Source organism: Drosophila subpulchrella, unplaced genomic scaffold, assembly GCF_014743375.2.
Source record: "Drosophila subpulchrella strain 33 F10 #4 breed RU33 unplaced genomic scaffold, RU_Dsub_v1.1 Primary Assembly Seq477, whole genome shotgun sequence".
Taxonomy (NCBI): domain Eukaryota; kingdom Metazoa; phylum Arthropoda; class Insecta; order Diptera; family Drosophilidae; genus Drosophila; species Drosophila subpulchrella.
In genome coordinates, this window is record NW_023665684.1 from 377,243 (window position 1) to 521,421 (window position 144,179).

At 37.2% G+C, this 144,179-nt stretch overlaps 2 protein-coding genes and 1 long non-coding RNA gene across 5 annotated transcripts; 1 reads left to right on the forward strand and 2 right to left on the reverse strand.

Moving 5' to 3' along the window:
* Positions 1 to 33,202: 33,202 nt before the first annotated feature.
* On the reverse strand, positions 33,203 to 117,491 carry LOC119562449. 3 transcript variants are annotated; one of them, XM_037875637.1, is made up of 5 exons: positions 117,333 to 117,491; positions 117,077 to 117,258; positions 116,822 to 116,994; positions 116,689 to 116,768; positions 33,203 to 33,634 (listed from the first exon to the last, which is right to left on the reverse strand). In XM_037875637.1, the coding sequence occupies exons 1-5, from the start codon at positions 117,458 to 117,460 to the stop codon at positions 33,595 to 33,597; spliced, it is 603 nt and encodes a 200-aa protein (XP_037731565.1). In that variant the 5' UTR covers positions 117,461 to 117,491; the 3' UTR covers positions 33,203 to 33,594. The 3 variants fall into 3 exon arrangements, with proteins under 3 accessions (XP_037731565.1, XP_037731563.1, XP_037731562.1); XM_037875635.1 differs by lacking the exon at positions 33,203 to 33,634 and adding an exon at positions 116,354 to 116,594; XM_037875634.1 differs by lacking the exon at positions 33,203 to 33,634 and adding an exon at positions 116,354 to 116,608.
* LOC119562451 lies at positions 52,224 to 53,530 on the forward strand. Its single transcript, XR_005221846.1, has 3 exons — positions 52,224 to 52,368; positions 52,949 to 53,091; positions 53,290 to 53,530. It is a non-coding gene; the product is annotated as an uncharacterized LOC119562451 (long non-coding RNA).
* A 9,497-nt stretch (positions 117,492 to 126,988) lies between the features above and the next one.
* On the reverse strand, positions 126,989 to 128,240 carry LOC119562450. Its single transcript, XM_037875638.1, has 3 exons — positions 128,088 to 128,240; positions 127,332 to 127,565; positions 126,989 to 127,217 (listed from the first exon to the last, which is right to left on the reverse strand). The coding sequence occupies exons 1-3, from the start codon at positions 128,217 to 128,219 to the stop codon at positions 127,026 to 127,028; spliced, it is 558 nt and encodes a 185-aa protein (XP_037731566.1). The 5' UTR covers positions 128,220 to 128,240; the 3' UTR covers positions 126,989 to 127,025.
* Positions 128,241 to 144,179: the final 15,939 nt, after the last annotated feature.

Here is a 144,179-nt window from a genome sequence, read left to right on the forward strand (position 1 = left end):
GAATGGAAAGCCCGCGGAATCTAGAGCACTTTGTAGGTCGTGAACAATGAGCATAGCGTCCTCTGCGGAGTCAGCTCCCGAAAGGACATCGTCCACATACGTGTTATTCCGAATGACGATGCTCGCTCTTAGATGGCTGAGCTCCACGTCAGTTGCTAGCTGTTGCAGGACTCAAATCGCCAGGACTCAAATCAAAAGTTACCGCCTGTAATTCAAAATCTCGAATGTGCTCCTCGCTGTTGCGGAATAAGATGCGTTGGAAAGGTGTACTCTTCGGATCTACCCAAATGTCGACACATTTTCTCGATATCGGCACTGTAGACGTATCGGAAATATCACCACTTCAGGATTTGGATGGTTAGATCGGACTGTAAGACTGGGCCAGCATAAGGGATATCATTTAAGCTGACCCCATTCTCTGAAGGGCTGGAGGCATTGAATACCACACACAGCTTGGTGGTCGGCTTGAGCACGGCATGATGCAGACGGTAATAACTGGCAGAATTATGGGTAGGACGGACTTCTCTCTGGTGATGGAGGTCGAGGTACTCTTGAATCACGGAGTCATATTTGGTTTTCAGCTGACTGTCCCTTTTTAGGCGTTGCTCGGTTCTTAGGAACTGCGACAACGCGGAGGATCTGAAGTGACCCAGGCCGGATTTTACGTTTTCAGAATCACGAAACGGAAGGCTTACGAAATACCTGCCTGCTCACAGGTCAAATCGGATTATTTTGCCACTTTTACTGGCAGATCCTCTACTTCCCAAAATTTGGTGAGAAGTTTATTAAGGGATGTGTCAACAGGCACAAATCAGATTTTGCCTTGAAAGGGCACTGGTACTGTAGGGATCCACCCGAAAATGGTTTTTCGACCGAGGAGGGAGCTACAAATGTTCGGCCAGAATGGATGGCAGTATGTCGGCTCCGACCATAATATCTATCTGTGCGCTCTCATAAAACTTTGGATCCACTAGCGTCAGTTCGGGAAGAAGCCGTAGTAACTTTTGCGGAATCGGACAAGATGGGAGGATTCCACCTAATTGTGGAAGAACATAGGCAGTCGTGTTTATTTGCAAGCTAGGCCTGTTCGGAGAATGGATGGTAAACTGACAGGGCTTTTTGGACTCAGCGGATACAGTCTGGCTTAGGCCTGATACTTGGGCTCGGATTACTTGGTGAGGCAACTTAATTAATTTAAACAGCCGCTCAGAAATAAAAGTTGCCTTCTATCCTGCATCTATCAGGGAACGAGCTTTAAAATTCGACCCAGGTGACAGATGTCAATTATGGCGGTGCCCAGTAAGACAGATCTATACCCCTTCGAAAATAACTTTTGGACTGTGGAGTCCGTGGAACCGGTAACAGTGGCGACGGGTGTATTTGGTCTTGATCTAAGTCTTGGAGAAGGACTCAAAGGCGATGGGGAGGAGTTGCCTCTGTGTAGTAGGGTGTGATGGCGGCCGCGGCACGTAAAGCACCTATGAGTGCTTTTGCAAACACGCAGCTGATGCCCTCGTGCGAAGCAGTTCAGACACAGCTGCGTTCCCTTTATATATGCCGAGCCCTCGTCGACCGTCATCTGGAGAAATCGTGCACATGTGCGGACAGGGTGGTTTTTCTCCTTACAAAGGTAACATCCTTTGGGCTTGGGTGCTGCCCTTGTCTCGTAAGAATTTTTTCTATGGCTTCTAAAGTCCGGTGACGCTCTGTAAGGATTGCGTTTATCTCCTACCGGAATCTCGGCCTCGCTGTGCAGGAACTGTTCCCACAAGGTCAGCGTGACTTATGGAGTTTGCAAGAGCACATGTACACCAACAGGCAATCCCAATTTCGGTTTGAATTCTGGACATCTCTAACGTCGTGAGGCAACCCTGGATGGTGCTTTGAAGTTCACGAATAGCTGACTCAGATTTCTGATTAACGGACTGCACATTGAAAAGTATTTTTAATTGGCTTTGCACTAACAATTCGAAACGCTCAGTTAGGTTAGCCCAAGCTGAGCGAATGCCATCGTTGGTAATGGGGGAGTTCGAAACTATGTTGTGTGCATCGCCGCTTGTTTTTGCATTCAGGTAAAACAGTTTTTCGACCGGCGTCAGCCTTGGATTATTTTTATAAATGGCTGTAAACAGATCTCTAAAGGTCGGCCAACGCAGATAATCTCTAGTGAAAACCTCGGTGTCGCACTGTGACAGCCGACAGCCAGAGGAAATGTAGGTTCGTATAGGAAGAGCTTAAACTTGGGGAGCTTGGGCTATCATATGCGCGATCTGAGCACCACATCTGTCATAAGCGGAATAGCAATAGCTGTATTTAGCGCGAAGAATTAGCAAACTATCAGTTGCACTTTCTCCGCCTTCTGCCATGCAACCGGTACATTCGTCGTACTCTGCCTTGTTAAGCATCGAAAGAGTAGAAGGGACCGGCGAATGAGTGTTTCCCTGGATTCAAATTCACTGAGTCGATCTAAGAACTCAATAAATTTCTTAAGAGCAATTTGGGAAGATGTTAGTGCCACTTTGACGTTTGCACGGGTGACCCTTTTTCGGGGCGACGAGGGCTTAGCGTTTAGTTCTGGTGTGGGCGGAATACTGCAAGGTCGAATAGACAACTTGTTGTTATCACTTCTAACGGAAATTCCAAAAAATTGTCCTTTTTTTGGTCAGAATATCCTCGCTCTTATTGAAAATAGGAAACCTGGCCCACTGCTGGAACGAGGTGTCGACAAGAAAAAAGTCGTGGATCGGAATGGTGATGAAGGAGTTTGTATATCAACCGTGGAATAAATTTGTTTTTTTTTTTTGTATTATGGTATAGCCTAGTATTCAACCTAACAAAAAGTCGTCCAAAACCAAAAACTTCATATAAAAAAAACGTCACAAAATTTTTGGTTGCAAAATTTTTGTTGAACTTTTTGGGTGGCAGTGTTATGCCTCCCAAAAAAAAATACTAAAATACCGCTCAAGAAATAATTAATTTTAGATATTTCTTGAGCTATCGAGCATTTTCGATAGACGACCGGGTAATGTCACTTTAAGTTAAATTCCCAACAAAATGATTTCGCAACGACGGAAGCGCACCAAGGGGTTCTCAAGTGATGAAAAGAATTTGCTAATTCATTGCGTTAAGAACCATGGCTCAATTTGGGACCTCACTAACCCGATGCATAGCGACATTAACGCTGTCAGGGCGGATTGGGAATTCATTGCCGAAACTTTAAATAAAACTGGTACGTTATTATCAATAAGCACGGATAATTATCTAACATTATTATTTTTAATAAGTTATTGAATGCAAGAATGCGTGGACCTCTCTACGAGAGAGTTATAGGTACCATCGTAAGCAGGCTTCTCTACGATTCCAAAAAAGTGGTGCAGATGGCGGGGTCGCTTTGGAGTCCCAACCGAAAGTTCAGTGGGAGTTTGGCGACCGCATGTCCTCCTTGCCCGACTTTTCCACAAAGAGAACGTAAGAGAACGAAATTATAACTATGTAAGCAATATTTTAATAATATCGGACTTTTATAACCCCCGGTCTATTCTTAGAAACAAAAGGCGAAACCGGGCAAGGGAAAACCGAAGACGAATGAAAATATGGTTCTAGTGGAAATGATCGGCGGATACTTGAAGGAATCAAAGGAAACTATTGGTACACAATTCAACCTACAAAATAAGAAGGTTCTTTCACCATTTGCATCCGCACTTGACTACTGGGACAGCCTATTGAACAACATGCCATATCAACAGGCGCAGCTAACCGTAATTAAGGTTAGCAGTTTGATTCACGAGGAATCTCTGAAAGCACTAAACAAGGAGTAAATTTTTAAATAAAGAAAAATAAAAAAAAGACGCAAATTCGAAAAGTTTCTTTTTAACAACCAGGACTTATGGCCAGCTTATTTATTTTGCCAACGACATGTACCTTGTGGACTGTTAACATAGTTCTTTATGCTATCTCTTACATATTTTGGATATTCCTCTACTCTGCCACGAAATTGAGTGAATTCAGCAGGCAAAGAGTGAAGAACTGGATTGATATGTTCATTAATATTATAGTCCAATGGACATCTTCTAAGGACATAATTGTGGAGTAAGTAACAGGCAGCGACAATATTTTTAGCTCTATCTGGATGGCACATGAGAGTTCTGTGCACGGCCATCCACTTATGGCTTAGTATGCCAAATGCACTTTCTACGACTCTTCGCGCTCGGCTAAGCCGATAATTGAAAACTAACTCAGCTTTAGTTAAGTTTCTCAAGCTATACGGCTTCATAATTCGCTTAGACAATAGAAATGCATCATCTGCCACCAAGTAATATGGCACCATAACTTCATTTCGTGGCTTGTCATCTGGAAAGTCCAACTGGTCCAGAAGGATGGTTTTGCCAAGCTTACAATGAGAAAATGCGTTCATGTCTCCTTCACTTCCATACGCTCCAATATCCAAATAAGTGAATCTGTAATTAGCGTCACTAACAGTCAATATTACAATCGAGTGGAATCCCTTCAAGAAAAAAACAGTTAGTTAAATCCCAAAAAGATATTTTCAGGTAATTAAAACTACCTTATAGTTAAAGAATACGCTGCCACTTTGAGGTGGGGCCTTCATGGGAACATGTTTCCCGTCAATCGCTCCTACACAGTTAGGAAAATTCCACACATTTTCAAAATCATCGGCATTTTTCAGCATCGTTTCCTTGGTCCAGGGAGGCACTTCATTTTTAAGTTGCTTGCATATTTCAGTGCACACCAAATCAATTATCGGTCCTACACGTTGTTTGCTTATTCGATAAGATGAAGCAATATGACATTGAATATCACCCGAAGCTAGACACCTAGGTTAAACATTTCGTGAATAGTACTCGCGATTTGCAGAACAACTTACTCAAGTACTAAGGCCAATTTTTCGTGGGGGCGAATAGAGTCAGAACGAGAAAACATTTTTGGAACAAGAATTGGCTTCAACTTTTCATACAATTCTTGGAAATGGACCATACTCATATGAAAGTTTTCAAAAAAAAAAGCGACGGATTTTGTGTTAGATTTTCAAACTGTGAAAGAAGATATTTATAATGTAGTCTATTCTTGTTGTATATCTTACATCTGTTGAAAATCGTCCTTTCTTAAGACGTTCAGCCAAATACGGATTAATACAACAAGATCTAGGCCGCTTCTTTTTGTATTCGTCCTTGATAACTAATGCTGTAACAACAGTAGCTATTACAGCATTCGTTTCTATTCTTTTTAGAAGTTCAGTATCCATTTTATTTGTTGTTTACAATTTTTGGATTTTATTCAAGCCAGTGTGAACGTAAATATAAAAGTGGATATTACCACATTAATTTACACTGTACCCTTAAGGAATAATGGCTTGAAAATAGTATTTTTTTTTTGGTCCAGTTTTTGTTAGGTTGAATACAAGGCCTATAATTGGGACTGAGTTTGGTATTATTATGAGTGCTTGTATTATTTTTCACTTTAAAATAATTTGAGGGGGAAAATACCAAACATGTATTATTATGTATTATAGTCCCCGATGGAGTAAAACTATTATTTCGACTTTATTTAAACTTAAAATCGAAGAAAAAATACCAAATTATTCTAAAAGTTTGGTGGCCTGAGGAGAAAAGAAACAATATGTGCAAGTACTTTTGCGGCTGCGGATATACAGTGAGAAAATCTTGTACAGTTTTAAGGGAATGAAATGCCAGAGCACAGGCAATTAAGTAATTCTCGCTGTATGTTTGGCATATATTAACACAATGTTTTTTATGCTTGGGATTTTCATACCAGTTACTCTTAGAGTAAAAGGGTATACTAAATTCGTCGGAAGGTATGTAACAGGCAGAAGGAAGCGTTTCCGACCACATAAAGTGTATATATTCTTGATCAGGATCACTAGCCGAGTCGGTCTAGCCATGTCTGTCTGTCTGTCCGTCCGGATGAACGCTGAGATCTCGAAAACTATAAGGGCTAGGATATTGGAATTTGGCATGCAGATTCCTGAGCTTCTTACGCAGCGCATGTTTGTTTCAGCAGCGTGCTACGCCCACTCTAACAGCCACAAGCCGCCCAAAACTGTCGCTACTACAGTTTTAATGCTAGAATAAAATTCTTAACTGAAATGTATTGTTCTCATCGAAACCTATCGATTGACCCAAAAAAAACACGCCCACTTCAACGCCCACAAACACCAAACAAACTTCAAACAAGAAAGAACGCTATAGTCGAGTGCCTCGACTATCAGATACCCGTTACTCAGCTAAAGGGACCAAAGGGAAATGGAAATAAGCAAGCAGCAAAGCAAGACTGAAATGCGCCACCTACCGGCGGTAGACAGATTTAAGCGTTATGGGCGTTAGGGTGGGCGTGGAAAATTTTTTTTTTGGTCAATCGATAGCTTTGACGAGACCGATACAGTTCAGTTAAAATTTTATATCTAGCATGAAAATTGTGGGCGCCACAGGCTTGGGCGGTTTGTGGGCGTTAGAGTGGGCGTGGCATACTCGCGTATCAAAATTGCGCTGCGTACAAAGGTTCGGAATCTAAATCTGAAATCCTGATTCTATATCTTTGATAGTTTCCGAGGTATCCACGTTCATATTTACGATTTTTTGAAGTTTGGGGGCGGTTTGTGGGCGATAAAGTGGGCGTGGCAAACTTTTTTTTAAGTCAATCGATAGGTATTGATGAGAACAATACATTTCAGTTAAAATTTTTATTCTAGCATCAAAACTGTAGGAGCAACAGTTTTGGGCGGTTTGTGGGCGTAAAAGTGGGCGTGGCACTCTACTGAAACAAACTTGCGCTGCGTAAGAAGCTCAGGAATCTGCACGCCAAATCTCAATAGCCTAGCTCTCATAGTTTCCAAGATCTCAGCGTTCATCCGGACAGACAGACGGACAGACGGACAGACGGACAGACGGACATGGCTAGATCGACTCGGCTAGTGATCCTGATCAAGAATATATATACTTTATGGGGTCGGAAACGCTTCCTTCTGCCTGTTACATACTTTCCGACGAATCTAGTATACCCTTTTACTCTACGAGTAACGGGTATAAAAATCTTACATAGCAACGCGGATATCTCAAAAACTATCAAAGATAGAGAATTGGGACTTCAGACTTAGATTCCGTAGCCTTGTACGCAACACAAGTTTGTTACGCGAATTTGCTACGCCCACTCTAACGCCTACAAACCGCATTAGCCTGTGGCGCCCACAATTTTCAGATAATTTTAACTGAAATGTAGAAGTCTCGTCAATGCCTATCTACTGACGCTTAAATGAGTCTACCGTCCACATAACCATATATTGATATCGCGGGTAGGTGGCACATTTCAATCTCGCTTTGCTGCTTGCATACCTCCATTTCCCTTTGGTTCCTTAAGCTGAGTAACGGGTATCTGACTGTCGAGGTACTCGACTAAAGCCTTCTTCCTTGTTATACCTGTAAACAGAAAATATAGCTCAAAAGAAAAAAATATTTAATTTGTAAAATATATATGCCAAGAATGGCATATGGTAATGGTAGTAACAAGGAGAACAAAATTTGCTGAGTGGGCCGTAAGCACGTAAGGTTTCCCATTTCCCGAAGAAATGTATAGGAAGGTATACATATATTATTATACCCGTTACTCGTAGAGTAAAAGGGTATACTAGATTCGTCGGAAAGTATGTAACAGGCAGAAGGAAGCGTTTCCGACCCCATAAAGTATATATATTCTTGATCAGGATCACTAGCCGAGTCGATCTAGCCATGTCCGTCTGTCCGTCTGTCCGTCTGTCTGTCCGGATGAACGCTGAGATCTCGGAAACTATGAGAGCTAGGCTATTGAGATTTGGCGTGCAGATTCCTGAGCTTCTTACGCAGCGCAAGTTTGTTTCAGTAGAGTGCCACGCCCACTCTAACGCCCACAAACCGCCCAAAGCTGTGGCTCCTACAGTTTTGATGCTAGAATAAAAATTTTAACTGAAATGTATTGTTCTCATCAATACCTATCGATTGAGTCAAAAAAAAATTTGCCACGCTCACTTTTACGCCCACAAACCGCCCACAAACTTCAAAAAATCGTAAATATGAACGTGGATATCTCGGAAACTATCAAGGATAGAGAATTGGGATCTCAGATTTAGATTCCGTAGCCTTGTACGCAGCGCAAGTTTGTTACGCAAATATGCCACGCCCACTCTAACGCCCACAAACCGCCCAAGCCTGTGGCGCCCACAATTTTCATGCTAGATACAAAATTTTAACTGAACTGTATTGGTCTCGTCATTACCTATCGAAGTTTTTTTGAAGTTTGTGGGCGGTTTGCGGGCGTAAAAGTGGGCGTGGCAAACTTTTTTTTTTATCAATCGATAGGTATTGATGAGAACAATACATTTTAGTTAAAATTTGTAATTTAACATCAAAACTGTAGGAACCACAGTTTTGGGCGGCTTGTGGGCGTTAGAGTGGGCGTGGCACTCTACTGAAACAAACTTGCGCTGCTTGAGAAGCTCAGGAATCTGCACGCCAAATCTCAATAGCCTAGCTCTCATAGTTTCCGAGATCTCAGCGTTCATCCGGACAGACAGACGGACAGACGGACAGACGGACATGGCTAGATCGACTCGGCTAGTGATCCTGATCAAGAATATATATACTTTATGGGGTCGGAAACGCTTCCTTCTGCCTGTTACATACTTTCCGACGAATCTAGTACACCCTTTTACTCTACGAGTAACGGGTATAAATAGGCTATACGAAAGAAGTAGCAAATACCTACACCTCTAGTCGACGCGCCAGGCCGGAGATCAATTCGCTTGAGCACTTCTTTTAGAAAACATCTTGGCCTGAATAATTGTGAATGTTCGTTACATTTATAACTATATTCAAATTATCATTATGATTCTACGGCGCCCAACTATAGGGCCACGTTTTTACGTTGCTCACGAGATACAATTTTATGTTTTAGCCAGGTTAAAAATATTTGATTTTACTTTGAGCAAAAATCGAGTAAATAATTCTCGTATTGCTAAGGTTGGAGACTTCCAGATATTTTAACTCAATTCAGCTTTGAACCTCACTAAGAATTGCACTCAAACGCTTCGGAAACGAAGAGACAGAGTTCAGAGAGATGAGTCATCCGTCCACGCTTGACAAAAAAATTTTAGGAAGAGGAATAAAGTCCCAACTACTATACCCTTTCATTTTAAGTCCATAGGTTTGGTCATTAAACGCATAGAAACTGCAGGTTTTGAGATTTCTGTCCTAAATTCGCTGCCTGACCACGGTTAATGAAACAAAATTCAAAAATTGTAATATAACAGGAGTAACCTAATTACTCATCAGACAGATCAGCTTGCCATAATTCGCATTGGATATGCAGTGGATTTTATTTACATAAAGAATCACTAACCCCGATGAAAGTTATAGCTAACATGCTCCGCAATTGTAAAGCGCGAGGCAGACGGCTCGGATTATAGGTATTGTCGCGAAGGTCGTACGATGGGCTAGCCGCTGTCTGCAACTGGTGCTTATTGGTGTTGTTGTGGTTTTTGGCAAAACGATAAGCGCAATGCACATGCAATTGCATTTTATTTTTTTCTCTATGCACTTTTCTTATCTCTGTTAGGTTTGTCAGAGGGGGAATATTTATGTCCGACGTCAAATTAATTTATGATATTTATTTCTTTTGTTTACGAATTTATTTGATTTTTATTTATTCACATTAATGTTTGTTCATATTTTTGCTGTTAATCAATATTTGATTTTTTCTGTGTATTCGAGCAGGTCTTGAGTTATTTTGCACAGAGAGTTGGACAGCTGATTGATCAGCGGAGGTCATCGACCTCGCAAACGAAAGGAGATAACAAATTTTGGTATATGTAACTTGTCGTGATTTCACACTCGCTTTATCTAGCTAGTTTTAAACTTTAAGTTTAGTTTTAGCATAAGAACATTTTTTTATATATTAGCCTATACATTTTTTTAGTTTTAGACTAGGATTTTTTGTTATCAATATGGCCGATGGCGAAGGCGCGGAAACCCGCCAGTGTTCGCTGTGCGAGTGCTATTTAGACTCCGCCAAAACATATAAAACTAAATGTAAGCATGAGTTTCATCAATCCTGTATCGCAAGCTGTTTCAAGACCCACACTACATGTTCTACTTGCCAAGCCGTATGTTTTAAGAAGCCAGCAACTCCTTCTGAGAATACCAGACAGCAGAAGAGCCAGGTGGCAATATGCCAATGGGATCTCGAGGTTCAGCAGGGCTTGGGAGCTTCTTAAACAGAATTAATTGAGAATACAGTCAAAAGAGATATACAAGGAATGCAGAATGAATTAATAGATACAAACCTTGCGGCACGCTTTCAGCCAACAGGTATAAATATCTCTGAGCAAGAAGGAGGGGTAGATATGGAGCGACAAATTCCAGTAGATCATACGGGTCTTCAAGCAGGCTCGGGACGAGGAACTCCTAGGAGCTTCACATCCGATCTAAACCAGAGACCGGATAAGGTAGGCCACATTTTAAGTAGCTGGAAATTGCGTTATAGTGGTAGTTCTGTTGGTATTAGCGTTGATAACTTTATTTATCGGCATCAGGCTCTCACAGAACAGACTCTGGAGGGGAACTACTCGATCCATAGTAGCAATGCAAATCTCTTGTTTGAAAGAACGGCTAGGGAAGCAATCTTCAATCGGAATTCCTTTGTAATGCTTTTAGAAAACAATTTCGTGATGCTCGGAAGGACATGGACATAAGGGAGGCCATTCGCGATAGGAAGCATCGAGAAAAAGAGGGATTTGACTCCTTTTACGATGCTGTGGTTGAAATGATGGACAGTTTGGAAATGCGGTTGTCGGAAATGGAGGTTGTCGAAATTTTAAAGTGGAATTTAAGGCCGGAAATTAGGCATGAGATTTTAAATCTGCAGGTACGGTCGGTGGAAAAATTGCGAGAAATTTGTCGTCGTAGGTCAGACTTTTTGGAAGATGTGCAAAAGACTCAAGGCTACCAAAAGGTTGTCCCATTTAGGAAACAAGTCTCTGAATTGGTCGAGGAGGTCAAGTGGGAATATGCCGAGGAATTTTCCAATGCCGATCTCAGTTGGGAAGTCGGGGCATTGGCGCTTATTTGCTTTAACTGCCATAAAGAAGGACACCGATACCAAGATTGTAAGTCTACGAAAAAAGTTTTCTGTTATAAGTGTGGCCTTATAAATGCCTATATTCATACTAGTGTTCGGTGCAAAAAAACGGATGGGGGAACACAGAAAGCTATCGCCAATCGACCTGTGTTTCACCAAGCAAGGCAACCAACGAACAATCGAATCCCCCCTAAATATTCCAATTGTTTGTGATTCTGAGTCCAATGAAAGTCAAAAACTTTCAATCGGTTGGCCTTATATAGTTAGTGATAATGTTAGTTGAAATAGTCCGAAATTATCTGGAAAAATTTTAAGAAATACTAAAAGATTAAGATCGATTTGGAATTCGATTAAAATAATTAATTGTATACGTTTTAAAAACAATGATAGTCGTCCGTACGCAGAAGTCAAGTTATTGAATAGGGTAGTAACAGTATTGTTGGATACCGGAACAGCTATAAATGTCATTGGCGGTAAATTAGCTGAGCAAATTAACTCAAAAGTGTCTCAATGGTAGATGACAGATGACGTCCCTGTAAATTGAAAACCGAAGTGACTTTCAAGGACGTATCCAAGGAGCTCGAATTTCACATAGTGCCGTCCTTGGGTCACGACATATACCTAGGGATACATTTTTGGAATACCTTTGATTTGTTACCACGATTCATGCAAGTCCCTGAAATAGTGTCAGGCAATCATACACTGTCCGATATACAACGAAATACTCTCAGTGAGGTAGTGACCAAATGTCCCTCTTTTACAGTGTCTGGGTTGGGAAAAACTACATAGTAGGGTGGATATGTATGTTCTGGATCAATGGGGGGTTTGTATGTTCTGGATCACTTTTTTATCGCTGGTGCGGGGGCGCTTATCGCGAGCGGAAGTTGTTGTTGTGGAAGCTTCTGGGGCCGCGCTCAATCCCCCTCCCCCTTCCCCTCCCGCTTGTCCTGGGGCTTGACTCTCTGGGGGGTTGCGCTCACTTCCCGCTTGTCCTCGGACTCTCACTCTCGTTTGCGATAGCGCCCACTCCACCCTCCCCTCCCACTTCCCCTCCCACTTGACCTCTCACTCTCGTTTAAAAGCTATGTATGTATATATATTATTTTCTTCGGTTTACAAACTCCTGTATTATGTGAATATTAATATAGTACAAAAAATTTATAACCATAGAAAACAATATACTCTTTTTATCTCACTTTACTTTCTCTGAATTTTTTTGAAGCCTTTTATGTATAGTATTTTCTACGGACTACAAATCTTCGTATTATGTGAATATTAATATAGTACAAAGAGTTTGTACCCCATAGAAAACAATATACTCTCTTTTTTATCTCACTTCACTTTCTCTGCATTTTGAAGGCTTTAAATATATTTTTGAAGTTATCGTGTTTAAAGATCTATTAAATATACTAGATTTTTCAACACCATAACGTTAAAACACACATTATTGAAGGCTTTAGAAATATCTTTTTTTTGTTATCGCGGAAACAGTTCTTCTATTAAATTAACAGCAAATCTTTTTCCGCGACACAAAAAAAAAATACTCTTTATCTCACATCACTTTCTCTGCATTTCTGTTTTTTTTTTTTTTGAAGGCTTTAAAAACATATCTTTTTCTGATCGCGTAAAAAGATCTATTAAATATAGCAGATCTTCCTCATCGATACAGAAAAAAAATATACTCTTCAACTCACGTTACACACACACACACACACACACGCACACACACACACACGATCGTTGAAGGTATTTGATATATTGTTTCTGTCCAACGTTCCAGTGCCATACTTTGTGAATATTAATACAAGCAATAGGTCGTTGCACAGAAACAATATTTTTAACAGTGTATATACTAGTTCTCACAAACCTCACATAATATTGTTTTTTTTTTTTTGGGGGCTGTAAGCTGAAATAAGAACGTTGCATATTAAGAGATTCTATTTTCAGGAGTAAATAAGTTTTTTATTAATGTTGATAATATATATATATATATATGTATATAGGTTATTATTATATATGTGTATATAATTAATTTCGTCTTTCAATTCTATCAGCCAAATCCTGGTAGCGTTGTATTATAATATAAACTCCTACTTTGAAGCGCTTTCTAATGTTACGCGAAATCTTCATATCGGTGTCTGAAATGTGTGCCCCCATCGTCATCAATTTCCTCATATTACGTAAGGTCTGTAGTTCAAAATCGGGTAGAATATCTTCATACTCAATACAAAATTCGTCTATTTCTTTTTTTAGGTCATCAACTTCGTCTGTATAAACGAATGTTTCAATCTCATAACTGCTTAATTCTTTCCTATTTCTGTATCCCACACCGAAAATGTCATCATCATCTTCAGTAATAATTTTAGGTTTTTTTTTGATAAGTTTTCACGCAAAAAGCGATTGCGTTGCATTAGATTGAAGGCTCCCCACATGAATTGCCCCCTGATTGGGCGTAAGGCTCTGTAGTCCCCAGGCGTAATTACTCTTCCTTCAGACAACAGTTTTTTTACGGTACGTAAGGTCCTCAGATCGGTGCTAGATATTACATCATCGTATAACGTACGAAATTCTTCAATTTCATCTTTTAACTCTCGAATTTCTCTTTCAGCAACATCAACAGCGTCTTCAATGTTGATAGATCCTCGTTTAGCAACCAAATTTTTGGGTCGAGGATCTTCCTTTTCAGAAGCAGCAGCACCAGCAGCATCGTCAACAGTAGTACCATCATCAGTACTAGCAGCATCACCATCACCATCAATGATAGATTTAGAAACTTGTGTTTTGGGGCCCTTTATTTATTTTTTTTTTTATTAAAAAAATATAAATAAAAAAAGAGATGAAGAATAAATTGTAATTTTACATTCTTTTTTTATGTTTTTTTTTTTGTCTAGGCGCAGCAGGTATGGTTATGGTGGAAACCTACATTATTATCCTCAATGGTGTCCTCAGGAATTTGTGTTAAGATCTTGTAGTCGTGGACGGCGTAGTCTTCTTCTTCTTCTTCTTCTGAGGTTACGTAACCGGGTTGTCTGTGGGTACACACCACGCATTTGCAATTGGAGCATCGAAGCGCTTTCGGTGGTCTAACCAATTTGCTTAACCAATTTGAATCGGATGCTTCTTCTGCTCCTACTACCACTTGCTTGAATTTGTTCGTTGGTGACTCCATGTTTACTTCTGCTTGCTTAGTTCTGGTTCTAAGTCTGGATGTTGGTGGTGGCGGCGGTGGCGGCGGGTTATATATTGTTCCCGTACTTAGTCAATGTAAGACAATTATGAACTGCCTTTGAATTTGACTGTCCCAGCGCTATTTATTGGCAATTTTTCTCTGATTGACTGTGTGTATGTGGACGCTATATTTTCTCGCAATCACTTGCAAATCAAATACAAAGTAAGTGCTTTTTTGTTTGAAATCCCTTTTGAACACCGGATGCGCGATAACTGCATCCAATGCAAAAAAAAATTATTAATTTGTTTATTTCTACCCCCACGCTCAATTTTTTTATTTGAGTAGGTGGCTTGCTGGATTTTTTTTAAAGTTATGTGAAAGATAACGAAGAAAAAAAAGGGTTTTAATTTTTCTCTGATTGACTGTGTGTGTGTATGTGAACGCTATATTTTCTCGCAATCACTTGCAAATACAAAGTAAGTGCTTTTTTGTTTGAAATCCCTTTTGAACACCGGATGCGCGATAACTGCATCCAATGCATCCACGCTTAATTTTTATACCCGTTACTCGTAGAGTAAAAGGGTATACTAGATTCGTCGGAAAGTATGTAACAGGCAGAAGGAAGCGTTTCCGACCCCATAGAGTATATATATTCTTGATCGGGATCACTAGCCGAGTCGATCTAGCCATGTCCGTCTGTCCGTCTGTCCGTCTGTCTGTCCGTCCGGATGAACGCTGAGATCTTGGAAACTATAAGAGCTAGGCTATTGAGATTAGGCGTGCAGATTCCTGAGCTTCTTACGCAGCGCAAGTTTGTTTCAGCAGAGTACCACGCCCACTCTAACGCCCACAAACCGCCCAAAACTGAGGCTCCTACAGTTTTCATGCTAGAATAAAAATTTTAATTGAAATGTATTGTTCTCATCAATACCTATCGATTGACCCAAAAGCTTACCACGCCCACTTGAACGCCCACAACGCTTAAATCTGTCTACCGCCGGTAGGTGGCGCATTTCAACCTCGCTTTGCTGCATATCTCCATTTTCCTTTGGTCATTTTAGCTGAGTAACGGGTACCTGATAGTCGAGGTACTCGACTATAGCGTTCTTCCTTGTTTTATTTGAGTAGGTGGCTTGCTGGATTTTTTTGTTTTTTTGTTTTTCTAACGTTATGTGAAAGATAACGAAGAAAAAAAAGGGTTTTAAATTTATTGGCTGAGTGGGTGATTTAAATTCACAACTGCGCAACAAGTGAGTGATAAAAAAATCCCGGTCTCGCCCTCCCTCCCGCTCCCGCTCTCCCTCTCGCTCTCCCTCCCGCTCTCCCTCCCGCTCTCCCTCCCGCTCTCCCTCCCGCTCACCACAATATTAAATACGATTTTTTAATTTCACCACAATATGAAATATTAGTATTTTAATTTATTTTTAATTTTTTTTGTTTTTTAAATATTTTGAGGACAATAAACATTATTAAGTTCGTGATTATTATTATTTCGAACTGCTGATGCTGTATCTTCAGTCATCGCAACTTTGATGCAGTCTATATAACAAGAAAAGATTATTTGAAATATTACAATTGCAAGATAGACTATCAAAAGCAATAATAACAAGAAAGGAAGTTAGCTTCGGCAAGCCGAAGCTTATATACCCTTGCAGCTATAATTATTAAATTTAAAAACACAAAAAATGATATTCCCAATAGTATAAGATAATATGTCAAAAAACACCGAAGCTATAATTTGTTTCATATTATTTTCCTACCAATTTTCCGATCGTTCCTATGGCAGCTATATGATAGAGTCGTCCGATTTTGATAAAATTAAATTCGAAACTCAGAACTAATTAAAAAATGTTATTTCCAAGCGTAGGAGGTTATATGTTAAAAAACACCGAAGCTATAATTTGTTTCATATTATTTTCCTACCAATTTTGCGATCGTTCCTATGGCAGCTATATGACATAGTCGTCCGATTTTGATAAAATTTAATTCGAAATTCAGAACTAATTAAAAAATGTTATTTCCAAGCGTTGGAGGTTATATGTTGAAAAACACCGAAGCTAAAATTTTTTTCATATTATTTTTCCACAAATTTTCCGATCGTTCCTATGGCAGCTATATGATATAGTCGTCCGATTTCGATAAAATTTAATTCAAAATTCAAAATTATTTAAAAATTGTTATTTCCAAGCTTAGGAGTTTATATGCTAAAAAACACCAAAGATATAATTTTTTTTCATTTTTTTGTCCGATTATTCCTATGGGAGCTATAAGATATAGTTGTCCGATCCGGCTGGTTCCGACTTATATACTACCTGCAAAAGATATAAGACTTTTGGGAAAGTTTCAGCCCGATAGCTTTAAAACTGAGAGACTAGTTTGCGTAGAAACGGACGGACAGACGGACAGACGGACAGACGGACATGGCTAGATCGACTCGTCTAGTCATGCTGATCAAGAATATATATACTTTATGGGGTCGGAAACGTCTCCTTCACTGCGTTGCAAACTTCTGACTGAAATCAATATACCCTCTGCAAGGGTATAAAAATATAATAGTAATGTTAATATGATAGACATATTTTGGTACAAGTGGTGTTTTTGAAACGTCATCGTTGTCTGCTGCTGCTGCTGTTGCTGAGGCTGGTGCTTTGGTGCTGGTTGTTGTTTGTGTTGTTGTTGTTGTTGTTGTGTTGTCTTCTGCTACTGCTGCTGCTGCTGATGATGAGTCTGGCTCTATGATGCTGCTGGTTGTTGTTTGTGTTGCTGCTGTTGTGTTGTCTGCTGCTGATGAGGCTGGCTCTTTGGTGCTGGTTGTTGTTTGTGTTGTTGTTGTTGTTGTTGTCGCTGTTTCTGTTGTTGTTGTCGTCGGGGGTTGTGGTGTTGTTATTGTTGTTGTTGTTGTTTGATTTGAAGTGATTTTAGCGACTGCGCATACTAACAGTAATAGGAATACGTGAAAATGCATTTTTTTTTGTTTGAAATGCTGGAGAGAGAGAGACTCGAGAATAATTTCCAACATACTAAATCTACTGACCAACATACAGTCAATTTTATAGCTGAATCTATATACTATTTTCCCATTTTCTTTGTTTCCTTTTTACAATCTCTCGCTCTATAATATACACACACACACACACACACAACACAAGAAGCCTCCCACTTATTATTCGGATATACTAGATGATGACGATGATGTCGATCTGAAATATATAAATCAAATAAAATAATATATATATATATTTATTAGTAGTATACTTACAAAATTTGATAGGAGGTCATAATTTGTAATGCGTCATGTTCATCAACCAATTTTTGTTGTATATACTTGGAATGTTGTTCTTTTTCACAATCTACTACATCATCAGCAGCAGCAGCAGCAGCATAAGTTGTACTCATCTCTTTATTCGCTTCCATTTGATTAAAGGTAATATTTAAATTTTTAATATGTTCTAATCGCATATGTATACTTTGGAGAGTTTCTTTATCCTCGGGCGAGAGAATGTGTTGATAATTTTGAATGAAATCAATAATTTTTTTTGTAAATGTCATTTTTATACCCTTGCAGAGGGTATATTGATTTCAGTCAGAAGTTTGCAACGCAGTGAAGGAGACGTTTCCGACCCCATAAAGTATATATATTCTTGATCAGCATGACTAGACGAGTCGATCTATCCGTCTGTCCGTCCGTTTCTACGCAAACTAGTCTCTCAGTTTTAAAGCTATCGGGCTGAAACTTTCCCAAAAGTCTTATATCTTTTGCAGGTAGTATATAAGTCGGAACCAGCCGGATCGGACTACTATATCTTATAGCTCCCATAGGAATAATCGGACAAAAAAATGAAAAAAAATTATATCTTTGGTGTTTTTTAGCATATAAACTCCTAAGCTTGGAAATAACAATTTTTAAATAATTTTGAATTTTGAATTAAATTTTATCGAAATCGGACGACTATATCATATAGCTGCCATAGGAACGATCGGAAAATTTGTGGAAAAATAATATGAAAAAAATTTTAGCTTCGGTGTTTTTCAACATATAACCTCCAACGCTTGGAAATAACATTTTTTAATTAGTTCTAAATTTCGAATTAAATTTTATCAAAATCGGACGACTATGTCATATAGCTGCCATAGGAACGATCGCAAAATTGGTAGGAAAATAATATGAAACAAATTATAGCTTCGGTGTTTTTTAACATATAACCTCCTACGCTTGGAAATAACATTTTTTAATTAGTTCTGAGTTTCGAATTTAATTTTATCAAAATCGGACGACTATATCATATAGCTGCCATAGGAACGATCGGAAAATTGGTAGGAAAATAATATGAAACAAATTATAGCTTCGGTGTTTTTTGACATATTATCTTATACTATTGGGAATATCATTTTTTGTGTTTTTAAATTTAATAATTATAGCTGCAAGGGTATATATTCTTCGGCTTGCCGAAGCTAACTTCCTTTCTTGTTTTTTTTGTGATGTTATTATTGAATATTCATATGCAAGACCTGTTGATAATCATTAATGTTATACGTTCCGATGTGTCTCTCTTACTGAAGGTTGGTGGGGTTGGCTTCATCGTAATAATCATCTCCCTCATCGATGGTAAAGTCTCGTTCAAAAAAATAATTTTTCTCTAACAGGTTTCGCTCATTGGTATTGCTTACAGCATTATAGTGATGACAAAAAATTCGTAATGTTTTATTTGTGAAATCGCTATGATAATTGCATCGAATATTGACAATACTTCTCAAGTATCTTAATTTGAAATATCTACAAATTACAGCGGGTGCATCAATTATTCCACCAATATCCTCTTCTTTTCTAATTAACTCTTGACGGAAATTTTCAACTACCTCATCGATCGTGGGGAAAGTATGAGGCAATTGCTCGAATAGTATCAAATCTCGTTTAAATCTATTATCATGTTGATTTTTGTTGTTGCTGGTGCTGCTCTCTCGAATCACTTCCACAAATGCGGTATTAAGTTAAAAAACTAAATTTACTTTGACAGTCAATGTTTCGTTTACAACGAGATCAAAACTAGAGTATTTAATTTCAGGGAATTTTTTTGATATCAGATTCGCTTTTTACTGGCGCTATTCCGACGACGATTCCAAGTATAAATAATAATATCAAAACCATAATTATTTTCATTTTTTTTGTATTTTATTAATTTTTAATATGCGATTATATACTTTCCCTGTGGGCGAATGCTTAGAAACTAGTTTTACAGAATTGTGATTAAAGTAAAAAATGCATGAATGTATGTATAGTATATAGGTTAAAGAATATACATTTTTTTTTGTCGTCTCTCTCTCGGGCTCTGGCTTTGGCTCTCTACTGATTATTGAGTATTAGATGCATTTGTTTTGGGCTGATAGCTTAGCAAAACTAGTAAGTAAATGCATGAATAAAGTATGTGTATATAAATATATATATAGGTATAAGTATAAAAAAGATTAAAAAAGTTTTTTTTGTCTGCTCTCTTTCACTCGGACTCCGGCTCTCCACTGATTATCGTTTATTGGCTGCGTCTGTTTGTTTGTGTTGTCATCGACTTCTAGCGCGTGTCCCTCTCTCAAGTGATTGTCATCGTCGCAGTTTGTACATAGTTGTTGATGTCTTCATTGAGGATAATGTTCTTCAGGGTGTTGGGGTTTTTTTCAACAAATGTTTGTTCTACCTCACCGTTTGGTAATAAACGTTCAATTATGACTGTTTCAATATATTGCTTGCATTTTATATTTAGTGTTCTCTTCTCATAATTGCTTTTATACAAACAACGAATTGATATAGCCGAATGGTACTGTTGCATTCAATATTCCTCCAATATTTTTCTCCTTTTCTATTAGGTTTGCTTGAAACAATTCAATTACTTCATCCACCGTAACTTTAATATTACCCTCAGCATTGTCCTCATCGTTAGCTGTTGATGTTGATGCTGCTGGTGGTGGTGGTATTGACGATTCAGTTATCAATTCCACCCACTCAATGGGTTTTATTGTTGTGGTTGGTGGTGGTGGTGTTAATGATGATTGTCTCAAAAATTGTAATGAAAGGTTTACTTTTAACACCTCGTTGTTCGATAATGTTATATTAAATTCTACACTTTTTGTATTTGCATTGATACTATTGGTGATATTCAGAATAGAAGCAAATTCAGGATTCGGAATAGGATTACAGTTTCCTCCCGAATTGCAACCGAATAATAAAATAATTGTAATGATTATTATTCGCAACATTTTTATTTATATTTTTTTTTTTTTGTTTTTATTTTAGTTTTGATTGTAGTTTCTAGCTTGCAGTTCGACTTGCTACTAATGCTTGCTTGCTTGCTTACATTCTCACAGCTGTAGTAACTTTTTTGAAAATTGATATACATATCGTATAATAGTGCATATCTATTATAAGAAAAATTTTGATTTAATCCGTCATACGTATATACTTCAGAATTGAGATATACTTTCACATCGACTAAATCACAATGAACATATTTCTTATTGTTTTTAAATGCGATAATAACATAGCGAGGGCGTTCAGTTTCAGGAGCTAATTTAACACTCCAAATAAATGTAGTAGTCTGTGGAACTACTGGGTTATAATATATATCCCAACTCCTGAAGGGAATCAATAATGGCGTTTGTTTGTTTATCACATTAAACATGTACAATTTATAAGCATCAGTCAATTGTACATGAGGCATTTTCCAAACAATGCTCGAAATCGTCATTTTCAATTGACTCATTGTTAAAGCTACAGCAGTGCTTTTATAAACATCATCGTTATCTTTTCCTCTTAATAGAACTAGCTCGTGTTTCCCATTAAGCAATATTTTATTGTAGTCTTCAGCAAATCCAAGTAACAGATTCAACGGCACGCAAAAATTAAAGTTTCCTCTTTCAAGTTTTAAATTGTGAATCCTTGCCATAATTCTTAATGAGCTGTTGGATTTTCCCTTGCAGCTCGTTTTGGGTGTCTAGTAATCGATTGTGTAAAATCGATTCTTGTGTGACTTGTTTCATCTATGAATGAAGTAGACATGTTGTGTGTCTTGGAAACAAAGAATCCTGTGAAGCTGGATGAAACTGACGTTCCTGTGACGCTGGATGACGAAGCGTATCCTGTGAAGCTGGATAAAGCTAACGATCCTGTGACGCTGGATGACGAAGCGTATCCTGTGAAGCTGGATAAAGCTGAGTTCCTGTGACGCTGGAAGAAGCGTATCCTGTGAAGCTGGATTAAGCTGAGTTCCTGTTACGCTGGAAGAAGAAGCGTATCCTGTGAAGCTGGATAAAGCTGAGTTCCTGTGACGCTGGAAGAAGAAGCGTATCCTGTGAAGCTGGATAAAGCTGACGATCCTGTGACGCTGGATGACGAAGCGTATCCTGTGAAGCTGGATGAGCTAGGGTTTCCAGGGCGGGTGGATGTAGTGAACTTAACGGGTCTTCTCACCAGTCAGTGGTTCAGCTTTTGGTAGGAAGGGGGTTGCTGAAGTGTGATCCTTTGTTGGTAAAGGATCACGTCGGGGTCACCAATGTTTGTGCCTAACCGAAGTAGACACCTGCAGGACGAATCGCGTCGCGGCAATGGTAACTATGGTTACTGCAATGCCGGAGCACAGGCGATTCTGAACTGCGCTGAGGTTGAGCTAACGTGGTTAGCTGCTAGTTGAGATAGTGTATTACGAGCCCTATTCCTAGAGGTAGGAAGTAGAACCGCGGAGTTATGAGGTGTGTTGATAACTGATTTATTCTTCATTTGTACATTATTATATACTACTTGGAACACGGAAGTTAAGTGTAATGATTAGTGAAGTAAGCTATATTCTAAAGTAGGCCAGGGAATTCTGATTATGGTAGCAGTTTGCGTAGTTGGCTCGGCTGACACTGCAAATGTGCTGACTGCATTGGCGAGTCAGTGTGGCGTTCAGTCGGTGAAACGGTGAGTTAATGAGACATATAACATGCTGATCAGCAATTCTCATCTGCAGTGAGTACTACTGAGCGCCTGGTACTGTTCCCAACTTGGCTACTGCTTGATTTGTTGGGTGTGGTCATGTTGAGTACCTTTGGGTACGAACAAATTGTCTGTGATGGACCATCCGCAATTTTCGAGCAAGTGTTCTTGATTTTGTTTAATTGATAAATAATTTTTTAAGTCGCTTGTTACACCCAAATGTCGTGTTCGATCAATTTCAATACCATTCAATTCATATCGAATTTCACTAAATAGATACGCCATACAATTATTCAATAAAGCTATTGTGGTTTCGATTTGATCATCAACTTTTGTGATATGCCCTTGAATGTGAAGAAAACTTTCGCTCGGCAACACATACAAATCTTGATTTTGTATGGCAATCCGAATTTCGTCATTGTTCTCATACGATCGCAAATAGGGTGAATAACTATGATAATCTTTCTTTATTATTGAATTATCAATAGTCGGTTTCTCGAGCACGTTAATTATATGTGACATTTTTTTTTTTTAATTTGAATCCTAAAATCAATAAAAATTTTTTATTGCACTCCGTTAGTGGGATTTGTTTTTGTTGTCGTCGCCGTCGTTGTTGTTGTTGAGTAGCTAATCTGGTCAGCGTTGGTGAAGCGAGTGAGGGAGAATTGAGTGATAATGCCTTTTTATAGACGTTGTTGTTGTTGTATATAATCATTTTTTTTTATATTGGTTTTAAATGTAATCTTATTGTAATTCTTTCACCGCGAAAATTAATCAGATTACCGTCTTGATCACAGATTTTTAAAGTTACCGAATGTATTTCTTTTGTGTTTACTGGTAGATATATAACATTTTGTGGTACCTCAGTTATTTTATATCCAGGACTAACGAAAAGCGCAAACTGATGTAGTGTGTGTGTTGTTTCGTTGTTTATATATGTACCATTTATAATATTGCATTGTACACAAATGGTATTAATTTTTGTGATATCAATTGCCTTATCAGAAGTATGTAATATATTAGGGCTTAATATATTCGAAGTGAATCCCAATAAAGAGCCGATTGACTTTTCCTTATTGAAATATATTTCATCAGTTGCAGAGAAAATTTCTGATTGCAAAGTGTTATAGTTTGGAACTAGATAAAATTTGGGACTTCCGTCGGTCTCATTCTGTGTTAACTTTCTATATTTCCGCGTCAATAGGTCGTTAATATCGCTGATTTCGTAGGAACCTACGGGGATTTTTATCAAATGTTTGCCAATATGAAATAAATTATTGTCTACGTCAACGTTTGGAATCGAATTATAAGTGTCCAGGCTGATTAACGCACACTGATAGTTCTGTTCAAGTTCAATTGGAGGAAAATAATCTGCAACAAGTACTGACGTATTGCCTGTTGGTGTTAATGTTATCGACATCTTAACGGTTCGGGAGGGAAAGAAATGTTTATAGACTTTACACATACACATATATAGTATGCTGCGTGTGTGTGTGTTCACAATTCAATCCAGGAATTATGCTCTGATGAGAATCCCAACCATTTAACGAATGCTCTACCATTTCGACGTCTAATAACCTTCTCCACTAGATATGTATCGGAAAATTTAGTTTTCATCAGCTCATATTCGTAAAATCCCCCCCTTAATATCATTTCCCTGATAATCTTTCAATATATATGTGATGGGATTGGTATTTTGTATCCGTTTGATTTGGAATATCTTAGTTGTCCAGTTTGGAGTATAACCTTTTTCGAACACATGTTTATATTTACTTATTCGCACATAATCGTCAACTTTGAATTTTGGTTTATGAGTGATTTTCAGATGATTGTAAACGGTTTGGAGGAGTAATTCTTCATTTAGAAAACTTACATCGTTTGGCGCCATCAGAATTGTTTTATGGTAAGTGTTATTATATTTAGCAATCAATGCCTTATATATATTAATCCATTTGTAGCTACCTTGATAGCTGAACTCTTTCCACATCATATTTTTGATGGTTCTATTAAATCGTTCAACGATGCTGGCTTTTAAAATACTATACGTTGAATAATGATTAATATGATTTAATTTCATCAGATTTTGAAATGTCTTTTTGAAAAATTCTTTACCATCATCTGTTTGTAAGTTTTTCGGTTTTCTTTGTGCGTCATCGAAAACGCTTTTCATACTCTTTGTGACGCTGTCTCCTATTTTGTTTTTAATAGCAACAGCCCATGCTTGCTTCGAAAACGTGTCAATAACAGTTAAAAGATAACGATATTCCTTATTATATAATTGATAGGGTATCATTTCAACTAAATTGGCTTGCCATAAATCATCTATCCCCTTCATTATCACACGTCGTCTGATAAAATTTTTTCGTCCTTGTCTATGCAACTCTTCGGTGAGTTGTCTTTTATTCGCATTCAAGTTATTGTTGTCACTCATTTTGTTTATTTTCAATACCTTTGATAATAATGGGGAACTGTACTTTAATTCTTTTCACCTCATCCGTAGGTAGCTGTGTAGAGAGTAATTTAAAGAGAACATCCTCAAGCCGTTGAATATTTTCTTCTAATCGCTCTATATACTTAGTTAGCTAATTTTATAAGATTCGCACTTTCAGTGACATCTGATTGAAGGTTTGTTTCCAATGTAATTATTTTGCTTATTAAAATATTTATGCTCTGTCTCAAGCTGTTTAAATCAATATCCGTTTTCTCTTGTCGATTTAAAATATATTTTTTTAGACTTGCTCCTCCTCCTCTTCCTCCTACTCCTCCGGACGACAAGCTTTCACCAAATTTATTAATCTGATTCATTTTATTATATTTGCCTCTCTAAGCTCTTCAATAATGAATATAATTCCGTTTTTGTGATTGGTATTTCCAGCACTCTCGGATGCTAATAGTAATCTTAATCTCTCGATTAATTCATTCGGATCATCCCAATACTTGTATCCTCTATCCTCCGTGGAGTAAGATTTTGTTGTTGCTGCTGCTGCTGCTGTTTGTGTTGTAAGCAAACCTTTACCAATAAGTTGTGTTTTCGGTTTGAATAGATTTTTTATAATATGCTGATACTTAGATGATTTAGACACCTTAACTTGTGAACTATTCTGATATTTTCGTTTGTGTGCGTTTGTTCTTAACAGAATATCTCGATAATTTTTCAAGTCCAGATTTGAATAATGCGCGGGCTTCGTGTGAAATAGCAATTGAAATAGACCAGGAGTCAATTTCCATTTTTCCTTATTAATAATAATTGTATTATTATTATATTTCAATTTACTATTGGCAAAATACCATTCACCATTTTCTTTTATATTCAGACCATACAACATGTCCAATTGTTGTTGACTTTTTAAGAGCTGAATATTTTGCAAAAACGGTGATTTCTTGATCGAAACTTTTCTCTTGATTGCAATTTGTTTTTCCTTTTTGATCACATTGTTGTTGTTATGTTGTAGTTGTTGTTGTTGTTGTTGTTGTGGTTGTTGTTTTGTCTTGTTATATCTTGGATATCTGGGTCCATTTATCAAAAAACTTTTCTCAAGCATAGAATCTCTTTTTTCGATTAATTTTAATCTTTTATTAGAGGAAGAAGAAGAAGACTGAGGCAGAGGTAAATTTTCTGTGTGAGCACTTCGTTTTTTTTTGTGTGTGTGTGATCTCGGTGTAAAATTTATAATGTTCGACGACGACGACGACGATGTCTGTGCTGTTTTTTTAAATCTATTAAATTTGGGACCATTGACCTTACGACTTTTTTCAAGCATAGAATCTCTTTGTAGCAGATTAAAAGGTAATTTGTATCTCTTGTTATTAGGCTAGTGTGGTGCTGGTAAAGATAAATTCTCAATGTTAGCATTACGTTGGAGATTTTTAAAAAGACTTAATTTTAAATCATAATCATCATCATCAACAGCAGCAGCAGCAGCAGGGAGAGCTGGGGGTAGGGGGAGCAGGAGGGAGAGGGAGAGGGAGAGCAGCAGATGTACTACTACTAACTACTGCATTGTGGTCGTCGTCGTCGTTGCCGTTTTGTGTGTGTGCAGGACTGTTTTTTTCTAATAAATTAGAGTATCTTGCTCTTTGACTATCCAAAAATGAAGTATAGTCTGATAGGATATCGTTGGAAGTATCTATCAAGTCGGGTGGGTTGTTGTTGTTGTTGATTATTGGAAAACTCGTTATTTGCGGACGATTAAATTCCATATCAAACACATTAGCATCATCATCATCATCAGCAGCAGCAGCAGCAGCATCCTCATGCTGGATGTTTCTTCGTTGATAAGGTCTTCTTTTCCTTCTGTTTGCATTATAGGATTAAAATTTTCCCACTTTTATCCCCAAATCGTTGTTGTTGTCGGTGTCTAGTCTTCTTCGCATAACCCTCTTTGGAGAGTATCGTCTTTTGTGTTTAAGCATTTCAACATGTTGTTGTTGCTGCTGCTGCTGCTGTTGTTCTCCTTCTCGACGTCCCCGATGCTGATGATCATCATATTTTATCAGTTCACGCTTATTATTGTTGTTGTTGTTGTTCGGGTTAGACGGATTCTCAACGTTGTATTTATTTGCCTTCTTGTTCTTTTTTAGAAAATTTTCCGCAATCACATTCAAAGGTTTTGTGATTGGTTTAAAAGTATTTTCCAGCATATTAATTCGATCCATTTCATTCGACTTCATGCTCTTCAATTTCTGTGTCAACAACAATCTGGTTTGAACCAGATCATCCAACACTTTACACTTATTTTTTAATTTCACCATTGCTGCTGTTGTTGTTGTTGTTTCTGTTGTTGTTGTTTCTTGTTTAAAAACCAATTATTTACTAGTAAAATATATGATATTATATATATATATATATATATATAGCTGATCCAAAGCTGATCCAAAGCTGATCCAGAGCTGATCCAGAGCTGATGCCGAGCTGATCCAACGCTGATGCCGAGCTGATCCAGAGCTGATCGAGAGATGATGATGATTATAGATGTATAAAACTATCGAATCCTTTTCTATATCGTCCTTTATCAATATCATTATCTTTACTTATGAGAACTAATTCATATTTTTGCTTCCAGCATTCCTCACAAATTTTTATAAATTGCTTAAAAGTCATATCGCCTATAACATGATCATTGTAAATATGTTTAATATTCATTTCATCTTGTTTAAAAATTATAATCAAATTAGCGTTGTCACGTATTAAATGTTTTGGTATTTTTGTATAAGTTTGACATAGATAGAAGGAGTCTATGTGTTTGTGGCGACCCATACAGAAATAATCTCTTATTGCTGTTTGCTTATCACAGATTACGTCATCAAATATCATTATTGAGTGTGGTCTAGCCCTTTCTGGACTGACGACTTTTTCCTTGTCTGAAAACGTGAACATGTGTATCCCCTTAATTGGTTTAATCAATTTCATTAAATATTGATACTTTGGCTGATACAACGATTTTGAATAAATGTATATATTTTGAAATTTAAGTCCATTGGGACTTTCGATCAAACTTATCATTACGTTTGTCTTTTCACAATTAGATGGTCCCACAATTAGAGCGCGTATCGAATTCGGTAACAATGGGCTATGTGTAATTTTTCCGCTCCTCTCCCCCTCACCACAAATTTGATCGACATTTCGAACTTTAATTTGTCTGGTTTGTTTTATAAATCTCATTTTGTTGTTGTTGCTATTGTTGTTGTCGTTGTTGGTGTTGTGGTTGTTTTATTGAACAAATTTTTACAACTGCTAATGAAAATACTATAAATATTTGAGTATATATTTCGTTTTTGTTTAATATATGATTGTCATTGAAACAGAATAGTCATAAACAAAAAAAAAAAAAACAGAAATGCAATAATGCGTATAAATCATAAACATAAATTAAATTCATATCAGTATCGAATTGGTAGTGGACTCGTTAACAACTTGATTAACAAACTACCAATTAAACTTCATTTGCTAGGATATCAATTTTGTGGACCAGGCGCAAAACTTGCAGAGCGTTTGAAACGTGAAGACAAAGGGATTAATCCGCTAGATGCAGCGTGTCGAGAGCACGATATTGCATATTCACAATTCAAAGACCTAAAAAATCGTCATCAGGCCGATGATATATTAGCTGATAGAGCGTGGGAACGTTTTAAAGCAAAAGATAGCGGTCTAAAAGAACGTTCTGCTGCTTGGTTTGTGACTAACGCCATGAAAACAAAAGTTAAATTCGGTCTAGGTATGTCTAAAATCAAATCTCGTCGACGTCAACGTAAGAGGAAACCAGCTAGTAATAAAAAAAAAAACAACGTGAACGTCATCGACAAACAAAAAAAAAATCATTCGCAAGCATTGTGAGTCAATCGAAGCGAATTTTGAAACGAAGAAATCCTACGAGTATCGATGAAGCAATTCAGATATCTCAACAATCAATCCCACCAAGTTTTCATCGAGGTCAACGAGGACGAGGTCGACTAGGTCTAGCGAATAATATCTCCAATATTCCGAGGGTGATACCATTACCAAAAATTGGGGGATTCCTACCGTTGATACCAATATTGACTGCACTTGGTGCAGTTGGTGGTCTTGCCAGTGGTGGATCTGCTGTTGCTAAAGCAATAAACGCTGTCAAAAGTGGTAAAGAACAATTAGCCGAAGCGACACGTCATAACCGCTATATGGAATCAATTGCGATGGGAAAAGGACTTTTCCTGAAACCTTATAAGAAAGGATATGGACTATTTTATAAGCCATATTCACCAAAAAACTAATAAATATGCTACCCAAACAAGCACTTACCGATATTTATTTAATTGATTTTGGTAAACAGCATTTTAGACACTTTCGTGGTGTTTTTATGCGTGATCGTCTCCCCAAGAAACCATGGACCAACGAATGTGGGATAATTAATTTAGATAACGAAAGCGGTAGTGGCACGCATTGGGTAGCATATTTCAAGAATAGAAATTATAAAGAATACTATGATAGTTTTGGTGATTTGCAACCGCCCATTGAAATTGTGAAATATTTAAAACCACCCATTGAATATAACTATAGAAATGAACAAAAATTCAATACATATAACTGTGGTCATTTATGTTTAAAATTGTTATTTCGAAAAAATAAAATGTAATATATTTGTATAAAAAAAATGAAATTTTTTTCTTATTTTTAGCTTAACTTAGTAGGCTATATCTTTGTGCCCCCATGCAAGTGTGTCTATATTATTCTCTTTTATATAGCGCTTATCATCTAAATAGTTTAGGGTGACTTTTGTATACTCTTGCGTATAAATTTGATGTAATTTCCAACTTGCTTATTTTTTTTATACAAACAATCTCGAAAATCGTTAATAGTTAATTTTGAGGTCACACTCGCCTTTACTCCTTTAATTTTTTTGATCTCCGTTGTTTCAGCATTATTTATATTAGAGACTTGTATTGAATACATTTTAGCTCTGAGTCCAATAAATTCTTTTATTATATCCCCCCTGCACTCATCTTTCATCATACCTAATTTTTTTTTGTTTATCAATGGTAATTTAAAAACATTATCCTTATCATATTCTGAAGTATCGAAATGCTGATCAATTTCAAAACGAATGTCATCATAAAAATCTATAGTCTTAATATCATAGATAAAAGAATCAGTATCCATATACATTAAATTGATATTTTCTTGATATTTCGGCTTCATATAGTCATAGTGAAAATTGTACATTTTAAATTTTGATAATTCTAGAACGGTGAAGCCAATGTAGACAGGCTTATCATAAACAACATGCACTTTTTTCATTTGAATTGCAAAGAAATCATCGGCTAATTGCAATATATTCTTAAAATTAAATTAAGATAAGTGCTCTAGCTCCCAATTTTTTACCATCACTCTCCCACCTGGACACTAATTTAATTGATTTTCTCTTGTCGACATTCTCCATTGTCTTGCCATAGACTGCGTTGTTTAGCAGTTTGAAAAAATTCTTTTCAAAATCATTAACAGCCAATGTTCTGTGATGATTGTTGCAATCAATATATTTTTTAAGCCAATCAGATTGATCAAATTGTAATATTCGATGAATTTTCTTTAAAATCAGTCCATTTCGAAGACATTGCTGCAAATTTCTATAGTGAATTATATAATTATATTTGTTTGTCAAGTCTGCAATCAATTTTGATTGTTGCATATTTTCATTTTTTTTGTTTTGCGGACAAAATGGTAAATCATTGTGCTGGCTGTGTAAGTTTTCAGTGTATTCCAAATCTACCTCTAAAGTATAACCAATTTTGATTTAAGCACGTGCGTAGATGATCTATCACATCTACGCACGTGCTTAAATCAAAATTTTCAAAATTTCACTCTTCTGATTCTTCTTGCCGTTTAAAATTTTTATACGGAATAGCTTTTTACATAGCATACCCATATAAATTATTAACATCTAAGTATACAATATAATTTGATTCTTTTTCACAGTCGTAATCGTTATTTAGATATTTGTTATTTGCAATAGAATGACGTTTACTACATTGAACAAGACCACCTCTAATACCTTTCTTTATAAAATTATACATATCAATATCTGTGAGTAGTTCTAATTCAATTTTAGTTGTCTTCAACATAGCATCCCATGATAGACCAGGAGTTGTATAAAATTGACAAGGATCTAAATTATAGATTTTTTTACATACTTTTCTAAAATTCTCAAAAACATCGCATAGCAACAGCACATCTACCTTCAAATATAATAATAAATAATCTAATAAATTTTTGCACTCGAAGGCATTCCAAACGTTTTGAGCGTGCTGATAACTCTCTTCAGAACAGTGTCTACCAGTTAATTGATTATAAAAATTTTCGCGCAACGGTAATTGTGTATCTGACAAGCGTTCAACTAAATTTAAATAGCTATACGGAAATATGCCTTTACGTTTAACCATTTGAAATTTGTTCGGGTCCGTGAAAAATGACTTTATTGTGATTAGATTTTCTTCTTTTAAATAACTGGCTAAGCTGTCTAAACTGGAAGGCATAAATCTAAATGAATCTAAAAATCGAAGTTCTAACGTTTCATTGGGATTTATATAAATTTTCTTTGAGATCGAAATATAAAACAGGAATTTTAATTAATTCTTTCACAAATAAATGAGCATCGTATGCCGAGAGATTATGGAAAAATATTGGGAAAAATTTTGCTAATTTATAGTTTAAATTGCAATTATTATGAGCTACACCTCTATATTTGCCTGTTAAGTGACAATGGTCTAGAACTCTTTAGATTGATCAGTGATTAAATTACCGCATATACTACAATTTTGTTCTAAGTCAATTATTTTTTGTTGCTCCATTGATAGCGGATACAAGGGAATCGTTACACTTAAGTGATTTTGATATAACACTAAACAATCATTATATATGCTCTCAACAAAATGTGCTGCACAATCTTCAGCATAATATATTCGATATATATCCAAACTATTGTCAAATGAACACTTTATATAATAACTATATGCATACGGTATGTGCTTTTGAATTAAATTTATGTTATCCGAAGTTTTCAGATTCATCCCTTCTAAAATACACTCAAAATCAGCATATGCCACAAAAGGAACATCTAATTCATTTTTTAAATTTTTAAATCTTAAAATCGCCGTTTCATTTGAGGGCATCTCAGTTATAATTCTATTACACACCATAATATGTCGTTCCAGTTTGTCGCTATCATCGAAATGTTGAAAACAGCCATTGCATAGAAGAATCTTCCTCGTACTTTTCGTTATTTGTTTGCGAAGTAATCTAATGGAGAAGCAAAGAAATATATATAATTTTTTTATTTTTTTAATTTTCTAATTTAATACTTACTTGGAAATATTTTTAATCCAAGCATAGTGATATTTGTCATCCTTCTCGAGAAGTAGTAGATATATAGTGTGTAAGACGTTGCTAGTTTTATTATTAGTTAAATAATATGGGCCGATGATTGTCTTTTCATCGCTGTCTACACCCAACACAGTTATACTAATTTCAGGATTATTTTCTTCAAATATTTTTATGCTGTCGACCGGTGTGGGGAATGTTAACCCACTAAAATTTAATGATTTATTATTTATATTTATTATATCCGACCTAATGTTGTAAATGCCTTTACGTTTATATTGATTGGGTCGATTCTTATGATGAGGACATTTCACAAAAGCCGATATTAATGCCCATTTAAAACAATATTCGTCTCTATTTTGCACGTTGATGCAGGCTTTTCTGCTTACTATTTCTCTGGGCAAATTAATGAAATTCGAGCCCTTTATGAGTTGATATTTATTTATATAACTTCTAAATGATCTATTTCAATTAGGGACCAACCACTGTCTCGTTCTTGAAACTCGCTCATCTCACTTTTTATATACTCATTTAAATTATTGATTATTTCATTTAGACTTTCAGTCTGACTCGTTGTTGGATTTAAGGCTTGCATTTTTGTTTGAAATGACTTTAGATTTATTTCACAATGATTTTCACTCTCTTTAATCAAAACATAATTACAGAATTGTTCAAAATTAAATTTGATATTGATGTGTTTTTTTTGAGCTTCTTGGAGTAGAGTGATCACTTGTTCTTTGATTGATTGTTGAAATAATTTGATATCCAAGCACTCTTTATTGTGATTTGTGATTATATAAGTTTCAATACGATTCCGAAATGCACTTCTTATACACCGCAAGTTATCACTTATTTGCGCACCAGATAATTGTTTATGCAAGTTGGTGCGTAAGTAATGCGACCAACTAATTTTAGCAACATTTAGATTACAGACATCACAATATCGTATTTCACTAGCGACAGGATTTGTGTTACTAGGCCCAGGATTGTTATTGTTATGTAAAGCATTAGCCATTTTTGTTTTTGTTTTATTTTAAATATTAATTAAAAAAGTTTATTTTACTTATTTTTCTTATTCGTTACAAAAATTTAAAATATAATTATCCCCATCCGATCTAAGTTTGACTAGCTTGTAGCCCCCCGTCGCCATGTGCTCCACAGCGTTCGCTGACAGCGTACTAAAGCGTTCTGGTAAGAACACCACAAAATCTTCAAATGTAAGCATAATTTTATCGCCGTAGCGTGTCCGCTTCACTTCAGCGCTCTGTATCACAATCGGTGTGTTAAACGGGAGAGCCTTAACACTTTTAATTGGGGGTAGAGAGACGGCCCCAAGCTCGTTAAACTGTTCTCCAAAGTCAGACATGCTTCTGCTGCTGCTGCTGATGATAATGCTGATGATGAAGGATTCTTCAAATAGTGCGAGTGACTTTTTGCTCTGAATTTGACTTCTGCTTTCTGAATTACTCCAGTACTCTACATCTCATATTTATACCAGTTTGCGAGACGAACAAATCTGAAAAGAAAGAGAGATAAATACTTATGTATATTTAAATAAAATAAATACTTGTGGTAAGTGGGATAACAACAATATATATATACACACAACAATGTTTCACGATAACAATATATATACATACATAACTTTTAAACGAGAGTGAGAGGTCAAGTGGGAGGGGAAGTGGGAGGGGAGGGCGGAGTGGGCGCTATCGCAAACGAGAGTGAGAGTCCGAGGACAAGCGGGAAGTGAGCGCAACCCCCCAGAGGGTCAAGCCCCAGGACAAGCGGGAGGGGAAGTGGGAGGGGAAGTGAGCGCAACCCCCCAGAGAGTCAAGCCCCAGGACAAGCGGGAGGGGAAGGGGGAGGGGGAGTGAGCGCGGCCCCAGAAGCTTCCACAACAACAACTTCCGCTCGCGATAAGCGCCCCCGCACCAGCGATAAAAAAGTGATCCAGAACATACAAACCCCCCATTGATCCAGAACACACATATCCACCCTACTGTTGTACTCACACCATCCCTGAAAACAATCAATATCTGACTGTAAGTTGAAGCTCGACGCTATATCATTATATGATAAACAAAGCTTAACATCATCAGCATACATTAGTACCCGAGAATGTGTTATGGTAGAGGGAAGATCGTTAATAAGCAAAGTAAACAGCAAAGGACCCAAATGACTACCCTGAGGCACTCCAGATGTCACGTAGATCCATTTTGAAGCAGCGTTCTTGAATATAAGCCTCTGAGTCCTACCATTCAAATTTCTTGAGATCCAAGTTAATAGATTACATGGAAACCCAAGCTGATTTAATTTGAATAATAGAAGAGAGTGGTTGTCAGAGTCAAAGGCCTTACTAAAATCTGTATATATAACGTCAGTCTGCATTTTTTTTTAAATCCATTAATAACAATAGATGACAGTTCAAGAAGGTTGGTGGTGGTCGATCTTCGCTTAATAAAACCATGCTGACACGGTGATATTAGCGAAGAACATAAATGTTGCAAATGAGAAGTAATAATACGTTCAAATGCTTTAGGAATTGCCGACAATTTGGAAATACCCCTATAATTCTGGGCATCCGCCTTCGCACCCTTTTTGTGAAGTGGAATGATAAAAAGAGTCCTTCCAGATAGTAGGAAAAACTGATGATGAAATAGACAAATTAAAAAGCTTAAGAATAGGTTTCCATATGGTTGACGCACAAAACTTAAGCACACACCCGGGGAGTTCATCTGGACCGGGAGAATAAGTTGGCGTTGTTGTTGCTAAGTCTCTTAAGAGAGAACTTTCCGTATTTTCAGGGGTAAAAATACAATTTGCCCTATTTAAGGGATTAGGGTAGTTAGAATTTGACCAAGCAGCCGAAATATAAGTAGTTTGGAAAAACTCGGCAAATAAATCAGCAATTTCAGAATCCGTCGATGCCTCCATTGAGTTAAAACGTACCGATGAAGGCAATGCCGACGACTTACGCTTGGCATTAACAAAGTTATAAAACTGCTTCGGATCATTTGAAAATTCGAATTTACATCGACCTAAATACATAGAATAGTAATGACTATTGAGAACATTAAAGTCCGATCGAGCCACCACATATTTCCAAAAATCAGATGGCTTACCCGATTTTTTATACTTTTTATAGGTGTTTGTTTTAAGGTTTTTAAGTCTTTGAAGCGCATTGGTAAACCAAGGAGGCCTGTTTAGCTTTAAAGGAAGCCTATCAGGAACGCATTCATTAAAAAAAGTATTTAACACTATATAGAATAGTTCAGTGGCACTTTCAATATCCATACAATTGTACAAGTCTGTCCAATTATATTGAGAAATCATATCGTTAAGTTTTTTATAGTCACATTTTCGAAAACATCTCATTTTAGTTTGAGGAACTAAAGGAGAGAGGGTATCAACGCATGGGAGGCAGATTGTCAATTCCATTGTTGGATGATATCGGTCTTCAGGTTCAACAAGAGCGTCAATTCTAGATACCGTGACTTCAGACGGGTCTGAAACAAACACAAGATCTAGATGTCTATTTAATGAATTCCGTATAAAGCTTACTTGCTGTAACGATAATTCTAAAAGGCCATCTACAAAATCATGGACGGATAAGGGTATAGCGACAAGTGAGTCAGACCAAGTGAGTGACCAGTGAGACCAAGAAATATCAGGGAGATTAAAGTCACCCAAAACAATCAAAAGGTCTCTGTTAGAAAGAAGGGATAGAACAGACTTAATCGCAGACAGATGGTGCTCATAAATTATTAAATCAGAGCCAGGTGGAATATAGAAACATGTAACAAAAATAGATAAGGATTGCAAGGAAACTTTCACACTAACAAATTCAATTTCGTTAGGGGTATCATAGTGAATTTTTTCAGATGTTAGGCTAGTGGTAACGGCAATCAGCACACCGCCTCCCCTACGTGTGGATCGATCGGTCCTATAGGCATTAAAGTTATTTGACAGAACTTCAGAGTCAGATATCTCTGGTTTCAGCCAAGTTTCCGTAAAAGCCAAAATATCTGCAGTAAATGCAGAGGAGTCAGTATAAAGCTTGGGTAGCTTCATATTTAGTCCCCTAACATTTTGATAAGCCAAAAATAAACTTTTTAGTTTTTTGACGCAGTGGTAGGTCTGTTATTTGTTCTCGGTTTATTGGGAACAAATTCTTTTATTACTAAACCATCATTAAGCCAAAAGCTTTCAGAAAGTAGTACCTTAAACACATCAGGCGGTGCAAATATTTTAAAAGAGGATATACTACGAGCGTATGAAAACCGAAATTGTTCAACTGAAATATTCTCGGATGGGAATTTTTCACGTATAAATCTAGAAACAAATAATTGCTTCCTATGCGGAACAACTGACAGTTTCTTACGTCCCCCAGCAGCAGATTGAACCACACTAAGCTGAGAGCCAGAAACGGTACCTTCTGTACCTATAGGTACGGTCGGCACCGTAGCCGGCACTGAAGATTTTTTACCACCAGACTTCGAGAAACAGTGACTCCACCTGAATCAGCTGTTGGGTTCACGTACCCACGCAGTTGGTTCACGTACCCCAGTGTCGACAGAAACTGCTGCAGCTACCAAGTTCGGATTTGGGGAGGATACCGTGATCGTATTAACTACCGCTAAGCTGGCTTTTTTGCGTTTAGGCGACTCAGTTAGTCATTTTTATACCCTTGCAGAGGGTATATTGATTTCAGTCAGAAGTTTGCAACGCAGTGAAGGAGACGTTTCCGACCCCATAAAGTATATATATTCTTGATCAGCATGACTAGACGAGTCGATCTAGCCATGTCCGTCTGTCCGTCTGTCCGTCTGTCCGTCTGTCCGTCTGTCCGTCTGTCCGTCTGTCCGTCTGTCCGTCCGTTTCTACGCAAACTAGTCTCTCAGTTTTAAAGCTATCGGGCTGAAACTTTCCCAAAAGTCTTATATCTTTTGCAGGTAGTATATAAGTCGGAACCAGCCGGATCGGACAACTATATCTTATAGCTCCCATAGGAATAATCGGACAAAAAAATGAAAAAAAATTATATCTTTGGTGTTTTTTAGCATAAAAACTCCTAAGCTTGGAAATAACAATTTTTAAATAATTTTGAATTTTGAATTAAATATTATCGAAATCGGACGACTATATCATATAGCTGCCATAGGAACGATCGGAAAATTTGTGGAAAAATAATATGAAAAAAATTATAGCTTCGGTGTTTTTCAACATATAACCTCCAACGCTTGGAAATAACATTTTTTAATTAGTTCTGAATTTCGAATTAAATTTTATCAAAATCGGACGACTATGTCATATAGCTGCCATAGGAACGATCGCAAAATTGGTAGAAAAATAATATGAAACAAATTATAGCTTCGGTGTTTTTTAACATATAACCTCCTACGCTTGGAAATAACATTTTTTAATTAGTTCTGAATTTCGAATTTAATTTTATCAAAATCGGACGACTATATCATATAGCTGCCATAGGAACGATCGGAAAATTGCTACGAAAATAATATGAACCAAATTATAGCTTCGGTGTTTTTTGACATATTATCTTATACTATTGGGAATATCATTTTTTGTGTTTTTAAATTTAATAATTATAGCTGCAAGGGTATATAAGCTTCGGCTTGCCGAAGCTAACTTCCTTTCTTGTTTATTATTAAATTGGGCACAAACGGAATTGAACCCCTCATTGAGCTGTTTAAAAGCACCTGAGAGATTCAAAAGGCTGTCTCGAGTCTGCTTCATAAAGCCGCTCATCTCAACTACCATTTCCTTGCAGGATCCACATGACCACATGAGGCCAGAATTAAGATCAATGAAGTCTTTGACTCTGCCAGTAAATCCTGCGCATTTAATGTGCATCATCGATTCACAGAGCCAGCAGAAAATAAAAGGGTCTTTAGTTGAAGACGAAAGAGTACAATTTTTCTTACAGCAGACAAGAGCCATTTAAAGGAGATGAAATAAAATAAAATAGAATATGAAAAATACCTCAAGTAAATTTGGCACTGGGATAAAATTCCAAAACCACAAAGGCACAAAACACGAAAAAAAATAAGAGCGCGAGATCGCGTATTAATTTAAATGTAAGAGAGCACGAGAGAATAAATCTTCTATCGACTGAGCGTTGCTTGTGGGACACTGACAACTTTACGCACGAACAGTTACAATGTAAAGCAAGCAAGAGAGAGAGAATAAGAGAATAGCACAACAGAAATTCGGCAGGTTCCGAGAGCGTTTAAATTACAGTTGTAATATAGACCGGGAGAGAGAGTGGGAATAAAAGAGTTTTAGCAAGATTAGTGAGTGTAAAATTACACTAACAACGCAAGGAGATTAAACAAATCTAATAGAAATGTTAAAATAACTATAACCACATACCCGTTTACTAGGGGATCTAGTCAAGAACACTAACACAACTATTAGGCTATGCTTTGTTAAAAAAACAAACACAAGACACTCGCAAAAAATCACAGAATAAAACAAAAACACAGGGCACAAAAGTAAACACATCTGTTCACAAGCGACGCTAAATCGATATAACATTTTTTAATTAGTTCTGAATTTCGAATTTAATTTTATCAAAATCGGACTTGTATATCATATAGCTGCCATAGGAACGATCGAAAAAATGGTGGGAAAATGAAATGAAACAAGTTATAGCTTCGGTGTTTTTTTGACATTAAACCTCCTACGCTTGGAAATAACATTTTTTTTTTAGTTTTGAATTTCGAATTTAATTTTATCAAAATCGGACGACTATATCATATAGCTGCCATAGGTAAGATCGAAATATTGGTGGAAAAATAATATGAAACATATTATAGCTTCGGTTTTTTTTTTAACATAAAACCTCCTACGCTTGGAAATAACATTCTTTTATTAGTTCTGAATTTCAAATTTAATTTGATCATAATTGGACGACTATATCATATAGCTGCCATAGGAACGATCGTAAAATTTGTGGAAATTAATATGAAACAAATTGTAGCTTCCGTGTTACTTATCATATAATCGCCTACGCTTGGAAATAACATTTTTTTATTAGTTCTGAATTTTGAATTTAATTTTATCAAATTCGGAAGACTATATCATATAGCTGCCATAGGAACGATCGGAAAATTGGTGCAAAAATTATATAAAACAAATTATAGTTTCGGTGTTTTTTAACATAAAACCTCCTACGCTTGGAAATAACGTTATTTTTATTACTTCTGAATTTCAAATTTAATTTTATCATAACCGGACGACTTTATCATATAGCTGCCATAGGAATGATCGTAAAATTTGTGGAAAATAATATGAAACAAATTATAGCTCCGGTGTTTTTTAACATATAAGATCATATGCTTGGAAATAAAATTTTTTTTATTAGTTCTGAATTTCAAATTTAATTTTATCATAATCGTACGACTATATCACGTAGCTGCCATTGGATCGATCGGAAAATTGGTGGGAAAATAATATGAAACATATTTTAGCTTCGGTAGTTATTAACATATAAACTCCTACGCTTTAAAATAACATATATTAATTAGTTCTGAATTTCGAATTTAATTTGATCAAAATCTGACGACTATATAAAATAGCTGCCATAGGTACGATCGGAAAATTGGTGGAAAAATAACATGAAACAAATTATAGCTTCGGTGTTACTTAACAGATAACTGCCAGCCGCTTGGAAATAACATTTTTTTTATTAGTTCTGAATTTCGAATTTAATTTTATTAAAATCGGACGACTATATCTTATAGCTGCCATAGGAACCATCGAAAAATTGGTAGAAAAATAATATGAAGCATATTATAGCTTCGGTGTTTTTTAACATATAACCTCCTATGCTTGGAAATAACATTTTTTTATAAGTTCTGAATTTCGAATTTAATTTGATAAAATTCGGACAACTATATTAAATAGCTGCCATAGGATCTGTACGCCGGGGGGTAGCGGGGTACGGCGCTGGTGGAATGGCGTGGGAGGCGACGGCGGGAAACTGGCGGCGTCGGCGGGCTGCTGAGGTGGGCTTCGGCGTAGGGCTGCTGGTGCGGCTGACGGGCGTTGGATGCGGCGATCTGCTTGTGGTCGGTGTAGTGGAGAAAACACACGCTGCGCGAATTGCCCCTTAACCGAAAAGAAGTTACGCACAAAAGTTAACTGGTAATAGTAGGCGGGGGTGCGACCGCGGTTTATTTCTATTGAACTCCAAAATCGAACTAACTAAGTCTAAGCTCCGCTCTGCGCTCCAAAGCGCAGCGGAGACTTCATGGAGGGAGCTAGGAACAGCGCAGGAGAGCGGGAGCGCGAGAGAGCGGGAGAGCGGTAGAGCGGTGTAGCTGGATAGCGGGGCCGGTCCAGATTCGCCGGACAGTGGGCCTGAACATTCCGCCCCCCTTGCAATCGCTAGCGTTGCAAAAAAAAAGGAAACGGAACTTCGGCCAGTCGCCTACGCCTCAAGCCTGCGTACAGGCGCTGGAGAGGATCCACCCGAACACCGTCTTCTGGGCTACTGGCAGTCCCTCGTCGACCATGTGGAAGTCCGGCTGTATCACCTTCGGGTAGACGTCCGCGCCCAGGATCAATGAAATAGTGGCTGGCCGGTGGAAACGCTCATCCGCGAGCGGTAGCTCCTTAATTCTCTGGACGACGCTCTCACTGAGCGCACGGGTGGGGGTGCGGATGCGCACGTTCGGCTCGATCTTGAGGACCACCTCCAGCTTGAGAGCCTCGTCGACCTTCGAACGAATCGTCGCCGTGCATATGCTCTCATCGCCCACGTTTGTTGTCGGCAAACGAAACGCGGCGGCCAGGGATGCATCGATGGAGCTCATCGGGGTGCACGGATCGATGAGTGCGGCGGTTTCGAACGTCTTCTCCCCGGTCTCGACGATCACCAAAGCAGTCGGGAGGACATTGACGCTATGACGCTGGAGAAGCGCCGCGAGCGACGGAGCTGGTGTCGAGGATGCTGAGCGCGGTGGAGGGGCAAGCGTTTGGCGAGTTGGCGGATCTTGCCGGCGCGAACGCTGCGGAGAAGCGGGCTGTTGCTTGGAGCCGGACTTTTTCCGGGAAACAAGTTCGTGCATGTGGAGCAGCGTGTGATGGTTCCGGTTGCACGTTCTGCACCGATCACCGCTACGACAGCTCCCAGTGGAGTGCTCGTGTGCGAGACAGTTCGCGCAGTACTTGTTTATAAGAACTGCCCGCAGCCGCTTCTCTGCGCTCAGCTTTAGGAACCTCTGACACTTCCGAAGAGGATGGATTCAGCGGCAGACTCGGCATCGGTAGGACTGAGTACCTCTCGTACGTCTGCTATCCAAAGCCTGAGCGCTACGTGGACGGGGAGCCATTTTACTGTTTAGAGTGTGGATAAGGAAAAAACAAACAGGGCTGATTAACAATGACGGGGATAATGGCTACGGACTAAGGTGTGTAAGAAAACGCGGCTCGTTACGAGGTAGTTTTGGACGGCTCTCTTGGAAGAAGAACCACCTTGGTCACTGGACGTTTGACAACGCCGCGTGTCGTACGTATATCATATAGCTGCCATAGGAACAATCGGAAAATTGGTGGAAAAATAATATGAAGCATATTATAGCTTCGGTTTTTTTTAACATATAACCTCCTATGCTTGGAAATACAATTTTTTTATTAGTTCTGAATTTCAAACTTAATTTTATCAAATTCGGACGACTATATCATATGGCTGCTATTGGATCGATCGGAAAATTGGTGAGAAAATAATGTGAAACATATTATAGCTTCGGTGAATCTTAACATATAACCTCCTACGCTTGGAAATGACATTTTTGAATTAGTTCTGAGTTTCGAATTTAATTTGATTAAAATCGGACGACTATATCTTATAGCTGCCATAGTAACGATCGGAAAATTGGTGGAAAAATAATATGAAACAAATTGTAGCTTCGGTGTTACTTAACAGATAACTGCCTGCCGCTTGGAAATAACATTTCTTAATTAATTCTGAATTTCGAATTTAATTTTACCAAATCGGACGACTATATCATATAGCTGCCATAGGAACATCGGAAAATTGGTAGACAAATAATATGAAGCATATTATAGCTTCGGTGTTTTTTAACATATAACCTCTTATGCTTGGAAATAACATTTTTTTATTAGTTCTGAGTTTCGAATTTAATTTGATAAAATTCGGACAACTATATTAAATAGCTGCCATAGGAACTGTACGCCGGTGGGTAGCGGGGTACGGCGCTGGTGGAATGGCGGGAAACTGGCGGCGTCGGCGGGCTGCTGCGGTGGGCTTCGGCGTAGGGCTGCTGGTGCGGCTGACTAAGGTGTGTAAGAAAACGCGGCTCTTGGAAGAAGAACCACCTTGGTCACTGGACGTTTGACAATGCCGCGTGTCGTACTAATGTCGACTACGCGGACATTGCCATCGGCTCCCGGAAAAACGGAGTCTATTCTTCCGAGTCGCCACTCATTTGAGGGCAAATTGTCATCCTTAATGACGACCAGATCGCCGACACGCAGATTTTCTGTGGGGACTTGCCACTTGTTGCGCTTGTAGAGCTCCTTAAGGTACTCATCCTTCCATCGAGTGCGGAATTGTTGATGGAGAGACTTTAAGTGTGGTCCAGTCGAAGCCGGATTTTAAAATCTTTGGATTTTACCAATGCCGAGTCTGCCAAAATATCCGTCCTCTACGGAAGTGCCACCACTTTCTACGGCTAAGCCCCCAGAATCGGCTCCAGGAAGTACATATCCAGAAGTACTGCTCCAATTGCTTGGCTCACAATCATTCCAAGGACTCCTGCCGCAGTGGTCATCACTGCCACAAGTGTGGAAAGGGCCACCACACTCTTCTACATACGGACGACCGATCTTCACTTCCAACATATTCCTGAGCCTACTATCCTGAGGTTCTTGCTACGGGTGTCCTCGCAAGGGGGGGGGGGGGGGAGAATGTTTACGTCAAAAGGGCGTTTAATTTCAGGAGGCAGTGTCGAGCGGCAGTTTTATCCAGATGTCTACATCTCGCACGCTCGCACTGCCGTCCGCTCTCCCTCTCCATCTCTCCCCTAAGTCTCCGCTCCGCTCTGGAGCGCTTAAGTTAAGTTAGGCTTAAGGAGTTCTTATTTCATAGTGTACTAATAAACACCTATGCCCGTCGCGCAAAAACCCCAAAGTACTACACACGTGTTTTTTTGCGAACCCTCCGTTCCTAGGACTTTATCTATTTCAGCGATCAAGCCACCCCGCCCCAACATTTTGGGATCTGCCAGTAAAAGTGACAAAATTTTCCTCACATGTCAAATCGGAAGATTTTGTCACTTTTACTGGCAGATCCTCCACCTCCCAAAATTTGGAGAGAAGCCTATCCAGGGACGTGTCAACCGTGTGGGAGATTCGTGTGGAAAAGACGGAAATCTGATTTTCCCTTGGAGCAGTAACGGGTCCTGTAAGGATCCACCCGAAAATGGTTTCTTGACCGAGGAGAGAGCCACAAATATTCGGCCGGGTGCCGCTTAGGAGAATGGATGGCAGAACGTCGGCCCCGACCAGAATATCTATCTGTGCGCTCTCTTAGAACTTTGGATCCGCTAGTGGCAGTTCGGGAAGATCCCGTAGAAACTGTTGCGGAATCGGACAAAATGGGAGGTTTCCAGCTAATTGAGGAAGAACATAGGCCGTCGTGCTTATTTGCAGGCCAGGCCTGGTCGGAGAACGGATGGTAAACTGACAGAGCTTTTTGGATTCAGCGGATACTGTCTGGTTTAAGCCTGATACTTGGGCTCGGATTACCTGGTGAGGCAACTTAATCAATTTGAACAGCCGCTCAAAAATAAAGGTTGCCTCTGATCCTGAATCTATCAAGGCACGAGCTCTAAAATTCGACCCCAGATGATATATGTCAATTATGGCGGTGCCCAGCAAGACGGATCTATACCCCGTCGCGAAGTAATTTTGGACTGTGGAGTCCACGGACCCGGAAGCGGTGGCAACTGGCGTATTTGGTCTTGACCTGGGTCTCGGGGAAGGATTTGAAGGCGATTGGGAGGAGTTGCCTCTGTGCAGTAAGGTGTGATGGCGGCAGCGGCACGTAAAGCAGCTATGAGTGCTTCACAATCACGCAGCTGATGCCCTCGTGCGAAGCAGTTCAGACACAGTTGCTTCCTCTTTATATATGCCGACCGCTCGTCAACCGTCATCTGGAGAAACCGTGCACATGTGCGGACAGGATGGTTTTCCTTCTTACAAAGGTCACATCTTTTTGGCTTGGGTGCTACCCTTGTCTCGTAAGAATTTATTCTTCGAGGCGCTGCAGTTGGGCCGGATGTTTTTGGCAGAGATTGACTCGAGCCTGACGGCCGTACGTCGTCTACGGCTTCTAAGGTCCGGTGACGCTCCGTAAGGAAGGCGTTCAGTTCCTGCCACGTCGGAATCTCTGCCTTATTGTGCAGGGACTGTTCCCACAAGGATAGCGTGAGCTTAGGAAGTTTGGAGGAGCACATGTACACTAAGAGGCAATCCCAATTTTCGGTTTCAATCCCGGACATTTCTAAAGCCGTGAGGCAACCCTGGATGGTGCGTTGAAGTTCACGGATAGCTGTCCCAGATTCCTGATTAACGGACTGCACATCGAAAAGTATTTTTAATTGGCTATTTACTAATAACCGCTTGTTTTCGAAACGCTCAGTTAGGTTAGCCCAAGCTGAGCGAAAGCCGTCGTTAGTAAGGGGGGAGTTTGACACTATCGTGTGTGCGTCGCCGCTTGTTTTGGCATTTAAGTGAAACAGTTTTTCGACAGCCTTTGATTGTTTATATAAATGGCCGTAAACAGATCCCTAAAGGTCGGCCACCGCAGATAATCTCCGGTGCAAACCTCGGTATCGCACGGAGGCAGCCGACATCCAGAGGAAATGTAAGTCTGGGTAGAAACAGCTTGAGCCTGGGCTATCATATCCGCGATCTGAGCCCCACATCTCTCGTAAACGGAATACCAGTAGCCGTATTTAGCCTTGAGAACTGGCAAACTATCAGCTGCACTGCTTCTGCTATGCACCCGGTGCATTCGTCGTATTCTGCCTTGATGCGGTCCCATAACGCGCGTATTTCTTCGCGGCGGATGTTCAGCATGGACAGAGTAGGAGGGATCGGCGAAGGAGTGTTTGTTCTGAATTCAAACTCAATCAGCCGATCTGAGACCTCAGTAAATTTGCTTAGAGCGATTTGGGAAGGTGTTAGTGCCATTTTGACGTTTGCACGGGTGGCCCTTTTTCGGGGCGACGAGGTCTTGGCGGTTAGTTCGGGTGTGGGCGGATCTACGGATATGCCTGGGACTACGGCAGGTGGAATAGACAATTTGTTATCACTTCCAACGGACATTTAAAAGAAATTACTTTTCTTTTTTTTTTTGGGTCAGAATCTGCTCGCCCTTGTTTATGTCGGATAAATAGGAAACCTGGCCCACTTCGGGAACAGTGGAACGAGGTGTCGACACAAAAAAGTAGTGGATCGGAGAAATAGAAATTGGAAGCAAGTACCGACCTGGTTACTTTGCGGAATTAAACCCAATGATACGGATTAGGAACGGTGAGTAAGGAGTTCGAATATCACCCGTTGAGAAATAATACTATAATATTTAACCCTTTTGGTATATGTATTTTGTAGTTGGAATCAGGTTTGGTATATTTTGCTGGTATTTTTTGCGTTTGGATAAATTGAAGGGGAAAAATACCAACTATGTGTTAATATATAGACCCCGGTGGAGTAATTGTAATATTTCGCCTTTATTTAAACTTCTGAATGAAGAAAAGTACCAAAATATGCCAATAAGTTGTTGGCCGGAGGATGCGATCGGTTGATTATTTAATATTAGAGTATTGCTTTAATTTAATTTAATATTCCGAGGGAAAAATACTAAAAAAATATACCAACAAAATTGGTGGACGGAGGATGCTATGCATGCGGTTAAGTGCTGGTATTTTCTCGTTTTAATAAAATAAATTTTACGGAGTAAATACCAAATACCGAAAAAAATACTAAAAAGTTTGATGGTAAATAAAACACAATGACCTGTAAGCTGTGTAATTCCAGTGCATAATGTTATTTAGTATATTTAGTGCAATCTAGTATTAATCGATTTAGTTTTAAGAGATATTGTAAATAATAATGAACGGGCACACTTCTAATAAGCGACGCCGATCAAGAGCAAAAAGCGCAACCAAATTTAAAATGTTTAAATAAAAACCGATAAGTTTACAAATCAGGTGTGGGGTTTGCCCAAATGTTGCGCAATGTTATCATACAGTGAGGTTGTTAAGATGTCCAAAGACGAGCTGCTGGAGCTCCTTTCCGAGAAGGGCATCATGTTCGAGGCTGATGCAACAATTTACCAACTCCGTGCTGCGTTAAACCGTGCAAGGAATCTGGAGGCTAACATCGAGGACGCCGAGGACACAGAGATCCAGGGTCAAGATGAGGAGCAGGATTCCCCGAGCACACCGAAGCTTGCAAACCGCATGCTAACGCTGATCGAAGACCGTGAGAAATTGCAAATGGCCGACGCTGTGGCGCCGTTATTGGAACCTTCTGGAAGTTCGCAGCAAACCGTTATGAACATGTCGAGGCAAGAACCGATTGAGCAGAACATTCGCTCAATGGCTCGCGAAACGTCGGAAATAAATCAGATGATGGAACTGTACACCGCTAGAAAGAAGCTAGCCGAACTCAAATTGATAGTCGCCGAATTGGAAGGCATGACTACACCGAATGCTTCCATACATCAAGTCGATCTGAAGGATGTGGAGGCCATGATCCCGGAGTTTTCAGGAGACGACAACCTGTCGGTCCAGGTTTGGATCCGTGAATTGGAAAAAGCTGCCGAGGTTCATAAACTAAGCGTTACACAATGCCTATCTATTGGCACCCGTCTTCTCCGAGGATCAGCTAGGCAATACATTCTGTACGAAAAGGTGTCTTCCTGGTCAGAAATGAGCGCCACGCTCACCCAAGTTTTTGGAAACGGAATGTCAAACCAGGAAATTGCGAAACAACTGCAAGAACGCACAATTGGGAAGTCCGAGACCTTGATGCAGTATCTCGTCACAATGCGCAATATCGCCCAGCAAGGCAACTTTGATGAAGTAGACGTCGTGAAGTACATCGTCGATGGACTAGAGGACCACAGTGGACGCGCTGCTCCACTCTACTATTGTATCACGTTGGATGAGCTACGTCAAAAGTTAATGCGATTCCAGTCTGTACGTCTGGTGTCCAATCGTAAAGCCGTCACCATGATCCCTCGCCCAGTAGCCGTAATTCCGAAAGACACTAGATGCTGCAACTGCCGACAAATGGGGCACACCACCAAAGATTGCAAGAAGCCGAAAAGACCGGACAACGGATGCTTCATCTGTTTCGAAGTGGGCCATATGCACCGTCAGTGTCCCAAGCGCACCGTGGGCTTTACCTTGCCAGAAGCTGAAGAAACCATGGATGAAAAGCCGTTTATTCAGTTAGTAAGTTTAAGATGAAGTAGTTTAGCAGGATGCACCGATATTAAAGATGTTTTCGCTTTATTAGATACCGGAAGCCCAATAAGCTTTTTGGGAAAGTCATACTATCCATATTTAAATGAAGATCATCAGCTAAAGAAAAGTCCCTTTCGCGGAATTGGCGGCACATCAATACCCACGTACGGAAAAGTACCCTGTTCAATTTTGTTCGAGAAAAAGTATCACGACTTAGAAGTATACGTTATTCCCGATCTCATCTTACCTACAGCGCTTCTCCTTGGCAGAGACGCCCTTAAATTACTCAATATTAAACTTTTTGTGAAAAGAAATCATGAAAGAAATGAATCAAATTTAATTTCAATAAATAATCGTATTGCTTTCGTTAATGAATCATTCTGTGCATCCTTGCTAAGCGATATAAATAATAAATTAATTTTAGATAAAACGCAACCCTTTAAACTAAGTATTGATTCTGTAAACCCGAGTGCACCCTTGGTTCCTGATGATTCTCTCGCGGATTGGCTTTCTGATATGAAAAGCATTTGTGGAGCTATGTCTATTGACCTTGATAACGTAGATATAGGCCGCGATTTTGGTGTTTCTTCAGCTGAGAAATGTAGTAGTATCATAAAGCATTACTCGGATAATATAACTAACGCGTACGGGTCGCCTAAATGTTTAATGAGCATTCGATTAACTGATTCTACACCGTTTCATAGTGCACCGAGAAGATTATCATACTTAGAGAGAGACGTTGTTAATAAAACAGTTGCCGAGTTGTTAGCCAGTAATATTATTAGACGTAGTCAGTCCCCTTATGCATCTCCCATAGTCCTTGTCAAGAAAAAGAATGGAGAAATCCGCATGTGCATCGATTACCGAGCGTTAGAGATAACTTTCCGTCCCCATTGATCGAAGATTGCTTAGAATATCTCGAAAGTAAAAAAGTTTTTTCAGTTGTAGATTTAAAGAGTGGATTCCACCAAATCGGTATGGACCCCGAGTCCGTGAAATACACCGCATTTATAACACCTGACGGATACTATGAATACTTGCGTATGCCTTTCGGCCTAAAAAATGGCCCTGCCGTTTTTCAACGATTTATTTCCAACGTACTCCATGAAATGATACGTAATCGTCAGGTTTATGTTTATATGGATGACATCATCCTGGCGACTTGTACGGTAGAAGAACATCTTGTTTTACTTTCCAAATTACTAGACCGTCTTAATGAAAACCGTCTTGAAATTAATTACAAGAAAAGTGTATTCCTAAAGAACCGCATTAATTATTTAGGATACAATGTCTGTACGAATGGTATTCTTCCAAACGAGACACACCTAAAGGCCATTCGTGAATACCCTGAACCTCTGAATTGTAAGTCCCTTCATTCTTGTTTAGGCTTATTCTCATACTTCCGTAAGTTTGTTCCGTCATTTTCACGTATTGCTAAACCGTTGTCTGACCTGCTTAAAAATGGAGGTCCGTTCCCGATGGGAAAACTGGAAATGGAAGCTTTTACTAGCTTAAAGAAAGCATTGTCAAGTCCGCCCGTTCTTTCCTTATTTAACCCTCATAGCGAAACCGAACTGCATACCGATGCGAGCTCCCACGGGTTTGGAGCTGTGCGGATGCAGCGCCAAGATGATGGCAAGTTACATCCGGTCTTTTTCTATTCCCGTAAAGCGACTGCCGCCGAATCTCGTTATCATAGTTTTGAGCTTGAGACCCTTGCGATAATATATTCTCTCCGTCGTTTCCGTGTGTATTTAGAACACAAGCCGTTCCGTATCGTTACCGATTGTAATTCCCTTGTTCAGACGTTAAGTAAGAAATCCATAAATCCCCGTCCTTAGAATTGGAAAATTATAACTACTCTATTGTACATAGACCCGGTTCTAGTATGACGCACGTTGATGCCTTGAGTCGACAAACCGAATTGTTAGATACCGTGATAGATGAAATTTGCGATCCGTGTGTGCTTCCGACTAAGCCGAAATCCCTTCATGATAGTGTTTTAGAACCGATATACCCGTACGATCCTTTGAGTCCGATAGATCCGTGTGAATCCGTTAGCCGTATGAATCCGATAGATCCGTGTGAATCCGTTAGCCGTATGAATCCGATAGATCCGTGTGAATCCGTTAGCCGTATGAATCCGATAGATCCGTGTGAATCCGTTAGCCGTATGAATCCGATAGATCCGTGTGAATCCGTTAGCCGTATGAATCCGATAGATCCGTGTGAATCCGTTAGCCGTATGAATCCGGTAGATCCGCGTAAGACCGTTAGATCCTTGAGCCCGTACGATAATGAAAAACCGTTAGGTCTGTGTGAGTCCGTAAACCAGTTAGATCTCGTTGGTCGTCTCGCGATAGCTATTCCCGAAAGTTCCGTAAATCTGTGTGAAGCGTATAAACCGTCTCTTCCGTGCGATGTAAATATGGATACCGTAGTAAATGTAGTTGGAGCTACCCCTGGGGATATAGATTTACTCTTACAGACCGAGCAGATTAGGGATCCGGAAATTGTCAAACTCCGTGATAAATTAGAAAGAGAAGCCGTTGGTTGTTTTGAACTTATTGATGGAATAATTTATAGAAAGAATGATGCTGGAAGGTTATGCTTGTATGCTCCAACTCAAATACAAGAACAGTTGATCAGATTATGTCATGAAAAGTTGGGTCATCTTGGTGTTGATAAGTGTGTTGATGACCTGAAAGATAAGTATTGGTTTCCGTTGTTGAGAAGCTAAGTTGAATCCTTTATCCGCAATTGTTTGCCGTGTATCCTGCATTCAGTACCTAAAAGTGTCCATGACCGTACCCTTCAATTCCGTTTGATACCGTTCACATTGACCATTTGGGTCCGTTGCCGTGCATCAATTCGAAAAGAAAACACCTGTTAGTTGCTATCGATGCTTTTACCAAGTTCGTGAAATTGTACCCGGTTAATTCTACCAGTACCAAAGAAGTTAATTCCAGTCTTTTGAAATATTTTGAGTATTATAGCCGACCACGACGAATTATTTCGGATCGTGGTACTTGTTTTACATCATTTGAGTTTTCTAGTTTCCTAAGTGAGCGAAATATAGAGCACATTAAAGTTGCTACCGCTGCCCCCCAGGCGAATGGTCAGGTGGAACGCATAAACCGAGTGTTAACCCCGATGTTAGGTAAATTATCCGAACCGTTGAATCAATCCGATTGGTACAAGTTGGTCAACCGAGTTGAATTTGCAATCAATAATTCCGTTCAGAAGAGTACCGGAAAGACTCCTAGTATTTTGCTTTTTGGTAGCAACCAACGGGGACCTATTGTAGACGAATTATCCGAGTATCTTGAGGAGAAGTTTAGCCTTTCTAACCCGCGTGATGTTACCTCCGAAAGGATAAAAGCTAGTGAAAATATTAAACGGTCACAAGAGCAAAATGAGTTTCGATATGCTTTGAAACATAAGGCACCCCCCCGTTATAAGGTTAACGATTTTGTAGCTATCCGAAATATTGATGTTACTCCAGGATCTTGTAAGAAATTGTCGCCGAAATATCGTGGTCCTTATAAAATCAACCGTGTATTCCCGAATGATAGATATGAAGTCACCGACATAGAAGAGTGCCAGCTCACCCAACTTCCTTACAAGGGCATTCTTGAAGCCGCCAGACTTAAACCTTGGGTGCAAACGTGTACGAAAACCGTTAATTCTTATAGTTGACTATGTAGTTAGTAAATATGTAAAGATCGAGGTCGATCTAGAGTCAGGATTGGCCGAATGTAAGCTGTGTAATTCCAGTGCATAATGTTATTTAGTATATTAAGTGCAATCTAGTATTAAGAGATATTGTAAATAATAATGAACGGGCACACTACTATAAGCGACGCCGATCAAGAAGAGTAAAAAGCGCAACCAAATTTAAAATTTTTAAATAAAAACCGATAAGTTTACAGACCAAAAAAAATTTTCACGTCGGTTGGTGTAATTTTATTATTTTTGACCGGATGGCCGACGGAAAACTTTAATTAGTCGGAACGGGATGGTGGAGTTAAAAATTATATGTGAGTGTATGTAGATATTTGTATATACCCTGCAGTTCCACAATTGAGTTAGGCGCCTAATCGGCACGAAGCCGACTGCGACGTCGGCAGAGCTGAGCGCAACGGCGGCAAAGAGACGCGCTCTCAGTCGGCGTCCGCAAAGAGAACGCACAAAAAGTACTTTTGGGCTCTCCCTCTCTCGCAATGTCTCAGCTGAAGAAATGCGTGTGAGGGCAAGGAGGCCCAGCAATTAAAATAGCTAGACTTTTGTGCACCCTTTCCTTTTGAATAACGCGACATTTTTTCGTAAATGTTAAAACAACCAATTAAAATAATATGTTTGGGTTTTAAACTATTTGTATTTCTTAAAAAAATTTATATGTTTATTAATATTATTTATTAATATGTGAAGTTTTAAAAATATATTTTTTTACAACGATTTGCATAGTCGGATATGTCTATAAATACCCTGCTTTTAAGTGCAAGATGCATAGACCAAACGGGACATGCCAAAAAAACAGAACAACAACGGATTAGTGGAACCGTTGTTGTTGTTGCTTGTTGTTTTTCTGGAAGGCACGCGCCTTTTTTCGTCTTTTTCACTTGCGTTTACTTAAGTGAAGGAGTTAGAAGTGACAGAAATCTACGAGCAATTAACTTTGTCAAATTCAATAGTGTCTTAAAATTGAAATAGAAACAATTCCCAGGTAAGTCGTTCGCAGACCAACAGTCTGAAAACAGTGAGACTAAAAAACAAGATAATCTATACTTAAAATAAGGGAAATACAAGATTCCCAAAAAAACACGTGGCGGAAAAAAAATAGCTGTGAAAAATATTAATTTTTGATGTGAAAAGCAACAAATGGTGCATATAATAAACAAATAAACAAATCTGTGAAAGCATTTAAAAATCTTATTGAGTGCAAAGTTTCTAGGGACAAAAAATAAGAGATGTTTGTTTTTGAAACTTATGTTTGTGGTTAAAATTCGTTAAAAATTAATATTAATAACATTAAACCACAATTCTTACTTTTGTGTACGTAAACAAACGTGGCTATTTAAATAAAAATCTCAAACATCTCTTATTTTCAGTCCCTGGAAAAGTGTTATTTTTTTCCGCATCTGCAAAACCAATGAATGTTTTAATAAATAATAAAAAATACATAAATAGTGTGTGCTATATTTTTCTTAATAATTTTTTACAACAAAATAAAATAAATCAAGTGACCGAAAACAAAAGTTTGCAAATTTCTTCTCGATATTTTTTTAATTTTCTTATATTTCGAGACAAGGCTGATGGTAAAAATGGATGGCTAAGTCGATCCATTTTAAGCATATTATCCGAGGAACTTGTTCTGTCCCACAACTTGGAGGGGGCCAAAACAAGAAGAAGCTCAAAGTCTACCCAAATTTCGTCCGCGCCTTGTTAAGTAAGTTTTTATTGGGGCCGAAAGTAACTATTGTTTGTAAGTTTAATTTTTAAATGACTTCTGGGATTTTTACATTGAATACCAAAGATAACACATCTTTTATTATAAATAAAACTTACAAATAATGATTACTTTCGATCACTCGTTTTTATTTTCGTCTCGTTCTATTTTCAAAACTAATTTTTCTTCTAATACTAGATTCAATCGCTCTGGTGGAGCCCTCGGAGCCTCCCGAAAAGGCACTGCAAAAAGCAATGAGGTGCGTGAAAAACCAGATGCTGAAGAACCGACGACTCCGATAACACCGGGAACCCCCGAACTGAAATTTTAAATAAAAATAAATAAAAATAAAAATTACAATTGAAATTATATTTGCTGCTAAGCGCTCAACGGGTGCCGAATGTGTGCCTTTTCTACTGCCTAATCCAGCGCTCAACGTGTGCCGAATGTGTGCCTTTTCTACTGCATAATCGAGCGCTCAATGTGTGCCGAATGTGTGCCTTTTCTACTGCCTAATCGAGCGCTCAACGGGTGCCGAATGTGTGCTTTTTCTACTGCCTAATCCAGCGCTCAACGTGCGCCGAATGTGTGCCTTTTCGACTGCCTAATCGAGCGCTCAAAGGGGTGCTCAAAAATGCGCCGAATGGGTGCTAGTTTTTATGCACTGATGAACCCTAGGACATGCCCATGTTAATTTGAGCACCTAATCCCATATAAATTAGGCGCCTATTAGGCGCTGAGTGATGAACTTTTTGCAGTGATTGAGTGCCTAATCGGCGCCGAATGGTACTGCAGGGTAGATATTCGTTTGTATGTAGATATTTGTATGTATGTATATATTTGTATGTATGTAATTTTCGCCGGTTTTAAATTTATTAAATAATTATTGCCGGCGGGGTATGTGTTGTTGTGGACGTTTTCGATTTATTTGTATTTGGACTGTATTTGGAAAAAAAAAAATATGTGCAAGTACTTTAGCGGCTGCGGATATACAGTAAGAAAATCCTGGAAGGTTTTGGGGGCCTGAATTGGCAGAACACTGGAAATTAAATAATTCTCACTGTATGCTTGGCTTGTATTTGCACAATATTTTCTCTAAGCTTGGAATATTTTTTCTCGATTTTATACAAGTGTATGTATGTATGGATGAGCGGCCAAATGCAATTAAAAAAGGAGTCGGAAAAAATTGGCAATATGGCCGCACGTTGCAAAAGGAAAATCGAAGAAAAAAATGGCGAAGTAATTTATTAATTGCCGTTGTCGGATTTAACCGGACTTGGATTTTGGACAAATCGTACAGAAAGTCAAACGAATTATATTTTCGAGTGGCTGGCTGCAGACCGGCAATTAATGAGACGAAAAAGCTTTACTTATCTTATCCGGCTCGAAGGACCAAAACGTACGCCGGGGGGTAGCGGGGTACGGCGCTGGTGGAATGGCGGGAAACTGGCGGCGTCGGCGGGCTGCTGCGGTGGGGGCATCGGCGTAGGCCTGCTGGTGCGGCTGACGGGCGTTGGATGCGGCGATCTGCTTGTGGTCGCTGTAGGGGAGAAAACACACGCTGCGCGAATTGCCCCTTAACCGAAAAGAAGTTACGCACAAAAGTTAACTGGTAATAGTAGGCGGGGGTGCGACCGCCGTTTATTTCTATTGAACTCCAAAATCGAACTTACTAAGTCTAAGCTCCGCTCTGCGCTCCAAAGCGCAGCGGAGACTTCATGGAGGGAGCTGGGAACAGCGCAGGATTTAATTTAATCATAGTTGGACGGCTATATCATATAGCTGCCATAGGAACGATCGGAAAAATGGTGGGAAAATAATATGAAACAAGTTAAAGCTTCGGTGTTTTTTTGACATAAAACCTCCTACGCTTGGAAATAACATTCTTTTATTAGTTCTGAATTTCGAATTTAATTTTATCAAAATCGGACGACTATATCATATAGCTGCCATAGGTACGATCGAAAAATTGGTGGAAAAATAATATGAAACAAATTATAGCTTCGGTGTTACTTAACATATAACCGCCTACGCTTGGAAATAACTTTTTTTTTATCAGTTCCGAATTTCGAATTTAATTTTATCAAAATCGGACGACTATATCATATAGCTGCCATAGGTACGATCGAAAAATTTGTGGAAAAATAATATGAAACAAATTATAGCTTCGGTTTTTTTTTAACATAAAACCTTCTACGCTTAGAAATAACATTTTTTTTATTAGTTCTGAATTTCAAATTTAATTTTATCAAAATTGGACGACTATACATATAGCTGCCATAGGAACGATCGGAAAATTGGTGGAAAAATAATATGAAACAAATTATAGTTTCGGTGTTTTTTAACATATAACCTCCTATGCTTGGAAAAAACATTTTTTTTATTAGTTCTGAATTTCGAATTTAATTTTATCAGAATCGGACGACTACATCATATAGCTGCCATAGGAACGATCGTAAAATTTGTGGAAAATAAAATGAAACAAATTGTAGCTTCGGTGTTACCTAACATATAACCGCCTACGCTTGAAAATAACATTTTTTTTATTAGTTCTGAATTTCAAAATTAATTTTATCAAAATGGGACGACTATATCATATAGCTGCCATAGGAACGATCGGAACATTGGTGGAAAAATAATATGAAACAAATTATAGTTTCGGTGGTTTTTAACATATAACCTCCTATGTTTGGAAATAACATTTTTTTTATTAGTTCTGAATTTCAAATTTAATTTTATCATAATCGGCCGACTATATCATATAGCTGCCATTGGATCGATCGGAAAATTGGTGAGAAAATAATATGAAACATATTATAGCATCGGTGTTTTTTCTTAACATAAAACCTCCTACGCTTGGAAATAACATTTTTTAATTAGTTCTGAATTTCAAATTTAACTTTATCAAAATCGGACGTCTATATCATAAAGCTGAACGATCGGAAAAATGGTGGGTAAATGATATGAAACAAGTTATAGCTTCGGTGTTTTTTAACATAAAACCTCCAACGCTTGGAAATAACTTTTTTTTATAAGTTCTGAATTTCAAATTTAATTTTATCATAACCGGACGACTATATCATAAAGCTGCCATAGGAACGATCGTCAAATTTGTGGAAAATAATATGAAACAAATTGTAGCTTCGGTGTTACTTAACACATAAACTCCTACGCTTGGAAATAACATTTTTTTATTAGTTCTGAATTTCTAATTTAATTTGATCAAAATCGGACGACTATATCATAAAACAACCATAGGAACTATCGGAAAATTGGTGAAAAAATAATATGAAACAAATTATAGCTTCGGTGTTTTCTTTAACATAAAACCTCGTACGCTTGGAAATAACATTTTTTAATTAGTTCTGAAATTCGAATTTAATTTTATCAAAATCGGACGTCTATATCATATAGCTGCCATAGGAACGATCGGAAAAATTATGGGAAAATTATATGAAACAAGTTATAGCTTCGGTGTTTTTTTGACATAAAACCTCCTACGCTTGGAAATAACATATTTTTTATTGGTTCAGAATTTCAAATTTAATTTTATCATAATCGGACGACTATATCATATAGCTGCCATAGGAACGATCGTAAAAATTGTGGAAAATAATATGAAACAAATTGTAGCTTCGGTGTTTTTTAACATATAACTCCTACGCTTGGAAATAACATTTTTTTATTAGCTCTGAATTTCAAATTTAATTTTATCATAGTTGGACGACTATATCATATAGCTGCCATTGGATCGATCGGAAAATTGGTGGGATAATAATATGAAACATATTATAGCTTCGGTGTTTCTGAACATATAATCTCCTGTGCTTGGAAATAACATTTTTGAATAAGTTCTGAATTTCGAATATAAATATACTAAAATCGGACGACTATATCATATAGCTGCCATTGGATCGATCGGAATAAGTTATGAATTTCGAATATAATTTTACTAAAATCGGACGACTATATCATATAGCTGCCATTGGCTCGATCGGAAAATTGGTGGGGAAATAATATGAAACATATTATAGCCTCGGTGTTTCTTAACATATAAACTCCTACGCTTGGAAATAACATTTTTTAATTAGTTCTGAATTTCAAATTTAATTTTATCATAACCGGACGACTATATCATATAGCTGCCATAGGAACGATCGTAAAATTTGTGGAAAATAATATGAAACAAATTGTAGCTTTGGTGTTACTTAACAGATAACTGCCTGCCGCTTGAAAATAACATTTTTTTTATTAGTTCTGAATTTGAAATTTAATTTTACCAAATCGGACGACTATATCATATAGCTGCCATAGGAACAATCGGAAAATTGGTGGAAAAATAATATGAAGCATATTATAGCTTCGGTGTTTTTTAACATATAACCTCCTATGCTTGGAAATAACATTTTTTTATAAGTTCTGAATTTCAAACTTAATTTTATCAAATTCGATACTATATCATATGGCTGCTATTGGATCGATCGGAAAATTGGTGAGAAAATAATGTGAAACATATTATAGCTTCGGTGTTTCTTAACATATAACCTCCTACGCTTGGAAATTACATTTTTAAATTAGTTCTGAATTTCAAATTTAATTTTATTAAAATTGGACGACTATATCTTATAGCTGCCATAGTAACGATCGGAAAATTGGTGGAAAAATAATATGAAACAAATTGTAGCTTCGGTGTTACTTAACAGATAACTGCCTGCCGCTTGGAAATAACATTTTTTTATTTGTTCTGAATTTCGAATTTATTTTTACCAAATCGGACGACTATATCATATAGCTGCCATAGGAATCATCGGAAAATTGGTGGAAAAATAATATGAAGAATATTATAGCTTCGGTGTTTTTTAACATATAACCTCCTATGCTTGGAAATAACATTTTTTTTATTAGTTCTGAATTTCAAATTTAATTTTATCATAGTTGAACGACTATATCATATAGCTGCCATTGGATCGATCGGAAAATTGGTGGTAAAATAATATGAAACATATTATAGCTTCGGTGTTTCTTAACATATAACCTCCTGTGCTTGGAAATAACATTTTTGAATAAGTTCTGAATTTCGAATATAATTTTACTAAAATCGGACGACTATATCATATAGCTGCCATAGAAACGGTCGGAAAATTGGTGGAAAAATAATATGAAACAAATTATAGCTTCGGAGTTTTCTTTAACATAAAACCTCTTACGCTTGGAAATAACAGTTTTTAATTAGTTCTGAATTTCGAATTTAATTTTATCAAAAATGTACGTCTATATCATAAAGCTGCCACAGAAACGATCGGAAAAATGAAGTAAAAATTATATGAAACAAGTTATAGCTTCGGTGTATTTTAACATAAAACCTCCTACGCCTGGAAATAACATTTTTTTTATTGGTTCTGAATTTCAAATTTAAATTTATCATAATTGGACGACTATATCATATAACTGCCATTGGATCGATCGGCAAATTGGTGGGAAAATAATATAAAACAAATTATAGCTTCGGTGTTTCTTAACAGAAAACAGCCTACGCTTGGAAATAACATTTTTTTTATTAGTTCTGAATTTCGAATTTAATTTTACCTAATCGGACGACTATATCATATAGCTGCCATAGGAACCAACGGAAAATTGGTGGAAAACTTATTTTAAACATATTATAGCTTCGGTGTTTCTTAGCATATAACCGCCTATGCTTGGAAATAACATTTTTTTTAATAGTTCTGAATTTCGAAATTAATTTTATAAAAATCTGACGACTATATCATATTGCTGCCATAGGTACGATCGGAAAATTGGAAGAAAAATAATATGAAAGAAATTATAGCTTCGGTTTTTTTTAACATAAAACCTCCTTCGAATATAATTTTATCAAAATCGGACGACTATATCAAATAACTGCCATAGGAACCATCGGAAAATTAGTGGAAAAATAATATGAAACAAATTATAGCTTCGGTGTTTTTAACATATAACCTCCTATGCTTGGAAATAAAATTTTTTTAATAGCTCTGAATTTCAAATTTTATTTATTTATTTTCGAATTTAATTTTATCAAAATCGGACGACTATATCATATAGCTGCCATAGGTACGATCGAAAAATTTGTGGAAAAATAATATGAAACAAATTATAGCTTCGGTTTTTTTTTTAACATAAAACCTTCTACGCTTAGAAATAACATTTTTTTTATTAGTTCTGAATTTCAAATTTAATTTTATCAAAATTGGACGACTATACATATAGCTGCCATAGGAACGATCGGAAAATTGGTGGAAAAATAATATGAAACAAATTATAGTTTCGGTGTTTTTTAACATATATCTTCCTATGCTTGGAAATAACATTTTTTTTATTAGTTCTGAATTTCGAATTTAATTTTATCAGAATCGGACGACTACATCATATAGCTGCCATAGGAACGATCGTAAAATTTGTGGAAAATAATATGAAACAAATTGTAGCTTCGGTGTTACCTAACATATAACCGCCTACGCTTGAAAATAACATTTTTTTTATTAGTTCTGAATTTCAAATTTAATTTTATCAAAATGGGACGACTATATCATATAGCTGGCATAGGAACGATCGGAACATTGGTGGAAAAATAATATGAAACAAATTATAGTTTCGGTGGTTTTTAACATATAACCTCCTATGTTTGGAAATAACATTTTTTTTATTAGTTCTGAATTTCAAATTTAATTTTATCATAATCGGCCGACTATATCATATAGCTGCCATTGGATCGATCGGAAAATTGGTGAGAAAATAATATGAAACATATTATAGCATCGGTGTTTTTTCTTAACATAAAACCTCCTACGCTTGGAAATAACATTTTTTAATTAGTTCTGAATTTCAAATTTAACTTTATCAAAATCGGACGTCTATATCATAAAGCTGCCATAGGAACGATCGGAAAAATGGTGGGTAAATGATATGAAACAAGTTATAGCTTCGGTGTTTTTTAACATAAAACCTCCAACGCTTGGAAATAACTTTTTTTTATAAGTTCTGAATTTCAAATTTAATTTTATCATAACCGGACGACTATATCATAAAGCTGCCATAGGAACGATCGTCAAATTTGTGGAAAATAATATGAAACAAATTGTAGCTTCGGTGTTACTTAACACATAAACTCCTACGCTTGGAAATAACATTTTTTTATTAGTTCTGAATTTCTAATTTAATTTGATCAAAATCGGACGACTATATCATAAAACAACCATAGGAACTATCGGAAAATTGGTGAAAAAATAATATGAAACAAATTATAGCTTCGGTGTTTTCTTTAACATAAAACCTCGTACGCTTGGAAATAACATTTTTTAATTAGTTCTGAAATTCGAATTTAATTTTATCAAAATCGGACGTCTATATCATATAGCTGCCATAGGAACGATCGGAAAAATTATGGGAAAATGATATGAAACAAGTTATAGCTTCGGTGTTTTTTTGACATAAAACCTCCTACGCTTGGAAATAACATATTTTTTATTGGTTCAGAATTTCAAATTTAATTTTATCATAATCGGACGACTGTATCATATAGCTGCCATAGGAACGATCGTAAAAATTGTGGAAAATAATATGAAACAAATTGTAGCTTCGGTGTTTTTTAACATATAACCCCTACGCTTGGAAATAACATTTTTTTATTAGCTCTGAATTTCAAATTTAATTTTATCATAGTTGGACGACTATATCATATAGCTGCCATTGGATCGATCGGAAAATTGGTGGGATAATAATATGAAACATATTATAGCTTCGGTGTTTCTGAACATATAATCTCCTGTGCTTGGAAATAACATTTTTGAATAAGTTCTGAATTTCGAATATAAATATACTGCCATTGGCTCGATCGGAAAATTGGTGGGGAAATAATATGAAACATATTATAGCCTCGGTGTTTCTTAACATATAAACTCCTACGCTTGGAAATAACATTTTTTAATTAGTTCTGAATTTCAAATTTAATTTTATCATAACCGGACGACTATATCATATAGCTGCCATAGGAACGATCGTAAAATTTGTGGAAAATAATATGAAACAAATTGTAGCTTTGGTGTTACTTAACAGATAACTGCCTGCCGCTTGGAAATAACATTTTTTTTATTAGTTCTGAATTTGAAATTTAATTTTACCAAATCGGACGACTATATCATATAGCTGCCATAGGAACAATCGGAAAATTGGTGGAAAAATAATATGAAGCATATTATAGCTTCGGTGTTTTTTAACATATAACCTCCTATGCTTGGAAATAACATTTTTTTATAAGTTCTGAATTTCAAACTTAATTTTATCTAATTCGATACTATATCATATGGCTGCTATTGGATCGATCGGAAAATTGGTGAGAAAATAATGTGAAACATATTATAGCTTCGGTGTTTCTTAACATATAACCTCCTACGCTTGGAAATGACATTTTTAAATTAGTTCTGAATTTCAAATTTAATTTTATTAAAATCGGACGACTATATCTTATAGCTGCCATAGTAACGATCGGAAAATTGGTGGAAAAATAATATGAAACAAATTGTAGCTTCGGTGTTACTTAACAGATAACTGCCTGCCGCTTGGAAATAACATTTTTTTTATTTGTTCTGAATTTCGAATTTATTTTTACCAAATCGGACGACTATATCATATAGCTGCCATAGGAATCATCGGAAAATTGGTGGAAAAATAATATGAAGCATATTATAGCTTCGGTGTTTTTTAACATATAACCTCCTATGCTTGGAAATAACATTTTTTTTATTAGTTCTGAATTTCAAATTTAATTTTATCATAGTTGAACGACTATATCATATAGCTGCCATTGGATCGATCGGAAAATTGGTGGTAAAATAATATGAAACATATTATAGCTTCGGTGTTTCTTAACATATAACCTCCTGTGCTTGGAAATAACATTTTTGAATAAGTTCTGAATTTCGAATATAATTTTACTAAAATCGGACGACTATATCATATAGCTGCCATAGAAACGGTCGGAAAATTGGTGGAAAAATAATATGAAACAAATTATAGCTTCGGAGTTTTCTTTAACATAAAACCTCTTACGCTTGGAAGTAACAGTTTTTAATTAGTTCTGAATTTCGAATTTAATTTTATCAAAAATGTACGTCTATATCATAAAGCTGCCACAGAAACGATCGGAAAAATGGTGTAAAAATTATATGAAACAAGTTATAGCTTCGGTGTATTTTAACATAAAACCTCCTACGCCTGGAAATAACATTTTTTTTATTGGTTCTGAATTTCAAATTTAAATTTATCATAATTGGACGACTATATCATATAACTGCCATTGGATCGATCGGCAAATTGGTGGGAAAATAATATAAAACAAATTATAGCTTCGGTGTTTCTTAACAGAAAACAGCCTACGCTTGGAAATAACATTTTTTTTATTAGTTCTGAATTTCGAATTTAATTTTACCTAATCGGACGACTATATCATATAGCTGCCATAGGAACCAACGGAAAATTGGTTGAAAACTTATTTTAAACATATTATAGCTTCGGTGTTTCTTAGCGTATAACCGCCTATGCTTGGAAATAACATTTTTTTTAATAGTTCTGAATTTGGAAATTAATTTTATAAAAATCTGACGACTATATCATATTGCTGCCATAGGTACGATCGGAAAATTGGAAGAAAAATAATATGAAAGAAATTATAGCTTCGGTTTTTTTTAACATAAAACCTCCTTCGAATATAATTTTATCAAAATCGGACGACTATATCAAATAACTGCCATATGAACCATCGGAAAATTAGTGGAAAAATAATATGAAACAAATTATAGCTTCGGTGTTTTTAACATATAACCTCCTATGCTTGGAAATAAAATTTTTTTAATAGCTCTGAATTTCAAATTTTATTTTATCATAGTTGGACGACTATATCATATAGCTGCCATTGGATCGATCGGAAAATTGGTGGGAAAATAATATGAAACATATTATAGCTTCGGTGTTTCCGAACATATAACCTCCTGTGCTTCGAAATAATATTTTAGAATAAGTTCTGAATTTCGAATATAATTTTACTAAAATCGGACGACTATATAATATAGCTGCCATTGGATCGATCGGAAAATTTGTGGGAAAATAATATGAAACATATTATAGCCTCGGTGTTTCTTAACACATAAACTCCTACGCTTGAAAATAACATTTTTTTTATTAGTTCTGAATTTAAAATTTAATTTGATCAAAATCTGACGACTATATCATACAGCTGCCATAGGAACCATCGGAAAATTGGTGGAAAACTAATATGAAACATATTATAGCTTCGGTGTTTCTTAGCATATAACTTCCAACGCTTGGAAATAACATTTTTGAATTAGTTCTGTATTTCGAATTTAATTTTATCAAAAATGGACGTCTATATCATATAGCTGCTGTAGAAACGATCGGAAAAATGGTGGGAAAATGAAATGAAACAAGTTATAGCTTCGGTGTTTTTTATCATAAAACCTCCAACTCTTGGAAATAACATTTTTTTTATTAGTTCTGAATTTCAAATTTAAATTTATCATAATTGGACGACTATATCATATAGCTGCCATTGGATCGATCGGCAAATTGGTGGGAAAATAATATAAAACAAATTATAGCTTCGGTGTTACTGAACAGAAAACAGCCTACGCTTGGAAATAACATTTTTTTTATTAGTTTTGAATTTCGAATTTAATTTTACCTAATCGGACGACTATATCATATAGCTGCCATAGGAACCATCGGAAAATTGGTGGAAAACTAATATGAAACATATTATAGCTTCGGTGTTCCTTAGCATATAACTTCCTACGCTTGGAAATAACATTTTTAAATTAGTTCTGAATTTCGAATTTAATTTTATAAAAATCGGACGACAATATCATATAGCTGCCATAGGAACCATCGGAAAATTTGTGGAAAATAATATGAAACAAATTATAGCTTCGGTGTTACTTAACATATAACCGCTTACGCTTGGAAATAACATTTTTTTTATTAGTTCTGAATTTCGAATTTGATTTTACCAAAATCTGACGACTATATCATATTGCTGCCATAGGTACGATCGGAAAATTGGTGGAAAAATAATATGAAACAAATTATAGCTTCGGTTTTTTTTTAACATAAAACCTTCTTCGAATATAATTTTATCAAAATCGGACGACTATATCAAATAGCTGCCATAGGAACCATCGGAAAATTGGTGGCAAAATAATATGAAAAAAATTATGGCTTCGGTGTTTTTTAACATATTACCTCCTATGCTTGGAAATAAAATTTTTTTTATTAGCTCTGAATTTCAAAGTTAATTTTATCATAGTTGGACGACTATATCATATAGCTGCCATTGGATCGAAACATATTATAGCTTCAGTGTTTCTGAACATATAACCTCCTGTGCTTGGAAATAACATTTTTGAATAAGTTCTGAATTTCGAATATAATTTTACTAAAATCGGACGACTTTATCATATAGCTGCCATTGGATCGATCGGAAAATTGGTGGGAAAATAATATGAAACATATTATAGCCTCGGTGTTTCTTAACACATAAACTCCTACGCTTGAAAATAACATTTTTTTTTTAGTTCTGAATTTAAAATTTAATTTTATCAAAATCGGACGAGTATATCATATTGCTGCCATAGGAACGAACGGAAAAATGGTGGAAAAATAATATGAAACAAATTATAGCTTCGGTGTTTTTTAACATACAACCTCCTATGCTTGGAAATAACATATATTTTATTAGTTCTGAATTTCAAATATAATTTGATCATAATCGTACGACTATATCATATAGCTGCCATTGGATCGATCGGAAAATTGGTGGGTAAATAATATGAAACATATTATAGCCTCGGTGTTTCTTAACATATAAACTGCTACGACTGGAAATAACACTTTTTAATTAGTTCTGAATTTTGAATTTAATTTGATCAAAATCTGACGACTATATCATAAAGCAACCATAGGAACTATCGGAAAGTTGGTGGAAAAATAATATGAAACAAATTATAGCTTCGGTGTTTTCTTTAACATAAAATCTCTTACGCTTGCAAATAACATTTTTTATTAGTTCTGAATTTCGAATTTAATATTATCAAAAATGGACGTCTATATCATATAGCTGCCATAGAAACGATCGGGAAAATGGTGGGAAAATTATATGAAACAAGTTTTAGCTTCGGCGTTTTTTAACATAAGACCTCCTACGCTTGGAAATAACATTTTTTTTATTAGTTCTGAATTTCGAATTTAATATCACCAAATCGGACGACTACATCATATAGCTGCCATAGGTACCATCGAAAAATTGGTGGAAAAATAATATGAAACATATTATAACTTCGGTGTTTATTAACATATAACCTCCTATGCTTGGAAATAACATTTTTTTTAAATAGTTCTGAATTTCAAATTTAATTTTATCATAATTGGACGACTATATCATATAGCTGCCATTGGATCGATCGGAAAATTGGTGGGTAAATAATATAAAACATATTATAGCTTCGGTGTTTCCTAACATATAATCTCCTATGCTTGGAAATAACATTTTTGAATTAGTTCTGAATTTCGAATTTAATTTTATTAAAATCGGACGACTATGTCATATAGCTGCCATAGGAACAATCGGAAAATTGGTGGAAGAATAATAAAAAACAAATTATAGTTTTCGTGTTTATCGGTGTTTTTTAACATATAACCTTCAATGCATGGATATAACATTTTTTTAATTAGTTCTGAATTTCGAATATAATTTGATCAAAATCGGACGACTATATCATATAGCTGCCATAGGAACGATCGGAAAATTGGTGGAAAAATAATATGAAACAAATTATAGCTTTGGTGTTTTTTAGCATATAACCTCCTATGCTTGGAAATAACATTTTTTTTATTAGCTCTGAATTTCAAATTTAATTTTATCATAATTGCACGACCATATCATATAGCTGCCATTGGATCGATCGGAAAATTGGTGGGAAAATAATATGAAACATATTATATCTTCGGTGTTTCTGAACTTATAACCTCCTCTGCTTGGAAATAACATTTTTGAATTAGTTTTGAGTTTCATTATTATTATTATTTATTATTATTTATTGTTTTAGGCTTCCTTACGCTACAAGTTCTTAAACTTATAAATTACAGCGCTAGTCACAACTGGTAAACATATTTAAATTTGGACAAAATTGGTTCTTAAATCTAATGACATACATTGTTACATATATTGTTGAACATTTAGATAAATAGAAATGAAGTTAAATCGAAATTAAAAAACTAAGGAAATGGTTTTGGGGATAAGTCGAAATGTTAAAATAGGATAATATACCTTATAGTAGACTAGAACTGCTATTTTTTTGGTGTGAGAGAAGTTTTGTCTTAAATAGCGTTGCGCTCCTAGTTTCTTTTATGTAGTTGGGAAGCTCGTTCCACGTTCTAGTCGCATTTATATAAAATTGTCTATTTGAAAGCAGAAACCTGTGTCGGATGCAGATTATATTCTTTGTTCTTGTAGATCTGGAGAATTGTAATTTTTCAAATAAGTACGATGGCTCCCTGGTGTATATAACTTTGTGTAAAAAGATTGTTGTTCTACTTTTCATATAATCTGCCAGGCTTATATCAAATATCTTGTATATATATATTTATATATATATATATCTTCTTGACTTACATGGTCAGATCTATGCAAATTAAATATAAAACGCGCAATACTATTGTATGCTTTTTTCAGCTTATGTTGACTTGCTATATCACAATTTGCATAGATCTCTAAACCATAAAAGAGTGTGGGTATTATATAAGACTTGGCAATTAGAAGACGCACACTAACAGGTAAGGAACATTTAACTAGTGGCAAGGATCTTATTAGTCCGTATGTTTTGCCTACAGCTTTGTTTACGTGGTCATTCCAGTTCAAGGTTCTATTAAATGTGATACCCAAGTTATTGGCGGTTTCCACGTACTCAATTGGTGTTTTGTTAATCATCAAGGGGAACAGTTCAATATTGCATAATTTCTTCTTAAAAATGATTAAGCACTTTGATTTCAATGGATTGATGGCTAGACCGTTGTTTCTTGCCCATTCATTTACTTTTCAAAACTCCATTCTACAAATATCGAAACACTCACTAATTCTGTTTAAGGGACGACTAACATACATCTGAACATCATCAGCATATAAATGGACATTACATTTCGACAGCACAGAAGGAAGATCATTTATATAAAGTGTGAATAATAATGGTCCAAGAACCGAACCCTGGGGTACACCACGCTTCAGATAGGCAAACGAAGAACAAATATTTGACTATGCAACATATTGACGACGATTTTTAAGATACGAACACAAAAGTTTGACGGCACTATTCGAGAAGAAATACAAATTTTTGAGTTTTGAGCACAGGATATCATGATTTACTGTATCGAACGCTTTGCTGTAGTCCAGCAATAGTAAGAAGGTGACATACGAGTTGTCCGTCTGTTGACGTATATCTTCGGTTATTTTTAAGATGGCTGAAGTGCAGCTACGATTTTTTCTACATCCAGATTGATGGTCATTTAAGAGGCTATTGACAGATATAAAATTATTTATTTGTGATGTGACAATATTTTCAAACACCTTCGAGAGGTACGGAAGAATAGATATCGGCCGGTATTCTTTGTTTGATTTTGGTATTGGGATAATTTTTGCGGTTTTCCGCAAAGGCATTCTGCCTATTTTTAGGTTGAGTTCACCTATGTCAACATCTAGTTCCTGTGATGTCTTTTGTTTACCTATCCCTAGAGCTTTAACCTGTTTCCATGTTTGACTCGAAGAGGTTGAGTTTTTAAATTTTTGACTAAAAAAGTTTGATTTTGCAGAGTCGATTAGTTTGTTGTTTAGATTTTTTCTTAGAGATACAAACATGCTGTGGTGTTGCGGTGTTTTGTATCTTTTCCACTTCTGGTATGCTTCATTTCGTTTTATAATTGCCAATTTTATATTATTGGTAAACCATGGTTTTTCGGACGGTCGAATTGCTTTACTTTTAACTGGAACAAAACTATCGTATAAGTGGCTAATATTATGTTGTAGAAGTTTAAGTTGACGATCGACTGTCGGAAGACTGTAAATATTGTTCCATACACACAGGTCAAATGCTTCGTTCAACAGTATGTAATTAATATTAAAATCACGATAAAATATTGTATGGTCCGTGTAGTTTAGGTCAAAGTTATAGGTCAGGTATATAAGGTCATGTTTGGAAAAGGACGGAACGATTAGCTGATCATACAAATATATTTTATTAACATCACTCACAAAAAACAAATTTAATAATGTGTTACGTGTTCTGCTGAAGTGGGTTGGAAATGAAAGATTCACTGGTCTCAGACCTAGCGATTCCATGTTGCTGGTAAAGTGAGATTCCCTCAGAATATCACTATTAAGATCGCCTGCAAGGATTACATCAGTGAAGTTTAATGTAATGTCTGTCAGAATATTGATTAAATCATCATAATTTGTGTTGCAATGCGGACGATAAATGCAGCCAATTAAAAGATTTTTCTCAATAATCGGGTTTTGTATTTCAAGGAAAATATATTCTATTGCACTGTTTATTGTGTGTTGGCAAATAATTTTGGCTTTTAATTTTTTGTTTACATATGTATATAGCAACTCCTCCCCCAAGACTATGACGATCAGAACGGTACACATTATATTCATCACACGATATTAGCACATCACATAGACTCTGTACAAACCATCCCTTCAGTTCCAAAAAAAAAGTTTCACTTGTGAATCTCCTTGGGAATCACGTGGCACATGTCCTCTTGCACAAGTGAAGAACAAGTGACGCTCCATATAGAAAATTGTATGGGCTGTCCGCATTTTCACAAGTGAAAATTCAAATGAAAATTTTTCAAAGTCCTACGGGATTTCACTTGTTCCTTATACTCATTTTTCGTTTGTTAGTTTGTTTTTCACGTTCGTCATCGCCTTTCTCAAACATTTGTCCGGGTCTTTGGAGTCCTTGGCCAACGCTCCTGAAAAAATGTATGGGCATATGATTAAAAAATGCGTTTTACTTTTTTAATTGTATATTTACCTTATATAGCTGTGTATAAACCCTTTGCGGGATTTTTTTTGGCACAAAACATTTTGTCATCCGCTTTCGGCTAACGGAACCCATTGAATACCTTCAACATTTACGTACTTTAAACAAAGATCAATGCACAGCATCTTAAACTTTATGTAGCACTTACCTGACTTTGTTATATTAACTAAACGATTAAAGTAACTCTGCTGCGCACAATTAAAATGCATGTTTCCCTTTCAATCACTCAAACAGAATGCACCAAGTCTTCTCACCCCTTTACTTGATTTCTTTTGTTTTCTCTTCGCTGTTGGCGCGTGCCACTGCACCTATATCCTTTCTAAAGCGAAAAATATCCGACTATATAATTTGTACTTCTTAAGTACAAAAAATACAATACGAATTTTTTAAAAATGTTAATACCAATACTACTAATGTTTTAAATATTGAAATTAATTTTAACGGACTAATTTTCTATAATTACACTAAAAAAATATATTGTAATTAAAATCTATAATAAGTAAACATAACATTATAAGTAAATCCAAATTACTTAATTTTACTATAATCAAATAATTTACTTTTATAAAACAATATAAGTTGTATATTTTCGAAACACAATAATGCTCCTAAAATATTAGGGCATTCACATGTCGCTGCTCCACGAAAATTTTTCCGCCGAAATATTAGTCGCTAGCCGAACATAACGGAGAGACGCAAAAAAAATAACGGACCGGCCGAGTTTGTCTCTGCGAGCGTGGAGTGCTGGCAGATTATAAGACAAGAAAGAGAGGGAAATATCCGAATATCTGCCTCTCTTTGTTGCACGATCGTTTGGCGTGGGCAGTCTTCTACGGCTGCGCCGACTGCTCTGCTGACGTCAACAGCGGCACAGCGTTTTTACAATATATTTTTTTAGTGTAATTATAGAAAATTAGTCCGTTAAAATTAATTTCAATATTTAAAACATTAGTAGTATTAGTATTAACATTTTTTAAAAATTCGTATTGTGTTTTTTACTTAAGAAGTACAAATTATATAGTCGGATATTTTTCGCTTTAGAAAGGGTATAGGTGCAGTGGCACGCGCCAACAGCGAAGAGAAAACAAAAGAAATCAAGTAAAGGGGTGAGAAGACTTGGTGCATTCTGTTTGAGTGATTGAAAGGGAAGCATCCATTTTAATTGTGCGCAGCAGAGTTACTTTAGTCGTCTCTTTAAGTTAATAGAATAAAGTCAGGTAAGTGCTACGTTAAGTTTAAGATGTTGTGCATTGATCTTAGTTTAAAGTACGTATATATTGAAGGTATTCAATGGGTTCCGTTAGCCGAAAGTGGATGACGAAATGTTTTGTGGCAAAAAAAATCCCGCAAAGGTTTTATACACAGCTCTAAAAGGTAAATATACAAATAAACAAGTAAAACGCATTTTTTAATCATATCCCAATACATTTTTTAGGAGCGTTGGTCAAGAATTCGGAGGACCTGGACAAAGGTTTAAGGAAAGCGATGACCAATGTAAAAAGCCAATAACGTAACATAAAACTAGGCTTACTATGATAATTATCCTTTAACAGATAACCTAAATAACACTATTTAATTAAAATGAATTGAAAAGTAAATAAAAATGTATGTATTTTAAATTCTATATTTTCATAAGTGAAAACTCATGGAAAAATTCTGATTTTCCCAAGTGATTTCACTTGGGACGTGTCACTTGCAAGTGATTTCACAAGTGAAAACTAATGGAGTAAATGAGTATAAGGAAAATGAGTATAAGGAACAAGTGAAATCCCGTAGGACTTCGAAAAATTTTCATTTGAATTTTTACTTGTGAAAATGCGGACATCCCATACAATTTGCTATATGGAGCGTCACTTGTTCTTTACTTGTGCAAGAGGACATGTCCCACGTGATTCCCAAGGTGATTCACAAGTGAAACTTTTTTTTGGAACTGAAGGGAAGCCTTTCCTCCGTCTATAGGCTTAACAAATACGTCTCCACGGCGAGTAAAGACGGCCGCTAGGCGCTTTTGTTTTTTGAGGCGCATGGCATGCTTAAAAATGTCGTAATTTGTTTTTGTTAATTGTTCGTTTAAGTATATAAATGCCGGCGAGTCAAAACCGATCAGCTGTAAGCTCAGCTGCGATTTGGTTGTTTGTCGGTGCACTCCAATCGCCCGCAGCAGCACAGCTTTTTCGCGCACGTGATCCATTTTTATTATTATTATTGGGTCAACAAGTGAGTTTCTTTGGCGCGGTCGGACTCGAAAAATAGACCTACCTCGCGGAGGAGGGGTCAGGTGTAGTGAGAAACAAAGTCGATTGAAAAGGGTTTTCAAATTTTCGCCCTCGACGTGCGGTACACCATGCCAGCGCAGGTTTCATGCAACATCCGCGACCTCCTGTGCATTGCACTTTGCTGCCAGTTGAGCATCCAGTTCACACACTTGTTGTTTCAGTGTATTCACCTCTTTTGCCTCGGTTTCCAGCTCTCGCACTCGTTTCGTAAGGTTGTGTATTTCGGTGTTCATTGCAACGAATTTAGCCTGTAGAGTGTTGAGAAAGCGAGCCTCGCTCTCTCGATACTCTCTACTCAGTGACTCCCTTTGCTCCGCAAATTTATCGTCGATCAGCTGCAACAGTTCCATGTTGATTTCCATCCGTTGACTCGTGAATTTTGCATCAATTTGTTGCAGCAATTGTGTGTCCGACTTGCGAGCTACCTTGATTTCGGTAATCGACTTTTCACTCCTTAGTCGCTTTGATGCATTCATACTGTTGTTGTTTTGATCAATTTTGAGTTTGAGTGATTTGTGTAATTGTATAAGTTATTGATTTGAGTGTGTTTTCGGTAGTTTTCAGTCTGTGTGCACTGCAGTATATGTGTGTGAATGTTTCCTTTCTTTTATCTTTACACTTTCGACCAAAAGAAATGTGTTTTAAGTGTTTTTATACAAAAGTATGGAGATTACACGCACGATTTGAACGCTAAATGATCATAGACCACAGGCGGCTTATAGTCCGATAGATATTGTTTATGTTTCTAGATTTTATAGACTTTTTGAACGACTGTTTCGGGAGCTATGCAAAAACGCGACTTTCCTTTTGCTACTTAGTTTTTTAATTTTATTAAAATCGGACGACTATATCATATAGCTGCCATAGGAACGATCGTAAAATTTGTGGAAAATAATATGAAACAAATTGTAGCTTCGGTATTATTTAACATATAGCCGCCTACGCTTGCAAATAACATTTTTGAATTAGTTCTGAATTTCAAATTTAATTTTATCAAGATCGGACGACTATATCATATAGCTGCCATAGGAACGATCGGAAAAATGGTGGGAAAATAATATGAAACAAGTTATAGTGTAGCGCTGGTAGTCAAGTGGGAACAGATCGGAGCTGGGTAGGTTGCCGAACTAGGAATAGGGGTAAGAGAAAGCGTATAAGGTCAACAGGGCGAAATGTCAGCTGTTTTCTGCTGAGAGCGGTTTCATCTCTGCTGTTAAGGGGTTTGCCGCCATTGGCAAGCGGCATTAGCGTTCTTTTCCAATTGAACCTTCCACCGATTAAGTCGTGAAAACCATCGGCCAAATTTAAGTGGTTCAATTTCGCGAAGACTTTAAAAAGGAAAAGGCACCGAATTTAGTCATTCCCGCCGAGTCCTATGATTTGGGGGGCTCGGCGATTGTAAAACCTAAAAAAAACCGAAAAAGAAGGAAAAGTTACGATATTCGATACCGGCGGGAACACTTTGGATTGATGATGAGAGCACCAGAAGTTCTCATTGGAGTGCGATTTGGTGAGGGCCACCAGTATTTACGCGAATTACGATCTGCGCGAAGCACGATAAAATCGCTGGACGACGAAAAGGGTGTAATTTTTTTTTTGCGAGGTTATAATTTTACCTTGTGCCGACTCTGATTTAAGCTGGGGAAAAATAGTCAAAAAAACCCCATTAAATTGTGCCCGTAAGGGATTCTAAAGCCCATCGCGGAAAACCAGCGAAAAATAAAGAAAGAAAGACCATTTAACCTCACATATTGGCGTGAAGCAAAAAGAAAAGTAAAAAAAAAAGAAATAAGAGAGCGAAAAGAAGAGTGGCGGAATAGAGCCAAGCTCAGTTTTTATTTTTTTGTTAATTATAAGTAATATTTTTTGTTATATGTTCTTTTAAGGTGTATTATGTGAATTGGTAAATTGTTTGAGCTTCTCGGTAAGCTGCCAAAACTCCGGTGTTGATTTCCCATTATCAAAAAAAAAAAAAGATTCCATGCCAACTTACCCCATTTAAAAAAAAAGAAGATTTTATAAAAAAAGAAGATGAAAAAGTGAAAAAGCCCCTGTGTCCCCAAAGACTTTATTCTTTTCGCAGCATTTTCAGCCGACTTCGGAAAAGCGCTTTCTTCGAGGATGCTGCTGGAAAATTGGTTAGCGTTTATTTTATATAAAACATATTTGATGGTAGGTGGCTATTTTAAATTCATTTTTAGTTTTTATTATGTGGCGTGAGCGTGCTTCTAAGAATCAAAAGAAAACTTTTTAAAATTTGGCAAGACACTTTTTTTTGTACATGTAATGCTACCCGTTTATGTAATGGTAAAAAAATACGAAAAAAAGATAATCGAGAAATTGAGTGAGAACTAATACCGTAGATTTGGAACAGCAGAAACCCACTCAACGCGCCAATGTCGTAAATTGCCTTTGCGGCTGCGCCCAAAGTTTTGATTTGGCATGCAAATGAAAACGGTTATATGATAACGTAAAGCAAAGTAGTTACGAAACTAAAGTAAAACATATCAGCAGCCCGATCCTAATTGAAATATTTTTTACCCACATTTATCGCATCTATCCCATATTTATAAGAAAATATTTATGCTATTTATTATATTTTATGCTATTTATTACATTATGTTATTTTATCTTTTTATTATCTCTATACTGTCCCCTTGTACTCAATGTTAGTTTTAGTCCGTATTTTGGGCGATGTTCATTTTTGCTAGGACTTTAATTTGTTAGTTGGTAAATAAAATGTTTATAATGTGGTAAATTAAGTGTTTGTCCTCGGCGGACATGAGACCCCCGTAGAGCCGAAACAGCGAAGGGGCCGTTCTGAAGGAAGGAAAAGGGTTATGGAACGGCCAATGGAAGGGTGGGCTGAATGCCGCCTCTTTAACAGCTGAGGTGGAAAGGCGATAGACTCGATCGCAGGTGTAGGGGGCCTTGCGCCCGACAATAGACCAAGTGTAGTAGTGCTTTCTCTCCCCGGCCTTAGTTTTGGTTTGTCCTTGCCCGCAATCCGAGTATTGATAATAATCGAAGAGGCAATGATGAGTTAAAGCAAAGATCCACCCCACTAGCCAACGAGCCAAAGCCGATTTAATTTTTTTGTTAAAGTCGGACGACTATATCTTATAGCTGCCAAAGGAACGACCGGAAATTGGTGGAAAAATAACATGAAACAAATTATAGCTTCGGTGTTCTTTAAAATATAACCATCTACGCTAGGAAATAACATTTTTTAATTAGTTCTCAATTTTGAATTTAATTTGATCAAAATTCGACGACTATATCATATAGCTGCCATACGAACGATCGGAAAAATGGTGGGAAAATGATATGAAACTAGTTATAGCTTCGGTGTTTTTTAACATAAAACCTCCTATGCTTGGAAATAACATTTTTTAATTACTTCTGAATTTCGAATTTAATTTGATCAAAATTCGACGACTATATCATACAGCTGCCATTGGATCGATCGGAAAATTGGTTGGAAAATAATATGAAACATATTATAGCTTCGGTGTTTCTTAACATATAACCTCCTATGCTTGGAAATAACATTTTTTTTAGTTCTGAATTTCAAATTATTATAATTGGACGACTATATCATATAGCTGCCATTGGATCGATCGGAAAATTGGTGGGAAAATAATATAAAACATAATATAGCATCGGTGTTTCTTAACATATAACCTCCTACGCTTGGAAATAACATTTTTTTTATTAGCTCTGAATTTCGAATTTAGTTTTATCAAAATCGGACGACTATATCAAACAGCTGCTATAGGAACCTTCGGAAAATTGGTGAAACGATCGGAAAAATTTTGGAAAATAATATGAAACAAATTATTGCTTCGGTGTCACTTAACAGATAACCGCCTACGCTTGGAAATAACATTTTTTTTATTAGTTCTGAATTTCGAATTTAATTTTACCAAATCGGACGACTATATCATATAGCTGCTATAGGAACCATCGGAAAATTGGTGGAAAAATAATATGAAACATATTGTAGCTTCGGTGTTTTTTACATATAACCTCCAATGCTTGGAAATAACATATTTTTTATTAGTACTGAATTTGGAATTTAATTTGATCCAAATCGGACGACTATTTTATATAGCTGCCTTAAGAACGATCGGAAAATGGGTGGAAAAATAATATGAACAAATTATAGCTTCGGTGTGTTTTAACATATAACTTCCTATGCTTGGAAATAACATTTGTTTTAGTTCTGAATTTCAAATTTATTTTTATCATAATTGGACGACTATATCATATAGCTGCCATTGGATCGATCGGAAAATTGGTGGGAAAATAATATAAAACATAATATAGCATCGGTGTTTCTTAACATATAACCTCCAATGCTTGGATATAACATATTTTTTATTAGTTCTGAATTTGGAATTTAATTTGATCAAAATCGGACGACTATTTTATATAGCTGCCTTAGGAACGATCGGAAAATTGGTGGAAAAATAATATGAAACAAATTATAGCTTCGGTGTTTTTTAACATATAACCTCCTATGCTTGGAAATAACATTTTTTTTAGTTCTGGATTTCAAATTTAATTTTATTAAAATCGGACGACTATATCTTATAGCTGCCATAGTAACGATCTGAAAATTGGTGGAAAAATAATATGAAACAAATTATAGCTTCGGTGTTTCTAACATATAACCTCATATGCTTGAAAATAAAATTTTTTTTATTAGTTCTGAATTTCATATTTAATTTTATTATAATCGGACGACTATATCATATAGCAGCCATAGGAACGATCGGAAATTTGGTGGAAAAATAATATGAAACAAATCATAGCTTCGGTTTTTTTTAACATAAAACCTCCTACGCTTGGAAATAATACTTTTTTTATTAGTTCTGAATTTCAAATTTAATTTTATCAAAATCGGACGTCTATATCATATAGCTGCCATAGGAACCATCGGAAAAATGGTGGGAAAATGATATGAAACAGGTTATAGCTTCGGTGTTTTTTAACATAAAACCTCCTACGCTTGGAAATAACATTTTTTTTATTGGTTCTGAATTTCAAATTTAATTTTATCATAATCGGACGACTATATCATATAGCTGCCATAGGAACGATCGAAAAATGTGTGGAAAATAAAATGAAACAAATTATAGCTTCGGTGTTACATAACATATAACCTCCTATGCTTGGAAATAACATTTTTTTTATTAGTTTTTAATTTCAAATCATATCATATAGCTGCCATTGGATCGATCGGAAAATTGGTGGGAAAATAATATGAAACATATTATAGCTTCGGTGTTTCTGAACATATAACCTCCTGTGCTTGGAAATAACATTTTTGAATTAGTTCTGAATTTCGAATTTAATTTTATTAAAATCCGGCGACTATATCATAAAGCTGCCATTGGATCGATCGGAGAATTGGTGGGAAAATAATATTAAACATATTATAGCCTCGGTGTTTCTTAATATATAAACTCCTACGCTTGGAAATAACATTTTTTGATTAGTTCTGAATATCGAATTTAATTTGATCAAAATCTGACGACTATATCATATCTTAGCGAGGTAAAAAGTAGTGGCGAACGCGCCTTTAACAAAAACTTCTGATATCAACAATTGTGACGAGAAATGATATTACATTCGATAAAATAAATAAACTATATTAAATTTATGATTTCGGCCCGCAACAGTAAATATTTATTTACCTACACGTAAATTTTCTGTTGTAGCGTGCCGAATACATACATTTAATATAGTTTATTTATTTTATCGAATGTAATATCATTTTTCGTCACAATTGTTGATATCAGAAATTTTTGTTAAAAGCGCGTTTGCCACTACTTTTTACCTCGTTAAGAGGTGTTTTTGTTTGATATCAGAAGTTTTTTTTTGCACAAGAGTTTAAGTACCCCAATATCATGACTAGGAGTCGTCCCCATATGGCTTGGCTATTGAAAAACCAAACACAGATTTTTGTTTGTTTTACAATATATGTAAAATGTTATTTTTTGCCAAATCCGTTCGGTTTGTAAAATAACGGCTCAGTGAGTTATAAGTCCATTTGTACATTGTATGCACCTTTTGCTTGGATACTAAAACATAACAAATCCATAATATTGCTTATTTCTGAAATGGTTCCTTTATTTTCCTGAAATAGTTTTTTTATCCTAGGAAACTTATTGTCAACACTTATTTTCAATGGGTAATATTTCCCAATACCTACAAAAGTAATCTATGAATATATGTACAATGTACATTATGTAATTGTTACTTAGCTACTAAAATGTTCTAGGAATTGTAAGAAAAGTTTTTCTTTCATTAGTTTTAAGTAAATAAATATATAATTCTAAAAAATGTATAAAGTCTATAATAAACTTTCACGTTCCACTTCGGCTTAACTTTATTCTAATAAGGTATGGGTTGTTTACATTCACATTCTAATAAGAATGAAACATCTAATATGAATATAAAACCTTTTAATAACAAGTTTTATCGCTTCAATTACCTATTTTAATAGCACAAGTTTGGAATCTCAAGGGCTGTATAGTTTCAGATTCCAAGATAAATCTGTCGTTTCTTACATTTCCCGCCGAACTAGCGTGTTTTTCCAAAGTGGTAGAACAATTAGATCAATTTTCCTATTTCGATTAGCTTCATGCAAGTAAAGGACCCTAAAACCATAACAGATTTTCCGTTTGAAAAAATCTAATAAGAATATTTTTCATCAAATGGTTTTTTTTTTGTTTGTTCCAATAAGTATGAAATATTTCGTATACGGAGCTGAAACGAGTTGCACTTTTTAGGGCAAAAAGTGTTGTATATCAAAAGTTGAGGAATCTCAAGGGCTATATGATTTGAAATTTAAAAAGAAATCGTTTGACTCAATTTTGAGAAAATAGTAAAAAAGTGGTTTTAGAAAATAACTTTTTGTCATAACTCTAAATCTATTATATTCAGACAATTTTACTCTATAAAGAGTATTTAGCAAATTAAATTATCTTTTTAGAGATATATAGCACGTTTCTGTAGCATTAGTTGTTTAGATACTATAAGCATTTTAAATCTGTCTTTTTTTTTTGGATTTTCCGCTAAACTAGAGGGTTTTTCCAAAAGGCGTAGAACAAACGTTTTCTAGCTACTTTATACACCCATAGGGTTTCCAAAACCCTAAAACTAAGATGGGATGCATACAAACCCACAAACAAAGGTACAAAAATTTTCATTTTGGGAAGAAGAAGAAAATCTTTTTTTTTTGAATTACTTTTGAACGGGACATCCGATTTCAACAAATGAGGTGTCATTCGACAGCCGGGGGCTTTTATCCCCACCGTATCCAGCAGCTCCAATTTTCTAAATTTTTACTTTTACACTTTCACCGCTTTTTCTCCCAAACAAATCTATATTTCGAAAGTCTTGGTAAGAAATCTTCTTAGTTTTTGCGATACCTTTCGATTGGTGTACCACTCGTTACGATCGGACCATAATAGCAGATTTTCAATTCTGCGGCTATATATAGTAGTTGTCTTCGCACGCTCTCTTGCGCACTTCGCCACTACGTGTACTTCCGTCCACAGTGATAGCAGCCATAGGAACGATCGGAAAATTGGTGGAAAAATAATATGAAAAAAATTATAGCTACGGTGTTTTTTTAATACATTAAACCTCCTACGCTTGGAAATAACGTTTTTTAATAAGTTCTGAATTTTGAATTTAATTTTATCAAAATCGGACGTCTAAATTAATTATTCGAGACGAGTTTGGTTTCGCGCGGCGATGACCGTCACGATTTATTTCCAAAATTCAACTAACTCATAAGTACATAAATTCTTAAAATGTAAGCTAGTCCTATGCTCTGAAACTGCTGACCCGGCGACTCGTGCATTGAGTTGGGCAACCGCTGCTTCCGTCGCAGTGCATTGCCCGCTGATTGTGCTGACCGTAGCACCGTCGTTGTGCAATGTCCGCAGGTGTCGCTGGCCTTGCATTATTCCCGTCTCGTTATGCGGGATTAGCCTGGGAACTTTCTTGTTGCTGGGTGATCGTGTTAACTCCTCCCCCACTTAGATGAAGGACGTCCTCGGACTTTTTGAAACCGTCAATAATAACTTGAAGGTCATGCTGGCGACGGACCCGCTGGCGTCTCTGATAGAGCTTGGAAATAGTAAAGCATATGGCCAAAAAGGCGATCGCGGCCAGGCCAGATACTATCGGCTTTTTTACCAGCCCCTTTTCCATTTCACCAATGTATCGTAAGTTTTCCATATTTAATTTTTGCAAGTATGGTAAGCTCAATAATTCTTGGTGGCCCGTAATGTTAATGACCGTTGATGCGGCTGGCGCTGGGTATTTCTTTACGTAGTTCTTTACGTTGCGGTAAATGGTGTTGTTTACTTTTGCTTCTTCGTCGAATGTAACGAGAAATGTTCCAGTTACAAGTTGTCCGTTGATCGTAGCTGTTCCGTCGTTGAGAATAATAACGCCGTCATCGATGATTGTTAGCGGCTCGAGGTGGCTCGTGCGAGTCGAACAGTGTGCGTTGCCCCCTGAGTGGAGTTGTTGTGCGCATGTTGTGTAGGGCATTTCTCTGCAGAACGTTGTTGTAAGGGCAGCGGTGCAGTTTCCAATCGGCATAATTTTGTTACCGCAGTCAGCTATAGTATCGCCTTCAGCAAAATTAAGAATAGTGCCGTTGTGTTCAACGGGGTGCAAGATTATTTTTTTACATGCTATGTAAGGCTTAGGGTATTTTAATATAAAGTGTAAAAAATTATTATCTAATAGAACTTTTATTTGAGCGACTTCCATTAGGTCAGTAATAGTAATATTTGTAGAATGTTCATTGATTAAATTTTGTAAATCGTTTGAGTCTAAAATCGCGGGGTTAATTATTCCAATTTTCGCAAGTGTAACTGACGGCATCAAAGCTTCGAGTTCGGAAATAATTATTCTATTTCTTGATAGCAAATTTTCATATAAATTTTCTGTATTTATCTGTTTTGTTTTTGCATTTTTTACAAAAATGTTTACCGCGTTTGTTATGCTGTTTATTTGTTCTTGGGTCTTTGTGTTAATATTTATTTGCCTGTTTTCTGATTCTATGAGTTCTTTCTGTGTAAATTTTATGTTCTCGAAGTCATCGAAATCTGGAGTACCGGCTACAATTTTTAATGCAGTACCTAATAAATTAATGCTTCTTGCGTGTCTATGATGAATATTTACTGTACCTATGAGAGTCCTAATGTGTCGTAAATCTGAATCTAATATTTGTCTCATATGTGACTGAGGGAAATGGTTTCTCATTTCTTCTGTTTCCTTTACTAATTCCGAGAACAGGGTTAGGTTACTTGAGTGCTTAAGGTATTGGAAGTCTTTCCAAATAGTTACATCCCCGTCCATGATTGGTATGTAATTTGAAGTCGTGTAGTCGGTCATTTTTGCTGTTATGGATACGGCGAGAAGTATTATTGTCCAAAACCTAGTTTGTTGGAGAAAAAAGGAAAATAAGATTTATTTAATTTACCTCAAGTTATCCTTGTGTACCACCCTCCCTTTTATTAAGACTGTGGTCCCCAAGTCTGCTTCTATAATTTCTTCAGAATACAAATTTGAGAGTTTGTTTCCCAATCTCTTGTTTGATTTTACAAGGACCCTGTCTCCTACCTGAAAATTTCTGTCTTGTCTTGTTTTATTTAATCTTTCTAGTTGAATATTTTGTGCATTTAATACTTTATCCCTGATTTCTGTGTTAAGCTCTATGGTCGACGAGTGTATTACGTCGATGGGTCGTTTATTTGTTACTGAGTGAATGGTTTTATTATATTCTATAGTCGCGAGAAGTATTAGTTCAACCGTGTCTTTAATTCCTCTTTCGATTTTTAAGCACCGTGCAATTTCTGCCAGTGTACTGTGGAATCTTTCCACTTGTCCGTTTGACGTACTATGATGTGGCGGTGCATTAACAATTTGTATGTTAAACTGGTTACTAAGAAGGGTCTTAATAGTTTCGGATTTAATAGAAGGCTCATTGTCGCAATATATTGTTTTTGTTCGTCGATAGAAATTAATAAGCTGTAAAATCGCGGTTTGTACGTATGCAATGGTTCTGGAAGCGATTGGTTGGACAATTGAAAATTTTGATAATTTGTCTACACAAGTAAGAAAGTATTTTTTATCTGGACAAAATATGTCAATATGTAATAATTCGCCAGTATATGAGGGAATCGGTGTTTCTCCGAGAATCTGTTTCTGAGGGTGTCGATCATATTTTGCCTTTTGGCAGGTTTTACAATTAACGACGACCTCATTTGCCATATGAGTCATTTTGGGGAAAAAATAGTCTTGCATAATCTGCTTCACGTTTTCCTGAGCGGCTCTATGAGCCCTGTTATGTTCTGACACCGTAATTTCTTTTTGTTCATTTTTGTCTAAGATGTCAGTCACCATGCGGTTCGTGTAACGGAATATGGTTGTCGGGAATGTTTCTACTAATTTATGCTGAATAAATGCCAGTACTGGAAGTTCGCATAAAATTGCATTGACTACGTCTTTCTTGACCACATCGCATACCCTCTGTATAAGTGTTTCTCTATCCGAGAAATACAAGAGATGTCGACTCTTTTCACCGAACATAATGACCGTTCTAACTGAAGCAGTTCCGCTTTCCTCTATTATTATTTGGTTCCGAAAGCAGTTGACCGGCTTGTCTGTTTTTTCGATAGTGTAGGTGAGTGATAACTCGCTATGTATTGTGGCAATATCTGACTGCGCATCCTCTTCCAGTGAGTGGATGTGCTGTCGGGACAGCGCGTCAGCGACGTAATTCTCTTTTCCTGGCTTGTAAAAAATTTGGGCGTTATGCTCGTCAATAAAAGCTTTCCACCGCTTATTTATGGCGTTTGGATTGCGATCCGAGACGGCAAAAGTGAGTGGTTGATGGTCAGTAAAAATGTTCACATTTTTCACGCCATATAGGTAGTTCCTGAGGCTCTTTAGGGCCCATACAATTGCTAGTAACTCCCTTTCATTCGTTGCAAAGTTTAGTTCCCTGTCTTTTAAAGTTCGTGATTCCGTCCTGTGATAGGACTGCTTCCAAACCGAAAGACGAAGCATCTGTCGTTAAGTCGAACGCTCTTTTGTAATTTGGGTATAATAACATTACATTTTCAGATGCGAGAACATTCTTAAGCTTCTCGAAAGCCTGGCGCTGATTCTCATCAAAGTTAATTGTTATTTTCTTTGATTGTCCAGCACCCACTTTGCCGTTATCACCTTTTAGGATGCCACTTATAGGTTTTGCAATAGACGCGAAGTCTTTGTTAAAACACCTATAGTAACTTGCTAGTCCAAGGAATGATCTGACATTGAATAGTGTGGTTGGTTGCTCGTAGTTACGAATTGCATCTACTTTGTTTGGGCATGTTCTTATACCTCCTCGTGAAACTACGAAACCTAAATACTCTACGCTTTCTTTAAAAAAATTTGATTTCTCACGCGCAACCCTCATATTGGCCTCATATAGCTTGTCCAAGACCCATGCCATGTGTTTCACATGTTCATGCATATTTTCTGAAAAAATAATTACGTCATCGACGTAGACAGACAGTAGAAAGGGAAGTCTACAGAATTCGTATTTCGCATTTCCTACTGAGAAGGCCGTTTTCTCCCTGTCACTTTCGGCGAGTAATATCTGGTGAAAACCAGACTTCAAATCCAAAGTGGTAAAGTACTTTGCCTTGCCCAAATTGGCCAAGATGAAAACTACATTCGGAATAGGATATTTGTCGTCTACTGTCTTTAAATTAAGTTTTCTAAAGTCTATTACAAGGCGTTATTTTGTGTTTCCCTGTTCATCAGTCCCTTTCTTATCTACAACCCAAACCGGGTTGTTGTATGGAGACCGAGATGGTCGAATTATGCCGTCCCGTAACATAGCCTGTGTTTCTGTATTTACAAAGTCGGACACACCCATCGGGTATGGGTACAATTTTGAATATATTGGGTCTTCATTCTCCGTCCGGATAGTACCGATGATATTAGTGTTGTAAGGCAGCGCCTCATTCGGTTCTGCAAATACACCCGTGCGGTTTTCTAACATTGACTGGAATTTTTCCATAATTTCGTGGGGTACCTCGATGTCATCAACTTTTGTAAAATTAACATTTTCACATTTCAAAAACTTAATTTCTTCCGAATTGCTGTTAGTTATTAACTTTCTGAATTTTAGGTCAAGTACGACGTCGGTTTTTTTTAACAAGTCCAGTCCAATTATTCCGTCAAACGTTGTTAAGTTCGGTAATAAGAAGAATGTTGTAGTTGTGTTAAATAGGTTTAAGATGCATTTTTTTTTTACAGTGTTGTACCCATGGATTGATTTTACAGAAAATGGCTTATTTACGAAAATAACGTTTTTTAATTCTTTCATAGGTTTAATATAATTTTTGGAAGCCCCCGTGTCTATCAAAAGTTTGATTTTTCTCCCTGCGATATCCCTTTCTATGAACGGGAGCAGGGAGTCATGCCTAAAAAATTTATTTCGTCATAATCTACGAGGTCATCATCTATATCTTCTACTTCCTCTTCGGCTACTGTAGGGTATTCGTCATTGTTTTCGATAGGTTGGTCATTGTTTAACGCCAAATGGTTTATTCTTTGATGTTTCGGTCCCGTGTACCTTGCGCTACTATTATTGGGTCTTTTATGCGCCAGTCCATGGTTACTATAAGCGTTGGGTTGATTATTTTGTTGATTGGTCTGCCACTGATTGTTTTGGGTTTGTCTATGAAACAGACTACTTTGTTGATTTTGAGTTGGTTGTCTAAAACGAGATGAACTATCGACGTCCATTGGCTGGACTGGATCCTGTCTGAGTGGCTGTCTTGGTTTTTTATTAAAATGGGGGTTTTTACCCTCCAGGTTAGATCTAGAGTCTGTTATTGTATTTCTTTCTCTGTCCTGTTGTCTCTGTTCGGACCTTTGAAGTTTTTCCTCCGTGCTACGGGCAAAACTACTTGCGAACATATATCGCTCGTGATTAGCCTCTACCTCTTGTGCTAAAGCTAGAGCGGATGGAAGATCGGATGGTCTAGCCGAAAAAAGAACATCGCTTAGGGATTTTTTTGTTCCCGAAATAAATACGCGAAGCGCATCTGCTCTATATTTTTCGTTCATTGACGCTGCTACGGTATTGTCGTAGGTCATAATTGTCTTGTTTATTAACAGAGTCAGCTTTTTCTCCACTTCGTCGTAGTATTGCAAGAGAGTCATGTTTCCTTGGCGAAGCGTTGACATCTCCTGTTCTACTAAGTATACCGGTCGTTTTTCAGCGTATGTAAAATCTAGTCGGTTTATTATGGCTTTAAAGTTAAGAGGTGTGTCGAAAGACGAAAGAACCATATCGGCTGAACCTTTTATTTTATTTCTTAATATCCCTAATGCCTGGTAGTGCTTGGAACTACCGTCGTATTTTTCGTACACTTTATATGCTGCGTGCGCAGCTTTTCTCCATGAGACGTACACTACTGGCCAAAATAATAAGTACACGCTTATGAGGTTTCTTAAACGTCTCGTATAACTTATTTTTATTAACATGAGGAAAAATATAAAGATACTTTTAGTTTTCAAACATATTAGAGATTATAAAAAAAGATAACATAAGCATTTTTCTATTCAAATAAAAATGTTGTGATCGATTAATTCTAAAAAACATAAAAAAGGGTTGGCCAAAATAATAAGTACATCAATTCTACAATGTATAAAACTTAAAACTTATTAACTTTTTTTCACTTTTTTTCTTAGTATGTGTAAACTTATGCTAATATCCTGTATATCCACCTTTATTTTGTAGGACTTTTGCGATTCTTTTGGGCATGCTAGCAATAAGTTTGCGACAAGTGGGCACTGGAATCTCGTACCAGGTTTTTTGGACATATTGCCACAATTCTTCGGCATTTCGAAAAGTTTTTGTCCCAATTCGACGTTTCAATTCTCCCCATAAGTGTTCTATAGGATTTAAGTCTGGAGACTGACTTGGCCAACTCATAACATTTACCTCATTTTCTGTAAACCAGGTTTTGACTAACTTTGAGGTGTGTTTAGGGTCGTTGTCTTGTTGAAAGACCCATCTCAAGGGCATGTTTTCTTCAGCATATGGTAACATAGTGCCGGCCAATATATCCTTATAACCAAATCGGGTCATGGTATCAGATATGCGATGTATTGGACCAACGCCAGCCCAAGAAAAACAGCCCCAAACCATTATACATCCGCCTCCGTGCTTTACGGTCTTCTTTGTGTACTTTGTTCTTTGCCTTTTGGGCGTCGCACATATCTTCTGGAGTCATTTCCAAAAAGATTTATTTTTGTCTCGTCGCTCCATAAAACATTATTCCATTTTGAAGACCCATGTGGCCCAGACCAAGCTAAATGATTTTTGGCAAACTGTTCCCTCATCTGAAAATTTTTTCCTCGAAGTAATGGAACATTTCTAGCTATACGTCCTGGTAGGTTAGCTTCTTCCAGTCTACGACGAACCGATCGGGATGATATTTCATTGTCAATTTCACCGCTGATCGCCTTTGAAGACATGAAAGGATCCTTTTTTGCGAGACTGACGATGCGGGTATCCGTTGTGTGTGACGATTTCCTCTTTCGGCCTCGTTTTTCACCAAGGACTTTTGATTTTAAGGCATTCTGAACAAAACATACTGAACGTCCAACGCTTTTTGCTATTTCCCGGAGAGATTTCCCTTCTTTCTGAAGATTCACAGCAATCTGCCTTTCTTCAGCTGTACAATGCTTTCTGCGGCCCATCTAGATACATTTTTTGGCTTGGATGTACTTAAATATTTAAGGAGTCAATAAAAATCAACATACCTTAGCCCAATTCTTTGTTTGATCCTTTAAAATTGATAAATAACTTAAGTGTACTTATTATTTTGACCACACCAAAAGCGCTCATTCGGCACGAATTTAAGCCTAGCACTATATAAACGGGGTTCCCCGCTTTCATTTTTTATTTAAATGTTTTGCAACACTGTAACCTTTCAAAATATTATCGATTGGCAGGGCTGTATTCGAAAATAATCGAGCAATATCGCAAATAAGAAAGACGATACCTATGTACTTATTATTTTGGCCAGTAGTGTACGTCTCATTTTTACCCTCAAAGTCCGGCAGGGACTTCATAATATCTAAGGTCTCACTACACGAAACACTTATTCTGATCTCAGCATCCCTATATGTTTCTACTTCTGGTGTGCTAATATTTACACCACCTAAGCGCTTCTGAACCTCTAGTAACTTTTGATCAAAACTTCTTTCCTGCAAGGCGAGGGCACTTGCCACTGCGTTTTCTACAATGGCTTTTAACTGCTCGTTAGTCATTGCCATATTTGAATTTTTTGGTTTTTCCAGACAATCTTCCGCGCTTCTGAGTTTTCGAAATTCCTTTAGCAAATCTTCTATTTCACTATCACTCATATGTTTTAACACAAAGAACAAAGACTTTTTGTTCCTTTTGTATTTAATTTTTTCTCGAAAATTTTACGAAAATTTGTCTGAACTTGCGCCTATTTTTTGTCAGAGACTCTTGGAATAATTTATGAAAATTTTTGATTTATTCTTAAATTTTTGAATCGCTTTTTATTTGGGCCAGATAAGGGGGAAAAGTATCAATGAACACTCTACTTACATGGTCTTAAAAAAGGTACTTCTTGTTGTATCTTCCTTCTTCCTGGCGTATTTAATTGTGTTATGTTATTAATGCTGCTGCTGGTGCTTCTTGTTGTAGCTTCCTTCTTCCTTCTTCCTGGCGTATTTATTTATGTTATGTTATTAATGCTGCTGCTGCTGTTGGTTCAGGGTTCGTTGGTACTGTTTTTATTTATTTATAACAAATTTTATTTTTTAACTGTTCGAGGGTCTTACGAACGCGTTTTAAAATTGTTTAGCTAAACGACGGATCGAGGGTCTTACGAACGCGTTGGGTGCCAATTAATTATTCGAGACGAGTTTGGTTTCGCGCGGCGATGACCGTCACGATTTATTTCCAAAATTCAACTAACTCATAAGTACATAAATTCTTAAAATGTAAGCTAGCCCTATGCTCTGAAACTGCTGACCCGGCGACTCGTGCATTGAGTTGGGCAACCGCTGCTTCCGTCGCAGTGCATTGCCCGCTGATTGTGCTGACCGTAGCACCGTCGTTGTGCAATGTCCGCAGGTGTCGCTGGCCTGGCATTATTCCCGTCTCGTTATGCGGGATTAGCCTGGGAACTTTCTTGTTGCTGGGTGATCGTGTTAACTTCTATATCATATAGCTGCCATAGGACCGATCAAAAAAATGGTGGGAAAATGATATGAAACCAGTTATATCTTCGGTGTTTTTTAACATAAAACCTCCTACGCTTGGAAATGACATTTTTATACCCGTTACTCGTAGAGTAAAAGGGTATACTAGATTCGTCGGAAAGTATGTAACAGGCAGAAGGAAGCGTTTCCGACCCCATAAAGTATATATATTCTTGATCAGGATCACTAGCCGAGTCGATCTAGCCATGTCCGTCTGTCCGTCTGTCCGTATGAACGCTGAGATCTCGAAAACTATAAGAGCTACAATACTGGGATTTGGCATGCAGATTCCTGAGATTCCTGCGCAGCGCAAGTTTATTTCAAAAGAGTGTCACGCCCACTCTAACGCCCACAAACCGCCCAAAACTGTGGATCCTACAGTTTTGATGCTAGAATAAAAATTTTAACTGAAATGTATTGTTCTCATCAATACCTTCCGATTGACCCAAAAAAAGTTTGCCACGCCCACTATAACGCCCACAAACCGCCCACAAACTTCAAAAAATCGTAAATATGAACGCGGATATCTCGGAAAATATCAAAGATAGAGAAACGGGATTTCAGATTTAGATTCCGTAGGTTTAAGCGCAGCGCAAGTTTGTTACGCGAATATGCCACGCCCACTCTAACGCCCACAAACCGCCCAAATCTGTGGCGCCCACAATTTTTATGCTAGATAAAAAATGTTAACTGAAATGTATTGGTCTCGTCAATACCTATCGATTGATCTAAAAAAAGTTTGCCACGCCCACTCTAACGCCCACAAACCGCCCAAGCCTGTGGCGCCCACAATTTTCGTGCTAGATAAAAAATGTAAACTGAAATGTATTGGTCTCGTCAATACCTATCGATTGATTTAAAAAAAAATTTGCCACGCCCACTCTAACGCCCACAACGCTTAAATCTGTCTACCGCCGGTAGGTGGCGCATTTGCTGCTTGCATATCTCCATTTTCCTTTGGTCCCTTTAGCTGAGTAACGGGTATCTGATAGTCGAGGTACTCGACTATAGCGTTCTTCCTTGCTTTTATTAGTTCTGAATTTCAAATTTAAATTTATCATAGTCGGACGACTATATCATATAGCTGCCATAGGAACGATCGGAAAAAATTGTGGAAAATAACATGAAACACATTATAGCTTCGGTGTTACTTAACAGATAATCGCCTACGCTTGAAAATGACATTTTTTTATTGGTTCTGAATTTCATATTAAAATTTATCATAATCGGGCGACTATATCATATAGCTGCCATAGGAACCATCGGAAAATTGGTGGAAAAATAATATGGAACATATTGTAGCTTCGGTGTTTTTTAACATATAACCTCCTATGCTTGGAAATAACATTTTTTTTGTTAGTTCTCAATTTCGAATTTAATATGATCAAAATCGGACGACTATATTATATAGCTGCCTGAGGAACGATCGGAAAATTGGAGGAAAAATAATGTGAAACAAATTATAGCTTCGGTGTTTTTTAACATATAACCTCCTGCTTGGAAATTACATTTTTTTTTAGTTCTGAATTTCAAATTTAATTTTATTATAATTTGACGACTATATCATATAGCTGCCATTGGATCGATCGGAAAATTGGTGGAAAAATAATATAAAACATATATAGCTTCGGTGTTTCTTAACATATAACCTCCTATGCTTGGAAATAACATTTCTTTTATTAGTTCTCAATTTCGAATTTAATTTGATCAAAATCGGACGACTATATTATATAGCTGCCTGAGGAACGATCGGAAAATTGGAGGAAAAATAATATGAAACAAATTATAGCTTCGGTGTTGTTTAACATAGTGCTCCTCCTGCTTGGAAATAACATTTTTTTTTAGTTCTCAATTTCAAATTTAATTTTATCATAATTTGACGACTATATCATATAGCTGCCATTGGATCGATCGGAAAATTGGTGGAAAAATAATATAAAACATATTATAGCTTCGGTGTTTCCTAACATATAACCTCCTATGCTTGGAAATAACATTTTTGAATTAGTTCTTAATTTTTAATTAAATTTTTTTATTAAAATCGGACGACTATATCTTATAGCTGCCATAGGAACGATCGGAAAATTGGTGGAAAAATAATATAAAACAAATTATAGCTTCGGTGTTTTTTAAAATATAACCTCCTACGCTTGGAAATAACAATTTTTTTATTAGTTCTGAATTTCAAATTTAATTTTATCATAATCGGACGACTATATCATATAGCTGTAATAGGAACGATCGAAAAATTTGTGGAAAATAAAATGAAACAAATGATAGCTTCGGTGTTACTTAACATATAACCTCCTATGCTTGGAAATAACATTTTTTTTATTAGATTTTTATTTCAAATTTAATTTTATCATAATCGCACGACTATATCATATAGCTGCCATAGGAACGATCGAAAAATTGGTGGAAAAATAATATGAAACAAATTATAGCTTGGGTGATTTTTTAACATATAACCTCATATGCTTGAAAATAGCATTTTTTTATTAGTTCTGAATTTCATATTTAATTTTATTATAATCGGACGACTATATTATATAGCTGCCATAGGAACGATCGGAAAATTGGTGGAAAAATAATATGAAACAAATTATAGTTTCGCTGTTTCTTAACATATAGCCTCCTATGCTTGGAAATAACATTTTTTTACTAGTTCTGAATTTCGAATTTAGTTTGATCAAAATCGGACGACTATATTATATAGCTGCCATAGGAACGATCGGAAAATTGGTGCAGAAATAATATGAATCAAATTATAGCTTCGGTAATTTTTAAGATATAGGCTCCTACGCTTGGAAATATCATTTTTTTTATTGGTTCTGAATTTCAAATTTAATTTTATCATAATCGGACAACTATATCATATAGCGGCCATAGGAACGATCGGAAATATTGTGGAAAATAAAATGAAACAAATTATAGCTTCGGTGTTACTTAACATATAACAGCCTACGCTTGGAAATAACATTTTTATACCCGTTACTCGTAGAGTAAAAGGGTATACTACATTCGTCGGAAAGTATGTAACAGACAGAAGGAAGCGTTTCCGACCCCATAAAGTATATATATTCTTGATCAGCCCTGTCCGTCTGTCCGTCTGTCTGTCCGTCCGGATGAACGCTGAGATCTCGGAAACTATAAGAGCTAGGCTATTGAGATTTGGCGTGCAGATTCCTGAGCTTCTTACGCAGCGCATGTTTATTTCAGAAGAGTGCCACGCCCATTTTAACGCCCACAAACCGCCTAAAACGGTGGCTCCTACAGTTTTGATGCAAGACTAAAAATTTTAACTGAAATGTATTGTTCTCATCTATACCTATCGATTGACCTAAAAAAGTCTGCCACGCGCACTCTAAAGCCCAAAAACTGCCCACAAACTTCAAAAAATCGCAAATATGAACGCGGATATCTCGGAAACTATGAAAGATAGAGAAATGGGACTTCAGGTTTAGATTCCGTAGGCTTGAGCGCAGCGCAAGTTTGCTACGCAAATATGCCACGCCCACTCAAACGCCCACAAACCGCCCAAGCCTGTGGCGCCCACAATTTTAATGCTAGATACAAAATTTTAACTGAAATGTATTGGTCTCGTCAATACCTATCGATTGATCCAAAATAAACTTTTCCACGCCCACTCTAACGCCCACAACGCTTAAATCTGTCTACCGCCGGTAGGTGGCGCACTTAAGTCTCGCTTTGCTGCTTGCCTATCTCCATTTTCCTTCGGTCCGTTTAGCTGAGTAACGGGTATCTGATAGTCGAGGGACTCGACTATAGCGTTCTTCCTAGTTTTTATTAGTTCTGAATTTCGAATTTAATTTTATCAAAATCGGACGACTATATTATATAGCTGCCATAGGAACGATCGGAAAATTGGTGGAAAAATAATATGAAACAAATTATAGCTTCGGTGTTTTTTAACATATAACCTCCTATGCTTGGAAATAACATTTTTTTTTAGTTCTGAAATTCAAATTTAATTTTATCATAATTGGACGAATATATCGTATAGCTGCCATAGGAAAGATCGAAAATTTTGTGGAAAAATAATATGAAACAAATTATAGCTTCGGTGTTTTTTAACATGTAACCTCCTATACTTGAAAATAACATTTTTTTTATAAGTTCTGAATTTTGAATTTAATTTTATCAAAATCGGACGACTATATCAAATAGCTGCAATAGGAGCGATCGGAAAATTGGTGGAGAAATAATATGAATCATATTATAGCTTCGGTGTTTTTTAACATATAAGCTCCTACGCTTGGAAATAAGATTTTTTTTATTGGTTCTGAATTTCAAATTTACTTTTATCATAATCGGACGACTATATCATATAGCTGCCAAAGGAACGATCGGAAATATTGTGGAAAATAAAATGAAACAAATTATAGCTTCGGTGTTACATAACGTATAACAGCCTACGCTTGGAAATAACAGTTTTTTTATTAGTTCCGAATTTTGAATTTAATTTTATCAAAATCGGACGACTATATCATATAACTGCCATAGGAACAATCGGAAGTATTGTGGAAAATAAAATGAAACAAATTATAGCTTCGGTGTTACTTAACATATAACAGCCTACGCCTGGAAATAACATTTTTTTTATTAGTTCTGAATTTCGAATTTAACTTTATCAAAATCGGACGACTATATTATATAGCTGCCATAGGAACGATCGGAAAATTGGTGGAAAAATAATATGAAACAAATTATAGCTTCGGTGTTTCTTAACATATAACCTCCTATGCTTGGAAATAACATTTGTTTATTAGTTCTGAATTTTGAATTTAATTTGATCAAAATCTGACGACTTTATCATAGAGCTGCCATAGGAACGATCGGAAAATTTTTGAAAAAATAATATGAAACAAATTATAGCTTCTCTTTTTTTTAACATAAAACCTCCTACGCTTGGAAATAATACTTTTTTTATTAGTTCTGAATTTCGAATTTAATCTTATCAAAATCAAACGACTATATCATACAGCTGCCATAGGAACGATCGGAAAATTTTTGAAAAAATAATATGAAACAAATTATAGCTTCTCTTTTTTTTGACATTAAACCTCCTACGCTTGGAAATAACATTGTTTTTATTAGTTCTGAATTTCAAATTTAATTTTATCATAATCGGACGACTATATAATATAGCTGCCATAGGAACGATCGGAAATATTGTGGAAAATAAAATGAAACAAATTATAGCTTCGGTGTTACTTAACATAAAACCTCCTACGTATGGAACTAACAATTTTTTAATTAGTTCTGAGTTTCGAATTTAATTTGATCAAAATCGGACGACTATATCATAAAGCTGCCATAGGAAAGATCAGAAAAATTGTGGAAAATAATATGAAACATATTATAGCTTCGGTGTTTCTTAACATATAACCTCCTACGCTTGGAAATAACGTTTTTTAATCAGTTCTGAATTTGGAATTTAATTTTTGTTTTAAATCGGACTACTATATCATATAGCTGCCATAGAAACGATCGGAAAATTGGTGGAAAAATAATATGAAACAAATTATAGCTTCGGTGTTTTTTAACATATAACCTCATATGCTTGAAAATAAGGTTTTCTTATTAGTTCTGAATTTCATATTTAGTTTTATCATAATCGGACGACTATATCATATAGCTGTAATAGGATCGATCGAAAAATTTGTGGAAAATATAATGAAACAAATTATAGCTTCGGTGCTACTTAACATATAACCTCCTAAGCTTGGAAATAACATTTTTTTTACTAGTTCTTAATTTCAAATTTAATTTTATCATAATCGGACGACTATATCATATAGCTGCCATTGGATCGATCGGAAAATTGGTGAGAAAATAATATGAAACAAATTATAGCTTCGGTGTTTCTTAACATATAACCTCCTATGCTTGGAAATAACGTTTTTAATCAGTTCTGAATTTCAAATTTTATTTTTATTTTTAAATCGGACGACTATATCATATAGCTGCCATAGGAACGATCGGAAAATTGGTGGAAAAATAATATGAAACAAATTATAGCTTCGGTGTTTTTTAACATATAAGCTCCTACGCTTGGAAATAAAATTTTTTTTATTGTTTCTGAATTTCAAATTTAGTTTTATCATAATCGGACGACTATATCATATAGCTGCCATAGGAACGATCGGAAATATTGTGGAAAATAAAATGAAAAAAATTATAGCTTTGTTGTTACTTAACATAAAACCTCCTACGTATGTAACTAACAATTTTTTAATTAGTTCTGAGTTTCGAATTTAATTTGATCAAAATCGGACGACTATATCATAAAGCTGCCATAGGAAAGATCAGAAAAATTGTGGAAAATAATATGAAACATATTATAGCTTCGGTGTTTCTTAACATATAACCTCCTACGCTTGGAAATAACGATTTTTAATAAGTTCTTAATTTCGAATTTAATTTTTTTTTTAAATCGGACGACTATATCATATAGCTGCCATTGGATCGATCGGAAATTTGATGGAAAAATAATATGAAACAAATTATAGCTTAGGTGTTTTATAACATATAACCTCCTACGCTTGGAAATAACATTTTTGAATTAGTTCTGAATTTCGAATTTAATTTTATCAAAATCTGACTACTAAATCATAGAGCTGCCATAGGAACGATCGGAAAATTTGTGGAAAAATAATATGAAACAAATTATAGCTTCGGTTTTTTTTAACATAAAACCTCCTACGCTTGGAAATAAAACTTTTTTATTAGTTCTGAGTTTCGAATTTAATTTAATCAAAATCGGATTACTTTATCATACAGCTGCCATAGGAATGATCGGAAAAATGTTGGGAAAATAATATGAAACAAGTTACAGCTTCGGTGTTTTGTTGACATAAAACCTCCAATGCTTGGAAATAACATTTTTTTTATTAGTTCTGAATTTGGAATTTAATTTGATCAAAATCGGACGACTATATTATATAGCTGCCTTAGGAACGATCGGAAAATTGGTGGAAAAATAATATGAAAAAAATTATAGCTTCGGTGTTTTTTAACATATAACCTCCTAGCTTGAAAATAACATTTTTTTTTAGCTCTGAATTTCATATTTAATTGTATCATAATTGGACGACTTTATTATATAGCTGCCATTGGATCGATCGGAAAATTGGTGGGAAAATAATATAAAACATATTATAGCTTCGGTGTCTCTTCACATATAACCTCCTATGCTTGGAAATAACATTTTTGAATTAGTTATGAATTTCGAATTTAATTTTATTAAAATCGGACGACTATATCTTATAGCTGCCATAGTAACGATCGGAAAATTGTAGGAAAAATAATATGAAACAGATTATAGCTTCGGTGTTTTTAAACATATAACCTCATATGCTTGGGAATAACATTTTTTTATTAGTTCTGAATTTCGAATTTAATTTGATCAAATTCGGACGACTATATCATATAGCTGCCATTGGATCGATCGGAAATTTGATGGAAAAATAATATGAAACAAATTATAGCTTAGGTGTTTTATAACATATAACCTCCTACGCTTGGAAATAACATTTTTGAATTAGTTCTGAATTTCGAATTTAATTTGATCAAAATCTGACGATTATATCATAGAGCTGCCATAGGAACGATCGGAAAATTTGTGGAAAAATAATATGAAACATATTATAGCTTCGGTTTTTTTTTAACATAAAACCTCCTACTCTTGGAAATAAAACTTTTTTATTAGTTCTGAATTTCGAATTTAATTTAATCAAAATCGGACTACTTTATCATACAGCTGCCATAGGAATGATCGGAAAAATGTTGGGAAAATAATATGAAACAAGTTACAGCTTCGGTGTTTTTTTGACATAAAACCTCCAATGCTTGGAAATAACATTTTTTTTATTAGTTCTGAATTTCGAATTTAATTTGATCAAAATCGGACGACTATATTATATAGCTGCCTTAGGAACGATCGGAAAATTGGTGGAAAAATAATATGAAAAAAATTATAGCTTCGGTGTTTTTTAACATATAACCTCCTAGCTTGGAAATAACATTTTTTTTTAGCTCTGAATTTCATATTTAATTTTATCATAATTGGACGACTTTATTATATAGCTGCCATTGGATCGATCGGAAAATTGGTGGCAAAATAATATAAAACATATTATAGCTTCGGTGTCTCTTCACATATAACCTCCTATGCTTGGAAATAACATTTTTGAATTAGTTATGAATTTCGAATTTAATTTTATTAAAATCGGACGACTATATCTTATAGCTGCCATAGTAACGATCGGAGAATTGGTGGAAAAATAATATGAAACAAATTATAGCTTCGGTGTTTTTAAACATATAACCTCATATGCTTGGGAATAACATTTTTTTATTAGTTCTGAATTTGGAATTTAGTTTGATCAAAATCGGACGACTATATTATATAGCTGCCTTATGAACGATCGGAAAATTGGTGGAAAAATAATATGAAAAAAATTATAGCTTCGGTGTTTCTTAACATGTAACCTCCTACGCTTGAAAATAACATTTTTGAATTAGTTCTTAATTTCGAATTTATTTTTTTTGTTAAAATCGGACGACTATATCTTACAGCTGCCATAGGAACGATCGGAAAATTGGCGGAAAAATAATATGAAACCTCCTATGCTTGGAAATAACCTTGTTTTTTAGTTCTGAATTTCAAATTTAATTTTATCATAATTAGACGACTATATCATATAGCTGCCATTGGATTGATCGGAAAATTGGTGGGAAAATAATATAAAACATATTATAGCTTCGGTGTTTCTTAACATATAACCTCCTATGCGTGGAAATAATACTTTTTTTATTAGTTCTGAATTTGGAATTTAATTTTATCAAAATCGGACGACTATATCATACAGCTGCCATAGAAACGATCGGAAAAATGGTGGGAAAATAATATGAAACATATTATAGCTTCGGTGTTTCTTAACATATAACCTCCTACGCTTGAAAATAACATTTTTGAATTAGTTCTTAATTTCGAATTTAATTTTTTTGTTAAAATCGGACGACTATATCTTACAGCTGCCATAGGAACGATCGGAAAATTGGCGGAAAAATAATATGAAACCTCCTATGCTTGGAAATAACCTTGTTTTTTAATTCTGAATTTCAAATTTAATTTGATCAAATTCGGACGACTATATCATATAGCTGCCATTGGATCGATAGGAAAATTGGTGGGAAAATAATATAAAACATATTATAGCTTCGGTGTTTTTTAACATATAACCTCCTACGCTTGAAAATAACATTTTTGAATTAGTTCAAAATTTCGAATTTAATTTTATTAAAATCGGACGACTATATCATATAGCTGCCATAGGAACGATCGGAAAATTGGTGGAAAAAAAATATGAAACAAATTATATCCTCGGTGTTTTTTAACATATAACCTCCTACGCTTGGAAATAACATTTTTTTTATTAGTTCTGAATTTCGAATTTAATTTTATCAAAATCGGACGACTATATCATATAGCTGCCATAGTAACAATCGGAAAATTGGTGGAAAAATAATATGAAACATATTATAGCCTCGGTGTTTTTTTAAAATATAACCTCCTATGCTTGGAAATAACATTTTTTTTATTAGTTCTGAATTTCGAATTTAATTTTATCAGAATCGGACGACTATTTCATATAGCTGCCATAGGAACGATCGGAAAAATGGTGGAAAAAAATATGAATCTAATTATAGCTTCGGTTTTTTTTAACATATAAGCTCCTACGCTTGGAAATACAATGTTTTAATTAGTTTTGAATTTCAAATTTAAATTTATCATAATCGGACGACTATATCATATATCTGCCATAGGAACGATCGGAAAATTTGTAGAAAATAATATGAAACAAATTATAGCTTCGGTGTTTTTTAACATATAAGCTCCTACGCTTGGAAATAAAATTTTTTTTATTGTTTCTGAATTTCACATTTAATTTTATCATAATCGGACGACTATATCATATAGCTGCCATAGGAACGATCGGAAATATTGTGGAAAATAAAATGAAAAAAATTATAGCTTCGTTGTTACTTAACATAAAACCTCCTACGTATGTAACTAACAATTTTTTAATTAGTTCTGAGTTTCGAATTTAATTTGATCAAAATCGGACGACTATATCATAAAGCTGCCATAGGAAAGATCAGAAAAATTGTGGAAAATAATATGAAACATATTATAGCTTCGGTGTTTCTTAACATATAACCTCCTACGCTTGGAAATAACGTTTTTTAATCAGTTCTGAATTTGGAATTTAATTTTTGTTTTAAATCGGACTACTATATCATATAGCTGCCATAGAAACGATCGGAAAGTTGGTGGAAAAATAATATGAAACAAATTATAGCTTCGGTGTTTTTAAACATATAACCTCATATGCTTAAAAATAACATTTTCTTATTAGTTCTGAATTTCATATTCAGTTTTATCATAATCGGACGACTATATCATATAGCTGTAATAGGATCGATCGAAAAATTTGTGGAAAATATAATGAAACAAATTATATCTTCGGTGCTACTTAACATATAACCTCCTTAGCTTGGAAATAACATTTTTTTTTATTAGTTCTGAATTTGGAATTTAATTTTTGTTTTAAATCGGACTACTATATCATATAGCTGCCATAGAAACGATCGGAAAATTGGTGGAAAAATAATATGAAACAAATTATAGCTTCGGTGTTTTTTAACATATAACCTCATATGCTTGAAAATAAGGTTTTCTTATTAGTTCTGAATTTCATATTTAGTTTTATCATAATCGGACGACTATATCATATAGCTGTAATAGGATCGATCGAAAAATTTGTGGAAAATATAATGAAACAAATTATAGCTTCGGTGCTACTTAACATATAACCTCCTAAGCTTGGAAATAACATTTTTTTTACTAGTTCTTAATTTCAAATTTAATTTTATCATAATCGGACGACTATATCATATAGCTGCCATTGGATCGATCGGAAAATTGGTGAGAAAATAATATGAAACAAATTATAGCTTCGGTGTTTCTTAACATATAACCTCCTATGCTTGGAAATAACGTTTTTAATCAGTTCTGAATTTCAAATTTTATTTTTATTTTTAAATCGGACGACTATATCATAAAGCTGCCATAGGAACGATCGAAAAATTGGTGAGCAAATAATATGAAACAAATTATAGCTTCGGTGTTTCTTAATATATAACATCCTACGCTTGGAAATAACATTTTTTAATCAGTTCTGAATTTCAAATTTAATTTTTTTTTTAAATCGGACGACTATATCGTATAGCTGCCATAGGAACGATCGGAAAATTGGTGGAAAAATAATATGAAACAAATTATAGCTTCGGTGTTTTTTAACATATAAGCTCCTACGCTTGCAAATAACATTTTTTTTATTGTTTCATAATAATTGGACGACTATATCATATAGCTGCCATAGGAACGATCGGAAATATTGTGGAAAATAAAATGAAAAAAATTATAGCTTCGTTGTTACTTAACATAAAACCTCCTACGTATGGAACTAACAATTTTTTAATTAGTTCTGAGTTTCGAATTTAATTTGATCAAAATCGGACGACTATATCATAAAGCTGCCATAGGAAAGATCAGAAAAATTGTGGAAAATAATATGAAACATATTATAGCTTCGGTGTTTCTTAACATATAACCTCCTACGCTTGGAAATAACGTTTTTTAATAAGTTCTTAATTTCGAATTTAATTTTTTTTTTAAATCGGACGACTATATCATATAGCTGCCATAGAAACGATCGGAAATTTGGTGGAAAAATAATATGAAACAAATTATAGCTTAGGTGTTTTATAACATATAACCTCCTACGCTTGGAAATAACATTTTTGAATTAGTTCTGAATTTCGAATTTAATTTGATCAAAATCTGACGACTATATCATAGAGCTGCCATAGGAACGATCGGAAAATTTGTGGAAAAATAATATGAAACAAATTATAGCTTCGGTTTTTTTTTAACATAAAACCTCCTACGCTTGGAAATAAAACTTTTTTATTAGTTCTGAATTTCGAATTTAATTTAATCAAAATCGGACTACTTTATCATACAGCTGCCATAGGAATGATCTGAAAAATGTTGGGAAAATAATATGAAACAAGTTACAGCTTCGGTGTTTTTTTGACATAAAACCTCCAATGCTTGGAAATAACATTTTTGAATTAGTTCTGAATTTCGAATTTAATTTGATCAAAATCGGACGACTTTATTATATAGCTGCCTTAGGAACGATCGGAAAATTGGTGGAAAAATAATATGAAAAAAATTATAGCTTCGGTGTTTTTTAACATATAACCTCCTAGCTTGGAAATAACATTTTTTTTTAGCTCTGAATTTCATATTTAATTTTATCATAATTGGACGACTTTATTATATAGCTGCCATTGGATCGATCGGAAAATTGGTGGGAAAATAATATAAAACATATTATAGCTTCGGTGTCTCTTCACATATAACCTCCTATGCTTGGAAATAACATTTTTGAATTAGTTATGAATTTCGAATTTAATTTTATTAAAATCGGACGACTATATCTTATAGCTGCCATAGTAACGATCGGAAAATTGGTGGAAAAATAATATGAAACAAATTATAGCTTCGGTGTTTTTAAACATATAACCTCATATGCTTGGGAATAACATTTTTTTATTAGTTCTGAATTTGGAATTTAGTTTGATCAAAATCGGACGACTATATTATATAGCTGCCTTATGAACGATCGGAAAATTGGTGGAAAAATAATATGAAAAAAATTATAGCTTCGGTGTTTCTTAACATGTAACCTCCTACGCTTGAAAATAACATTTTTGAATTAGTTCTTAATTTCGAATTTATTTTTTTTGTTAAAATCGGACGACTATATCTTACAGCTGCCATAGGAACGATCGGAAAATTGGCGGAAAAATAATATGAAACCTCCTATGCTTGGAAATAACCTTGTTTTTTAGTTCTGAATTTCAAATTTAATTTTATCATAATTGGACGACTATATCATATAGCTGTCATTGGATTGATCGGAAAATTGGTGGAAAAATAATATAAAACATATTATAGCTTCGGTGTTTCTTAACATATAACCTCCTACGCTTGAAAATAGCATTTTTGAATTAGTTCAAAATTTCGAATTTAATTTTATTAAAATCGGACGACTATATCATATAGCTGCCATAGGAACGATCGGAAAATTGGTGGAAAAAAAATATGAAACAAATTATATCCTCGGTGTTTTTTAACATATAAACTCCTACGCTTGGAAATTACATTTTTTTTATTAGTTCTGAATTTCGAATTTAATTTTATCAAAATCGGACGACTATATCATATAGCTGCCATAGTAACAATCGGAAAATTGGTGGAAAAATAATATGAAACATATTATAGCCTCGGTGTTTTTTTAAAATATAACCTCCTATGCTTGGAAATAACATTTTTTTTATTAGTTCTGAATTTCGAATTTAATTTTATCAAAATCGGACGACTATATCATATAGCTGCCATAGGAACGATCGGAAAAATGGTGGAAAAAAATATGAAACTAATTATAGCTTCGGTTTTTTTTAACATATAAGCTCCTACGCTTGGAAATACAATGTTTTAATAAGTTTTGAATTTCCAATTTAATTTTATCAAAATCGGACGACTATATCATATAGCTGCCATAGGAACGATCGGAAAATTTGTGGAAAAATAATATGAAACAAATTATAGCTTCGGTGTTTCTTAACATATAACCTCCTACGCTTGAAAATAACATTTTTGAATAAGTTCTAAATTTCGAATTTAATTTTATTAAAATCGGACCACTATATCTTATAGCTGCCATAGTAACGATCGGAAAGTTGGTGAAAAAATAATATGAAACTAATTATAGCTTCGGTGATTTTTAACATATAACCTCCTACGCTTGGAAATAACATTTTTTTATTAGTTCTGAATTTCGAATTTAATTTTATTAAAATCGGACGACTATATCATATAGCTGCCATAGGAACGACCGGAAAATTTGTGGAAAATAATATGAAACAAATTATAGCTTTGGTGTTACTCAACATATAACCGCCTACGCTTGGAAATAACATTTGTTTTATTAGTTCTGAATTTCGAATTTAATTATTATTTATTTAATTATTTGGAAATAACTTTTTTTTTATTAGTTCTGAATTTCGAATTTAATTTTATCAAAATCGGACGACTATATCATATAGCTGTCATTGGATCGATCGGAAAATTGGCGAGAAGGTAATATGAAACATATTATAGCTTCGGTGTTTCTTAACATATAACCTCCTACGCTTGAAAATAACATTATTGAATTAGTTCTAAATTTCGAATTTAATTTTATTAAAGTCGTACAACTATATCTTATAGCTGCCATAGTAACGATCGGAAAATTGGTGGAAAAATAATATGAAACAAATTATAGCTTCGGTGTTTTTTAACATATAACCTCCTACGCTTGAAAATAACATTTTTGAATTAGTTCTAAATTTCGAATTTAATTTTATTAAAATCGGACCACTATATCTTATAGCTGCCATAGTAACGATCGGAAAATTGGTGAAAAAATAATATGAAACAAATTATAGCTTCGGTGTTTTTTAACATATACCCTCCTACGCTTGGAAATAAAATTTTTTTTTATTAGTTCTGAATTTCGAAATTAATTTTATCAAAATCGGACGGCTATATCATATAGCTGCCATTGGATTGATCGGAAAATTGGTGGAAAAATAATATGAAACAAATTATAGCTTCGGTGTTTTTTAACATATAACCTCCTACGCTTGGAAATAACATTTTTTTTATTTGGTTTGAATTTCGAATTCAATTTTATCAAAATCGGACGACTATATCATATAGCTGCCATAGGAACGATCGGGAAATTTGTGGAAAATAATATGAAACAAGTTACAGCTTCGGTGTTTTTTTGACATAAAACCTCCAATGCTTGGAAATAACATTTTTTTTATTAGTTCTGAATTTCGAATTTAATTTGATCAAAATCGGACGACTATATTATATAGCTGCCTTAGGAACGATCGGAAAATTGGTGGAAAAATAATATGAAAAAAATTATAGCTTCGGTGTTTTTTAACATATAACCTCCTAGCTTGGAAATAACATTTTTTTTTAGCTCTGAATTTCATATTTAATTTTATCATAATTGGACGACTTTATTATATAGCTGCCATTGGATCGATCGGAAAATTGGTGGGAAAATAATATAAAACATATTATAGCTTCGGTGTCTCTTCACATATAACCTCCTATGCTTGGAAATAACATTTTTGAATTAGTTATGAATTTCGAATTTAATTTTATTAAAATCGGACGACTATATCTTATAGCTGCCATAGTAACGATCGGAAAATTGTAGGAAAAATAATATGAAACAAATTATAGCTTCGGTGTTTTTAAACATATAACCTCATATGCTTGGGAATAACATTTTTTTATTAGTTCTGAATTTCGAATTTAATTTGATCAAATTCGGACGACTATATCATATAGCTGCCATTGGATCGATCGGAAATTTGGTGGAAAAATAATATGAAACAAATTATAGCTTAGGTGTTTTATAACATATAACCTCCTACGCTTGGAAATAACATTTTTGAATTAGTTCTGAATTTCGAATTTAATTTGATCAAAATCTGACGATTATATCATAGAGCTGCCATAGGAACGATCGGAAAATTTGTGGAAAAATAATATGAAACAAATTATAGCTTCTGTTTTTTTTTAACATAAAACCTCCTACTCTTGGAAATAAAACTTTTTTATTAGTTCTGAATTTCGAATTTAATTTAATCAAAATCGGACTACTTTATCATACAGCTGCCATAGGAATGATCGGAAAAATGTTGGGAAAATAATATGAAACAAGTTACAGCTTCGGTGTTTTTTTGACATAAAACCTCCAATGCTTGGAAATAACATTTTTTTTATTAGTTCTGAATTTCGAATTTAATTTGATCAAAATCGGACGACTATATTATATAGCTGCCTTAGGAACGATCGGAAAATTGGTGGAAAAATAATATGAAAAAAATTATAGCTTCGGTGTTTTTTAACATATAACCTCCTAGCTTGGAAATAACATTTTTTTTTAGCTCTGAATTTCATATTTAATTTTATCAAAATCGGACGACTATATCATATAGCTGTCATTGGATCGATCGGAAAATTGGCGAGAAAGTAATATGAAACATATTATAGCTTCGGTGTTTCTTAACATATAACCTCCTACGCTTGAAAATAACATTATTGAATTAGTTCAAAATTTCGAATTTAATTTTATTAAAGTCGTACAACTATATCTTATAGCTGCCATAGTAACGATCGGAAAATTGGTGGAAAAATAATATGAAACAAATTATAGCTTCGGTGTTTTTTAACATATAACCTCCTACGCTTGAAAATAACATTTTTGAATTAGTTCTAAATTTCGAATTTAATTTTATTAAAATCGGACCACTATATCTTATAGCTGCCATAGTAACGATCGGAAAATTGGTGAAAAAATAATAAGAAACAAATTATAGCTTCGGTGTTTTTTAACATATACCCTCCTACGCTTGGAAATAAAATTTTTTTTTTATTAGTTCCGAATTTCGAATTTAATTTTATCAAAATCGGACGGCTATATCATATAGCTGCCATTGGATTGATCGGAAAATTGGTGGAAAAATAATATGAAACAAATTATAGCTTCGGTGTTTTTTAACATATAACCTCCTACGCTTGGAAATAAAATTTTTTTATTAGTTCTGAATTTCGAATTTAATTTTATCAAAATCGGACGACTATATCATATAGCTGCCATAGGAACGATCGGGAAATTTGTGGAAAATAATATGAAACAAATTATAGCTTCGGTGTTACTTAACATATAACCGCCTACGCTTGGAAATAACATATTTTTTATTAGTTCTGAATTTTGAATTTAATTTTATCAAAATCGGAAGGCTATATCATATAGCTGCCATTGGATCGATCGCAAAATTGGTGAGAACACAATATGAAACATATTATAACTTCGGTGTTTCTTAACATATAACCTCCTACGCTAGAAAATAAAATTTTTGAATTATTTCTAAATTTCGAATTTAATTTTATTAAAATCGGACGTCTATCACTGTGGACGGCAGTACACGTAGTGGCGAAGCGCGCAAGAGAGCGTGCGAAGACAACTACTATATATAGCCGCAGAATTGAAAATCTGCCATTATGGTCCGAACGTAACGAGTGATACACCAATCGAAAGGTATCGCAAAAACTAAGAAGATTGCTTACCAAGTCTTTCGAAATATAGATTTGTTTGGGAGAAAAAGCGGTGAAAGTGTAAAAGTAAAAATTTAGAAAATTGGAGCTGCTGGATACGGTGGGGATAAAAGCCCCCGGCTGGTTAGCTAGTTTTATTCTTACTAAGAATACGCGTCAAATGACACCTCATTTGTTTAAATCCGATGTCCCGTTCAAAAGTAATTAAAAAAAAAGGATTTTCTTCTACCCAAAATGAAAATGTTTGTCCCTTTGTTTGTGGGTTTGTATGCATCCCATCTTAGTTTTTGGGTGTTGGAAACCCTATGGGTGTATAAAGTAGCTTGAAATAGAGAACGTTTGTTCTACGACTTTTGGAAAAACCCGCTAGTTTAGCGGAAAATAAAAAAAAAGCAAGATTTAAAATGCTTTTAGTATATAAACAACGTATGCTACAGATACGTGCTATATTTTTCTGAAAAGATAATTTAATTTGCTAAATACTCTTTATATAGTAAAATTGTCTGAATATAATAGATTTAGAGTTATGACAAAAAGTTATTTTCTAAAACCACTTATTTACTATTTTCTCAAAATTGAGTCGAACGATTTCTTTATAAATATCAAATCATATAGCCCTTGAGATTCCTCAACTTTTGATCTATAACACTTTTTGCCCTAAAAATTACCGTTTGGAAGATACTAAGCGATAAAAAGTGCAACTCGTTTCAGCTCCGTATACGAAATATTTCATACTTATTGGAATAAACAAGAAAAAATCCAATTTGATGAAAACATTCTTATTCGATTTTTTCAAATGGAAAATCGGTTATGGTTTTAGGGTCCTTTACTTGCATGAATCTAATCGAAATAGGAAACTTGATCTACTTGTTCGACCAATTTGGAAAAACCCGCTAGTTTGGCGGGAAATGTAAGAAACGACAGATTTCTGTTGGAATCTGAAACTATGCAGCCCTTGAGATTCCAAACTTGTGCTATTAAAATAGGTAACTGAAGCGATAAAACTTGTTATTAAAAGGTCTTATATTCAAATTAGATGTTTCATTCTTATTAGAATGTGAATGTAAACAACACATACCTTATTAGAATAAAGTTAAGCCGAAGTGGAACGTGAAAGTTTATTTTTAGAATTATTTATTTATTTACTTAAAACTAATGAAAGAAAAACTTTTCTTACAATTCCTAGAACATTTTAGTAGCTAAGTAACAATTACATAATGTACATTGTACATATATTCATATATTACTTTTGTAGGTATTGGGAAATATTACCCATTGAAAATAAGTGTTGACAATAAGTGTCCTAGGATAAAAAAACTATTTCAGGAAAATAAAGGAACCATTTCAGAAATAAGCAATATTATGGATTTGTTATGTTTTAGTATTCAAGCAAAAGGTGCATACAAAGTACAATTGGAAATATAACTCACTGAGCCGTTATTTTACAAACCGAACGGATTTGGCAAAAAATAAACATATATTGTAAAACAAACAAAAATCTGTATGTTTGGTTTTTCAATAGCCAAGCCATATGGGGACGACTCCTAGTCATGACATTGGGGTACTTAAACTCTTGTGCAAAAAAAAAACTTCTGATATCAGACAAAAACATCTCTTTACGAGGTAAAAAGTAGTGGCAAACGCGCCTTTAACAAAAATTTCTGATATCAAAAATTGTGACGAAAAATAATATTACATTCGATAAAATAAGTAAACTATATTAAATTTATGTATACGGCACGCTACAACAGAAAATTTACGTGTAGGTAAATAAATATTTACTGTTGCGGGCCGAAATCATAAATTTAATATAGTTTATTTATTTTGTCGAATGTAATATCATTTCTCGTCACAATTGTTGATATCAGAAATTTTTGTTAAAGGCGCGTTCGCCACTACTTTTTACCTCGTTAACAGGTGTTTTTGTTTGATATCATATAGCTGCCATAGGAACGATCGGAAAAAAGGTGGGAAAATGATATGAAACAAGTTATAGCTTCGGTGTTTTTGAACATAAAGCCTCCTACGCTTAAAAATAACATTTGATCTATTATTTCTGAAATTCAAATTTAAATTTATCATAATTGGACGACTATATCATATAGCTGCCATTGGATCGATCGGCAAGTTGGTGGGAAAATAATATAAAACAAATTATAGCTTCCGTGTTACTTAACAGATAACCGCCTACGCTTGGAAATAACATTTTTTTTATTAGTTCTGAATTTCGAATTTAATTTTACCAAATCGGACGACTAATCATATAGCTGTCATAGAAACCATCGAAAAATTGGTGGAAAAATAATATGAAACATATTATAGCTTCGGTGTTTATTAACATATAACCTCCTATGCTTGGAAATAACATTTTTTTATTAGTTCTGAATTTCGAATTTAATTTTACCAAATCGGACGACTAATCATATAGCTGTCATAGAAACCATCGAAAAATTGGTGGAAAAATAATATGAAACATATTATAGCTTCGGTGTTTATTAACATATAACCTCCTGTGCTTGGAAATAACATTTTTGAATTGGTTCTGAATATCGAATTTAATTTTATTAAAATCGGACGACTATATCATATAGCTGCCATTGGATCGATCGGAAAATTAATGGGAAAATAATATGAAACCTATTATTGCTTCGGTGTTTCTTAACATATAAACTCTTACGCTTGGAAATAACATTTTTTAATTATTTCTGAATTTCGAATTTAATTTGATCAAAATCTGTCGACTATATCATATAGCAGCCATAGGAACGATCGGAAAATTGGTGGAAAACTAATATGAAACAAAGTATGTCTTCGGTGTTTTTTTTAACATAAAACCTCCTACGCTTGGAAATAACATATCATATTGCTGCCACAGGAACCATCGGAAAATTGGTGGAATAATAATATGAAACAAATTATAGCTTCGGTGTTTTTTAACATAAAACCTTCTACGCTTGGAAATAACATTTGTTTTATTAGTTCTGAATTTCAAAATTAATTTTATCATAATCGGACGACTATATCATATAGCTGCCATTGGATCGATCGGCAAATTGGTGGGAAAATAATATAAAACCTATTATAGCTTCTGTGTTTCTGAACATATAACCTCCTGTGCTTGGAAAAACCATTTTTGAATTAGTTCTGAATTTCGAATTTCATTTTATTAAAATCGGACGACTATATCATATAGCTGCCATTGGATTGATCGGAAAATTGGTGGGAAAATAATATGAAACTTATGATAGCCTCGTTGTTTCTTAACATATAAACTCCTACGCTTGGAAATAACACTTTTTAATTAGTTCTGAGTTTTGAATTTAATTTGATCAAAATCTGACGACTATATCATATAGCAGCCATAGGAACGATCGGAAAATCGGTGGAAAAATAATATGTAACAAATTATAGCTTCGGTGTTTTTTTTTAACATAAAACCTCCTACGCTTGGAAATAACATTTTTTAATTAACAATAATTTTAGCAAATCGGACGACTATATCATATAGCTGCCACAGGAACCATCGGAAAATTGGTGGAAAAATAATATGAAACAAATTATAGCTTCGGTGTTTCTTAACATATAACCTCATATGCTTGGAAATAAAATTTTTTTTATTAGTTCTGAATTTCAAATTTAATTTTATCATATTCGGACGACTATATCATATAGCTGCCATAGGTACGATCGGAAAATTGGTGGGAAAATAATATGAAACATATTATAGCCTCGGTGTTTCTTAACATATAAGCTCCTACGCTTGGAAATAACATTTTTGAATTAGTTCTGAATTTCGAATTTAATTTGATCCAAATTTGAAGACTATATCATATAGCTGCCATAGGTACGATCGGAAAATTGGTGGAAAAATAATATGAAACAAATTATAGCTTCGGTGTTTATTAACATATAACCTCCTATGCTTGGAAATAACATTTTTTTTATAAGTTCTGAATTTTGAATTTAATTTTACCAAATCGGACGACTAATCATATAGCTGTCATAGAAACCATCGAAAAATTGGTGGAAAAATAATATGAAACATATTATAGCTTCGGTGTTTATTAACATATTCTGTGCTTGGAAATAACATTTTTGAATTAGTTCTGAATATCGAATTTAATTTTATTAAAATCGGACGACTATATCATATAGCTGCCATTGGATCGATCGGAAAATTGGTGGGAAAATAATATGAAACCTATTATTGCTTCGGTGTTTCTGAACATATAACCTCCTGTGCTTGGGAAAACCATTTTTGAATTTGTTCTGAGTTTCGAATCTAATTTTATCAAAATCGGACGACTGTATCATATAGCTGCCATAGGAACCATCGGAAAATTGGTGGAAAAATAATATGAAACAAATTATATCTTCGGTGTTTTTTTAACATAAAACCTCCAACGCTTGGAAATAACATTTTTAAATTAGTTCTGAATTTCGAAATTAATTTTATTAAGTTCGGATGACTATATCTTATAGCTGCCATAGGAACCATCGGAAAATTGGTGGAAAAATAATATGAAACAAATTATAGCTTCGGTGTTTTTTAACATATAACCTCCTGTGCTTGGAAATAACATTTTTGAGTTAGTTCTGAATTTCGAATGTAATTTTATTAAAATCGGACGACTATATCATATAGTTGCCATTGGATCGATCGAAAAATTGGTGGGAAAATATTATGAAACATATGATAGCCTCGGTGTTTCTTAACATATAAACTCTTACGCTTGGAAATTTTAATGCCATTGGATCGATCGGCAAATTGGTGGGAAAATAATATAAAACCTATTTTAGCTTCGGTGTTTCTGAACATATAACCTCCTGTGCTTGGAAAAACCATTTTTGAATTAGTTCTGAATTTCGAATTTAATTTTATTAAAATTGGACGACTATAGCATATAGCTGCCATTGGATTGATCGGAAAATTGGTGGGAAAATAATATGAAACTTATGATAGCCTCGTTGTTTCTTAACATATAAACTCCTACGCTTGGAAATAACACTTTTTAATTAGTTCTGAGTTTTGAATTTCATTTGATCAAAATCTGACGACTATATCATATAGCAGCCATAGGAACGATCGGAAAATCGGTGGAAAAATAATATGTAACAAATTATAGCTTCGGTGTTTTTTTTTAACATAAAACCTCCTACGCTTGGAAATAACATTTTTTAATTAACAATAATTTTAGCAAATCGGACGACTATATCATATAGCTGCCACAGGAACCATCGGAAAATTGGTGGAAAAATAATATGAAACAAATTATAGCTTCGGTGTTTTTTTAACATATAACCTCATATGCTTGGAAATAACACTTTTTTTATTAGTTCTGAATTTCGAATTTAATTTTATCATAATCGACGACAATATCATATAGCTGCCATTGGATCGATCGGAAAATTGGTGGGAAAATAATATGAAACATATTATAGCCTCGGTGTTTCTTAACATATAAACTCCTATTATTGGAAATAACACATTTGAATTAGTTCTGAATTTCGAATTTAATTTTATTAAAATCGGACGACTATATCTTATAGCTGCCATAGTAACGATCGGAAAATTGGTGGAAAAATAATATGAAACAAATTATAGCTTCGGTGTTTCTTAACAAATAACCTCCTACGCTTGGAAATAACATTTTTTAATTAGTTCAGAATTTCGAATTTAATTTGATCACAATCTGACGACTATATCATATAGCTGCCTTAGGAACGATCGGAAAAATGGTGGGAAAATGATATGAAACAAGTTATAGCTACGGTGTTTTTTAACATAAAACCACCTACGCTTGGAAATAACATTTTTGAATTAGTTCTGAATATCGAATTTAATTTTATTAAAATCGGACGACTATATCATATACCATTGGATCGATCGGAAAATTGGTGGGAAAATAATATGAAACCTATTAGAGCTTCGGTGTTTCTGAACATATAACCTCCTGTGCTTGGAAAAACCATTTTTGAAGTAGTTCCGAATTTTGAATTTAGTTTTATTAAAATCGGACGACTATATCTTATAGCAGCCATAGGAACGATCGGAAAATTGGTGGAAAAATAACATGAAACAAATTATAGCTTCGGTGTTTTTTAACATATAACCTCCTATGCTTGGACATAACATATTTTTTACTAGTTCTGAATTTCAAATTTAATTTTATCATAATCGGACGACTATATCATATAGCTGTCATTGGATCGATCGGAAAATTGGTGGGAAAATAATATGAAACCTATTATAGCTTCGGTGTTTCTGAACATATAACCTCCTGTGCTTGGAAAAACCATTTTTGAATTAGTTCTGAATTTTGAATTTAATTTTATTAAAATCTGACGACTATATCATATAGCAGCCATATGAACGATCGGAAAATTGGTGGAAAAATAATATGAAACAAATTATAGCTTCGGTGTTTTTTAACAAAAAAACTTCTACGCTTGGAAATAACATTTGTTTTATAAGTTCTGAATTTCAAAATTAATTTTATCATAATCGGACGACTATATCATATAGCTGCCATTGGATCGATCGGAAAATTGGTGGGAAAAAAATATGAAACCTTTTATAGCTTCGGTGTTTCTGAACATATAACCTCCTGTGCTTGGAAATAACATTTTTGAATTAGCTCTGAATTTCGAATTTAAATTTATTAAAATCAGACGATCGATCGGAAAATTGGTGGTAAAATAATATGAAACCTATTATAGCTTCGGTGTTTCTGAACATATAACCTCCTGTGCTTGGAAAAACCCTTTTTTGAATTAGTTCTGAATTTCGAATTTAATTTTATTAAAATCGGACGACTATATCATATAGCTGCCATAGGAACGATCGAAAAATTGGTGGAAAAATAATATGAAACTAATTATAGCTTCGGTGTTTTTAACATATAACCTTCTATGCATGGAAATAACATTTTTTTAATTAGTTCTGAATTTCGAATATAATTTGATAAAAATCGGACGATTATATCATACAGCTGCCATAGTAACGATCGGAAAATTGGTGGAAAAAAATATATGAAACAAATTATAGCTTCCTTGTTATTTAACATATAACCTCCTGTGCTTGGAAATAACATTTTTGAATTAGTTCTGAATTTTGTATTCAATTTGATCAAAATCTGACGACTATATCATATAGCTTCCATAGATACGATCGGAAAATTGGTGGAAAAATAATATGAAATAAAAAAACATATAACCTCCTATGCTTGGAAATAACACTTATCTTATTAGTTCTGAATTTCGAATTTAATTTTATCAAAATCGGACGACTATATCATATAGCTGTCATTGGATCGATCGGAAAATTGGTGGGAAAATAATATGAAACCTATTATAGCTTCGGTGTTTCTGAACATATAACCTCCTGTGCTTGGAAAAACCGTTTTTGAATTAGTTCTGAATTTTGAATTTAATTTTATTAAAATCTGACGACTATATCATATAGCAGCCATAGGAACGATCGAAAAAATGGTGGGAAAATAATTTGAAACAAGTTATTGCTTCAGTGTTTTTTAACATAAAACCTCCTACGCTTGGAAATAACATTTTTTTATTAGTTCTGAATTTCAAATATAATTTTATCATAATCGGACAACTATATCATGTAGCTGTCATTGGATCGATCGGAAAATTTGTGGAAAAATAATATAAAACATATTATAGCTTCGGAGTTTCTTAACATATAACCTCCTATGCTTGGAAATAACAATTTTGAATTAGTTTTGAACTTCGAATTTAATTTTAATAAAATCGGACGACTTTATCATATAGCTGCCATTGGATCGATCATAAAAATTGGAGTTTCTGAACATAAAACCTCTTGTGCTTGGAAAAACCAATTTTGAATTAGTTCTGAATTTCGAATTTAATTTTACCAAATCGGGCGACTATATCATATAGCTGCCATAGGAACCATCGGAAAATTGGTGGAAAAATATTATGAAACATATTATAGCTTCGGTGTTTTTTTTAACATAAAACCTCCTACGCTTGGAAATAACACTTTTCTTATTAGTTCTGAATTTCGAATTTATTTTTATCAAAATCGGACGACTATATCATATAGGTGCCATAGGAACGATCGGGAAATTGGTGGAAAAATAATATGAAACAAATTATAGCTTCGGTGTTTTTAACATATAACCTCCTATGCTAGGAAATAACATTTTTTTAATTAGTTCTGAATTTCGAATATAATTTAATCATAATCGGACGACTATATCATATAGCTGCCAATGGATCGATCGGAAAATTATTGAAAAAAAAATATGAAACACATTATAGCTTCGGTGTTTCTTAACATATAACCTCCTACGCTTGGAAAGACCATTTTTGAATTAGTTCTGAATTTTGAATTTAATTTTATTAAAATAGCTGCCATAGGAACGATTGGAAAATTTGTGGAAAATAGGTTGGGTTAGGTTAGGTTAGAGCGGCTGTCGGACTATAGTCCGACACACTTAGACCTCTAAGGGTCCATTGTGATACCGCATGATCTCGTTTTTCCTTCTTAAGGGTCCCGTTTCTAGTAGTTTCAACCTGTGTTAAGCTGTTCAGCATGTCTTCCACCCGAAAGATTTAATAAAAGCACTTATGTTTTTGAGATTAATCTCCGATATTTCGGTAAGATCGTCGATAAAGGGACTTCTTAAGTGTTTAAATCTGAGTCTGTATAGGGCTGGGCAAAAGCAGAGAAGGTGTTCTACCGTTTCCACTTCTTCCTCATCCCTGCAGCTTCTGCAGAAATCATTTTGCGGGGCCTTTACAAGCCAGTGGCCTGTAAGAGCTCGAATCAACATGCCACACTCTGTGCGGCTGAGTTTGAGTAACTCCGAGGTTTTTTTTGTTGTTTATCACAGGCCATGTCCGGTGAGAGATACGACACTGTGGTGCGTTTTGCCAATGGGTGTTTGCTAGTGTGTTGAAGTAGTTTTTTATATTTAGCTTTCAAGTAGCCATGGGCATACCGACATTCTCCTCTCCTGCAGTGGAGTTACAGTGGTCCGGGAGCCTGAATGACTTCCTGATATCTAATTGTTCGAAGTATACACCTCCGAGACCGTGTCCTTCTAATTTGGAGCCATCTGTATAGAAACAAATTGCGTCCGTCGTGCCCGGTCGGCCCTGCTCCCATTCCTCTCTATCTGGAATCAGGGCCTCAAAAGGTGTGTGACTATATTCAATGGATTTGCATAGATCATGCTGGAGAATTTTAGCATGACCATAAAATTGGGTTTTCCACTGTCCTGTGTCCCTCAGTCGAATAGCTGCCGATTTGGCCCTTTCCATGCCTGCTAAGTCCAGGCTAGGGAGGTTCAAGATCGCAATCAGCGCTTCATTCGGGGTGGTTCGAAGGGCTCCACTAATACACAAAGCGGCCATTCGCTGTACATTGTTTAGAGGAGTCAATATGCATTGTTTGTGCAGGGCGGTCCACCACAGAGCCACTCCGTACAGTAGGATTGGTTTGACAACCGCTGTGTATATTCAGTTGATTATTCTAGGGGACATGCCCCATCTTAGCCCAATTGCTTTTTTACAGGAGAAAAGTGCAATGGTCGCTTTCTTGGTACTCTCTTGGTTGTTTAAGCCCCATTTGAGGCGCTTATCTAGTACTAACCCCAAGTACCTGGCGTGATCGCTAAGAGATTACAATTGTTTAGAATGGGTGGGTTGAGTTGTGGAATTTTGTATCTATTTGTAAATAGAACAAGTTCCGTTTTCGAGGGATTTACCCCGAGTCCGTTCGCTATCGTCCATTCCGATAGTACTTAAAGTTTAGCGGTCATAAGATCGCAAAGTGTTTGTGGATATTTTCCATTAAAGATGATGTCAAAGTCGTCTGCGTATGCCACAACTTTACAACCTCCTCCTTCCAGAATCCGCAGTAGTCTATTTACTGCGAAATTCCACAAGAGGGGTGATAGTACACCTCCTTGCGGGGTGCCTCTGTTCACTAGTCTAGTTGCTTATCAGAAATTTATGGATAAGCCTCACCATTGGCGGCTCAACCCCTAGTTCTGTGAGAGATTCTGTTATAGCAGTGGAAAATAATATGAAACAAATTATAGCTTCGGTGTTACTTAACATATAAACTCCTACGCTTGGAAATAACATTTTTTTTATTAGTTCTGAATTTTGAATTTATTTTTATCAAAATCGGACGACTATATCATATAGCTGCCATAGGAACCATCGAAAAATTTGGTGGAAAAATAATATGAAACAAATTATAGCTTCGGTGTTTTTATACCCGTTACTCGTAGAGTTAAAGGGTATACTAGATTCGTCGGAAAGTACGTAACGGGCAGAAGGATGCGTTTCCGACCCCATAAAGTATATATATTCTTGATCAGGATCACTAGCCGAGTCGATCTAGCCATGTCCGTCTGTCCGTCCGTCCGGATGAACGCTGAGATCTCGGAAACTATAAGAGCTAGGCTATTGAGATTTGGCGTGCAGATTCCTGAGCTTCTTACGCAGCGCAAGTTTGTTTCAGCAGAGTGCCACGCCCACTTTAACGCCCACAAGCCGCCCAAATCTGTGGCTCCTACAGTTTTGATGCTAGAATAAAGCTTTTAACTGAAACGTATTGTTCTCATCAATACCTATCGATTGACCCACGCCCATTTTATCGCCCACAAACCGCCCCCAAACTTCGAAAAATCGTACATATGAACGTGGATATCTCGGAAACTATTAAAGATAGAGAATTGGGATCTCAAATTTAGATTCCGTAGCCTTGTACGCAGCGCAAGGGCCCACTCTAACGCCCATAAACCGCCTAAGCCTCTGGCGCTCACAATTTTCATGGTAGATGAAAAATGTAAACTGAAATGTATTGGTCTCGTCAATACCTATCGATTGATCCAAAAGAAATTTGCCAAGCCCACTCTAACGCCCACAACGCTTAAATCTTTCTACCGCCGGTAGGTGGCGCATTTCAATCACGCTTTGCTGCTTGCATATCTCCATTTCCCTTTGGTCCCTTAAGCTGAGTAACTGGTATCTGATATATATTAACATATAACCTCCTATGCTTGGAAATAAAATTTTTTTTAGTTCTGAATTTAATTGAATTTAGTTTTATCATAATTGGACGACTGTATCATATAGCTGCCATAGGAACGATCGGAAAAATGGTGGGAAAATAATATGAAACATATTATAGCTTCGGTGTTTCTTAACATATAACCTCCTATACTTGGAAATAACATTTTTTAATTAGTTCTGAATTTCGAATTTAGGAGCGATCGGAAAAATGGTGGGAAAATGATATGAAACTTTTATAGCTTCGGTGTTTCTTAACATATAACCTCCTGAAATGGAGGGTGGTGGCTTTCCTGGGTTCTGCAAGCTCTGGGGAAATTCCTGGAAGAAATATACTTCAGGGCAATGAAATAGAAAGAATAGGCTGTGCTTAGACGCGAGAAAACTGAACACACTTACAGTGAAGGATGCTTACCCGCTACAGAACATTGAGTCGATTTTAAGCCGGGTGGATGAGACGATTTTCATCAGCAGTGTCGATTTGAAACATGCGTTCTGGCAAGTGGAACTCGATGAGAAAAGTCGTCCCTTGACCGCTTTCACAATACCTGGAAGGCCACTTTATCAGTTTCGACGGATGCCATTCGGACTATGTAATTCGGCTCAAAGGTTGTGCAGGGTAACGGACAAGGTAATCCCACAGCGTCTTCGCAGCCGCGTCTTTGTATACTTGGATGACTTGCTGATGATATCCAAGACTTTCGAAGAACACTGCATGTTGCTGAAAGAAGTGGCAGAGTGTTTGAATAAAGCAAATTTGACGATCGGGCTACACAAGTCAAAATTTTGTTTTAAATACTTGCGACATTTGGGATTCATAATCGGTGATGGGGCCTTGCGGACGGATCCGAAGAAAGTTGAGGCGATTATGAAGATAGAGGTGCCCAAAAATACGCGACAACTACGCAGCTTCTTAGGAACCGCAGGCTGGTATCGCAGATTCATCCAAAATTTCTCCGTTGTAAGTGCGCCGCTCACGGACTGCCTTAAAAATTAAACAAAATTTATGTGGACGGAGGAAGCAACTACGGCATTCGAAACGCTGAAGAAAGCACTTACCTGTGCGCCGGTATTAGCTCATCCAGACTTTGGAAAACACTTCTGGATACAGTGTGACGCCAGCCATGTAGGAATGGGGGCAGTATTATACCAGCAAGACGTCGAAGGATCGGACCGGCCAATAGCATTCTTTTCGGCGAAGCTGAGATGAGCACAACTCAATTACAGCGTAACGGAAAAAGAGTGTCTCGCAGCAGTAAAAGCCGTAGAAAGATTCCGTTCTTATGTGGAGTTGATGCCGTTCACGATCGTTACCAACCATGCAAGCCTGCAATGGCTTATGACGCTCAAGGACTTGAACGGGAGGCTGGCGCGGTGGTCATTAGCGTTACAGGCATTCGACTTCAACATAGAGCATCGGAAAGGGAAAGACAACATCGTGGCCGACATGCTATCTCGGCCGAATGAAACCGCCGAAGTAGAGTTCTTCGAGTTTGAAACAACTGAATTTGAGAGTCCTGAATACCTGGAAAGACTGCAGTTGGTTGAAGAGCAAGGAAGATATAAATTTCCGGACTTACGTGTGGAAGAAGGACTTCTATTCAAGAAGACACACTTCAATAGAGAGGAAAGTGGGGAATTTGAATGGAAACTGTGGATTCCTGAAGCATTGACGACAACTCTAATCCAGCAAGCCCACAGCGGCGACATGGCGATGCATGGGGGTATGGCAAAGACCTTGGCGAGACTTCAGCAGATGTATTACTGGCCCAAAATGGTAGTTCAAGTCCGAGACTTTGTAGCAGCCTGCGAAAACTGCAAAGACAACAAGCACACCACACAGATAAAGCGACCAGTGATGGGGAAGGATGTACGGACAGATCGACCCATGCAAAAGATGTACCTGGATTTCTTAGGAAAATATCCGCGGTCTCGCCGAGGAAATACCATGCTATTTATCGCATTAGATCACTTGACCAAGTTTGTGTGGCTAAAAGCGATGCCGAAGGCCACATCGACAGCTGTAATCCGATTCCTGCAAGAAAGAATATTCACCCAATTCGGAGTTCCGGAAACAATCCACACGGACAACGGAAGACAGTTTGTATCCAAGGAATTCGAGAATATGCTACAAGAATATGGAATTACACACATGAAGACAGGGAGATACGCACCACAATCCAATGCTTCGGAAAGAGTGAACCAATCCGTATTAGCAGCAATCCGAGTAAACATCCAAGATGACCACACGCGATGGGATGAACACTTACCGGACATACAAGCGTCGCTGAGGTCATCCATACATAGCAGCACCGGAACTTCGCCGTATTTTGCCATGTTCGGACAGCACATGTTCACGAACGGGAAAGATTACTCGCTGGCTCGCAAGTTGAATGCCCTGAATGAAGCTGAGATAGCCCAATTGCCCAGGTCGGAACGACAACAGCTATCCAGAGAAAAAAATAAAGGAAAGGATACATCAGGCCAACGAGAAAGCAGCGAAGAGTTACAACTTAAAGGCCCGAGAGATTCGATACTCACCGGGGCAAGAAATATACAAGAGATACTTTGTCCTAAGTGACTTCAGCAAGAATAAATGTCGAGTCACAAAAGCGTTGGGAAACTCTTTGTACGCTTTAGAAAACTTGCGCGGCAATCCTTTGGGAGTTTTCCATGCAAAGGATCTGAAAGAATAGTGCCCGGCTAGCGAATCACACTCACCAGGCATTAATCTCAGGGTTGTGGGCGGTGGCCTACGTTGGGCAGTACAACCAGCAGAACACGCACATCCTCCACTCCAGTTCCGAGACGAGCATCGAAACCGTAGTGTGCTTGTTATGTGCTAAACGACAAAAATATGCACAAATTGGAATTTAGCAAAGCTGTTTACCTTAAGACTGATAACGATAGGCGAAAAATCGATACAACACTATCGACGACTCGTGAGTTCAGGGAGTCGTGCAGCTTAGACAAGTCATGGAACTGGTTCCTTAAACCGGATAACTCCCAAATGAACCAAGGTTGAAATTCGAAAAGTTTGAGTGGTTTTTGGGCGAAGAGAGGCTTGAAAAATTGAAACAAGCAAGGGTTCTGGTGGAAAAAAATATATATAAGATTAGAAGTCAAGTTCCAGTGAGTGATAAAAAAAATCCTTGTTAATGTGAGTGTAGTTGAAATATAAATATTTATAGAATATTCCGTGAGGGAAAAGCCTGGAGCAGGAAAATATACTGACGTAAGGAGAGACGAAGACCAGCCACCAGGAGGAGATCTACATTTTCGACAAGAAAATTGGCCACTCATCCCCGGGTGGCCCCAGGTTTTTATTCGCCCCTTATATTTGCCACCCAGAATTAGCAAAAGGTTCACGAAAACTACAAGCGGCAAACAAATTCAAAGAGCCGAAAATTAATACAAAAAAAAAAAAAAAAAAAATTGAGACTGTCGTTATTGATTATGTAACCCGCCCAAATTAATTTATTCCTAATTATATCAATTTAAATTATTTATTTATTTAACCTATTTATTTACTATTGGAATATTGTTTATTGTTATTTATTTATTTATATATATATATATGTGTTCCCTGTAAAAGTGCGGTACCGTAGGTAGGGTTATAAAATGTTAAAATTTAAGAAAAATTGTGAATTATAACGTGAAAACGAAATGAAGTCGTGTGAGTAGAGATTCGTGTTGGGGGTGAGATGAGTTAGGCGAGGTAACAGGATCCACCGACCAGGATTGGGAGATGTGTCCAAAGGATGTTGCAGGATACACTCATGGTTGGGAGGGACTCTGGGACCACAATAAGATCTGTGTTGTCCAGTCCAGATGTTCGAGAAAAATTTGTCGTGAAATTGCCGTTGTCCGAGTTTGAATTTCCGTTTTGTTTTTGTTGTGTCTGCTGCGTAGGCAACCTTGTTGGTTGTTCCCCTCCCTGGGATGTTCGTTGACTAGCCGGCATATACACTGCGCGAAAAGCAGGACACGACAGTATTGACCAGACCAATACATTTCAGTTAAAATATTTTATCTAGCATAAAAATTGTGGGCGCCACAGGTTTGGGCGGATTGTGGGCGTTACAGTGGGCGTGGCATATTCGCGTAACAAACTTGCGTTTAAATCTGAGAATTCAATTCTCTATCATTGATAGTTTCCGAGATATCCACGTTCATATTTACGATTTTTGGAAGTTTGTGGACGGTTTGTGGGCGTGGCAAACTTTTTTTTGGGTCAATCGATAGGTATTGACGAGAGCAATACATTTCAGTTAAAATCTTTATTCTAGCACCAAAACTGTAGGAGCCACAGTTGTGGGCGGTTTGTGGGCGTTAGAGTGGGCGTGGCACTTTGCTAAAAAAAACTTGCGCTGCGTAAGAAGCTCAGGAATCTGCACGCCAAATCTCAATAGCCTAGCTCCTACAGTTTCCGAGATCTCAGCGTTCATCCGGACAGACGGACATGGCTAGATCGACTCGGCTAGTGATCCTGATCAAGAATATATATACTTTATGGGGTCGGAAACGCTTCCTTCTGCCTGTTACATACTTTCCGAGGAATCTAGTATACCCTTTTACTCTACGAGTAACGGGTATAATAAGCATGCATCAGGGTTATATGTGTGTATGTATGGGCGTATGATATGTGTGTTTGTCGGAACTTGGAAATATATGTGTGTAAATTGTAATTTAAATTTGTAATTTGTAATAACTTTGGAAATTGGAAATAATGTGGACTGTATTGTAAATGTCTCTGTAGAACTGTTCGCAGGGTGCAACGCGAATGGAAGTATGTGCATATGAATACGAATATGTATGGAAATGGCAAATACGAAAAAAAAGCTGGAATATGGCGATCGTATGCACAATGGAAATGGCCGATCAGACAGATATAAGAAAATTGGGTTCTTGGGAAATATCTGGCTGGTCGGCAATGGAAATATGGAATATTCGTACTTATCTTGGACTTTTTGAAGAACTCGGAAAACTCCGCTGCTGAACGCTGGAACTCGTTACCTGTTGGAAATATCCGGCTCGAAGGACCATGAAATGGAGGGTAGCGGCTTTCCTAGGTTCTGCAAGCTCTGGAGAAATTCCTGGAAGAAATATACTTCAGGACAAAGCAATAAAATTAGACGTCGTTTCACTTGGACTTCACTTTATTAGCCGCAGCGTGGGCTTTCTTTGTGTGATAACTTAGAACTCCCAGCTTCTCCTTAACTCTAATTTTAGGAGAGCGGGGGCGGAGACTGTTAGCAGTCCGAGAGCGAGATGAGAGACCATCTGGACGTAACTGCTCTCGTCTGTTAACCACTATTCACAGTAGCGCCTCCTTGGCGCGGAAATTTTCCGCATCACAAAAACCATGATGCTCTACCTTCACCTCTGGCTGGAAACCAACCCACCTTGGAATACGGATCTGTTCAAGCTCGGAATAGCTGCGCAAACATTCTTGCCATCTTTGATTCATTTCTGTGGGGATATTTTCATCCCAACCCAACTCTTGCAACCAAATCTCTTGCATAAAGATTTTTGAGCGGACAATAAACGGGGACAGCCATCCGGCTGGGTCAAAAAGTTTCGGGATTTGGGAAAGAACCTCTCTCTTCGTATAAGTAGATTCAATCGAAACTGTCGGTGGGACAAAATATAACTCATCCGAGGTCGCATTCCCCCGAGCACCAAGTGTTTTGGCAAAACTTTCGGAATTAAGGTCACGAAAGTCGTCGTGGAATAGATGCTCTTTTGGGATATCTTCGAGTATGCTTTCCTGATTAGCTGTCCACTTTCTCAATGGAAACCCGGCGCGGTTAAGAGCGTGGTGAAGCTCGCTGATCGCAAGTTGAGCCTCTTGAATGGAATTGGCCCCTGCCAGAACGTCGTATACGTACATAAAATGCCGAACAATATTGCTTGCTTTAGGGAAGTCCTTTTCTACGTCGTCTGCCAATTGTTGGAGTACGCGGAGTGCCAGAAACGGTGCACAGTTGACACCAAAGGTGACGATTTTTAGTTCGAAATCGCTTACTTCTCCTTCTTTATTCCGGAATAAAAATCTTTGGAACGGCGTATGCCTGGGATCGACCCAGCTCTGACGGTACATCTTTGTAATGTCTGCACTGAACACGTATTGGAAATAATGCCACTTCAAGATCTGAATGGTTAAATCAGAAGAATGTCGTTCAAGCTTGTCCCATTTGCTGAAGGGCTAGAAGCATTGAATACCACGCGAAGTTTGGTGGTGGTACTTTTAGGTTTGACCACCGCGTGGTGTGGAAGATAATAGCTTGGAGAATCGTAAGACGGGGGGACTTCTCTCATGTGACCCAGATCCAAATACTCTTGAATGACTGAGTCATATTGCTCTTTTAATGGAAAGTCTCTTTTCAAACGGTTTTCTTTTCTAAGAAACTGAGCTAGGGCAATGGATCGCGAGTGCCCCAATTTGGATCCGAAATTTTCGGGTTCGCGAAACGGTAAAGTTACCACGTATCTACCGCTTGCGTCTCTAGTGGTGGTTTGGAGAAAATTGCTCTCGCAATAGGAATCGGATTCTTTTAACCTCTTAGTTGGTATGTTCTCCACCTCCCAAAACTTAGTGAGAAGTTTTTCCAAGCCCCTGTCACTCGTTTCGGTTATCTGGGTCGTGAAAGCTGATACCCGCTTTTGGCTAGATGTACTAACAACTGGGCCGGTAAGCACCCAGTTTCCTGACCTAGGAGAGAACCGCAAATGTTTGTGCGCGTGCCGATCAGCAACACGGACGGTAAAATGTCGTCTCCGATCAGAACATCTATCTGGGAACTCTCTTAAAATGTTGGATCTGCCAGGGGAATGACAGGTAAATCAATCAACGCATCTCGTGGGATTGGGTAAGATGGTAGCTTTCCGGCCAATTCAGGCAAAACGTAAGCTGCGGTTTTTAGCTGAAGGCCTGGCTTATTAGGGGCTCGAATAGAAAAATTGCAGAGCCTGGTCGCCTGAGCGGAATCGGTCTGATTTAAGACCGAAACTTGGGCTTGGATATGGCGAAATGGCAGCTTTATCAGATTGAACAGGCGTTTCGTAATAAACGTAGCCTCAGAACCCGAGTCCATCAAAGCGCGAACCCTGTAGTTCGTTTCCAAGTGGCATATGTCAATAATGGCCGTGCCTAGCAAAACCGCTCTAGCACCGGTTGCTAAATAGTTCTGCACACTGGTCAAATTTTTTGAACCGTTGGCGGCCCCCTGTACAGCTGGATTTTGTGGGCCTGCTGAAGAACTAATTGCGGAAGCTGATCCACGGGAATTGGGGTTGCCTTTATGCAACAGTGTATGATGCCGTGCTCGACATGTGAAACAGCTGTGAGTGCTGGTACATTCACGTAGCTGGCAAAGCTGCTTTTTTTTATGTAGTTCGTTCGTGCATCCACAGACATCTGGAGAAAACGCTGGCATAAGCGCACTGGATGACTCTCTTTTGAGCACAGATCGCAATTCTTTGGTTTTGTGACCACCTTAGCTTCGAAGGAGTTGAGCTTCCTGCAAACGGGTTGACTATTAGCGTTAGAGTGATTGCTGGTGCTGGGCTTCATATCCTCAATCGCCTCTAGCGTTCGGTATCGGTCGCTAAGAAACGAGTTCATTTCATACCAGGTCGGAATGTCGGACTTGGATGAAAGGGACTGCTCCCATAAGGAGAGGGTCAGTCTTGGTAATCTACTGACGCACAGGAATACCAGAAGACAGTCCCAGTTCTCTGTGGAAATGTTGGAATGAGCCAGCGCTATCAAAGACCCTTGGATTGTGCTCTGTAGGTTTTTCAGAGCCTGGCCAGATACAGAACTTACGGAACTCAAATTAAAAAGGAGTTTGAGTTGGCTGTTTACTAGCAGTCTCTTATTTTCGAAACGGTCTCGAAGCGCTGCCCATGCTGAATCGAAACCCTCATTTGTGAGAGGGGACTTGGCTACGATTGCCTAAGCCTCGCCGCTAGTTTTAGCGTTGAGATGAAAAAGTTTTTCCACCGATGTCAACCTAGAATTGTTGACATAAACTGATGTAAAAAGATCCCTAAATGTTGGCCATTTCAGATAGTCCCCTTCGAATACTTCAGTATCGCATGGTGGTAACCGGCACCCAGACGGAATGTAAGTGGACTGATTATTGGTAAGCTCACTGAGCTGAACCGCTAGCTCCTCGTACACCGAATAGCAATATTCATATTTTCGGTGCAGAGTCGCCAGAATCTCTTCCGCCCCTTCGGTCGTCATGCTGGAAATCGTGTCTAGACACGCTTTAAATTCTTTCTCGGCTTTGTCCCAGAGTGAGCGGACTTGTTCCTTACGGACTTTGCAGGTGTGGACGGACGGAGCTGACGGCCCTGGAGTTTCAATCGTCGCTCTGAAATTGCTCATACGGTCGGACACCGTGATGAACCGCGCGAGGGCTGCAATTGCAATTTCTTTACTCATTTTTTCCTGAGAACGAGTTGCTAGCGACTTTACGGACTTGGTCTAGATTTGTGGGCTAACCTTAGGCGTGAGCGGACTCAGAGACGATCGTTTCTGATTGCTCGTAGGAACAGACAGCTTCTGGTCGTCTCCTTGGGTGGCTAAGGAAGTTTCGCTCTTTGCCTTTGTGATCGACTTTGGAGCTAATGGGCTTGGACCTGGCATTCCAGAACTCAGATTATCTGGGGCGCCATTGTTTGCTTTGTAAAAATTAGACCCGCCCGGAAAAGTCTGTCCTGGAGTGTGGTCACACTGTTGCGGATCACCGGATTGGATTCCAAGAGAAAAAAAGAACGAAGAAAAATCGTATGGTATTAATTTCGCAGTGGCTGCTCCGTTTTCCCGTTATGGCAATTGCAAGCGGTCCGCTCCGGTCTACTTTTGGAATATGTGGAAACGGAACAGTCGCACATCAACTACTTGATGTCCGAGGAAATAACGAGAATTCGTTACGAATATTCTGCAAGATATTTGCAGTTGTTTGCTGTGCTGCGGATATGAGCGATAGGAATAGGAAAATAAATATTTATTTCGCACCGTCACGGCTTCCAAAAAAAAGTATTTATGTATTTTTATTTAATGGATGTGAGCCGTCGGTGTGTGCGAATTACCACTGCTGAAATAAACATCATGCAAATTCTGGAAAGGCGTATCGTGGTGACGGGTTCGGTGGAATCGGGTTATTTTGATTTTTGATAATATTGTTATACATATACATATAATAATATTATCGTTGTTGAAATTTTTGTAGGGTGTACCGTATGTGCGTTTCTCCTTACGTACATATGTTGCAGTGGACAGGCATATGTACGTATATTAATAAGCATGCATCAGGATTATATGTGTGTATGTATGGACGTATGGATATGTGTGTTTGTGGGAACTTGGAAATATATGTGCTCAAATTGTCCTTTTTATATTTGGAAATTATAAATAAGGTGGACTGTGGTGTAAATGTCGCTTTCGAAATGTTTGTAGGGTGTACCGCGAAAGAAGGTAAGTGGGTTACCGTGCTTACGTTGCCTTACGTTACGCTACGTGACGTTTTCCCTTGTGTACATATGTTGAGATGGCCGGGCATACGTACGTACATTAACAAGGAAGAACGCTATAGTCGAGTACCTCGACTATCAGATACCCGTTACTCAGCTAAAGGGTCCAAAGGAAAATGGAGATATGGAAGCAGCAAAGCAATATTGAAATGGGCCACCTACCGGTGGTAGACAGATTTAAGCGTTGTGGGCGTTAGAGTGGGCGTGGCAAAGTTTTTTTTGGATCAATCGATAGGTATTGTTATGTGCTAAACAACAAAAATATGCACAAATTGGAATTTAGCAAAGCTGTTTACCTTAAGACTGATAACGACAGGCGAAAAATCGATACAACACTATCGACGACTCGTGAGTTCAGGGATTCGTGCAGCTTAGACAAGTCATGGAACTGGTTCCTTAAACCGGATAACTCCCAAATGAACCAAGGTTGAAATTCGAAAAGTTTGAGTGGTTTTTGGGCGAAGAGAGGCTTGAAAAATTGAAACAAGCAAGGGTGTTTAAAGGGCAAATATAGTTGGTCGCAGACGGTTCTGGTGGAAAAAAAATATATATAAGATTAGAAGTCAAGTTCCAGTGAGTGATAAAAAAAATCCTTGTTAATGTGAGTGTAGTTGAAATATAAATATTTATAGAATATTCCGTGAGGGAAAAGCCTGGAGCAGGAAAATATACTGACGTAAGGAGAGACGAAGACCAGCTACCAGGAGGAGATCTACATTTTCGACAAGAAAATTGGCCACTCATCCCCGGGTGGCCCCAGGTTTTTATTCGCCCCTTATATTTGCCACCCAGAATTAGCAAAAGGTTCACGAAAACTACAAGCGGCAAACAAATTCAAAGAGCCGAAAATTAATACAAAAAAAATTGAGACTGTCGTTATTGATTATGTAACCCGCCCAAATTAATTTATTCCTAATTATATCCATTTAAATTATTTATTAATTTAACCTATTTATTTACTATTGGAATATTGTTTATTGTTATTTATTTATTTATATATATATATATATGTTCCCTGTAAAAGTGCGGTACCGTAGGTAGGGTTATAAAATGTTAAAATTTAAGAAAAATTGTGAATTATAACGTGAAAACGAAATGAAGTCGTGTGAGTAGAGATTCGTGTTGGGGGTGAGATGAGTTAGGCGAGGTAACAGGATCCACCGACCAGGATTGGGAGATGTGTCCAAAGGATGTTGCAGGATACACTCATGGTTGGGAGGGACTCCAGGACCACAATAAGATCTGTGTTGTCCAGTCCAGATGTTCGAGAAAAATTTGTCGTGAAATTGCCGTTGTCCGAGTTTGAATTTCCGTTTTGTTTTTGTTGTGTCTGCTGCGTAGGCAACCTTGTTGGTTGTTCCCCTCCCTGGGATGTTCGTTGACTAGCCGGCATATACACTGCGCGAAAAGCAGGACAGGACAAATGGCGCCCAATGAAAATATAAGAAATTAATGAAATGGAATCAATAAAAGTAAAAATTTTCAAGCATAACGTAAAAAGTAAATACTCATCAGAGAATGTGTCAATAGAAAGCGACATCGGAAACCAGCTGTTTGGACCGTGGGCGGGCTTAGAAAGTCGAACCCATCGTAGCCACAGTGAGTGAAATTCCGAAAGGTCCTTTCTGCTGAGCACGATCCTTGCTGAGAAAGAGAAGACCGACTAGAAGTGGACCCATGACCCAGTAAAGCGGGACATGCGTGAATAAAGTGTGACATCGTTGCCCAGCAAGTTTCAAGTAGAGTCTGAAAGATAAGGAGTAAATTAAATTATTAAAATCGTTTAAATACTTGTGAAAAATTGACACGAACGGATTAGGAACTGAAGGAAAGGAGAGAAAAGTTAGTGGATAATGTAAATAGCTACGTCTCATCCCCCCCAGATTAGAAAAATTTGAAGAAAGAGATAAGAAAAACAAATATACATGAGAAAGGAACTAGGATATGCCAAATAGTGATAGGAATAGAGTTCAAATCGGAAGAAAATTGAGGAGAAGTTTGGAGTTCATCCGGAATAGGGGACCAGCAGGTATGACTCCGCCAGTAACTCGCTCACAAGCAAATCAAGAGGAGAAATTGGAGAACATATCGGCACCCGAAGGCATGGAGTCACTAAGGGAGCAGAATCCTGAAGGAATGGGAAGCGGAAGTCCAGGAGAAGCTAGTGGTCTTCAAGCGGTAGGCGGAACCGGGGCCATACCAAAGTCTTTGCCATCTGAGATAAAATCAGGTGTTAATGCGGCACTGGTTCAAGCTCAACATACGTACCAGGTGTACGAAATGTTTAAACAGCAGGTGCAGCAGGATATGATGCAGTTCATGAAGGACATCAATGACTGCAGAGTGGAGTGGCGGAGTGGCGCAGGGATTTCGTAAAGGAAAAAGCAGCATGGCAGGCATCTACGCAGGTTCGCCAGGCCCAAGGACAACAAGTTGGACAGGGCCAAATACCCTCTTCGGGGACGCCGATGCCGCCACATCATGGCCTTGCCGAGCAGCCGCGGGCAAATCCGAGTCAGATGCCACCATTCGACCCGAGGATGCTACAACAACCTCCGCCAATCATACTGCCGGGGGTAAGTCACCACATGGGTTTCCCGCCGCCAACATCTGGGGCGCAGGTGATGAATCGCCACGCATCGGAAGGGTATCGGCAAACCGCCTGGTCGACGGAGCAGGAACCAAGGAGATGGAATGGGTCTCATATGACGCCGCCAGAACATTCTCCTGGAAACGGTGGGACTCACAACAACTTCAATCCAGGACCGGATCAGCGTCGGTCAAGCGGGGCATTGGGCGATTCTGCGTTTAAAGTCGGCCAACTGCGGAAGTGGGGGCTCAGTTTTGATGGAAGTCCCAGAAGCATGCCCGTGTCAGAGTTTATATTCCGCCTCGAACATCTCCAAAGGTCGTATCAGGTGCCGTGGAAGGAGGTTCTAAGAGAATTTCACGTGTTAGTTGAAGGACAAGCCAAGGAATGGTACTGGATGTACGTAAGGTCAACGGAGAAGCAAGAGTGGACTTACCTGAGGTACGCACTACAGCAGCAGTTCCAGAGTCACCGATCCAACTTCGAGCGAGAGTATGAGCTGCGAGAACGGATGCAGAAGCCGGGAGAAACCATCGAGGTGTATATCCAGACCATGCTAGCGCTCAGATCTCGACTAGAGATGCCGTTTTCCGACTTTGACCTGATAAAAGTAATAAAAATGAACATTAGGGATAAGATTTCGAGAATTATATACCCGATATACATCACTAATATGGATCAACTCCGACATGAATGCCACGACGCGGAGAGAATATTGGCGACTCGGTGGACCCGACATCCCAGCAACCTCGAAACTCACCGAGGGTATAAAGATCGTCCGAGGATCGATGAGCTTTGTCCGGAATCAGTCGGAGAAGAAAGTGTACTTGGAGAACAAGAGGAAGTGGAGGCATTAGCTAGACACTGGGAGACCAACAGGGAACGACAGCCACTGACATGCTGGAATTGTGGAACCGTGGGACACCCATTCAACGCGTGTGAATCGGAGGTGTTAAAGGTGTTCTGTTTCAAGTGTGGATTACCCGGTGTGAGGACTCCAAGATGTACTCGATGCCAAACGGGAAACGGTGTGAGGAGCTTGGGCAAGAACGAGGAACCACGCTCCAATCCGTTTGCCACGAACAAGTGAAAGCCTCGTCAAATTGCATGCCTAATGATAAGAATAGCTGTAAGGAGAATAAAATTAGTAAAATTCTGATAGATATAAACAAACCAGCACATACCATTAAATGGTCGAAACGTGAACCAATAGCAGTCCGGGAAGCACATTACCAAGAGGTCAGGAACCGAATATTTGGGAAAAATGATCCGGACCGGAACATTTCGCCAAAAATTGCCAGAGCCCGTAGGAGAAGTCAGCAGCGGAAGGCAGAAAGAAGGATGATTTGTTCGGCCATCAGAGCTGCGGTGGAAGGCGACAACAGACCATTCGCACAGGTGAAGATCGAAGACCTGGAGGTCGTGGGTCTCTTGGATTCCGGGGCATCAGTAAGCTTGCTTGGGGAAGGTTGCCTAGAAACAGTGCAAAGGTTAAGACTGAAATTAGAGAGATCACAATCGATAATGAAATCAGCAGGAGGTACACAGCATCGAGTAGTGGGGAAGATTCAACCCAGCATCACGTATAATGGGGTAACACATCGATTGCCGATACTCCGATTACAACAGGTGGAATCCGAGTTTATGGCCAAAGGAGAACCGATAGAGGCACATATCCTATCCCCCGAGCAGACTGAGCAACTGGAAGAAGCAAAAGGACGTTTTCTGACCTACGAAAGTCAAGGATTAGGACTTACCAAAGTAGAAGAACACTCGATCCAGTTAGTTGAAGGAGCTGTATCCGTCAAGGAGTGATTCTTTCCCGTGTCTCCGGCGAAACAACAACTGCTATTCGCAGAAGTCGATGAAATGCTACGGTTAGGAGTCATCGAGTTAAGTGAAAGTCCCTGGAACAACCGAACGACACTGGTACAGAAACCTGGAAAGAATAGGCTGTGCTTAGACGCGAGAAAACTGAACACACTTACAGTGAAGGATGCTTACCCGCTACAGAACATTGAGTCGATTTTAAGCCGGGTGGATGAGACGATTTTCATCAGCAGTGTCGATTTGAAACATGCGTTCTGGCAAGTGGAACTCGATGAGAAAAGTCGTCCCTTGACCGCTTTCACAATACCTGGAAGGCCACTTTATCAGTTTCGACGGATGCCATTCGGACTATGTAATTCGGCTCAAAGGTTGTGCACGGTAATGGACAAGGTAATCCCACAGCGTCTTCGCAGCCGCGTCTTTGTATACTTGGATGACTTGCTGATGATATCCAAGACTTTCGAAGAACACTGCATGTTGCTGAAAGAAGTGGCAGAGTGTTTGAATAAAGCAAATTTGACGATCGGGCTACACAAGTCAAAATTTTGTTTTAAATACTTGCGACATTTGGGATTCATAATCGGTGATGGGGCCTTGCGGACGGATCCGAAGAAAGTTGAGGCGATTATGAAGATAGAGGTGCCCAAAAATACGCGACAACTACGCAGCTTCTTAGGAACCGCAGGCTGGTATCGCAGATTCATCCAAAATTTCTCCGTTGTAAGTGCGCCGCTCACGGACTGCCTTAAAAATTAAACAAAATTTATGTGGACGGAGGAAGCAACTACGGCATTCGAAACGCTGAAGAAAGCACTTACCTGTGCGCCGGTATTAGCTCATCCAGACTTTGGAAAACACTTCTGGATACAGTGTGACGCCAGCCATGTAGGAATGGGGGCAGTATTATACCAGCAAGACGTCGAAGGATCGGACCGGCCAATAGCATTCTTTTCGGCGAAGCTGAGAGGAGCACAACTCAATTACAGCGTAACGGAAAAAGAGTGTCTCGCAGCAGTAAAAGCCGTAGAAAGATTCCGTTCTTATGTGGAGTTGATGCCGTTCACGATCGTTACCAACCATGCAAGCCTGCAATGGCTTATGACGCTCAAGGACTTGAACGGGAGGCTGGCGCGGTGGTCATTAGCGTTACAGGCATTCGACTTCAACATAGAGCATCGGAAAGGGAAAGACAACATCGTGGCCGACATGCTATCTCGGCCGAATGAAACCGCCGAAGTAGAGTTCTTCGAGTTTGAAACAACTGAATTTGAGAGTCCTGAATACCTGGAAAGACTGCAGTTGGTTGAAGAGCAAGGAAGATATAAATTTCCGGACTTACGTGTGGAAGAAGGACTTCTATTCAAGAAGACACACTTCAATAGAGAGGAAAGTGGGGAATTTGAATGGAAACTGTGGATTCCTGAAGCATTGACGACAACTCTAATCCAGCAAGCCCACAGCGGCGACATGGCGATGCATGGGGGTATGGCAAAGACCTTGGCGAGACTTCAGCAGATGTATTACTGGCCCAAAATGGTAGTTCAAGTCCGAGACTTTGTAGCAGCCTGCGAAAACTGCAAAGACAACAAGCACACCACACAGATAAAGCGACCAGTGATGGGGAAGGATGTACGGACAGATCGACCCATGCAAAAGATGTACCTGGATTTCTTAGGAAAATATCCGCGGTCTCGCCGAGGAAATACCATGCTATTTATCGCATTAGATCACTTGACCAAGTTTGTGTGGCTAAAAGCGATGCCGAAGGCCACATCGACAGCTGTAATCCGATTCCTGCAAGAAAGAATATTCACCCAATTCGGAGTTCCGGAAACAATCCACACGGACAACGGAAGACAGTTTGTATCCAAGGAATTCGAGATTATGCTACAAGAATATGGAATTACACACATGAAGACAGGGAGATACGCACCACAATCCAATGCTTCGGAAAGAGTGAACCAATCCGTATTAGCAGCAATCCGAGTAAACATCCAAGATGACCACACGCGATGGGATGAACACTTACCGGACATACAAGCGTCGCTGAGGTCATCCATACATAGCAGCACCGGAACTTCGCCGTATTTTGCCATGTTCGGACAGCACATGTTCACGAACGGGAAAGATTACTCGCTGGCTCGCAAGTTGAATGCCCTGAATGAAGCTGAGATAGCCCAATTGCCCAGGTCGGAACGACAACAGCTATCCAGAGAAAAAAATAAAGGAAAGGATACATCAGGCCAACGAGAAAGCAGCGAAGAGTTACAACTTAAAGGCCCGAGAGATTCGATACTCACCGGGGCAAGAAATATACAAGAGATACTTTGTCCTAAGTGACTTCAGCAAGAATAAATGTCGAGTCACAAAAGCGTTGGGAAACTCTTTGTACGCTTTAGAAAACTTGCGCGGCAATCCTTTGGGAGTTTTCCATGCAAAGGATCTGAAAGAATAGTGCCCGGCTAGCGAATCACACTCACCAGGCATTAATCTCAGGGTTGTGGGCGGTGGCCTACGTTGGGCAGTACAACCAGCAGAACACGCACATCCTCCACTCCAGTTCCGAGACGAGCATCGAAACCGTAGTGTGCTTGTTATGTGCTAAACGACAAAAATATGCACAAATTGGAATTTAGCAAAGCTGTTTACCTTAAGACTGATAACGATAGGCGAAAAATCGATACAACACTATCGACGACTCGTGAGTTCAGGGAGTCGTGCAGCTTAGACAAGTCATGGAACTGGTTCCTTAAACCGGATAACTCCCAAATGAACCAAGGTTGAAATTCGAAAAGTTTGAGTGGTTTTTGGGCGAAGAGAGGCTTGAAAAATTGAAACAAGCAAGGGTTCTGGTGGAAAAAAATATATATAAGATTAGAAGTTCAAGTTCCAGTGAGTGATAAAAAAAATCCTTGTTAATGTGAGTGTAGTTGAAATATAAATATTTATAGAATATTCCGTGAGGGAAAAGCCTGGAGCAGGAAAATATACTGACGTAAGGAGAGACGAAGACCAGCCACCAGGAGGAGATCTACATTTTCGACAAGAAAATTGGCCACACATCCCCGGGTGGCCCCAGGTTTTTATTCGCCCCTTATATTTGCCACCCAGAATTAGCAAAAGGTTCACGAAAACTACAAGCGGCAAACAAATTCAAAGAGCCGAAAATTAATACAAAAAAAAATTGAGACTGTCGTTATTGATTATGTAACCCGCCCAAATTAATTTATTCCTAATTATATCCATTTAAATTATTTATTTATTTAACCTATTTATTTACTATTGGAATATTGTTTATTGTTATTTATTTATTTATATATATATATATGTGTTCCCTGTAAAAGTGCGGTACCGTAGGTAGGGTTATAAAATGTTAAAATTTAAGAAAAATTGTGAATTATAACGTGAAAACGAAATGAAGTCGTGTGAGTAGAGATTCGTGTTGGGGGTGAGATGAGTTAGGCGAGGTAACAGGATCCACCGACCAGGATTGGGAGATGTGTCCAAAGGATGTTGCAGGATACACTCATGGTTGGGAGGGACTCTAGGACCACAATAAGATCTGTGTTGTCCAGTCCAGATGTTCGAGAAAAATTTGTCGTGAAATTGCCGTTGTCCGAGTTTGAATTTCCGTTTTGTTTTTGTTGTGTCTGCTGCGTAGGCAACCTTGTTGGTTGTTCCCCTCCCTGGGATGTTCGTTGACTAGCCGGCATATACACTGCGCGAAAAGCAGGACACGACAGTATTGACCAGACCAATACATTTCAGTTAAAATATTTTATCTAGCATAAAAATTGTGGGCGCCACAGGTTTGGGCGGATTGTGGGCGTTACAGTGGGCGTGGCATATTCGCGTAACAAACTTGCGTTTAAATCTGAGAATTCAATTCTCTATCATTGATAGTTTCCGAGATATCCACGTTCATATTTACGATTTTTTGAAGTTTGTGGACGGTTTGTGGGCGTGGCAAACTTTTTTTTGGGTCAATCGATAGGTATTGACGAGAGCAATACATTTCAGTTAAAATCTTTATTCTAGCACCAAAACTGTAGGAGCCACAGTTGTGGGCGGTTTGTGGGCGTTAGAGTGGGCGTGGCACTTTGCTAAAAAAAACTTGCGCTGCGTAAGAAGCTCAGGAATCTGCACGCCAAATCTCAATAGCCTAGCTCCTATAGTTTCCGAGATCTCAGCGTTCATCCGGACAGACGGACATGGCTAGATCGACTCGGCTAGTGATCCTGATCAAGAATATATATACTTTATGGGGTCGGAAACGCTTCCTTCTGCCTGTTACATACTTTCCGAGGAATCTAGTATACCCTTTTACTCTACGAGTAACGGGTATAATAAGCATGCATCAGGGTTATATGTGTGTATGTATGGGCGTATGATATGTGTGTTTGTCGGAACTTGGAAATATATGTGTGTAAATTGTAATTTAAATTTGTAATTTGTAATAACTTTGGAAATTGGAAATAATGTGGACTGTATTGTAAATGTCTCTGTAGAACTGTTCGCAGGGTGCAACGCTAATGGAAGTATGTGCATATGAATACGAATATGTATGGAAATGGCAAATACGAAAAAAAAGCTGGAATATGGCGATCGTATGCACAATGGAAATGGCCGATCAGACAGATATAAGAAAATTGGGTTCTTGGGAAATATCTGGCTGGTCGGCAATGGAAATATGGAATATTCGTACTTATCTTGGACTTTTTGAAGAACTCGGAAAACTCCGCTGCTGAACGCTGGAACTCGTTACCTGTTGGAAATATCCGGCTCGAAGGACCATGAAATGGAGGGTAGCGGCTTTCCTAGGTTCTGCAAGCTCTGGAGAAATTCCTGGAAGAAATATACTTCAGGACAAAGCAATAAAATTAGACGTCGTTTCACTTGGACTTCACTTTATTAGCCGCAGCGTGGGCTTTCTTTGTGTGATAACTTAGAACTCCCAGCTTCTCCTTAACTCTAATTTTAGGAGAGCGGGGGCGGAGACTGTTAGCAGTCCGAGAGCGAGATGAGGGACCATCTGGACGTAACTGCTCTCGTCTGTTAACCACTAACATTCACAGTAGCTCCTCCTTGGAGCGGACACCTCCTATGCTTAGATATAACATTTTTGAATTAGTTCTGAGTTTCGAATTTAATTTTATTAAAATCGGACGACTATATCTTATAGCTGCCATTGGAACGATCGGAAAATTGGTGGAAAAATAATAAAAAACAAATTATAGCTTCGGTGTTTTTTAACATATAAGCGCCTATGCTTGGAAATAACATTTTTTTATTTGTTCTGAATTTCAAATATAATTTTATCATAATCGGACGACTATATCATAAGGCTGCCATTGGATCAATCGGAAAATTGGTGAGAAAATAATATTAAACATATTATATCTTCGGTGTTTCTTAACATATAACCTCCAACGCTTGGAAATAACATTTTTAAATTAGTTCTGAATTTCGAATTTAATTTTATTAAGATCGGACGACTATATCTTATAGCTGCCATAGTAACGATCGGAAAATTGGTGTAAAAATAATATGAAACAAATTATAGCTTCGGTGTTTTTTAACATATAAACTCATCTGCTTGGAAATAACATTTTTATATTAGTTCAGAATTTCAAATTTAATTTTATCATAATCGGACGACTATATCATATAGCTGCCATTGGATCGATCGGAAAATTGGTGGGAAAATAATATGAAACATATTTTAGCTTCGGTGTTTCTTAACATATAACCTCCTATACTTGGAAATAACATTTTTGAATTAGTTCTGAATTTCGAATTTAATTTTATTACAATCGGACGACTATATCATATAGCTACCATTGGATCGATCGGAAAATTGGTGGGAAAATAATATGAAACATATTATAGCCTCGGTGTTTCTTAATATACAAACTTCTACGCTTGGAAATAACATTTTTGAATTAGTTCTGAAATTCGAATTTAATTTGATCAAAATCTGACGACTATATCATATAGCTGCCATAGATACGATCGGAAAATTGGTGGAAAAAAAACATGAAACAAATTAAAGCTTCGGTGTTTTTTTAACATAAAACCTCCTACACTTGGAAATAACACTTTTTTTTATTAATTCTGAATTTCGAACTTAATTTTATCAAAGTCGGACGACTATATCATATAGCTGCCATAGGAACGATCGGAAAAATGGTGGGAAAATAATATGAAACAAGTTATAGCTTCGGTGTATTTTAACATAAAACCTCCTACGCTTGGAAATAACATTTGTTTTATTAGTTCTGAATTTCAAATTTAATTTTTTAATAATCGGACGACTTCGGTGTTACTTAACATATAACCGCCTACGCTTGGAAATAACATTTTTTTTATTAGTTTTGAATTTCGAATTTAATTTTATCAAAATCGGACGACTATATCATATAGCTGCCATAAGAACCATCGGAAAATTGGTGGAAAAATAATATGAAACAAATTATAGCTTCGGTGTTTTTATACCCGTTACTCGTAGAGTAAAAGGGTATACTAGATTCGTCGGAAAGTATGTAACAGGCAGAGGGAAGCGTTTCCGACCCCATAAAGTATATATATTCTTGATCAGGATCACTAGCCGAGTCGATCTAGCCATGTCCGTCTGTCCGTCCGTCCGGATGAACGCTGAGATCTCGGAAACTATATGAGCTAGGCTATTGACATTTGGCGTGCAGATTCCTGAGCTTCTTACGCAGCTTGTTTCAGCAGAGTGCCACGCCCACTTTAACGCCCACAAACCGCCCAAATCTGTGCCTCCTTCAGTTTTGATGCTAGAATTAAGATTTTAGCTGAAATGTATTGTTTTCATCAATACCTATCGATTGACCCACGCCCGTTTTATCGACCACAAACCGCCCCCAATCTTCAAAAAATTGTAAATATGAACGTGGATATCTCGGAAACTATTGAAGATAGAGAATTGGGAAAAATTGGGTATTAGCCTTGTACGCAGCGCAAGTTTATTACGCGAATATGCCACGCCCACTATAACGCCCACTATAACGCCCACTATAACGCCCACAAACCGCCTAAGCCTGTGGCGCCCAATTTTTATGGTAGTTAAAAAATTTAAACTGAAATGTATTGGTGTCGTCAAAAAAAATTTGCCACGCCCACTCTAACGCCCACACCGCTTAAATCTTTCTCCCGCGGTAGGTGGCGCATTTCAATCACGCTTTGCTGCTTGCATATCTCCATTTCCCTTTGGTCCCTTAAGCTGAGTAATGGGTATGTGATAGTCGAGGTACTCGACTATAGCGTTTTTCCTTGATTAACATATAACCTCCTATGCTTGGAAATACAATTTTTTTTTAGTTCTGAACTTAAAATTTAATTTTATCATAATTGGACGCCTATATCATATAGTTGCCATAGGAACGATCGGAAAAATGGTGGGAAAATAATATGAAACATATTATAGCTTCGGTGTTTTTTAACATAAACCCTCCTATGCTTGGAAATAACATTTTTTAATTAGTTCTGAATTTCGAATTTAATTTTATCAAAATCGGACGACTATATCATATAGCTGCCATGGGAACGATCGGAAAAATAGTGGGAAAATAATATAAAACATATTATAGCTTCAGTGTTTCTAAACATATAACCTCATATGCTTGGAAATAACATTTTTGAATTAGTTTTGAGTTTCGAATTTATTTTATTAAAATCGGACGACTATATCATATAGCTGCCACTGGATCGATCGGAAAATTGGTGGGAAAATAATATGAAACATATTATAGCCTCTGTGTTTCTTAACATGTAAACTCCTACGCTTGGAAATAACATTTTTAAATTAGTTCTGAATTTCGAATTTAATTTGATCAAAATCTGACGACTTTATCATATAGCTGCAATAGGAACGATCGGAAAATTGGTGGTAAAATAATATGAAACAAATTATAGCTTCGGTGTCTTTTAACATAAAACCTCCTACGGTTGGAAATAACATTTTTTAATTAGTTCTGAATTTCGAATTTAATTTTATCAAAGTCGGACCACTATATCTTATAGCTGAGGAACTTGTGAGATGGTTCCAAAGTCGCCTGGCTGGGGCAACCGAGCGGGTCGCCTCTCTCGAGGCCAACTGTGAATAAGCTGGTGGGATAAGTCAAACACGGAATCGTGGACGGAAACCCCAGTAAATAAACAGTCCCGGACAGCCAGCGGGTATTTTGCAACGAAGCAATACCGACGATGCGAGTTGTTCAGCCGCATCTAAATAGTTGCTTTACACAAACCCACTCCCAACACAACACCTACCCAACTCCCCTCCCAAACAACATCTCACTCCGGGCCGGACTACGGTGTAATACGGACCGTGCCAAGAGTCAGCCTGGCTGGGGGCCCGGATCAAAACTAGCCCAGTCTCAAACGGTGTGCTCAGGGACATGGCGACCCCCTGTTCTCACTATCGCCTTACCCGGGCATCGCGGATCTCTGCCCGGCGGACTTTTACCCTTCTCCGCAACTCGTGGGACCAATTATGGAACAAACAAAGTCAATTAATAAAATAACACAAAACACAGAGACGGGTACTCTTAAAAAACCCATGGATAAGACGAACACTGGTTCCACCTTCCATACCAGCAAGGTCCAGAAAGGGCCGCATCCCAAACTGGGGATGATGGGTGGCAGAAAGCCAGCCGCAAACGCCTCCGCCACGTGCGCATCTGCGCCGAAAGCAGCGGTAGGCACTGCCAAGGCGCTCGGGCCACCCGCTGGTGCTAAATACCCTTACGCAGAAAGGCGGACTGCCGCCCAGACACTGCGCTCACACAATAGGAGCACCGTTGCCACACCTTCGCCTGAATGGCTAAAGAAGGTAGAGTGGGCAAGGAAGGTGCTTCCAAACTACGGGCAAGAAAAGCCCACTCAAGAGGGGACTCAGGCGAAAAGGCAGCGATCCCTCGAACTACCCGGGCCATCGGCGAAGAGATCGAAGATCCAGCCATCGGTCTCTTTCGCCGAAATCACGAAGAACCGTGTACTACTCGGCCTGATTGACAGGGGAAATCTGGAGGGCAGGATCCCCAGAAACAAGTGGAAGGCAGTGGAGTCCCACCTTTCCCTCATTTGCCTGCGAATGGTACGAGAGAAGCCAGGCACCTCGCCCTGCTGCATGGACCAGGGCAGCGTCAAGGTGGTGGCCTGCGACAGTCAGCGGTCGGCTGACATGTATAAACAGGCGACGAGCAAGCTCGGCGAGGTATACGAAGGGGCGAACATCGTTGCGCTTGACTGGTGCGACGTCCCCAGTAGACCCCGAGTCAGGATCTGGCTTCCAGCAGCGATCAAGGCGCCGGAGGACATCCTCTTCATGTTGCAAGAATGCAACCCGCACCTCCCCACGAAGGACTGGAAAGTCGTCAAGGTGGAGGAGCATGAAGGGGATGTCAACCAGGCGATTTTGGTCCTGAACAAGGAGTCAGTTGCTCCGATCGAGACTGCTCGAGGAGTGCTGAACTTCGGGTTCAGTGCGATACACATCAAGGTGTATAAAGGCGACTCCAACGCCGCTAGCAGCTCTGCTGGCAACCCAGCCGAGCAGGTGCTTGCTGAGGAGCTGGAGGCACCTGGTGGGCCGGAGGACGGCTACTCTACCGATTCGTCGCTAAGCAGAGAGATGCAAGCGCTCGGACCGGCAATCGAGGACGTAGACCTCAGCGACACAGAGGAGGCCGACGTCACTGTGGTGGAGGTTGAAGCTGTAGATGTCACTTCTACAAATAAACCTTCACCACAGTAAAGCAGCGTCTGCTGCACTTCTGCTTCGCCTGACAGAAGGCGGAGCCTACCTAGTCCTCGTACAGGAACCTTGGGTAGTAGGAGGCAAGGTTGCTGGACTAGGAACAAAGGAATACAAGCTTATGCTTGACCTCAAAGAAGGTAAAATTCGAACCTGCATAGTAGCCAAAAGGCATCTTAGTATATTTCTACTTCGCAATTACAGCAACGGAGACAATACCGCAGTAAGCCTGGAGCTGCAAAGTGGCTCTATAAGGGTTCTATCGGCCTACTTGGCTTTTGAGAAGGAAAACCCCCCAGATGCGCTGGTCAGAGACCTGACAGAGGAATGCGAAAAGCTCAAGAACGGATTGGTAATAGGCTGTGACGCCAACGCCCATCACACCCAGTGGGGTTGCCCAAGCAACAACGACAGAGGTGAGTCTCTTTTTGATTTTATTCTAAATTCGAACCTATTCTTATGCAACAGGGGCAATGTCCCTACTTTCATCACTAAAGCTTGCCAAACGATCATAGATCTAACTTTGGTATCAGATTCACTCGTAGGCGCAGTCAAAAACTGGGCAGTCTCTGACGAGCACTCCTTTTCGGACCATAGGTTCATAGAAACCGTATTGTCCCTTGATTCGCCCTTGCCGGTCAGCTTCGCCAACCCCAGACGAGCGGACTGGCACAGGTTAAAAAGAAGTTCTGACAAATATCCTCCCCATGGAACCGTCAGAAAGCATCACAAACCCACAGGAGCTGGACGAAACAGTATACAAATTCACAGAGGCATGCAACACTGCCTTCAAAGTGGCATGCCCCACAGAGAAACCAAGAGGAAGGAAAAAACCCCCCTGGTGGACCCAACAACTATCTATCCTCAGAACCAACTGCAGATGCCTGTTTAACAGAGCAAAGGCGGGAAATGAGGACACAAATTGGCTGAACTACAAGCATGAACTAGCCTCCTACAAAAAGGACATTAGAAGAGCAAAACGAACGGCATGGCAGACCTTCTGCTCTGACATAGAAAAAACAACTGATGCCGCAAGGCTCAGGAAAATACTCTCTAAGACAGCCGCGCCTTTGGGCTATCTTCAAAAAGCAAATGGATCATGGTCAGACTCCAGTAAAGAGTCCTTGGACCTGCTCCTAGACGCTCACTTCCCGGGGAGCCAACAAGCAGGTCATCCTCTTGAAAGAGGAGCGGGAGACGGAATCGAATTAGATACACTCCTATCAGACCACAACATGAAATGGCCCATTCATAGTTTCAAACCATACAAATCGCCGGGACCGGACGGGATAACACCGGCTCACATCCAACAAGCAGGACAAATAGCCATAAACTGGTTGAAAAAAGTCTTCCAATCCATCCTGGCGGTAGGGGAACTACCAACAGCATGGCAAGAAACAAAGGTGGTTTTCATTCCCAAGGCAGGGAAGGCCACTCACACCACAGCAAAGGATTTTAGGCCAATAAGCCTAACATCTTTCCTGCTTAAGAGCTTTGAAAGAATGATAAGCCTACACATAAGGGCCACCGTAGACCCGACACAAATATCAGAAGCACAACACGCTTACACCAAAGGTAAGTCAACCGAATCGGCGCTACACTTGGTGGTAAGCAGCATCGAGAAATCACTGAACATCAAGGAATACACACTGATCGCCTTCCTGGATGTAGAGGGAGCTTTCAATAACGTGCTTCCCACTGCTATAACAGAATCTCTCACAGAACTAGGGGTTGAGCCGCCAATGGTGAGGCTAATCCATAAATTGCTGATAAGCAGAATGGTCACAGCCACACTAGGGACCTCACCCCAGACTAGACTAGTGAACAGAGGCACCCCGCAAGGAGGTGTACTGTCACCCCTCTTGTGGAATATCGCAGTAAATAAACTACTGCGGATTCTAGAGGGAGGAGGTTGTAAGGTCGTGGCATACGCAGACGACGTCGCCATCATCTTTAATGGAAAATATCCACAAACACTTTGCGATCTTATGACCGCTAATCTTAAAATACTATCGGAATGGACGATAGCGAACGGACTCGGGGTAAATCCCTCGAAAACAGAACTTGTTCTATTTACAAATAGGTACAAAATTCCACAACTTAACCCACCCATTCTAAACAATTGTAATCTCTCTTTTAGCGATCACGCCAGGTACTTGGGGTTAGTGCTAGATAAACGCCTCAAATGGGGCTTAAACAACCAAGAGAGAACCAAAAAAGCGACCATTGCACTTTACTCCTGTAAAAAAGCAAACGGGCTAAGATGGGGCATGTCCCCAAGAATATTTAACTGGATATACACAGCGGTAGTCAAGCCAATCCTACTGTACGGAGTGGCTCTGTGGTGGACCGCCTTGCACAAAAAATGCATACTGACTCCTCTAAACAAAGTACAGCGAATGGCGGCTTTGTGTATTAGTGGAGCCCTTCGAACCACCCCGAATGAAGCGCTGATTGCGATCTTGAACCTCCCTAGCCTGGACTTAGCAGGCATGGAAAGGGCCAAATCGGCAGCTATTCGACTGAGGGACACAGGGCAGTGGAAAGCCCAATTTTATGGCCATGCTAAAATCCTCCAGCATGATAAATCGATTCCGAAGATCACGGATCTATGCAAATCCATTGAATATACTCACACACCCTTTGAGGCCCTGATTCCCGATAGAGAGGAATGGGAACAGGGCCGACCGGGCACGACGGACGCAATCTGTTTCTATACAGATGGCTCCAAATTAAAAGGACACGCTGGCGGAGGTGTATACTCCGAACAATTAGATATCAGGAAGTCATTCAGGCTCCCGGACCACTGTAGCGTCTTTCAGGCGGGGGTCCACGCTATAAAAGAAGCACTAACCTGTTTAGGGAACTTTAGCCTCCAGAGAGGACACCTAAACATATATAGTGACAGCCAAGCGGCTATTAAGTCGATCTACTCGACAAACACCAACTCCAGTACAATAGCAGACTGTCGCAGATTTCTCCACGAGAAGGCAAATCAGTTTACTATCAGCCTAATATGGGTTCCGGGTCACCGGGACATCGTAGGCAACTGCATAGCGGACGAATTAGCCAGGCAGGGCACCACCAAGCCTCTCCTACCAGGACAGGAAAATGTCGGTATGCCCATGGCTACTTGCAAACTAAACATAAAAAACCACTTCAACACACTAGCCAACACACATTGGCAAAACGCACCACAGTGTCGCATCTCTCACCAGACATGGCCTGTGATAAACAACAAAAAAACCTCGGAGTTACTCAAACTCAGCCGCACAGAGTGTGGCATGTTGATTCGAGCTCTTACAGGCCACTGGCTTGTTGGCGCACATGCCGGCAGGCTTAAAGCCCCGCAAAATGATTTCTGCAGAAGTTGCAGGGATGAGGAAGAAGTGGAAACGGTAGAACACCTTCTCTGCTTCTGCCCAGCCCTATGCAGACTCAGACTGAAACACTTAAGAAGCCCCTTCATTGACGATCTTACCGAAATATCGGAGATAAATCTCAAAAGCATAGGTGCCTTTATTAAATCTTCCGGGTGGAAGACATGCTGATCAGCTTAACATAGGCTGAAACTACTAGAAACGGGACCCCAGAGAAGGAAAAACGAGATCATGCGGTATCACAATGGACCCATTGAGGTCTAAGTGTGCCGGACTATAGTCCGACAGCCGCCCTAACCTAACCTAACCTAATCTTATAGCTGCCATAGGAACGATCGGAAAATTGGTGGAAAAATAATGATAAACAAATTATAGCTTCGGTGTTTCTTAACATATAACCTCCTATGCATGGAAATAACATTTTTTTAATTAGTTCTGAATTTCAAATTTAATTTGATCAAAACCGGTCGACTATATCATAAAGCTGCCATAGGAGCGATCGGAAAATTGGTGGAAAAATAATATGAAACATATTATAGCTTCGGTGTTTTTTTAACATATAACCTCCTATGCTTGGAAATAACATTTTTTTTATTGGTTCTGAATTTCAAATATAATTTTATCATAATCGCACGACTATATCATATAGCTGCCATTGGATCGATCGGAAAATTGGTGGAAAAATAATATGAAACAAATTATAGCTTCGGTGTTTTTTAACATATAGCCTTATATGCTTGGAAATAACATTTTTTTATTAGTTCTGAATTTCAAAATTA

Excerpts from the sequence above, each read along its gene's own strand:
- LOC119562449 (XM_037875634.1), bottom strand. The coding sequence starts at position 117,460 with ATGCTATTGGCCGGTCCGATCCTTCGACGTCTTGCTGGTATAATACTG. Across the intron at positions 116,995-117,076 it reads GATTATGAATCCCAAATGTC|CAACATGCAGTGTTCTTCGA; the intron begins GCAAGTATTTAA and ends CACTTCTTTCAG. Across the intron at positions 116,769-116,821 it reads CTGATAAAGTGGCCTTCCAG|AACGCATGTTTCAAATCGAC; the intron begins GTATTGTGAAAG and ends TCCACTTGCCAG.
- LOC119562450 (XM_037875638.1), bottom strand. The coding sequence starts at position 128,219 with ATGCCTGCCATGCTGCTTTTTCCTTTACGAAATCCCTGCGCCACTCCG. Across the intron at positions 127,566-128,087 it reads TTAAACATTTCGTACACCTG|ACTCTACTTGAAACTTGCTG; the intron begins GTACGTATGTTG and ends CTTATCTTTCAG. Across the intron at positions 127,218-127,331 it reads TTCTATTGACACATTCTCTG|TGTATATGCCGGCTAGTCAA; the intron begins ATGAGTATTTAC and ends CTTTTCGCGCAG.